Below are 104,471 nucleotides of genomic sequence, written 5' to 3'. Positions count from 1 at the left end.
CAACACAGTTTTCAACCCGGGCACCTCAGAAAACTTAAACCTTTTTTTTAATGGTTTTTTGGTTTTGTTTGTAAAACAAATTACACAGATATATAGCTATTGTTTGACGTAATAGCTGGTGGCGGAGTGGCAGCAGAATGTAATTCTGTGTACCCTGGCAGTGGGAAACACAGACCGACAGCACCAGCAGCAGCAGGAGGAATGGAGGAGTAATATGAGCAGCTATTGTTTGACGTAATAGCTGGTGGCAGAGTGGTAGCAGAAGGTAATTCTGTGTACCCTGGCAGTGGGAAACACAGACAGACAGCAGCATCAGCAGGAGGAATGGAGGAGTAGTGTGAGTGTGGCAGCAGGTAGGCAGCGTGACATAATAGCCCTGGTACCTAGCGGTGATACCAGGGCTGTAAATAAACACAACAGGAGGTCCCAGACAGCGGTCGTGCAGCCCACATCGTGTCCAATACACAACTGGGACAACACAGTTTTCAACCCGGGCACCTCAGAAAAATTAAACCTTTTTTTTTTTTAATGGTTTTTTAGTTTTGGTTTTACAACCAATTACACAGATATAGCTATTTTTTGACATAATAGCTGGTGGCAGAGTAGCAGCAGAAGGTAAATCTGTGTACCCTGGCAGTGGGAAACACAGACAGACAGCAGCAGCAGCAGGAGGAATGGAGGAGTAATTATGTGAGCAGCTATTGTTTGACGTAATAGCTGGTGGCAGAGTGGCAGCAGAAGGTAATTCTGTGTACCCTGGCAGTGGGAAACACAGACAGACAGCAGCAGCAGGAGGAATGGAGGAGTAGTGTGAGTGTGGCAGCAGGCAGGCAGCGTGACATAATAGCCCTGGTACCTAGCGGTGATACCAGGGCTGTAAATAAACACCACAGGAGGTCCCAGACAGCGGTCGTGCAGCCCACATCGTGTCCAATACACAACTGGGACAACACAGTTTTCAACCCGGGCACCTCAGAAAAATTAAACCTTTTTTTTTTTTTAATGGTTTTTTGGTTTTGGTTTTACAACCAATTACACAGATATAGCTATTTTTTGACGTAATAGCTGGTGGCAGAGTGGCAGCAGAAGGTAAATCTGTGTACCCTGGCAGTGGGAAACACAGACAGACAGCAGCAGCAGCAGGAGGAATGGAGGAGTAATTATGTGAGCAGCTATTGTTTGACGTAATAGCTGGTGGCAGAGTGGCAGCAGAAGGTAATTCTGTGTACCCTGGCAGTGGGAAACACAGACAGACAGACAGCAGCAGGAGGAATGGAGGAGTAGTGTGAGTGTGGCAGCAGGCAGGCAGCGTGACATAATAGCCCTGGTACCTAGCGGTGATACCAGGGCTGTAAATAAACACAACAGGAGGTCCCAGACAGCGGTCGTGCAGCCCACATCGTGTCCAATACACAACTGGGACAACACAGTTTTCAACCCGGGCACCTCAGAAAAATTAAACCTTTTTTTTTTTTAATGGTTTTTTGGTTTTGTTTGTAAAACAAATTACACAGATATATAGCTATTGTTTGACATAATAGCTGGTGGCAGAGTGGCAGCAGAAGGTAAATCTGTGTACCCTGGCAGTGGGAAACACAGACCGACAGCAGCAGCAGCAGGAGGAATGGAGGAGTAATATGAGCAGCTATTGTTTGACGTAATAGCTGGTGGCAGAGTGGCAGCAGAAGGTAATTCTGTGTACCCTGGCAGTGGGAAACACAGACAGACAGCAGCATCAGCAGGAGGAATGGAGGAGTAGTGTGAGTGTGGCAGCAGGTAGGCAGCGTGACATAATAGCCCTGGTACCTAGCGGTGATACCAGGGCTGTAAATAAACACAACAGGAGGTCCCAGACAGCGGTCGTGCAGCCCACATCGTGTCCAATACACAACTGGGACAACACAGTTTTCAACCCGGGCACCTCAGAAAAATTAAACCTTTTTTTTTTTAATGGTTTTTTAGTTTTGGTTTTACAACCAATTACACAGATATAGCTATTTTTTGACATAATAGCTGGTGGCAGAGTGGCAGCAGAAGGTAAATCTGTGTACCCTGGCAGTGGGAAACACAGACAGACAGCAGCAGCAGCAGGAGGAATGGAGGAGTAATTATGTGAGCAGCTATTGTTTGACGTAATAGCTGGTGGCAGAGTGGCAGCAGAAGGTAATTCTGTGTACCCTGGCAGTGGGAAACACAGACAGACAGCAGCAGCAGCAGGAGGAATGGAGGAGTAGTGTGAGTGTGGCAGCAGGCAGGCAGCGTGACATAATAGCCCTGGTACCTAGCGGTGATACCAGGGCTGTAAATAAACACAACAGGAGGTCCCAGACAGCGGTCGTGCAGCCCACATCGTGTCCAATACACAACTGGGACAACACAGTTTTCAACCCGGGCACCTCAGAAAAATTAAACCTTTTTTTTTTTAATGGTTTTTTGGTTTTGGTTTTACAACCAATTACACAGATATAGCTATTTTTTGACGTAATAGCTGGTGGCAGAGTGGCAGCAGAAGGTAAATCTGTGTACCCTGGCAGTGGGAAACACAGACAGACAGCAGCAGCAGCAGGAGGAATGGAGGAGTAATTATGTGAGCAGCTATTGTTTGACGTAATAGCTGGTGGCAGAGTGGCAGCAGAAGGTAATTCTGTGTACCCTGGCAGTGGGAAACACAGACAGACAGCAGCAGCAGCAGGAGGAATGGAGGAGTAGTGTGAGTGTGGCAGCAGGCAGGCAGCGTGACATAATAGCCCTGGTACCTAGCGGTGATACCAGGGCTGTAAATAAACACAACAGGAGGTCCCAGACAGCGGTCGTGCAGCCCACATCGTGTCCAATACACAACTGGGACAACACAGTTTTCAACCCGGGCACCTCAGAAAAATTAAACTTTTTTTTTTTTAATGGTTTTTTGGTTTTTGGTTTTACAACCAATTACACAGATATAGCTATTTTTTGACGTAATAGCTGGTGGCAGAGTGGCAGCAGAAGGTAAATCTGTGTACCCTGGCAGTGGGAAACACAGACAGACAGCAGCAGCAGCAGGAGGAATGGAGGAGTAATTATGTGAGCAGCTATTGTTTGACGTAATAGCTGGTGGCAGAGTGGCAGCAGAAGGTAATTCTGTGTACCCTGGCAGTGGGAAACACAGACAGACAGCAGCAGCAGGAGGAATGGAGGAGTAGTGTGAGTGTGGCAGCAGGCAGGCAGCGTGACATAATAGCCCTGGTACCTAGCGGTGATACCAGGGCTGTAAATAAACACCACAGGAGGTCCCAGACAGCGGTCGTGCAGCCCACATCGTGTCCAATACACAACTGGGACAACACAGTTTTCAACCCGGGCACCTCAGAAAAATTAAACCTTTTTTTTTTTTTTAATGGTTTTTTGGTTTTGGTTTTACAACCAATTACACAGATATAGCTATTTTTTGACGTAATAGCTGGTGGCAGAGTGGCAGCAGAAGGTAAATCTGTGTACCCTGGCAGTGGGAAACACAGACAGACAGCAGCAGCAGCAGGAGGAATGGAGGAGTAATTATGTGAGCAGCTATTGTTTGACGTAATAGCTGGTGGCAGAGTGGCAGCAGAAGGTAATTCTGTGTACCCTGGCAGTGGGAAACACAGACAGACAGACAGCAGCAGGAGGAATGGAGGAGTAGTGTGAGTGTGGCAGCAGGCAGGCAGCGTGACATAATAGCCCTGGTACCTAGCGGTGATACCAGGGCTGTAAATAAACACAACAGGAGGTCCCAGACAGCGGTCGTGCAGCCCACATCGTGTCCAATACACAACTGGGACAACACAGTTTTCAACCCGGGCACCTCAGAAAAATTAAACCTTTTTTTTTTTTAATGGTTTTTTGGTTTTGTTTGTAAAACAAATTACACAGATATATAGCTATTGTTTGACATAATAGCTGGTGGCAGAGTGGCAGCAGAAGGTAAATCTGTGTACCCTGGCAGTGGGAAACACAGACCGACAGCAGCAGCAGCAGGAGGAATGGAGGAGTAATATGAGCAGCTATTGTTTGACGTAATAGCTGGTGGCAGAGTGGCAGCAGAAGGTAATTCTGTGTACCCTGGCAGTGGGAAACACAGACAGACAGCAGCATCAGCAGGAGGAATGGAGGAGTAGTGTGAGTGTGGCAGCAGGTAGGCAGCGTGACATAATAGCCCTGGTACCTAGCGGTGATACCAGGGCTGTAAATAAACACAACAGGAGGTCCCAGACAGCGGTCGTGCAGCCCACATCGTGTCCAATACACAACTGGGACAACACAGTTTTCAACCCGGGCACCTCAGAAAAATTAAACCTTTTTTTTTTTAATGGTTTTTTAGTTTTGGTTTTACAACCAATTACACAGATATAGCTATTTTTTGACATAATAGCTGGTGGCAGAGTGGCAGCAGAAGGTAAATCTGTGTACCCTGGCAGTGGGAAACACAGACAGACAGCAGCAGCAGCAGGAGGAATGGAGGAGTAATTATGTGAGCAGCTATTGTTTGACGTAATAGCTGGTGGCAGAGTGGCAGCAGAAGGTAATTCTGTGTACCCTGGCAGTGGGAAACACAGACAGACAGCAGCAGCAGCAGGAGGAATGGAGGAGTAGTGTGAGTGTGGCAGCAGGCAGGCAGCGTGACATAATAGCCCTGGTACCTAGCGGTGATACCAGGGCTGTAAATAAACACAACAGGAGGTCCCAGACAGCGGTCGTGCAGCCCACATCGTGTCCAATACACAACTGGGACAACACAGTTTTCAACCCGGGCACCTCAGAAAAATTAAACCTTTTTTTTTTTAATGGTTTTTTGGTTTTGGTTTTACAACCAATTACACAGATATAGCTATTTTTTGACGTAATAGCTGGTGGCAGAGTGGCAGCAGAAGGTAAATCTGTGTACCCTGGCAGTGGGAAACACAGACAGACAGCAGCAGCAGCAGGAGGAATGGAGGAGTAATTATGTGAGCAGCTATTGTTTGACGTAATAGCTGGTGGCAGAGTGGCAGCAGAAGGTAATTCTGTGTACCCTGGCAGTGGGAAACACAGACAGACAGCAGCAGCAGCAGGAGGAATGGAGGAGTAGTGTGAGTGTGGCAGCAGGCAGGCAGCGTGACATAATAGCCCTGGTACCTAGCGGTGATACCAGGGCTGTAAATAAACACAACAGGAGGTCCCAGACAGCGGTCGTGCAGCCCACATCGTGTCCAATACACAACTGGGACAACACAGTTTTCAACCCGGGCACCTCAGAAAAATTAAACTTTTTTTTTTTTAATGGTTTTTTGGTTTTTGGTTTTACAACCAATTACACAGATATAGCTATTTTTTGACGTAATAGCTGGTGGCAGAGTGGCAGCAGAAGGTAAATCTGTGTACCCTGGCAGTGGGAAACACAGACAGACAGCAGCAGCAGCAGGAGGAATGGAGGAGTAATTATGTGAGCAGCTATTGTTTGACGTAATAGCTGGTGGCAGAGTGGCAGCAGAAGGTAATTCTGTGTACCCTGGCAGTGGGAAACACAGACAGACAGCAGCAGCAGGAGGAATGGAGGAGTAGTGTGAGTGTGGCAGCAGGCAGGCAGCGTGACATAATAGCCCTGGTACCTAGCGGTGATACCAGGGCTGTAAATAAACACCACAGGAGGTCCCAGACAGCGGTCGTGCAGCCCACATCGTGTCCAATACACAACTGGGACAACACAGTTTTCAACCCGGGCACCTCAGAAAAATGAAACCTTTTTTTTTTTAATGGTTTTTTGGTTTTGGTTTTACAACCAATTACACAGATATAGCTATTTTTTGACGTAATAGCTGGTGGCAGAGTGGCAGCAGAAGGTAAATCTGTGTACCCTGGCAGTGGGAAACACAGACAGACAGCAGAAGGGCAGTACACAGCAGCCCACTGTAGGTGTAAAATGTGTGGCTGCAGGCGACGTAATAGTCAAAGTGAACCAGGCTGGCTTAGTGAGCAGGAGCCAGGAGGTGGTAAAGGGTGGTAAGGCACATTAACGATGGTTCTAAGTTCCGGCAGCCAGTTCATGTCCCCCTCTCGCCGACAACAGGGGCCAGGAACTCGCCTTCCACCCACGCCTGGTTCATCTTGAGAAACGTCAGTCTGTCCACAGACTTGTGAGACAGACGTGAGCGTTTCTCGGTGACCACGCCACCAGCTGCACTGAAGCAGCGCTCGGACAGCACGCTGGAAGGGGGACAGGACAGCACTTCCAGGGCGTACTGCGCCAGCTCGCTCCAGATCTCCAGGCGCTTGACCCAATACTCCATGGGATCAACAGGGGCATCTGTGTCAAGCCCGCTGTAGGACCCCATGTAGTCAGCCACCATGCGGGTCAGGCGCTGGCTGTGACCGGAGGAGGATGCTGCTGCATGCACCTCCTCTCTAGTCACTGCTGCCGGAGCCTCTACAGTCCTGTAGAGCTCGTGGCTGAGAGACAGCAGGTCTGTGGGGCGCTTGCTGCTGGATGCAGGCACCTGCTGCTGCCTCTGTGCTGGCTGGACAGTGGGGGTGGAAGGCTGGGGGAAGGCTTCCTCCAAGCGCTCAACAAGGGCCTGCTGCAAGCTCCTTATTTGATGCGCTGGGTCTCCTCCTGCAGGCGGCAGGAACTGGCTCAACTTCCCCTTGAGGCGTGGGTCCAACATCATGCTGATCCAGATGTCCTCCCTCTGCTTCATCTGGATCACCCTGGGGTCCTTGCGCAGGCACGTCAGCATGTGCGCTGCCATTGGGAAGAGGCGGGCCACGTGTGCTGGCACATCGATGGCAGTGCTGTCCTCATCCTCCTCCTCTGCCTCCTCAGCCTCATCTTCTCTCCACCCCCGCACCAACTCAGCTGCGCTGTGCTGATCCCCCTCATCAGCAGCAAGGTCAGGGACCTCCACCAAGTCCTCCTCCTCCTCCCCCTCAGAGGTGGACTGTGCAGCTGCATGATGACGCTCCTGCTGGTCCAAGGCTGCCGCTCCCTGTTCCAGCAAAGCATCGAGGGCCCTGTTCAGCAGACAAACCAGGGGCACCCACTCGCAGACCATAGCATGGTCCCTGCTCACCATGTTAGTGGCCTGCAGAAAGGGAGCCAGCACTAAGCACACCTGCTGCATGTGCCTCCAGTCATCATCGGGGACGATGGACGGGATGTTGCTGGTCCTGTCCCTTCTCTGTGGGGCGGACACAGTGGCCAGGGCAAGGTACTGGTTGACAGCGTGCTTCTGTTCAACCAGACGCTTCAACATCGCCAGGGTGGAGTTCCAGCGAGTCGGAACGTCAAGGATCAGCCGATGGCGTGGCAGCTCCAGCTCCTTTTGCACGTCTTCCAGGCTCGCACAGGCTGCAGCCGAGCGCCGGAAGTGACGCACAACGTTCCTTGCCATTTCCAGCAGTTCGCCCATCCCCTGGTAGGTGCGCAAGAACTTCTGCACCACCAGGTTCAGCACGTGGGCAAGACAGGGGATGTGGGTCAGGTTTCCCCTGTCTATTGCGGCAACCAGATTGGCCCCATTGTCGGCCACCACCTCTCCGACTCTGAGGCCTCTGGGGGTCAGCCAAATCCTCTCCTGCTCCTGGAGTTTGGCCAACACATGGGTTGCCGTCAGCTTGGTCTTCCCAAGGCTGACCAACTGCAGCAGCGCTTGGCAGTGGCGGGCCTTCACGCTGCTGCTGAGGCGGGGGGTTTGGCCAGGTGTGCCGGAGGATGGCAGAGGATCGGAGGAACCTGCTGCAGTTCCCCTGACCCTGCGGGGTGGCACCACCCACTGTGTTGCTGCTGCTGCTGTGCCCGCTGCTGCTCTCCCATCCTCACCCCCTTCCACCAAGCTGACCCAGTGGACAGTGAAGGACAGGTAGCGGCCTGTCCCGAAGCGGCTGCTCCAGGAGTCCATGGTGACGTGGACCCTTTCACCAACCGCGTGCTCCAGCCCTCGCTCCACATTGGCCATCACAAAGCAGTGCAGTGCAGGAATGGCCTTGCGGGCGAAGAAGTGTCTGCTGGGGAGCTGCCAGTCTGGGGCTGCACAAGCAAGCAGCACACGCATGTCGCTCCCCTCCTGCACGAGCGTGTACGGCAGGAGTTGGGAGCACATGGCCCATGCCAGCAAGCCGTTCAGCTGCCGCACGCGACGGCTGCTGGGAGGCAGAGCCCTAACCACCCCCTGGAAGGACTCGCTCAAAAGGCTCTGGCGTGGCCTTTTGCTGGCACGGGAATCAGCAGACACAGCAGAGGAGGCCACTGAGGACTGGCTGCCAGAACAGGCCTCAGTGTCGGCGGCAGGAGTTGCAGAGGGGGGAGGAGCAGTGCGTTTCCGCACTCCTGCTGGTGCTGCTGGAGGAGCAGGAGGGCGGGTGGCTGCTGTTGCTGCTGCTGCTGCTGAAGGCTGTGCAGTGATGGGTGTGGTGCCACTGCCAGCACCAGATGCCTTCAGCCTCTGGAACTCCTCATGCTGGTGGAAATGTTTCGCAGCAAGGTGGTTGATGAGCGAGCTGGTGCTGAACTTTAAGGGGTATGCACCTCTGCTCAACTTCCGCTGACAGTGGTTGCAAGTGGCGTACTTGCTGTCCACAGTGGGCATGGTGAAAAATCGCCAGATTGGTGACACAAACAACCCCCTACGGCCTGGAACCGCTGCTGCCTGTCTCCCTGTGGTGGTTGGGGGGGGGGGGGGGGGGGCTTGGGTGCGGCTGCTGGTGGTACTGGCAGATGCTGCTGCTGCTGAGCCTGAGACACCAGCAGGCTGTGGGACCTGCCTACTGCTGCCAATGCTTGCAATGATGCGCCTCCTTGCAAGGCCCACAAGCGCATCCTCCTCCTCCTCCTCAGAGCTGCTGATGACGACATCCCCTGGAGCAGGTGGCACCCGGTCTCTATCTGTCACCGTGTCATCATCATCCTTCCCCTCCTGAAACATGTCCTGCTGGGATGATGACCCCCCAAACTCCTCTCCTGATGCATGGATGGGCTGCTTGACTGTCGCCACAGTCTTGCTGTCCAATCCCTCATCCCCCAAAGTGCCCATCAGCATCTCCTCCTCCAAATCGCCAACAACAGCAGACAATTGACTCATCATGCCTGGGGTCAAAAGAGTGCTGAGTGACAGGTCGGCGACTGACGGTGAACTGGCCTCCTCCCCAGGCCCTGCTGGGCGGCTGCTGCGAACAGGGGTGGTGGTGGTGGTGGTGGTGAGGGTGGAGGCCTCGGTTGCAGAGCTGATGGCGGGCTGCTCATCCTCCGTCATCAGTTGCACCACAGTGTCTGCATCCTTTTCCTCAATGGGACGTTTCCGACCCGGCTGGAGGAAAATCGGAGCAGATGCTACACGCTGCTGCTGCTGTGTCTCTGCAGCGTGAGTTGCAGATGCTCCTGCTGGGCGGCGCCCAAGGCGTCCACGGCCAGTGGCTATAGGAGGAATGTTAGCCACTGACGCTGCTGCTGCTGCTGCGGAACTGTGCATGGTGGCGCGGCCGCGGCTTGCCACAATGCTGCTCCCTCTCCTCCTGATTCCCTTGCTGCCCTTCCCCTTGCCCAAACCGCGCTGGCTGCCACTTCCAGACATCTTAGATGTTTTGGGCGGAAACACAAAAGTTTTTTAAAAGTGCGGGTGAAAAGTGGGGTACTTTAATGGAGTGGGTTGTTGGGTGGGGTGACACTAATCACTAAGTGATAAGATCGCTAAGTGATTAGTACAGTACAAATACAAAATACAAAAATCGGTAATCAGTAAGTGTGAACAGTGAACAGTGAGTGTGTCCCCTAGTACACTAACTAGAAAATACACTAATCAGTAGTAATCACAAGGAAATAGAGTGTGTGTACACTACAGACAGTGAGTGCACGCACGCGCAAACACACGCAGGAGCTAGCCTATGAACAGAGACTGAGTGAGTGTCCTTAGTACAGTAAGTAAGTAGTAACAGTCAGGAAGTACAACTAGAAGTTACAATAATCAGTAGTAATCACAAGGAAATAGAGTGTGTGTACACTACAGACAGTGAATGCACGCACGCGCAAACACGTGCAGGAGCTAGCCTATGAACAGTGACTGAGTGAGTGTCCCTACTACAGTAAATAAGTAGTAACAGTCAGGAAGTACAACTAGCAGTTACAATAATCAGTAGTAATCACAAGGAAATAGAGTGTGTGTACACTACAGACAGTGAGTGCACGCACGCGCACACACGCGCTGGAGCTAGCCTATGAACAGAGACTGAGTGAGTGTCCCTAGTACAGTAAGTAAGTAGTAACAGTCAGGAAGTACAACTAGAAGTTACAATAATCAGTAGTAATCACAAGGAAATAGAGTGTGTGTACACTACAGACAGTGAGTGCACGCACGCGCACACACGCGCAGGAGCTAGCCTATGAACAGAGACTGAGTGAGTGTCCCTAGTACAGTAAGTAAGTAGTAACAGTCAGGAAGTACAACTACAAGTTACAATAATCAGTAGTAATCACAAGGAAATAGAGTGTGTGTACACTACAGACAGTGAGTGCACGCACGCGCAAACACGCGCAGGAGCTAGCCTATGAACAGTGACTGAGTGAGTGTCCCTACTACAGTAAGTAAGTAGTAACAGTCAGGAAGTACAACTAGCAGTTACAATAATCAGTAGTAAGCACAAGGAAATAGAGTGTGTGTACACTACAGACAGTGAGTGCACGCACGCGCGCGCAAACACGCGCAGGAGCTAGCCTATGAACAGTGACTGAGTGAGTGTCCCTACTACAGTAAGTAAGTAGTAACAGTCAGGAAGTACAACTAGCAGTTACAATAATCAGTAGTAATCACAAGGAAATAGAGTGTGTGTACACTACAGACAGTGAGTGCACGCACGCGCAAACACGCGCAGGAGCTAGCCTATGAACAGTGACTGAGTGAGTGTCCCTACTACAGTAAGTAAGTAGTAACAGTCAGGAAGTACAACTAGCAGTTACAATAATCAGTAGTAATCACAAGGAAATAGAGTGTGTGTACACTACAGACAGTGAGTGCACGCACGCGCAAACACGTGCAGGAGCTAGCCTATGAACAGTGACTGAGTGAGTGTCCCTAGTACAGTAAGTAAGTAGTAACAGTCAGGAAGTACAACTAGAAGTTACAATAATCAGTAGTAATCACAAGGAAATAGAGTGTGTGTACACTACAGAAAGTGAGTGCACGCGCACAGTCGCACACACACGCAGGAGCTAGCCTATGAACAGTGACTGAGTGTCCCTACTAGTACAGTAAGTAGTAACAGTAAGTACAACTAGAAATTACAATAATCAGTAATCAGAAGGAAATAGAGTGTGTGTACACTACAGACAGTGAGTGCACGCAGGAGCTATGAACAAACAGTGAGTGTCCTAGTACAGTTACAGTATATAACTACAATACAAAATACAATCACTCAGTAGTAAAGGACAGCAGAAATACTGGTATAGATGAGAAAATAAACTAACAGAGGACAGGAGAGAACAGCTGCCCACACAGGCAGGCCCTGAGGCCTAAAGATGTAAGCCTGCAGCAGCTGTCTCTATGTAACACAAAAGCTACTAACTAAAATACAATGTCTATCTAACTAACAACAATATAGGTGTATATAGGAGGTGTATGTGAGCAAAAACGCTAGGTGATTGACCACAATAAAGCTCTTGCTAAGCCAACGCACAAAGGAGCAGATATCTCTCTCTGTACAAAGTCAGGCAAGGACGGAGAAACGGAACATGGCGGCCGCTATTTATAGGGTAGGGGCTGGCCAGGGTCCCCCTCTGTGATTGGCTGCCGTCAGAGGGCCTGGGAGCCCTCTGATTGGCTCTAAGGACATCAATCTGGGCTATGACGCTATTCGAGCTCGGTATTCGAGCTCGAATAGCGCTGTTAGCTCGAATAGCGCGAATAGTGAATGGGCTATTCGAGTTTACTCGAATAGCCCATTCGAATAGCTCCAGCTATTCGGAGCTCGAATACCGAGCTCGAATAGCTGAAAAAGAGCTCGAATATTCAAGCTACTCGAATATTCGAGCTCTGCTGAGCACCACTGCACTACAGCATCTCTAACACTGTCCCTGTATCAGCAGCAGCAGCTCCTCCCCCTACACTGACTGCTACACAGCACTGTATCACACTACAGCCTCTCTAACACTGTCCCTGTATCAGCAGCAGCAGCTCCTCCCCCTACACTGACTGCTACACAGCACTATATCACACTACAGCCTCTCTAACACTGTCCCTGTATCAGCAGCAGCAGCAGCTCCTCTCCCTACACTGACTGCTACACAGCACTATATCACACTACAGCCTCTCTAACACTGTCTTTGTATCAGCAGCAGCAGCAGCAGCAGCTTCTCTTCCTACACTGACTAGTACCACAGCACTATATCACACTACAGCCTCTCTAACACTGTCCCTGTATCAGCAGCAGCAGCTTCTCCCCCTACACTGACTGCTAAACAGCACTATATCACACTACAGCTTCTCTAACACTGTCCCTGTATCAGCAGCAGCTCCTCTCCCTACACTAACTGCTACACAGCACTATATCACACTACAGCTTCTCTAACACTGTCCCTGCATCAGCAGCAGCTCCTCTCCCTACACTAACTGCTACACAGCACTATATCACACTACAGCCTCTCTAACACTGTCCCTGCATCAGCAGCAGCAGCAGCTCCTCTCCCTACACTGACTGCTACACAGCACTATATCACACTACAGCCTCTCTAACACTGTCCCTGCATCAGCAGCAGCTCCTCTCCCTACACTGACTGCTACACAGCACTATATCACACTACAGCCTCTCTAACACTGTCCCTGTATCAGCAGCAGCAGCAGCTCCTCCCCCTACACTGACTGCTACACAGCACTATATCACACTACAGCCTCTCTAACACTGTCCCTGTATCAGCAGCTGGGCAGTGATCAGCTGTCATAGGCTGAAGCCTATGACAGCTGATCACCCTGATTGGCTGGCAGGGGGAGGCAGGGAGGGAGCAGGGGATTAATTTTTTTTTTTAAAAAGCCATTTTTATTAAAAAAAATAATAATAATAAAATAAATATTTACTGTATATAAAATACAATAAACAACTGTGGAGCAATCAGACCCCACCAGCAGAGAGCTCTGTTGGTGGGGGGGAATCACTCGTGTGCTGTGTTGCGTGGCCCTGCAGCATGGCCTTAAAGCTGCAGTGGACAATTAATTACAAAAATAGCCTGGTCTTTAGGGGGGTTTAGCACTGTGGTCCTGAAATGGTTAAATCTGATTGTGGACTGGATAGGAAGCCAGTTGAGGGATTCAACAAGGGAGCCGCTGTGGTGGAGTGATTGGAGGAGTGGATAATTCTGGCTGCCGCATTCATGACGGACGGCAGGGGGGCAATTTCGGGTCATAGGGAGACCAGACAGAAGGGTGTTGCAGTAATCAAGGTGTAAAATGATGAGGGCATGGAGGAGGAGTTTGGTGGTGACAGAGGTCAGGAAAGGGTAGATATTGCAGATGTGACAGAGGTGGAAGTTGCAGGACTTTCTGAGGTTAGTATTTTTGTTATTCATTTTTATTGTTATAACTATATGTGATACAGTATGTCTGTAGATGAGGTTGTTGTGTAACAACAGAAAATGATAACAGCAATCAAAGTTATACAGTAATTATATTAATAATAGAATGCTGAGTGCAGGAGATTCTACAAACTGAGGCTGCAGTTAGTCTATTCTCCACTAGATGGTGATATCACACATAGGAAGTGATGTCACAGGGAAGAAGTGATGTACCGCAGCAGGAAGAAAAGTTGCAGGAAGTGGGGAGAGCACCTTGTTGGAAGAGGTAATTGTTGTTATATATTGGGCAGAGTAGAGGTCGGGCCCCGACCGTCGGGGTGAACATACTTGTTATATATTGGGCAGAGCAGAGGTCGGTTGGACATACTTGTTATATATTGGGCAGAGCAGAGGTCGGGGTGGGCATACTTGTTATATATTGGGCAGAGCAGAGGTCGGGGTGGACATACTTGTTATATATTGGGCAGAGCAGAGGTCGGGGTGGACTAACTTGTTATATATTGGGCAGAGCAGAGGTCGGGGTGGACATACTTGTTATATATTGGGCAGAGCAGAGGTCGGGGTGGACTAACTTGTTATATATTGGGCAGAGCAGAGGTCGGGGTGGACATACTTGTTATATATTGAGCAGAGCAGAGGTTGGGGTGGACATACTTGTTATATATTGGGCAGAGCAGAGGTTGGGGTGGACATACTTGTTTTATATTGGGCAGAGCAGAGGTCGGGTGGACATACTTGTTATATATTGGGCAGAGCAGAGGTCGGGGTGGTCATACTTGTTATATATTGGGCAGAGCAGAGGTCGGGGTGGACATACTTTTATATATTGGGCAGAGCAGAGGTCGGGGTGGACATACTTGTTTCATATTGGGCAGAGCAGAGGTCGGGGTGGACATACTTGTTATATATTGGGCAGAGCAGAGGTCGGGGTGGACATACTTGTTTTATATTGGGCAGAGCAGAGGTCGGGGTGGACATACTTGTTTTATATTGGGCAGAGCAGAGGTCGGGGTGGACATACTTGTTATAGATTGGGCAGAGCAGAGGTCGGGTGGACATACTTGTTATATATTGGGCAGAGCAGAGGTCGGGGTGGACATACTTGTTATATATTGGGCAGAGCAGAGGTCGGGGTGGTCATACTTGTTATATATTGGGCAGAGCAGAGGTCGGGGTGGACATACTTGTTATATATGGGGCAGAGCAGAGGTCGGGGTGGACTTACTTGTTATATATTGGGCAGAGCAGAGGTCGGGGTGGACATACTTGTTATATATTGGGCAGAGCAGAGGTCGGGGTGGACATACTTGTTATATATTGGGCAGAGCAGAGGTCGGGGTGGACATACTTGTTATATATTGGTCAGAGCAGAGGTTGGGGTGGACATACTTGTTATATATTGGGCAGAGCAGAGGTCGGGGTAGACATACTTGTTATATATTGGGCAGAGCAGAGGTCAGGGTGGACATACTTGTTATATATTGGGCAGAGCAGAGGTCGGGGTGGACATACTTGTTATATATTGGGCAGAGCAGAGGTCGGGGTGGTCATACTTGTTATATATTGGGCAGAGCAGAGGTCGGGGTGGACATACTTGTTATATATTGGGCAGAGCAGAGGTCGGGGTGGACATACTTGTTATATATGGGGCAGAGCAGAGGTCGGGGTGGGCATACTTGTTATATATTGGGCAGAGCGGAGGTCAGGGTGGACATGCTTGTTATATATTGGGCAGAGCAGAGGTCGGGGTGGTCATACTTGTTATATATTGGGCAGAGCAGAGGTCGGGGTGGACATACTTGTTATATATTGGGCAGAGCGGAGGTCGGGGTGGACATACTTGTTATATATTGGGCAGAGCAGAGGTCGGGGTGGACATACTTGTTATATATTGGGCAGAGCAGAGGTTGAGGTGGACATACTTGTTATATATTAGGCAGAGCAGAGGTCGGGGTGGACATAATAGTTATATATTGGGCAGAGCAGAGGTTGAGGTGGACATGCTTGTTATATATTGATTTTTATTGAAAAAATATATACAAAATATACAATACAATAAATAATAATTATATTCGTGATCAAAAGGATCACAAAAGCAAAACATACATAATCGATACATACATTGTATATCCTATACATAATGTATTAGCAACAATACTATGTACACAAGGTGATTAATTAGCCATATCACAAACTTGTATCAAGCAAAACAAAGGATTATAAATCCCTGAGCAGAAGAATACTCATTCAATCTACATTCAAAACCAGACAGGACAACAGGAAACATGAATCCATCGCCTACACCCAACAAGTGACAATCACCAGCAACAATAACCACTCATTCTGCCATTTATGCAGGAGGGGTAAACAAAGACACAAATATCAAAATCAACACAGGACAAACAAGGACACCCATAAGTTAGTTGGAGGGATAACTCCACTAATTATGTCTGCGGCCAATCATCAAAAAAGGTATGAAAAAATAAATCAAAAAACTGAAAAAGGGTGATAAGAAACAGAAAGCTCACCCAGAAGAGACGGAGATAGGCTAAGGAGGCCTGATGTTCTGCCACGCAAGAACCCAGGCACCTCTGCCCAAACTACGCCTTTCCAAGTCCCGGATCCTAGATACCTCACCCAGAATATTGCCTACCACCACCTGAACAGGAATGGTTTTATGCCTAAGTGGTACCTGACACCGTGCCAACCATGTGTGCTGCCTAACAACTAAGCTGACTAAGTATAAGGTGCATAAATCAAAACCCTGGTGGTGTCTGAATGCTCCATACGCCCACTCTGCGTAACTTAGACGCTCCAGAAAGGGAATACCTAGGCTTCCTCCCACCTGTTTATACACTTCAACGTTAAAAGGACAATGAAGTAGAAAGTGGTCCATGGATTCCTCAACACCACCACACTCCTCACGAGGACATCCACGTGCTTCCACCTTCAAGCACTTAACATTACTTCTAACGTAAAGCTTGCCATGAAAAGAGAGCCAAGCAATATCCCACAATTTATTTGGAATCCGCGGTGAATTAAGAAGTCGCAAACCCTCCTCCAATTTTACGCTTGGGCAATCTCTCAGGTACAGTGGCTCATGAAAGTATGAGTCTACCACCCGGCTCGTAAGGACACGCCTCTCGACCGATTTGATATCCTCCACAGTCAATCCCCACTGCCTTAATTTTCTCAAGCACATAACAACATAGGTCGGAAGATAGTCACGACGTGACGCCAGTCTCTTCACTGAACCACCACTTTCCCAACTCTTGAGGTAAGTCCCAAACCAGGTCCGAAAGATGCCTACCCAGTCAGGTGGGTTCTCTGCCAACATATTACCAAGATTGTGTTTAATAAAAATCAGAGTAAAGAAAACAATTGGGTTGACCATGTCTATGCCACCCTCCCGCCTGGCTCTGTAGGTGATGCTTCTACGCATGATGTTTAATCTATTTCCCCAGAGCATCTGGAAAAACAGATCACAGATCCTTGCATACAGAGATTGAGGCAAAACTGCAACATAGCTGACATATAAGAGGATTGGAACCAGATGGCTCTTGATCAGGTCCACCCTTTCCCTAAAGGTCAATTTCCAACCTTTCCATCGTGCTACTTTGGTGCTGACATCATTCAGCCTACTAACCCAATTTTGATGACCATAGTCACCAGGTCCAAATTCGATGCCAAGAATCTTGATTTTCGGCTGGGGCACGGGAAAGGAGCCAGGAAGTACAAAGCTCTCTCCATCATTCCCCATCCAGAAAATTTCACACTTGTCTGGATTGACTTGTGAGCCTGATGCTTCTGAGTACTCGGCAATCTCCGAGACTACCACCTCTGCTTCCTCTGCCTTAGAGATCACCACAGTCACATCATCAGCATAGGCCACAACCCTGAAGGGTGAGACACCAGGGATGCCCACAGGAACTCCACTGAGCGCACCGCCCTCCAACCTTCTCACGAAAGGATCGATAGCAAATACGTACAGGAGGGAGCTCAGCGGACAACCCTGACGCACACCAGAACTTACTTCAAAAGGTTCACCAACCCAGCCATTAATAAGCATGAAACTCTCTGCCCCTTTGTACAAAGTACGAATCCAATCAACAAACCCTCCCTGTAGGCCGTACACACAAAGTAGCCTCCATAGGTACTTATGGTTGACCCGATCAAAGGCTTTAGACTGATCCAGTGCCAGCAAATACTTTCCCCAGCCCTCAGCCCTGCAACGTTCCAGGACTTCCCGGACAGCCAAAAGTGCTGAGAAAGTACTTTTTCCTGAAATCGAGCAGTGCTGGTGGCGAGAAAGCACACATGTCGCCTGAGACAATCGCCAGAACAAAATTTTTGCCAGAATCTTCCTGTCGATGTTGAGAAGACTGATGGGGCGCCAGTTCTCAATTATCTCAGGATCTTTGCCTTTTGACAAAAGGATCACCGCTGACTGTCTCATGGATGGTGGTAACTCACCCTCAGCAAGACATTGATTAAAGAGCTCTGCCAATTGTGGTGCCAGAAATGACTTGAAAGCCCTGTAAAACTCGGCCGTCAACCCATCTGGACCAGGTGTCTTTTTGGGTGTGAGACTATCAATAGCTCTCACTACTTCTTCAGTGGTGATCTCTTCTGTCAGACATATGTCAGAAGCATCTGCATCACCCAGACCTGGAGTTGAGACCAAAAAGCTTTCCATCTTTGCTTGGTCAATTGGCTTTTCCCCAAGCAGATCAACATAAAAACTTCTAGCGACGGATAGGATTCCAAGCCTGGACTTTGCCACTGAACCCGATCCATCCCTGAGACCACTGACCGTTTTAAGGGCTGCACCTTGTCTGCAATTCAGATAGGGATCAGGCGAGTGGTATTTGCCATAATCCCTCTCCAAACACAGAGAGGACAGACGGTCATACTGTTGCTGCCTAAGTTGAGCCTTGACCTCAGAGATTTCCCCATGATCTCCGCCTTCCGAAACAAGAACTTCAAGCCTTTTCCTCAATCGTTGGTAAGCAACATATTTACCAATTTGTCTTTTCCTGGCTAGGTTCTTGAAAAGAGCAACAACACGTCTTTTGACTACCTCCCACCACTCCGACCTGTTGTCAAAGCAGTCCAGTATGGTAATCTGTGCCTGAAAAAATTCCTCAACAGATTGTCTTACACTCTCTTCCAGTAGCATAGACGAATTTAGTCTCCAGATACCCCTACCTCTGGGAGCAGCATCTGAAACATTCAGGTCCACCGATAGAATACAGTGATCCGAGAATTCCACTGCCTGTACCCTAGGGGCCGTGGCAGTGAAACGCTCTGTAACAAAAAACCTGTCTATCCTACTCTGACTATCTAATCTACGAAAGGTGTACCCAGTGAGGCCTGGTGAATGTCGAACGTGAACATCCACCAGACCAGCCTCACTAACTATCCTATTAAGAAATTTGCTGTCAGAACCCAGCTGAGTGTTGGTACCACTCCTGTCCATAACCCTAACAATGGTGTTGAAATCACCACCAAACACTACCGGCTGGGTCGTAAAAAGGAAAGGCCTGATCGCTGTAAAGAGGCACTTCCTCTCCCAGGCCGACTGGGGTGCATAGATATTAATTAATCTGAGGTCTTGCCCCCTCACAGCGACGTCTAGGACCAGACATCTCCCCATCTCCACCTCAACCACTCGCCGGCAAGTTACCATACCAGTAAAAAGCACCGCCACACCACTGTAAGGCTCAGCCGCAAGAGACCAAAAACTCGGACCGGACCTCCAGTCCCTCTTGGCCAGATGGATATCGGCCAAAGAGGTGAGCCTAGTCTCCTGCAAAAACAAAATGTCAGCATCAAACTCACTGAGAAAAAATAAGGCTAGTTTACGAGCTCTTACTGATTTTATACTGGAAACATTAATGGTTGCCAGTTTCAATGGTGGGGAAACAGCCATTTGAGTGTTTAAGGTAGAATCCCTCCAACTTACTTCACTAAGGACAAAAAAAAAGAGAAAAACACAAGACAGAGACAACATTAGGATGTATTCTTCTGCCCAGAATCTGATGTGTCCATACCCTCTTCAGAGGGCGGATCTGCTTGTTCACTATTCAAAGCACTGAATCTGTTAGACAAATGAATGCCTTGTCTTTTAACAGCGGTCTCATACTGTTTTTGCAACCGTCTTTCCTTCAAGGTTTTCGGTTTATGCTTTTTTACATACTTAAGTCTGTTTTCCAAATATAATAGTTCATCTGCCGGTAAATCTTCCCACTCGACAGACATCAACGGCTCTCTCTCTGTTGAGGGAGGAACCGCAGATGTTTCAGAAGGTGATATTGGACCAGGGGGATCTGACAAAGGACCAGGGACGGAAAGTTCATCAGGAGGGACAGGGGGTGGAACAGGAGGGACAGGGTTAACAGGAGGGGGAGGTAAGGGAGAGGTTTCAGGGGGATCAGTTGAAGAAGGGGAAGAAGTTTTGGGACGAGGCCCAGGTTTCGGAGTTGATTGGGGCAATGGCCCCTCACCATCTCTGTGAGATGAATTTTTCTTAGGTCCCTTTTCCCTGGGACCCATGTGAGACTCAGGATGAGGGACATCAGTGGCTTTCCTTTTTGGGCCTTCAGCCTCGGACAAATTCTGGGAGAGAGTGCCCGCTCCCCTCCTCACATTCCCAGCACGACCTCTCCCCCTGGCCCTCTTCACCGTATGCCACAGTTCCTCGGAGGCCCCATCAGCAGACGCCGTTTCAGGGGGGAGCACAGTCGTTGGGTTTACAATAGGTTCAGACACAGGATTTGACACATCGGGAAGGGTGACAGGGGAGACAGACTGAGAGGACTGCACAATGGGAAGGTTAAGGGCATACGACTGTACTCCCTCCTCTTCCATCTTTACCAACAAGGCCTCCTTCACTGCGGCAGGCAGGTTTTCCCAGGAGTTTGGGCACACACTGTATGGATGGCCAAAACTGTGGCACAAATTACATTTAATGTTTTTACAATCCTTCGCGTCATGCCCAAACTCCTGGCAAAGACCACACCGGGGCTGCTTACAGCCATAGCTGTAGTGTCCCCTCCCCCCACAACGGTTGCAGACCCTAGGCTGACCCGGGTAGAAAACTGAGATCTTGTCTCTCCCGATCAGAGCAGATCTGGGCACGTGACAATATACTCCATTTTTATATCTCATTTTTATCGGGATCTCATAACCGCCCCACCAGATACCCAGGTCATCCAGGATCCTCTGTGGACGGGACACCACATCTACATAGTGAGAGAGCCAGAGGATAACGTCTTGTACTGGGATGGACTCATTGTACACTACGACGGTAGCTTTCCTCTCCAGGGGTTGCCGAGACACATACGATGCAACAAAATTCTTCCACTCTGCTCTCCTTCTATCCTTCTCTTCCATGAAAAACTCTTGCCCCCCTGAAGTCAGAAAGCTGACGTCGTAGTACTCAGGGGGGTCACCAGGTGCAATGATCGCATAAATGTCCTGGGCCTTTACACCCGTGTCAAGGAGAAGGCGGACGAAGTCCTGCTTTCCCAGGATCCGGGACTCCCCAATCCATTTCAAACGGACCACATTCCTCCTTCCCCCCAACACGGATGCATCCTCCCCCTGTTCCAAGGGAGCGGGCACTCTCTTACCACCTGCAACACCACCTCCCACCCCACCCCCCGCCACCCGGGCATACGAGACTGGTTTGTTGACCGGTAACTTAGGTACCACGACAGGTACCGTAGCTTTCCCACCTCTTGTAATGGAGGCTACACTAGGGATGGAAGAGGAAGCTGCTTGCTTTATAGACGGATGACATTCCCCTACCCCATTAATAATCTCCATAAGGATTTCATTACCATTGATGTCATAACAGAAAAGAACTTCATTTCTGATTAAAAATCTGAGATCGGTTGTTTTGAAATCCGCCTGAATGCCTAAACTAGAGTCACCCAGTCCTACTGAGGTAATTTTGCTTAGGTCAACATTATCTGGTAAAGAAAAAAAATCAACAGTTTTGCAGGTTTTAGCTTCTAGTACATACAACACATTTGGTTCAAAAACATACCGCTTGTTGCCGGCTATAAAATCACCAATTACTTTTTCGCACATGAAATCGGTATTTCTAGCATCATGCTGGGATGCTAGCGCTTTGTCAGGTGAATCAGGTACCACAAGAGAAACACCTTTTACTTCCAAAGACTTCTCGTCAGGAATCACCTTATTGTTTCCATCATCTTTTGTGTCAGTAGAGTCTGGAGTCAGTACCGACCTTTTTACAACTACCGTCTGTACATCACCAAAAATGGTGTCCACTGTGTTAATTTCAAGGCTGACAGCAGTTGTGGCCGATTCCGACCCCCGACTCCCACCGGACTCCACAAGAGGTTCACCACAATCATTATTCTTATTTACAATATTTACAGGCTGCACATTACTATCTGCTGGAACAGTGCTATCAATAACGTCACTGGGTAATGTATTAGCAATGGGCTGCTTTCCAACCTGCACAGATATATTACTGTTTGTAGCAATGTCAGTGGGGGGCAGCACAGCGCTATCACTCCCCTTTACAGGTGTATCCATGTGACCTGCAGCACACTCCCTCTTACCTCCGCTGCCAGGCTCACAGGATTCCTTCAATACATCATCTCCCCCACTGCTGCCAGTTCCAGTGACATTGCTGCTGCTGCTAATTCCACCATCCACAGCAGCAGGGACGCACAGTACCTTACTTCCGGTGACGTCACTTCCGGGTTTGCAACTTCCTGTGACGTCACTTCCGGTTTTCGCCAGGCGCTTCCCTGCTGGTCCAGCCCTCGTGCTCTCCACAGTAGACGGTTGTGGAGCGCAGGGCTGCTTGCGGGCGCCATGTTTCTTCTGTACTGTAAGTTTGTACCCCCATCTCCTTTTCTTTGCTGCTCTAGGGAGCGATGCACGGATCTCCTCCTTTGTTTCCTCCTCAGCGCCAGGCACTTCCCCCATACTCTCTGTACAGGGCTGTAGTTCTGTAGGGGCTGCTGGGGGCACATCTGGACATACAGGCACTTCACCCATATTATCTGTACAGGGCTGTAGTTCTGCAGGGGCTGCTGGGGGCACATCTGGACATACAGGGACATCACAGCTTTCACTGTCAGCGCTCCTTCCATCCACAGTAAGCACATCAGACTGCACAGGCTTCTCCCCCACATCTTTCATTTGGGTAACATCAGCATCCTGGACTTTGCACACAGCAGGAACACCTCCATCTCCATCAGCTTTCACAGCAGTAGGCACCACACCAGGGGGTTGAGCGATGGGGTTTTCAGACACAGCTGGATCATTCTGCTGCACTTCACTGGCCCCAGCTCCCTCCGCACTTCTCAGGGTCACCTCCATCTCCTCCACCGGCCCACACGGGTTTTCACAGGGATTACCCTCCACCCTTTCCGCAGGACTCACGGTTTGGAGTTTTTGGGATGCCTCAGCTCTCACATCAGGTGCAGGGATTGCTCTCTCCATAGCCTGTTTTGTTGCTTGCTGACGGAACCGGGTAGCATTTCGGTAGGTCTCCCGAAAGGGTCCACCTTTCTCCTCCAGCTCCACCACCACTTTTTGCTGTTCGTTCACCTTTCTTTGCAGTTCTGCAGTCACCGGATCTGTTTGAAGGAACTCCGGTCTCCATCTCACTCCAAATCGACTGATCCGTTCCTTTAGCTGCATTTCCAGTTGGTCACACAAATGTGAATGATAGCACATTGCCTTATTCCAGGCCACCACATCCGCCACAACATCTCTGTAAACCGCTTCACGGATATTCCCCCCTGCCCCTAGGTACGACAGGTCAGGGGGGGCATGAGCCAGCTGCTCCATTGCTGGAAGCAGCTGGCTAGTGTAGAGAGGGCCCCTGCAGGCCAAGGCCTAAGCAGGGACCTCAGGAGTCTCCAAGCCCAAAACCAAGCACAGAACTGGGCTAGGTATAAGCCGGTTATGCTGCTCTCTGGATCTCAACAGGAGCTCCCCAACACACGTCTGCTCTGGTGCACAGACTTGTTATATATTGGGCAGAGCAGAGGTCGGGATGGTCATACTTGTTATATAATGGGCAGAGCAGAGGTTGGGGTGGACATACTTGTTATATATTGGGCAGAGCAGAGGTCGGGGTGGACATACTTGTTATATATCGGGCAGAGCAGAGGTCGGGGTGGACATACTTGTTATATATTGGGCAGAGCAGAGGTCGGGGTGGACATACTTGTTATATATTGGGCAGTGCAGAGGTTGGGGTGGACATACTTGTTATATATTGGGCAGAGCAGAGGTCGGGGGGGACATACTTGTTATATATTGGGCAGAGCGGAGGTCAGGGTGGACATACTTGTTATATATTGGGCAGAGCAGAGGTTGGGGAGGACATACTTGTTACATATTGATTTTTGTTGAAAAAAATATATACAAAATATACAATACAATAAATAATAATGATATTTGTGATCAAAAGAATCACAAAAGCAAAACATACATAATGGATATATACATTGTATATCCTATACATAATGTATTAGCAACAATACTATTGACACAAGGTGATTAATTATCCATATCACAAACTTGTATCAAGCAAAACAAAAGGATTATAAATCCTTGAGCAGAAGAATACTCATTCAATCTACATTCAAAACCAGACAGGACAACAGGAAACATGAATCCATCACCTACACCCAACAAGTGACTATCACCAGAAACAATAACCACTCATTCTGCCATTTATGCAGGAGGGGTAAACAAAGACAAAAATATCAAAATCAACACAGGACAAACAAGGACACCCATAAGTTAGTTGGAGGGATAACTCCACTAATTATGTCTGCGGCCAATCATCAAAAAAGGTATGAAAAAAAATCAAAAAACTGAAAAAGGGTGATAAGAAACAGAAAGCTCACCCAGAAGAGACGGAGATAGGCTAAGGAGGCCTGATGTTCTGCCACGCAAGAACCCAGGCACCTCTGCCCAAACTACGCCTCTCCAAGTCCCGGATCCTAGATACCTCACCCAGAATATTGCCTACCACCACCTGAACAGGAATGGTTTTATGCCTAAGTGGTACCTGACACCGTGCCAACCATGTGTGCTGCCTAACAACTAAGCTGACTAAGTATAAGGTGCATAAATCAAAACCCTGGTGGTGTCTGAATGCTCCATACGCCCACTCTGCGTAACTTAGACGCTCCAGAAAGGGAATACCTAGGCTTCCTCCCACCTGTTTATACCCTTCAACGTTAAAAGGACAATGAAGTAGAAAGTGGTCCATGGATTCCTCAACACCACCACACTCCTCACGAGGACATCCACGTGCTTCCACCTTCAGACACTTAACATTACCTCTAACGTAAAGCTTGCCATGAAAAGAGAGCCAAGCAATATCCCACAATTTATTTGGAATCCGCGGTAAATTAAGAAGTCGCAAACCCTCCTCCAATATTACGCTTGGGCAATCTCTCAGGTACAGTGGCTCATGAAAGTATGAGTCTACCACCCGGCTCGTAAGGACACGCCTCTCGACCGATTTGATATCCTCCACAGTCAATCCCCACTGCCTTAATTTTCTCAAGCACATAACAACATAGGTCGGAAGATAGTCACGACGTGACGCCAGTCACTTCACTGAACCACCACTTTCCCAACTCTTGAGGTAAGTCCCAAACCAGGTCCGAAAGATGCCTACCCAGTCAGGTGGGTTCTCTGCAAACATATTACCAAGATTGTGTTTAATAAAAATCAGAGTAAAGAAAACAATTGGGTTGACCATGTCTATGCCACCCTCCCGCCTGGCTCTGTAGGTGATGCTTCTATGCATGATGTTTAATCTATTTCCCCAGAGCATCTGGAAAAACAGATCACAGATCCTTGCATACAGAGATTGAGGCAAAACTGCAACATAGCTGACATATAAGAGGATTGGAACCAGATGGCTCTTGATCAGGTCCACCCTTTCCCTAAAGGTCAATTTCCAACCTTTCCATCGTGCTACTTTGGTGCTGACATCATTCAGCCTACTAACCCAATTTTGATGACCATAGTCACCAGGTCCAAATTCGATGCCAAGAATCTTGATTTTCGGCTGGGGCACGGGAAAGGAGCCAGGAAGTACAAAGCTCTCTCCATCATTCCCCATCCAGAAAATTTCACACTTGTCTGGATTGACTTGTGAGCCTGATGCTTCTGAGTACTCGGCAATCTCCGAGACTACCACCTCTGCTTCCTCTGCCTTAGAGATCACCACAGTCACATCCGCATAGGCCACAACCCTGAAGGGTGAGACACCAGGGATGCCCACAGGAACTCCACTGAGCGCACCGCTCTCCAACCTTCTCACGAAAGGATCGATCACAAATACGTACAGGAGGGAGCTCAGCGGACAACCCTGACGCACACCAGAACTTACTTCAAAAGGTTCGCCAACCCAGCCATTAATAAGCATGAAACTCTCTGCCCCTTTGTACAAAGTACGAATCCAATCAACAAAACCTCCCTGTAGGCCGTACACACAAAGTAGCCTCCATAGGTACTTATGGTTGACCCGATCAAAGGCTTTAGACTGATCCAGTGCCAGCAAATACTTTCCCCAGCCCTCAGCCCTGCAACGTTCCAGGACTTCCCAGACAGCCAAAAGTGCTGAGAAAGTACTTTTTCCTGAAATCGAGCAGTGCTGGTGGCGAGAAAGCACACATGTCGCCCGAGACAATCGCCGGAACAAAATTTTCGCTAGAATCTTCCTGTCGATGTTGAGAAGACTGATGGGGCGCCAGTTCTCAATTATCTCAGGATCTTTGCCTTTTGACAAAAGGATCACCGCTGATGGTCTCATGGATGGTGGTAACTCACCCTCAGCAAGACATTGATTAAAGAGCTCTGCCAATTGTGGTGCCAGTAATGACTTGAAAGCCCTGTAAAACTCGGCCGTCAACCCATCTGGACCAGGTGTCTTTTTGGGTGTGAGACTATCAATAGCTCTCACTACTTCTTCAGTGGTGATCTCTTCTGTCAGACATCTGTCAGAAGCATCTGCATCACCCAGACCTGGAGTTGAGACCAAAAAGCTTTCCATCTTTGCTTGGTCAATTGGCTTTTCCCCAAGCAGATCAACATAAAAACTTCTAGCGACGGATAGGATTCCAAGCCTGGACTTTGCCACCGAACCCAATCCATCCCTGAGAGACCACTGATCGTTTTAAGGGCTGCACCTTGTCTGCAATTCAGATAGGGATCAGGCGAGTGGTATTTGCCATAATCCCTCTCCAAACACAGAGAGGACAGACGGTCATACTGTTGCTGCCTAAGTACTTGTTATATATTTATATCTATATACTTGTTATATATTGGGCAGAGCAGAGGTCGGGGTGGGCATACTTGTTATATATTGAGCAGAGCAGAGGTCGGGGTGGATATACTTGTTATATATTGGGCAGAGCAGAGGTCGGGGTGGACATACTTGTTACAGTATATATTGGGCAGAGCAGAGGTCGGGGTGGACATACTTGTTATATATTGGGCAGAGCAGAGGTCGGGGTGGACATACTTGTTATATATTGGGCAGATCAGAGGTCGGGGTGGGCATTCTTGTTATATATTGGGCAGAGCAGAGGTCGGGGTGGGCATTCTTGTTATATATTGGGCAGAGAAGAGGTCGGGGTGGGCATACTTGTTATATATTGGGCAGAGCAGAGGTCAGTGTGGACATACTTGTTATATATTGGGCAGAGCAGAGGTCAGGGTGGACATACTTGTTATATATTGGGCAGAGCAGAGGTCACGGTGGACATACTTGTTCTATATTGTGCAGACCAGAGGTCAGGGTGGACATACTTGTTATATATTGGGCAGAGCAGAGATCGGGTAGACATACTTGTTATATAGTGGGCAGAGCAGAGATCATGGTGGACATACTTGTTATATATTGGGCAGAGCAGAGGTTGGGGTGGATATACTTGTTATATATTGGGCAGAGCAGAGGTCAGGGTGTACATACTTGTTATATATTGGGCAGAGCAGAGGTTGGGGTGGTCATACTTGTTATATATTGGGCAGAGCAAAGGTCGGGGTGGACATACTTTATATATTGGGCAATGCAGCGGTTGAGGTGGACATACTTGTTGTATATTGGGCAGAGCAGAGGCCGGGGTGGACACACTTGTTATATAGTGGGCAGAGCAGAGGTCATGGTGGACATACTTGTTATATATTGGACAGAACAGAGGTCAGGCTGGACATACTTGTTATATATTGGGCAGAGCAGAGGTTGAGGTGTACATACTTGTTAGATATTGGGCAGAGCAGAGGTTGGGGTGGACACACTTGTTATATATTGGGCAGAGCAGAGGTCAGGGTGGACATACTTGTTATATATTGGGCAGAGCAGAGGTCGGGGTGGACATACTTGTTATATATTGGGCAGAGCAGAGGTCGGGGTGACATACTTGTTATATATTGGGCAGAGCAGAGGTCGGGGTGGACATACTTGTTATATATTGGGCAGAGCAGAGGTCGGGGTGACATACTTGTTATATATTGGGCAGAGCAGAGGTCGGGGTGGACATACTTGTTATATATTGGGCAGAGCAGAGGTCAGGGGGACATACTTGTTATATATTGGGCAGAGCAGAGGTCGGGTGGACATACTTGTTATATATTGGGCAGAGCAGAGGCCGGGGTGGACATACTTGTTATATATTGGGCAGAGCAGAGGTCGGGGTGACATACTTGTTATATATTGGGCAGAGCAGAGGTCGGGGTGGACATACTTGTTATATATTGGGCAGAGCAGAGGTCAGGGGGACATACTTGTTATATATTGGGCAGAGCAGAGGTCGGGTGGACATACTTGTTATATATTGGGCAGAGCAGAGGTCGGGGTGGACATACTTGTTATATATTGGGCAGAGCAGAGGTCGGGGTGGACATACTTTGTTACAGAGGAGGTCATAGTACACCTGTCACTATCCTGATCACATTTGGTCTCAACTACAAATTTTAAGAAATTAAGGACCTCGGTGGCAGCACTAAAATTGTACACCAGGAGACTCAAGGTCCATACGCACGTCGGATTTTTTTAAACGACCCGTCGTTTGGACGTCTCGTTGTTCAGTCGTCCGGACGTCAAATCGTGTGTGTGTACAGTCCGACGTTCAGCTGATAAGACTGGTCTTGAGTGATCCGCGTGACGGTTCGCTCAAGACCAGTCTTATCAACTGAACGATGGACTGTACACACGCCCAATTTGATGTCCGGACGACTGAACGACGGGTCGTTTAAAAAAAATCCGCTGTGTGTATGGACCTTTAGGTACGGTGTTTGCTTCAGCTACTACCTCTACTCAATTGCTAAACTTATCTGTTTGGTGGCATGGCTAGTAACTGCTGAGACCCCTATTTCTTGCAATGGAAGTGGCTATTTTTCTATGGAGATTCCCTTTGGTGCCCCTAAATTAGACTAGTGCTGACTATAGTTGTCATCTCCTCTTCCTAGTATTAATTCAGCTCAGTCATATGATAGAGACGGGACAGCATGTCCATCCAGTATAGCCATATTATATACTGAAGGATAATTGCCATTATCCTTCAGTGTATATATAATCCCCCACCCCATTAATTCCATTTCTTTCCCAGCATAGCCATGTCCCCCTGTGTCCCCCAGCATTGCCATTATCCTCCAGTATACAATGTCCCCCCACTGCAGTAATGCCATTTCTTTCCCAGTATAGCCGTGTCTCCCAACATTGCCATTATTCTCCAGTATGTAATGTCCCAATTCCAGTAATCCCCCCCCCCCACTCTGTGTCCCCCAGCATTGGCAACATCCTCCAGTATGTAATGTAATTTTATTTGAGGGACACAACAAGCAGAAGATTCTGGAAGTCATCAGGAAGATGACAGGAGAGGTGCTGGGAATTATGGAAATTATCCAGTAACAAGAAGGGGAGTGTCTGGGAGGTGACTGTATCATTGTTCTCCTGTTGAGTTCCTATACGGTGTCAGAATGTCACCGTCTATTTCTCCATGCAGGAGTGGCAGTATAGCGAAGGACCTCTACAAGGATGGCATGATGGAGAAACCGCTGCCCCTCACATCACCAGGTAAGATGAGACATTAATTTCATACAAATGGAGAGAGCAGTGCTTGGGGTCCTCCTAGCTCCCCCCATAATCTGCTAAACACATAGGGACAATGCATTCAGTTAGTGTGTATGCTTTCCACAGATGTATCCAGTAACAGAAGCCCACCAGAGAGGTATACAGGTCCTCTTTATTCCCAGGATTGCCCACCTAGATCCCCCATCATCTGATACACACATAGAGACAATGTATTCAGTCAGTGTGTGTTTCCTACAGATGTATCCAGTAACAGAAACCCACCAGAGTGATGTACAGGTCCTCTTTATTGTAAAGATTGTCCACAGGAAGACCGTGCCATCCCCCACCATTATCATGTAGATGGGGCTAAAAGTCCCCAGAGACCACAAGCTGTGTGACATTGTTTATTTCTGCATATGCTCTTATCTGTGTTCACAATTTAAATTATCTCTCATTTCTTGCACTCAGGCCGGAAATCTGATATGTATAAATGCTGGAGTTACAGAGGAAGAAGAAGAGATGTATGTGAGAAGTGATCAGCAGTCTATGGAGGAGGGTGACATGATGAGGATAAATAAAGAGGAAGAAGAAGAGACGAATGTGAGGAGTGACCAGCAGTCTATGGAGGAGAGTGACATGATGAGGATAAATAAAGAGGAAGAAGAAGAGACGTATGTGAGGAGTGATCAGCAGTATGCGGAGGTTGGAGATGTGATGGGGACAATTAAAGAAGAAGAGGAGGAGGAGATAGATATAAGGAGTGATCAGCAGTCTGCGGAGGTTGGAGATGTGATGGGGACAATTAAAGTGGAGGACTCTCTTGCAGAGGGCAGAGCAGGTGAGTCAATGCGGTATTTAGGCACAGCCATTCCAGGCTTGCACCTGGGGCGCCACCAAGTTCCACTTTCTGCCCTTTCATGCTCCCGTAATGTGGATCCTTTAAAGTGTAACTGTCGGGTATAAAATCAAAAATCAATTCTTAATTTTTTCTGGTAAACAAGTCATACGGATTCTAACCAGGCAATGCAAAAGTTAAAATCTCTATCACTTTTCTTATTTATAAACGATCATTCCCCAGTCTACCTGACTCTTATTTGGTACGTTGCCACACAAAGGAAGTTGCAGGGCATGCTGGGTTTTCCTTTTTTGCTTCTGTACATTAGTTAAGTCTGAGGGGAAATTAATAAGCAAAAAGAGACAACTCCGCATGCCCTGCAACTTCCTTTCTGCGGCAATGTACCAAATAAGAGTCAGGTAAACTGGGGAATGATCATTTATAAACAAGAAAAGTAATAGAGATTTTAACTTTTGGATTGCCTGATTAGTATTCCTATTACTTGTTTACCAGATAAAAATAAAGAATTGATTTTTTATTTTATGCCCGACAGTTACACTTTAAGCTATGGGAGCTCTGTGGAGTCACTTGTTGGCTGTTTACTCTTCCCCCCGCCACATGATTGGTTCAGTTGGCCGGCCATTTAGAGGCAAAGTTATGATGATTCTGCAGTTAGAAGAGGCCCCGCCCCCTTACATATGTAGCCAGTGTAGAGCAGTCTCATGGGCTGTGAGATAGAGAGTAATGCGCCCCCTGCAGGCAGCTTTCAGCCTGGCTCCCAGAGAGGATGAGGAAGTTTTGCAATATATACACATATATTCATCACATTAGCCCCCTCTAAAGTTGGTAATAGGGATCAAACACTCCTAAGAGAAGCAGCAGCACTGATTTTATGTTGTGATGCCATGTGGCCACCAGGCCTTACTGACTACATGGATCTGTCTTCCTTGCTACACCCTTACCCTAAAACACACTGCTGACTATTCCAGCCAGATTCTCTGCTCTGCATGACCTGACCTATATTCATCATGGAATATTATGTTAGTGGCTTTTATAATTACCTTCAATACATAAAAGGAGTGCTGGCACTGCAGCTTAACCAGTTCAGGACTATTGGCTTACACCCCCCTAGTGACCAGGCTATTTTTTACAATTAAGTGATCTGCAGCTTTAAAGTGACTCTGAAGTGAGTGAACCAGCGTGTGTTTACTGTAAAGCACCTTACATGGTGCTAAACCGCCGCTATCCCGCGGCAAAACAAGGGGTTTTTACTCCCCAAATCCTCCCTGCAAAATCCACGACTATCTTCATCGTGGATTTTGCTGCTCATGGAGGCAGAGCTATGAGCTGCAGCTCTGCCTCCATGCGTGTCAATTGCCGCACGGATCTCCGCCTCTCCCCGCCCCTCTCTGTGAAGGAAGACTGAGAGGGGCAGGGAGAGGTGAGGATAGACGCGCTGAGAGGCAGAGCTACAGGGCTAAGCTCTGCCTCTTCAGGAAGTGCTCCCCTGAGTTTAGAGAGGAGATTTGGGGGGTATAATCCCCTCATTTTGCTGCGGGATAACGGTGGTTTAGCACTATGTAAGGTGCTTTACATTAAACACATGCTGGTTCACTCACTTCAATCTCTCTTTAAGTGCTCGCTGCAGAGCCATACAACTAAGTATACAAGTGAATCACCTCCCCCTTTTCTGCCCACCAACAGAGAATTCTGTTGGTGGATCTGATTGCTGCTGCCGTTGGTATGTGTTTTTATTAATTGTATTATATTTTTGAATAAATTTGTCTTTTTTATTTATTTTGATTTCTTCCCCCGACAGCCAATGACAGTGATCGGCTCTCATAGGCATCAGCCTGTGAGATCCGATTGCTCTGTTAGCCACTCCTGGGGACAGCCGAGTGACACGGCTGTCCCCAGTACAGCACTGCCATAGATCACAAAGCTGTACAATGTAAAACCGCCATCTAACAGTCTGCTAGCGGCAGACTGATGACAGATTGGCGTGCGCGATCCCCTGCAAAACCCCGCCCCAGGTACTTGATGCCTTTCGGCGTTAGGCAGTCCTGGGGATGCCACCTTCCCGATGCCTCTCGGTGTTAGGCGGTTGGGAAGGGTTAAAGAGCAGTGAGGGAAGGGGGAGTTTTCAGCACATCCTCACCTGGTACCGTCTCAGGTGCAAGCCAGCGTGCTCTGACTGTAAGCTAAGTGTCTGTAAGGCCTACAATAGAGGATAAAGAAGCTGTCACTGCTGAATACTTGGTTATTCAATCATGCATATAAACGTAGTACAGTGACATGTCTTAAGTATTCATTATAAATTGCAGCCTCGGTAGAAGCGCAGAAGCGTGAAATGGCCATCAGGCTTTTAGTGCTCGGCACCCACCATCACCCTCCTTCCCACCTACGTACCGGTATGTGCAATCTATGGTGAATACTTGAAAGGAACCCGAGGCGGCATACTGACATCCTAATAGGACTCAGAGGCATGTCATGTGCACAATTACATGCCTCTGGGTCATTGTAAAGCTGCAGCCAGCCCCCCCCCCCCGCACTCTGCTGTCCCTCCCCCCCCATCCACACACACATGCTCTGATGTTCTCCATTAAAAGATTGCCAGGGTAGTGACAATCTGCTTATCGCTAGCCTGCTATGTTTATGTGAGGATTGTCAATCAGCATCGTTGCATCTCTCCCTTGATTACACGCTCCCCCCTGCCGCTCCCCACCTCTGTTAGCTTCCTTTAATAGGAAGCCAAGCTGCGACCCAGTAGTACTTCCTGGGTCGCGGCTTGGCTTCCTATTAGATGAAGCTAAGAGAGGCGGGGAGTGGCAGGAGGAGCATGTTATCGAGGAGGAGATGCACTGATGCTGTTTGACAAGCCTCACATAAACATAGCAGGCTAGCGATAAGCAGATTGTCGGTAGCCTGGTGATCTTTTAAGGGGGGGAGGGGGTTGTCAGCAGCTATACAATGACCCAGAGGCATTTCATTGTGCATATGACATGCCTCTGGGTCCTATTAGGATTTCATTATGCCGCCTCGGGCTCTCTTTAAGACATGTCACAGTACTATGTTTATATGCATGATTAAATAAACCAGCATTCAGCAGTGCCGGATTTCTTCTCCTCTATTGTATGTTGTATATCTAGCTGCTGCAGCAGGACTTGTAATTCCATTTGGAATAGCGCCCCCTTGTCATAACCTCCAAAGAACCGCCAGGCTCCTAGCACCCACCATTATCCACCCCCGCACCTGTATGTGTTTAGTGTTATGGACTCTGAGGTGATGATGTAACACACAGCCTACTTGTCTGTACATTGCCAAATAAAGGAAGTTGTACAGCAGTGCTGACCATTTTTCTTTCTTTTCATCCCTAATGATAATTGTTCCTCCCCTCAGAATTCTCTAACAGCAAGTGATGATGTTTCTCTATTTGCAGGGCAGAGTCCCGGCATCAGGAACCTCTCAGAGACTCGTCTCTCTGTATCCACAGACTGTACAACGGATGATGATGTCACTGGACAAGAGTCTCCTGCAGATATCCTGGGGACCCCAAATATTCCCCCAGACTCCCCTCACCTGTCTAACCCTGAGGGGCCTCATACCCAGCACAGCTCTCCCCCTGCTGGAGGGTCTCATTCCTGTTCCACGTGTGGGAAATGTTTTGTATGGAAATCACATCTTGTCATACATGAGAGATCTCACACTGGTGAGAAGCCCTATTCGTGTGCTGAGTGTGGGAAATGTTTTGGGTTTAAATCACAGCTTGTCAGACATGAGCGATGTCACACTGGTGAGAAGCCCTATTCATGTGCTGAGTGTGGGAAATGTTTTGGGTATAAAGCAGATCTTGTCAGACATAAGAGATCTCACACTGGTGAGAAGCCCTATTCATGTGCTGAGTGTGGGAAATGTCTTGTGCGTAAAGCAGATCTTGTCAGTCATGAGAGATCCCACACTGGTGAGAAGCCCTATTCATGTGCTGAGTGTGGGAAATGTTGTCGGCGTAAAGCAGATCTTGTCAGTCATGAAAAATCTCACACAGGTGACAAGCCCTATTCATGTGCTGAGTGTGGGAAATGTTTTGGGCGTAAACTAAGTCTTGACGATCATGAGAGAACACACACTGGCATGAAGCCCTATTCGTGTGCTGAGTGTGGCAAATGTTTTGTACAGAAATCACATCTTGTCAGTCATGAGAGATCTCACACTGGTGAAAAGCCATATTCATGTGCTGAGTGTGGGAAATGTTTTGGGGATAAAACAAACCTTGTCAGACACGAGAGATCCCACACTGGTGAGAAGCCCTATTTATGTGCTGAGTGTGGGAAATGTTTTGGATATAAAGCAGATCTTGTCAGACATAAGAGATCTCACACTGGTGAGAAGCCCTATTCGTGTGCTGAGTGTGGGAAATGTTTTGTACAGAAATCACATCTTATCAGACATGAGAGATCTCACACTGGTGAGAAGCCCTATTCGTGTGCTGAATGTTGGAAATGTTTTTTCCGGAAGTCACATCTTAACTCACATGAGAGATCTCATATTGGGGAGAAGTCCTATTCAGGCCTGAGTGTGGGAAATGTTTTGTAGCAAAATCAAGCCTTTTTATACATGACAGAACCCACACTGAAGCCCTATTCATGTGCTGAGTGTGGGAAATATTTTGGTAGTAAACCAAACATTATTGTACATGCAAAATCTCATACTGGTGAGAAGCCCTAATCATGCTGACGGGCGTAAATCACTGGGCCCTAAAGGTGTTTTTTTTTTTTAAAGGTCTCTTATTTCTTGCAAAGTGTACAAGGAAGTATATTTGCACAGAATCCTGAGGACTTTTTCCAGTTAAAGTGGTAATGTCCCTGAGCCGAAGTGACATGAGGTAGACATGGATATACATAGTACCCAGCTTAGTTTGAACTTTTTTTTCCCCATTGTACGGGTTAATAAACCTAGGTGCTTTATCTATGCAAATGAGTCTGGATCAGCAGCCACGGCTCTCCTGAAGAGTACATAAAAGCCAAAACACTTCTACCTGGCTGAGCAAACACATCTGACAAAAAGAAAGTGCTGAATGATAAGTATTTGGTTTTCATTTGAGTTGAATAAAAAAAGTTGTTGTGTCACTATGGCTGCTGTGCATAATTCAGAATGTAACCTGTTAACTGGAAATAAGAATGTGAGACTCCAAGGAAGTTTTATATTACATTAATTAGCTACTGTGAGCTGCAGATGTGAAATGAAGAGATTTGAGCTGAATGCACAAAGTCCAGTAAGATAAGCAGAGAGGGATTTATCTCCCAGCAAAGTTACGCTGGACACACACAGGACTGATATTCAGAGAGATTGGATCACTGTGACGGGATCTTTCAGAGATCTCCTTATTTCTCTAGAATAAATATTCAAGAGAAATATAAATTCCCTCTCAGCATTTAATCATTAGGAGAGCTAAATTGGAAACACACACACAGTTTGCCATTGTGCAGCGAATGTGTTATAATGAGTAGAGATGGGGGGGGGGGGGGGGGTGACAACTCCACACAATCCTGTTCCCTCTGTGCACAGCTGCAGTTCCGGTCCCCGGCCACTGGGAGTCCTCAAAATGCCTTCCTCACTGTGCACAAAGTAACAAATTGGATTGGTTAGAGTGTCTCTACACAATACAATCTCAATTGTATGGATAACCGATACATTCTGCAATCTTGTCATGAGATATATGTTATGCTGCCACCACCTCTTTCTGATGAGGAGTAAGAGGGCCCCTATAGCTTCCTATTCCTGTAAGAGAGAGGTCACTGCAACAACCTAACTAGAGATATCACAATACAGCAATCTGGTAATGTCTCCTCAGAAGGCAGGACTCTCTACTGGAGTACGTGTAGTTTGGACAATTGGGGTAAAGTGTTTTTTGGGGGCTTCTCAGTAGAGTGAGTACTGGATTAACTGGCAAACAAGTGTACTCATTGTAATATAGTCACAGTTCAGTTAGGCGCCTGCAGTGGGCGCTGTAACACAGTAATTTAGTGATATTTGTGGTGTTTTAGTAGGTTGATTCTGCTTCAGCGTATGGGCTGTAGCTGAACCAGGGTTACGTGGTGCCCATGCTACGAAAACTTGTCCAGCCAAATGATCAGCAGCCCCACGTGAGCTTATTCTAGTGTCCATATTTCTGTAACCTGATGGGGGTCCATCTCTAGCCGCAAAGCTCTGCAGCAGCTGCTTGCAGCCAGAGGGCATATACATCACTGTGTGCTGGTGGAAGCGGCCTGTAGCATTGGCTATGTGCCCAGATTGCTGGAAGCTGGAGGGGTGATGTCATAGCTGCTGCAGAGTGCTGCAAGGCTCTACAATGGCTGCTAGAGGCCGGGGTGCTGGGCTGCGGCTGTGAGCTGCTGGGTGCCCAGATTGCTGGAAGCTGGAGGGGAATCTCATAGCTGCTGCAGAGTGCTGCAAGGCTCTACAATGGCTGCTAGAGGCCGGGGTGGTGGCCTGCGGCTGTGAGCTGCTGGGTGCCCAGATTGCTGGAAGCTGGAGGGGTGATCTCATAGCTACTGCAGAGTGCTGCAAGGCTCTACAAGCGCCTGCTAGGAGCCGCGGTGGTGGGCTGCAGCTGTGAGCTGCTGGGATCAAGTACCCAGATTGCTGGAGGTTCTGTCAGATTTCGACTACCTACTGTAAGTGACAGCAACATAGGAGAAAAGTAATTTGACTCATTTTACTCTGGGAGAAACTAACTTACTTATTTGTATGTGTTTACATTTAATTAAATTTTACAATTTTTTTGCGATAGTGGTCCCTTAACCACTTAAGCCTTTCTGGATGAATATGTTCGTTCAGATAGGCTGTGCTGCTGCCATGGCGCGGTGCGCATTCTTCCGCCGTTAGCCCCCCAATCAATGAATGGGAATATATCAATGAATGGAAATATAATTCCCATTCATCGATCTAAGTCCCCCGCAAAAAAAAACGACAGCCTTTTCACAGAGGCCGTGGTCTTTCTGAGTAAAAAAAAAAGTTTTCCGTCCTCATTCTAGTTCCTGGAAGTGTGATCGTTCACTTGCAGGACTTTTTTGACTGTGGCCATTTTGTGGCCAAATAGTAAACTACACCCACATCTATTTTTTAATAAATATATACGTTTATTTATTATTTATTATTTATTTATTTATTTGTTGTATTTATAAAGCGCCAACATATTACGCAGCGCTGGACATTAATTTAGGTTACAGACAATATTTAGGGGTGACAAACAGCAATATGACAATACAGGAATACAAGAAAACCAGATCACACAGCACAGTATGAGTACCAGGTAATGCTTAGTCAGTCACTGGATGGGAGCATGGAGTTAGGCAAGTTAGGTTCACTCAAATGCATAGCATGGGTGCACAGTAATAGAGGTGCATGATCAGGTAGGACACAAAAGGAGTGAGGACCCTGCCCAAAGGCTTACAATCTAGAGGGAGAGGTAGGGACACGAGAGGTAGGGGACCAGAGTTCGGCTGTGGGTTTAGAGCAATTGTGAGGGGTGGTAGGCAAGAGTGAAAAGGTGAGTTTTGAGGGCCTTCTTGAAGGTGTTGAAGGAGGAGGCTGCCCTAATGGGTGGAGGTAGGGAGTTCCATAGTGTCGGAGCGGCTCTTGAGAAGTCTTGGAGGCGTGCATGGGACTGGGTGATGCGGGGGACGGTCAGGCGAAGTTCATTGGAGGAGCGGAGTGAGCGGCTTGGTGTGTATCTCTGAGTAAGATCAGAAATGTAGGTTGGACAGGTTTTGTGGATGGATTTGTAGGTCAGACACAATATCTTGAATCTGATTCTGGACTGGATAGGAAGCCAGTGGAGGGATTCACGGAGGGGAGCCGCCCTGGTGGAGCGATGGGAGGAGTGGATAATTCTGGCAGCCGCATTCATGATGGACTGCAGTGGGGCTATTCGGGTCTTAGGGAGTCCAGACAGAAGGGCATTGCAGTAGTCGAGGCGGGAAATTATGAGGGCATGGATGAGGAGTTTGGTGGTGGCAGGGGTCAGGAAAGGGCGAATCTTACAGATGTTACGAAGGTGGAAGTTGCAGGACTTTGTGAGGTTTTGGATGTGGGGAGTGAAGGAGAGTGCGGAGTCCAGGGTGACACCCAGACAGCGGGCTTGAGAGGTAGGGTGAATAGTAGTGTGGTTAACAGTGACCTGCACATCTGGGAGGTCCAGGGATGACCGGGGTGGGAAGATCATAAATTCCGTTTTGTCTAGATTTAGTTTTAGGAACCTAGCGGACATCCAGGAGGAGATGGCAGATAGGCAGGAGGAGACCTTGTCCATGGTAGTGGTGGATATGTCAGGGGTGTGGAGATAGATTTGGGTGTCATCTGCATACAGATGATAGTTAAAACCCATGGAGGAGATAACCTTGCCAATGGAGGATGTGTATAGGGAGAACAGTAGGGGGCCAAGGACCGAGCCTTGGGGGACTCCCACTGAGAGGTGGTTGGGGGTGGACGAGGACTCATTGAAGGAGGTCATGAAGGAGCGGTTGGAGAGGTAGGATGAAAGCCAGGTCAGGGCGAGATCGTGAATGCCCATGGATTGGAGGGACTGGAGGAGTAGGGGATGATCTACTGTATCAAAAGCTGCTGACAGGTCAAGGAGGAGGAGAATGGTGTATTTACCTTCAGCTTTAGCTAAGGCAAGGTCATTGACCACTTTGGTGAGAGCCGTTTCGGTTGAGTGGGCAGGCCGAAATCCAGATTGCAGTGGGTCTAGTAGTGAGTTGGCATTGAGGTACTGGGTCAGGCGTTTGTGAACCAGACGCTCAAGGAGTTTTGAGGCGAAGGGGAGGAGGGAGATCGGGCGGTAGTTGGAGGGTAGCGAGGGGTCGAGGGAGGGTTTCTTGAGCAGAGGCAGTACAGTGGCCTGCTTGAAGTCTGAGGGGAAGGTGCCTGTGGATAGGGAGAGGTTAAACATGGTAGTGAGGACTGGGGCCAGATCCGTGAAGTGAGGCTGAAGTAGATCAGAAGGGATAGGGTCAAGGGGGGAGGTAGTGGTATGGGAAGTCTGCAGTAGGTGGTTGACCTCCTCAGTGGTAGTAGGAGTGAAGGAGGTGAGGGGAGGATAGGGTGGAGAAGGAGTAGGTTGTGAGCAGGTGGGAGGTGAAGATTGAAGATTGGATATTTCCTGACGGATGGAGACTATTTTGTTGGTGAAGTGGGTGGCTAAATCTGTGGCAGAGAGGGAGGAAACAGAAGGTGGGGGGGTGGGTTTAAGCAGGGAGTTGAAGGTGCTAAAAAGACGCCGGGGATTGGAAGCTTGTGCTCCGATGAGCTTGGTAAAGTATTCCTGCTTCGCATGAGCAAGGGCAGTGTGGAACTGCTGCAGGTTAGTCTTGTACTGTAGGAAATCCTGGTTTAGTCGAGTTTTCCGCCATTTTCGTTCAGTGGCGCGTGTTTCCCTCTGGAGGTTGCGAGTATGGGTAGTGCGCCAGGGCTGGGGGTTAGGGGGTCGGTTGCGGCGGAATATTGGTGGAGCAGCTTTCTCTAGGGCTGATGAGAGAATTTGGTGATACTGAGCTGCAGCAAGATTAGGACAGGTTAGGGTGGGGAGAGTGGAGGATAGGCCATGGAGGGAGTCAGCAAGGACGCCAGGGTTGAGCTTGCGTAGGTCTCGCTGCCATCGACCAGGTGGGTGGGCGGGTAGTTTGGAGGTGCCTTCCGTGAGGAGGTTGAAGGCGAGAAGGTAATGGTCTGAGGGTGGAAATGGTGCGATGTCGAGGTCTGCAATGGTGGTGGATTTAGTGAATATAAGGTCGAGAGTGTGACGTGCAGTGTGAGTGGGGGCGTTGGTGTGTTGTACGTTATTACATTTAAAAATAGCTGTTTACTTCCCACACTAAAAATTACCCAAATAACATTTTTAACCACTTTACCCCCGCGCGTACGTATTTCTCCGCCCCTTTTTCCATCCTTTAAAGACCAGGGACGGAGAAACACGTACTTTCCGCGTTCCCGACGCTGCCCGCGCTCCCGCTCGTAAACACGCCGCCCGCCGCTAGTAAAACCGCCGCAGCCCGCTCGCCCAGAGATCAATGAACGGGAAAATCCATTCCCGTTCGTTGATCTAAGCCCCGCAATGATCAGCTGCTCTCCTATGGGCAGCGCGATCATTGTGAGAAAAAACTCACGTGTCCAGCCTCCTTATTCTTCCTCCAAGCTTCCGGAAGGAAGCTTGGAGGTCGCATTAAAACAAAAAGTTACTGTGGCCATCTTGTGGCCAAATAGTAAACTACACCCTACACATTTTTCACATACAAATAAATGACTTTTACACATAAAATTAACTCATTACCTCCCACACTCCCCATTTTTTTTTTTTGTAATTAAAAAAAAATTAAAAAATTTACAATTAAAAAAAATACATAAATAGTTACCTTAGGGACTGAACTTTTTAAATATTTATGTCAAGAGGGTATAACACTGTTACTTTATAAACTATGGGCTTGTAATTAGGGATGGACGCAAAACTGAAAAAAATGCACCTTTATTTCCAAATAAAATATTGGCGCCAAACATTGTGATAGGGACATAATTTAAATGGTTTTATAACCGGGACAAAAGGGCAAATACGTTTCATGGGTTTTAATTACAGTAGCATGCATTATTTAAAAACTATAATGGCCGAAAACTGAAAAATAATTATTTTTTTCCCCACATTTTTCCTATTTTCCCATTAAAACACATTTAGAAAAAAATAATTCTTGGCATAATGTCCCACCTAAAGAAAGCTTAATTGGTGGCGAAAAAAACAAGATATAGTTCATTTCATTGCGATAAGTAATAATAAAGTTATAGACGAATGAATGGAAGGAGCGCTGAAAGGTGAAAATTGCTCTGGTGGTCAGGGGGTAAAACCCCTCAGTGGTGAAGTGGTTAATAAAAAAAATTACAATAAAAACAACAACATAAATAATAGTTACCTAAGGGTCTGAACTTTTTAAATATGCATGTCAAGAGAGTATGTTTGTTTATTTATTTATTATTTATTTATTTTAGTATTTATATAGCGCCAACATATTACGCAGCGATGTACAGAGTATTTATATAGTCTTGTCACTAACTGTCCCTCCGAGGGGCTCACAATCTAGTCCAGGCATGGGCAAACTCGGCCCTCCAGCTGTTACGGAACTACAAGTCCCACAATGCATTTGCCTTTATGAGTCATGACTGTGGCTGTCAGACTCCTGCAATGCATTGTGGGACTTGTAGTTCCTTAACAGCTGGAGGGCCAAGTTTGCCCATGCCTGATCTAGTCCCTACCATAATCCTGTATTGTTGAAAATATAAAGGGAAGAAAAGATTGGCACAAGATGAGGATCTGGCAGGTCAGGAGATGCAGGTGCAGGATGCAGTTGTGCCTCCAGCAAGACGTAATGATCAAACAACAGAGGGAAGAGAAAGCCGGGCACCAATTGCCAATAAGTCACCTATTTAATAACTCCCAACACCTTCAAATGATACATGCAAAATCTAGCCTTACAGCTGTTTCACGGGAGAACCCGCTTCTTCAGAGGCAGCAGCTGCCTCTGAAGAAGCGGGTTCTCCCGTGAAACAGCTGTAAGGCTAGATTTTGCATGTATCATTTGAAGGTGTTGGGAGTTATTAAATAGGTGACTTATTGGCAATTGGTGCCCGGCTTTCTCTTCCCTCTGTTGTTTGACCATAATCCTGTATCTATGTATGTATAGTGTAGTACATATATCACAGTCTATGGCCAATTTAGGGGGAAGCCAATTAACTTATCTGTATGTTTTTGGAATGTGGGAGGAAACCCACACAGACATGGGACACAGAACATACAAACTCCTTGCAGATGTTGACCTGGCTGGGATTCGAACCAGGGACCCAGCGCTGCAAGGCGAGAGCGCTAACCACTTTGCCACTGTGCTGTCCACGTTATGTTAATATCATATTTTAAATTATAGGCTTTTAAATAGTGATAGACGCAAATTGCAAAAATGCACCTTTATTTCCAAATAAAATATCGGCGCCATAAATTGTGATAGGGACATAATGTAAACGGTGGCACATGGAGAAGAAATACTGTGCACCTGTCTCTTTAAACATTTTTATTCTGTTCTTCAGCCAAAACCCAGCAGTGTTGACACATAGAAAAGAGATACGTCAAACCTGGACGTGAGCAAACGCCAGTCTGGCGTGAAACGGCTGTAGTGCCGTCCGTTCTTCCCCTGGTCACCTTTCCCCTGCACACCTCTACACAGTCTGCTATCCAGGTTTGACGTATCTCTTTTCTATGTGTCAAAACTGCTGGGTTTTGGCTGAAGAACAGAATAAAAACATTTAAAGAGACAGGTGCACAGTATTTCTTCTCCATGTGCCATGTGTTTACTGTTGTGCTCTGCACTACCCTAACTTGCTGCACGTCTCTTTGTTTTGACTGTGAGCCTATTGGAAGGTGTTTTTGAAAAATAAGAGGTGAAGATGACCATTACATGTATTGCAGGTGTCTTTTGAATAAGGCCCACCCTCCCGAGCAAGCAGCTGAGTGCCGGATGATATTTCCTGCTATAGTATACTAATAATCTAAACGGTGTAATAACCGGGACAAATGGCCAAATAAAATACATGGATTTCAATTACGGTAGCATGTATTAATTTAAGAGTATAATTGGAAAAAACTGAGAAATTATGATTTTTTTTTTCAATTTCTTTCTTAATCTTCCTGTTAAAATGGATTGAGAATAAAATAATTCTTAGCAAAATGTACCCTCCAAAGAAAACCTAATTAGTGGCGGAAAAAACAAGATATAGATCATTTCAGTGTGATAAGTAGTGATAAAGTTATTGGCGAATGAATGGGTGGTGAAAGTTGCTCGGATGCATAAAGTGAACAACACTGTGGGCTGAAGTGGTTAAAGATAAATCAGTTAGTTAGAAAAAACAGAGCATGACAATATTAGTATAAGAAGCAACATTTGAGGAGGCAAAATTAATATATAATGGTAGCACAGTGTTAATCTTCATCTTTTCTAAAACTACTTAGAAAACTTTATCCAAGCACCGAATGAGGAGGCAAAACCACTTAACGACCAGCTAACGCCCATAGGCGTCGGCAGGTCTTAAGTGGATTACCATGGAAACGGCCGCTCGATTGAGCGGCCTTTCCATGTCAGTTCACGGAGGGTGTCTCCGTGAACAGCCGGAGAGCCGCCGATCGTGGACACGCGGGTAAGAAATCCCTGCTGTTACATCATATGGCGCTGCTGCGCAGCAGCGCCGTAAGGCAGATTGGCGATCCCCGGCCTCTGATTGGCCGGGGATCGCCGGCATATGATAGGCTGAAGCCTATCCTACAATGCGCATGACGGATATCCGTCCTGCGCAGCTCAGAGGGGAAGGGAGGGAGAGGGACCGAGTGCCGAAAACGCTGCAGAGGGGGGCTTTGAAGAGCCCCCCCGCAAAGCGCAGCAAGCCGGCGGCTATCAGTCAGACCCCCCCCCCCCCAGCAGGACATCCCCCTAGTCAGGAAAAAAGCAGGAGGAGGGTAATATACCGGCAGCAGGAGGAGCAGACTAGCAGGAGGAAGGTAATATACTGGCTGCAGGAGGAAGGTAAAATACTGGCTGCAGGATTAAGGTAATATACCGGCAGCAGGAGGAGTGGAGAAGCAGGAGGAGGGTAATATACTGGCTGCAGGAGGAGAAGACCAGCAGGAGGAGGGTAATATACAGACAGCAGGAGGAGTGGAGCAGCAGATATTGCTCTTATACAGTGTGGCTGGATAAACAGCAGTTTTATATCTGTAGGCCAGGGGTTGGTCGCACAGCAGCAGTGGAGGATACCTGAGGTTGCTAGTATAGTGGCAGTTGCCCATTGACAGCGGTTGTTGTGCTTAGTGCAGCTGTGGGGCGGTGCGATGAGCATCAGACAGTGGCTACAGTATTGGGTGCTCTGTTATAGTGGCTTTAGGAAAGGCTAAAGTATCAGCAATGGGGTTACTTCTAAGTGGCAGCCTCACTGGCACCTGATCTATGCACTAGGCTAGGTTAGAACGCCAGGGATCGTCTCCGGCTTATTCTACAATTTTGGGCGCACAAGTTTTGCACAGCAGCTGTTCTGTGTTAATGCTCACTGCTGGCGTAAATAAGCTGGGCTGCTCTTTACCCTTCAGTCCGCCAGGTGCCCAATTTCAGCAGCCTCCCACTGCTCCATGCTCAATAGACACAGCTGCTGCAGAACCCTGTGACTCTCTATGAGAACCCCCTCCAGCTTCCAGGAATGCCCGATTAGGGCAGATTTCCACTGCTCTATCTTCAATGGACACAGCAGCTGCGAGAGCATCTCCCACCAGCCCTGCCCTGCTCCAGTGCATAGCCGCTGCTGCCCGCTTCCCACAGCATACAGCCAGGGGCGGTGCTAAGATCCTGAGATCCGGGGCACTTTAGCTGGAAAATGGGTGTGGCCATGCACCAGAATGTGGGTGGAGTCATGGATGGAGCAAAATATACATGAACTTAAAAGACATCTGAGGTAGAAAAAAGATTGAGATAAACTATTGTATCTATCCTCCTCCTCCTAAAATGGCCTTTTTTTTAGCTATCCAACAGTTTTATATTTAAATAAAATTTTTAAGTTTTTACTGTTTCATGGCCTCTTCTCAATGACAGGTTAATTGAAGTATGCCAGAACAACTAAAATCTATGAACTATTGCCTCCTTTTACTCCCTTTTATCATTTTTCTGCTCTCAGAAGCCATTTTCTGCCAGGAGAGCATGTTATGGCTGTAATCCCCATCAGTGAGGGTTACACTATACTTATCGAATGTTACTGCGCACAATGTCCTTAAAGTCCCCTGAACTCCAGGCAGCACACTATAAATGAGAGTCAATTCCCAAATCCAAGTCCAACAATGATAGCAGCGCCAACAGAGTCTTCTTATATGGATCCTGGCACCTTAAATACAAACAAACAAGAGGGGATTCCCCCTAGCGAGTAACGCTTAGCCACCTCACCCTTGTGCTCAAAAAGGGAATGATTGAAGTGCAAGGCTAACACCAGATAGGAAAGGGAGATGACACACTCCCCCCGTTTTCCCCTGCTCACCAAATGCCAATCTTGCTCAGAGCATATCACATCCCATGCCGCAGCTTCTATAAAGTACAATGAGAACAACCTCTCATAGCGTAAAACAGTTTTAATCAAGCGCCAAAGGCCCCAATAAAAGCAACACGTACATAAATACACTTGTAAAATCGCATATAGTTACACATCCACACTCGTAGCTCCGGGCGCCTCCTGCGTATCCCCGGCTTGTTCCTATTAGCAGCGTGCGTGCGTCCTCCTAAGCTCCGCCCTGGGGAGGAGGACGCACGCACGCTGCTAATAGGAACAAGCCGGGGATACGCAGGAGGCGATTTTACAAGTGTATTTATGTACGTGTTGCTTTTTTTTTTTTTTTTTCCCACTTTAGGTTTTTATTGGTTTTTCATACAAACATGGGAAATAAGTAGGTAACATTGTCCAAAATACAGAGATGGTAAGAGGCATCTAACAACTGACAGAAATGCTCTATAATATCGCTATAAGGGCATTGAGTGAGAATGGGGTCCTAAAGTCCGAGTCCAATGGCCCAAATGGTTGAGGACAATGTGTACTTTATGTAAAATTTCCTTATGGAAGGAAGGGGGGACAGACAGGAACTAAGTAGAGAGAAGGAAAGGGGAGAGAAAAGAAGAGAGAAAGTAAAGATACAAACAAACAAAATCAAAAATCAAAAATAAAAATAAAAAACGCCAGTTGAGCCATAACCAGGACTGTCGTGACCGGGAGCCATAATACAACATACTTGCGAAGGTAGGTTACACAGGGCTCAAGGGTGGTTCGAGGTCCACTCCTCCCATGGTGCCCAGATCCTGTCAAAGGCCGGCATGGTCTCCCTGATGTAGGAAGTCATTTTTTCCATCATGTATATGGTTCGGATTTTGTTTACCAGTTCTGATTTCGTGGGGGGGGGGGGGGGGGATTTCCAGTATTTAGCCAGAAGAGCCTTAGAGGCATTACATATCTGGCCAAGTAGTTTGTTCTGGTGACCGGAGAGTCCGGGTATCGGACTGTGAAGCAAAGCCGCCCAGGGGTTGGGGCTAACCTGCTTCCCAAGAACCTCAGAAGCCAGGGAGAAAGATGTGGACCAGAAATCGGCCACCAGTGGGCAGGACCACCAGCAGTGTAATTGATCGGCAGGTGCCAGGCACCCACGGAAACAGGAATCAGTTTGAATTAGCCCCCATTTAGCCAGCGTTGCCGGGGTTCTGAACCAATCATACAGAAGCCTGTAGTTCCTCTCTTTAGTCGCTGCATGTTTGGAGGAACTGGCTATAGCAGAGAAAATGACCTCCCATTGTTGTTCATCTAGCGTTGCCCCCAGCCTTTCCTGCCATTTAAGCATAGCCTTAGAAACCTTTTCGTGCTTGGCATACCAGAGATCAAAATACAGGGAGGATATCAGGCTCTCCGGGAGGGGGTAGGAGCAATAGGTGGACTCAAGGTTAGAGCGAGTGAGGCGTAAGCCCTTAGCCTTTCTAGAGTGGATAAAGTGGTGGAGTTGCATAAATCTGAAGCTTTCGGCGTTGGGAATCTGATTTTCTCCTGTACCTGAGACCAGGGAATAATAGAACCTTCTGAGAGTAGGTCCGCCACAGACATAATCCCCTGATTCCTCCAGACACCCCAAGCCAGGCCACAAACCCCAGGGGGGAAATCAAGGTTGTAGAATAGGGACTCCATGCTAGAGAGAGAGGCTAGTTGAGGTGACATTCTGCAAAGGGATTTTTTAATACTTAATGATTCAGTGATCGGTAAGAGAGGGGCCTCCAGGCCTAGGCAGGGCCTAGGGGTCCATAATAGATGCTTAATGGGGAAGGGGTGAATCAATTCCCGTTCCAGGTCTACCCACCTAACTAGGCCCTGGGGGGAAGACCATTGAAATAATTGCGCAAGTCTGGCGGCATAAAAGTAGTGTAATAAACTGGGAGCCCCCAGGCCACCCTGGAGTTTGTGCCTGGCCAAGTGTGCATATTTAATACGGGGTCTACGCCCTGCCCAAATAAAGTTTGTGATTCTAGACTGAAGTGTCTCTAAATCTTTCCTAGCAACCCTGATGGGCAAAGCCCTGAATAGGTATAATAACTTTGGGAGTAGCGTCATTTTTACCGCATAGATCCGGCCCAACAGGGAGATGCGGTGGTGCTGCCACTCGTCTAATAAGGAGTGTAGTTTTCTAAACATGGGGATATAGTTGAGCTTATAGAGGTCCCCGAGATCGTGCGAAACCGTCACCCCCAAATATTTGATTCCCCCGGGTTTGAATTTGAAGCCGAACGTGTGTGAGAGTGTACCGCAAAGCGCATCAGGAAGGTCAAATGGGATGGCTTCAGATTTAGTTTTGTTAATTTTGAACCCAGAGTATCGACAAAACTCGTCAATTTCACTGAAAAGACTAGAGACCGAGACTAGTGGGTTGGTTAGTGTGAAAATTGTGTCGTCAGCAAAAAGAGCTGTCTTGAATTCCAGTTTCCCAACCGTTACCCCCCTAATATCTGGAGAGCGCCTCACCCTAATAGCCAATGGTTCAATACACAAGGCAGACAATAATGGGGACAGGGGGCACCCCTGCCTTGTGCCGTTCTTGATTGGGAAGGGGGGTGAGGTGATGCCCATATTGCAAACATAAGCTGAGGGGTTGGAGTAAAGGGTCCTGACCCCATTAAGAAACTCCCCCCTGATCCCGAATTTCTGTAGCACCAGCCGCAAATACCTCCAGTCCACCCTGTCGAACGCCTTCTCCGCATCCAAAGATAGGAGCAGAGAAGGCGTCCGACAGCGCTCCATCTCAGCCAGCAAGCCCACTATTCTGCGTATGTTGTCCGTAGTCTGTCTCCCTGCCACGAATCCTGTCTGGTCCGGATGGATAACACTTGGAAGGATGGGGTTCAGCCTGTTAGCCAAGATCTTTGAGAAGATCTTGATGTCCACATTAATAAGCGATATGGGCCTGTAATTTGTTACTTCCGCAGGGTCCCTACCCAGCTTAGGGATAACCACTATCGAAGCGCAAGACATTTCAGGAGGAAAATCCTCCTCCCCTCTTAAGATTTTGTTATAGAGGACTGTGAGTTCAGGGGCTAAGATCTGTTTAAAAGCTTTGTAGTAGGCTGCTGTGTATCCATCCGGACCAGGGGCCTTAGATGACTTAAGTTTTTTAATAACCGCCAACACTTCCTTTACCGTGATTGGAGCGTTGAGAGACAAACCAAGAGGGGGTGAGATCGAGGGGATTGGGATTTCATTTAGGTAGCTCAGCATGTCAGGAGCGGAGATCTTAGATCTATCCGTCGTGGTGCCATCATAAAGCGACTCATAATAACCTTGAAATTGCCTAATGATTTGTGAGGGATCGTGAGAGAGCTTCCTGGTGCTATCCCTAATGGGGTTAAGCCTATTTAGAGCCATTCTATTACTCAGCTTTCTGGCCAGCATGGTGTCTGGTTTGTCACCCTTTTCATAATAAATTTGTGAGGTCAGGCGCATAGCTCTCTCAGCCTTTTGGAAAAGAAGAGTCTTAAGCTCACTTCTCAGTTCGTTAATCTGATTGAGTAAGAGAGGTAGGGGATTGTGGGCGTGAAGCAGTTCTAGGCGCCTGATCTCCGCTTTCAGGGTGTTCACCCTGGAGAGGGCTTGCTTACGTTTATAAGAAGAAATTTTAATAAGCTCCCCCCTGATAGTGGCCTTATGGGCTGCCCACCTGATCCCCTGCGACGTGTCTCCCACAAGATTATGGCCAAAAAAAGAGGATATCTCTGCAGACAGTTGCAGCTTAATCTCCTGATCCGCTAATAGGGACTCATTGATGCGCCACCTGCTGGACGGACGCGGAACCTGGGAAGAAAAGGTTACCTGAACAGTCGCATGGTCAGACCATGAAATCTCTGAGTGTTCAGCCTGGACCACCTCCGACAGCAGGGGCGCATCCATAAACACAAAATCGATGCGGGAGTAGGTGTCGTGGGGATTAGAATAAAAGGTGTGGCCAGTCTCCCCTGGGTGAAGCGCTCTCCAAACATCCCACGTTCCCGTGTCTATCAAGAACTTAAGTAAGCATTTGGGGGGGGGATCTGGCCCGACCCTGGGGACCATCTAATGAGGCGTTAAAGTCGCCTGCAATGATTAGTTTACCTTCCTTGTGCAACAGGACTTTAGAGGAGAGCTTAGCTAGGAAGTGGCGTAGACCTTCAGAGGGGGCGTATACCGCCACTAATGTCAACACTAAGCCGTTAGCGTCGCCAGATAGGATCAAAAATCTGCCATCAGGATCTCTAGTAACATTCTTGACCGTGAAATTGAGCCTCTTATGGAGGACTATGGCGACACCACACTTTTTCTGGGGGGCTGAAGCAAAGTAGATCTGGGGGTATTGTTTGTGCCAAAATTTAGGTTCTTTGCTGTGGACGTAATGCGTCTCTTGTAGGAATATGATGTCCGCCTTCCCCTGTTTATAGTAATGACAAGCGAGGCGACGCTTTTGCGGGGCATTAAGGCCCTTCACATTGTGGGTGATAATTGTTAAGGGGTTAGCGTGGTTATGGGGGGTGGACTGAGTGGGCCTCGATTCAGCCATGTTGGATGACATTAAGGAAGCTAAAAGTGGTGCAGCCATAGTCGCCCAGCCCAAGGAGAATCCTATAAGGTGCCCCATAGAGTGGCTCGCAACTCAACCCTCGGTTTAGGTAGGGGTGAAAACCGAATGTACTCCTTCGTCTAACAGACCGGCTATAGGTAACAACACATATAACTCCTGGCGTGACATAAAACAAAAATAAAAGAACTCGCTGCCTTATGAAGAAACTCGCAGTAAAGAAGAAGATGAGTGATACAACCAGATGGCAGGTAAAAACATAATTCAACATTAACAAAATAAACAGAGAGGCATGATACCACATGCCCCGAGCTAGCATCAGTCCAGCTGCAGTCAGGGACCGCAGTTTAGTCCGGGGCTATAGCACCTTTGTGCAAACCGGGAAAGCACGACCCAAGCTCCAGCCGCTGCAGCCACCAGTAAATTAATAACTCTAGCGCAGGCGGCATAAGACAACTGTTGGCTGTTAAACACAAAAAAAAACACAGCCTTGGGAAAAATGGATGATGAAATAAAAGCAGGCGCTGGGAAGAATCAGCCAGGGTTGGAGGATGTGGATCCAGGACTTGAAGGATTGCTGATGTGATCAACGGCCCGTTCGGATCCCCGTTGGCTAGGGCCCGGGACTCTGGACCATTCCAGCTGAGGTGGAGAGAGTCTTTTGGGGGTAGGGGGGACCGGCGGGCGAAGGGGTTTCTCCGCTTTCAGTCCTAGTTTTTGGAGGATCTCGGGTATAAACTGCGGATCAGAAATGACAAGTTGTCGTCCTTTGTGAGGGATGATGAGTTTGAAGGGGAATCCCCATTTATATCTGATGCCGTGTTTGGCCAGAACCGTAGTGAGGGGTTTCAGGCCCCATCTTCTGCTAAGGGTGATTGGGGACAAATCCGGGTAGATGAAGATGTTAACATCTTGGAATGTCACCTGCGGGAGATTGCGGGCCGCAATGATAATAGCTTCTTTGGTACTAAAGTAGTGAAGTTTAATAATGATATCCCTGGGGGGATTACCCTCTTTAGGTTGCGCTCTCAGAGCTCTATGAGCTCGATCCATACGGAATTCCGCATCAGGGAGGTCTGGGAGAAGGTGGCGGAAAAGTGCCAGAAGATATTCATGAGTCTCCATAACAGATTCGGGGACCCCCTTTATTCTGAGGTTGCTGCGCCTATCCCTATTTTCCTGGTCTTCCCTGGTGTCATAAAGCTCAGCTATGTCAGCACGCATTTCATCTATGTCCGTGCCCACCTGCTTGCAGTAGGCCCTGACCCCATCCAAGCCCTGCTCCGTGGCGTGGATCCGCTCCCCGAGTGCAGACAGCTCGGTACTTATTTCTCTAACCGTATCCGCATTTGAGGCCTTAATGAGCTTCTCGAGGTTAGAGTATAGTTTTTGTAGATCCGCTTTAGTTACCCCCGTAGAGTCGGCTCGCTTACCGTCCTGCCCAGAGTTGTCTCCCGGAGGTCGGGCGCCATCTTGGGGAGGCGCGCCCTTTTGCTTGCCGGCAAAGAGTTCCAGGATTCCGGGGTCCGGATTCCCCTGATTTTTCTTGGGAGGCATCCCTGAGCACTCAGAGGGGACACGCTGATGTGTTAAGCCACAAGAGTGGGAGAGGACGGGGCCCGGGCAGCTGATTTGTGGCAAGATCCGCCGGAGCTATTCAGCCATGCGTCCTCCCGGAAGTCAGGTCAGGCGCCGCCCCCTCTGTACGTGTTGCTTTTATTGGGGCCTTTGGCGCTTGATTAAAACTGTTTTACGCTATGAGAGGTTGTTCTCATTGTACTTTATAGAAGCTGCGGCATGGGATGTGATATGCTCTGAGCAAGATTGGCATTTGGTGAGCAGGGGAAAACTGGGGGAGTGTGTCATCTCCCTTTCCTATCTGGTGTTAGCCTTGCACTTCAATCATTCCCTTTTTGAGCACAAGGGTGAGGTGGCTAAGCGTTACTCGCTAGGGGGAATCCCCTCTTGTTTGTTTGTATTTAAGGTGCTAGGATCCATATAAGAAGACTCTGTTAGGGTTACACTATAGTCCGACCCAGAAACTGTCACTTGCATACCTAATTTTTTACTCTTTCAGGCAGAGAAAAAAAAGGAACATAGCCTAGTTATTTATGTGCTTGGCACTGAACATACACATGTCTATCTCATCATGTCACATGTCACTTCGGGTATCCTTTAACAGCGGTGTAAGTAGGCCTGCCCAGCAAAATGTTGGATGAAGTCCCATCTCCATTAACCTCCTTGGCGGTAACCCCGTGTGTGACACGGGGTAAGCCGCCGGAGGGTGCCGCTCAGGCCCTGCTGGGCCGATTTACTTAATTTTTTTTTGCTGGACGCAGCTAGCACTTTGCTAGCTGCGCCAGCACCCCGATCGCCGCCGCCGCGCGCCCGTTTGCCGCTATCCGGTGCGGCGCGCGGCCCCCCCCCCCCCAGACCCCGAGCGCTGCCTGGCCAATCAGTGCCAGGCAGCGCCGAGGGGTGGATCGGGTCTCCCAATGACGTCCCGACGTCGCTGACGTCATCCCGCCCCGTCGCCATGGCGACGGGGGAAGCCCTCCAGGAAATCCCGTTCTTTGAACGGGATTTCCTGATCGGTGATCGCCGAAGGCGATCGAAGCGGGCGGGGGGATGCCGCTGAGCAGCGGCTATCATGTAGCGAGCCCTCGGCTCGCTACATGATAAAAAAAAAAAAAAAAATTTAAAAAAAACTGTTGCGCTTCCCCCTGGCGGTATTTTTCATACCGCCAAGGGGGTTAATAAAACAAAAATGCTGTAGATCACATAGATAAGCAGAGTCACTTAAACATAACTAGGCAGTCACCTGGCTTCTGTGCTGGCTGGTCTGGCTTCCTGCTGGGTGGGCTGGCCTGCTGCCAGGTTATCTAGCAGTCCCCCCATAGCATTGCCTGACCTTCTAGTGGACCACCTCCCATGCCCCCACGGGCCTTCTATTGAGGCACCACAACTCCCAGCAAGCCTCAGAAGAACCACAGCTCCCTGCATACGCCCAAAAAGGCATCACAGTGCCCAGCATACCCTCAGTTGATGAACCACAGCTCCCAGCATGCCCCCTATTAAGACAACACAACTGCCTCTGCCTGAGGGATATCCGGGGCACCCCAGAACAGATCCGGGACATGTGCCACTGATCTTTGGGTCTAGCAACGCCCCTGCATACAGCACTGCAGCGCTACTACATTGTGTACGGTAGCTGCTACATTTACCTATTAGTACAGCAGTTCAGGGATATTGCGTCATTGTGTACTACCTACTATTCAAGCGGCTACTACATGATTTCAGGATAACTAGTTTGGTGCACCTAAGTACTGCATGTAGCACTGACAAGCGCTCATGTTTTCAGGAGTACACAGTACATGTAGCGTACTGGATGACGCTTTCATACTATATGGACAAGCTGATTAGCGGGAGGAAATAACCTGATCCGCTTTACTATGCTATTCAGAACACAGGCAAGACCGAAATGGAATAATCATTAATTTCATAATAAAATACATAAAAATGTTGTCAAAACATCTAACAATGAACAGAGATTTGCATAACAAAATAAAAGATATTAGAAATAAGTAAATAACTGATGCTGAGACAGCGTGAAATTACCATGCATCTGCTGCGTTATTAACCACCTTAGCGGTAACTCCGAGTCAGGCTCGGGAACAGAAATCCACAGCTCACAGCGGTAATCCCGAGTTGGATCCATGGGAGGTGTGTAATGTGCAGGGCTGCTGCAGATCTATCTAGCGCTGTGAATTTTAGGGTCTAAAAATAGGGATGATCAATGAGATGCAAATTGTTTCGAAATCATGCTAATTTATATGCAAATGTATGCAGTAGATAACCTGCAGAGACATCATTTATTGGGGGGGGGGGGGGGGTATTCTGTTTGGCTGCTTTGCTATTCCTCCAGAGATTCTGTAACTTCATAATTTAGTGATTTTTGTACTCTAATCCTTTCTCTGAAATATGAACATTGTATCTACTATTATTGGTGTATTCTCTATGTTTTATAGACCTTATTCTTTATTGAATAAAGACATTATGCCTGTCCCAGAATTCCTTGCTTCTTGTGTAATCACAGTAATTATTCCTCTTCTCCACGGGGGTCATGCTGGGGTCATTGTGAGGAAGAGGACCATGAATAATATATGGGGGGTGTATGGGAATGTGGACATGGGGATGCTGGGGACAGAGGCTCCTCCTGTGCGGGGGATAGATGGGGGTGCCCTCTATCACCCCTATTACTGGCTGCAGCCATGGCACCCCTGGCATTAGACTTACACCCCAACCACAGGAGAAAGGCTTAGTACTAGCAGGTTTATCAGATAAAATCTCATATTATGCAGATGATCTGTTACTGGTGTTGGGTGACTCACATCCATCAGATACAGAGATTATAGCAGAATTTGGTCAGATCCTCCAGAGTAACTGGAATACATGAAGTTATAATGGCCATAGACAGCCCCAATCCCATGAGAACCCCCCTCACACTCCTCCTGCTATAGAGAGAGATTTGTCTGCTTTGGTGTCACATCTCTATTCCCCCTCATGATTACTGAAAAGACAATGTGTTTCAGATTTCTAATCAGTTTAGGGGAAAATCCCAAGCCTGGTCCTAGTTACCATTATCTGTATGAAGTTGTTCTCAATCTTTATAAAATGGCAGTCAGTTAATCCTTCGCACACTCACATGCAAATGTTCATACAAATGCATTCACAGAAATCAATCATCCAGGAAGCACTGCTATCCCTACAGCTACGCTAAAAGCCGGGGTCTTACTACAAAATAATACATTCTCTTGCGTAGTCAGCTACATCGAGCAAACACTAGGATCTGGCAATCCCCATTAAACCCTCTTATCTCTATAAGACCGGTACCGTTTTACCTAAAACATAACTTTTAATCATTTATATGTAAAAAAAGGGCTATTCTACCATCACCATATGACATGCGGGGGAGGGAAAACTATGTATATACATATACGTGTGGGATAAGTATTGTGACCGAATCGTCTTGTCATATACATTTGTATAGGTTTGCTTGTTGTATTACCCCATCTCGCTTCAGTTCTTCAGTGTTTGAGTAGACACCTACACCACACAGAGGTACCCAGGTAAAATTACATGGGGGAGTGGAATGGTGGGTAAGGGTCTGGAGAGGAGACATGGGGGGTGGAAAGGTGGTCAGCAGGGCTGTAACAATAGGGGCCCCTGTGGAGCCCACTCAGGGCCGTTTTGGAGGGCCGGAGGGGTCGCAGCATGAGGGGAGAGCTTGGCCACACATCGGCGGGGAGGGGGGACAGTCCACCCCCCCCACCCCCCCACACACACCTCGGGCTCTCCTCACTCAGCGCTCCCCTCCAGCTTCAATCTGTGTCTGCAGAGTGGGCAGGAACACATAACTTTCTGCGTTCCACCACTGAAGCTTCTCTCTAAGGGCTTGATTCACAAAGCGGTGATAACTCAGTTATCACGCCTAAAAGACTTTAGGCGTGATAAGCGGTGCAAAGCTGAGTTATCACCGATTTGTGCTGCTCTTCGCGCGAAGCTCCCGCGCGCAAAGTCCCGTAGGGCTCAATGGACGCTGCGCGCGAAGCACGGCACACTGCGCGCGCAAAACTTTGCGCGCGGGAGATCGCGCGAGTTTCTTCTTATCACGCCTAAACTGAGTTTAGGCGTGATAAAGGGCTTTTCACAGGCGTGCAAACACTTTGCACCGCTTTGTGAATCAAGCCCTAAGTGTCTGGCACTTAGAGATCGGACCTCCGCAGTGGATGGAGGTATGTGTTCCTGCCCGTTTTGCAGATACTGACTGACTGAAGCTGGAAGGGAGCATTGGGGGGACAGCCCGAGTAGAGGGACTGTCCCCCCTCCCTGCCAATTTGTGGCCAAGCTCTTTTCTCATGCTGCGACCCCTCCTGCACCCCAAAACGGCTGTGAGCGGGCCTGGGGGGGGCATCCAAATTTTTGCAGGGGGACCCGGTAATTTCTAGTTACGCCCCTGGTGGTGAGTGTCAGAAGAAACGATATGAGGCTTTAAGGGGGAGGGGGTAAGGGTAAGTGGAGGTGACATCGGGGGGGGGGGGGGGGGGTGAGGTAAAAGGGTGAGTGAGGTTCAGGAGATTTGACATGGACAGTGGAAGGGTGAGTAAGGTTCAGGAGAGGTGTTAAAGCACTCTATCACAATACAGCCTTTCTAACACTGTCCCTGTATCAGCAGCAGCAGCTCCTCCCTACACTGACTGCTACACAGCACTATATCACACTACAGCCTCTCTAACACTGGCCCTGTATCTGCAGCAGCAGCTCCTCCCCCTACACTGACTGCTACACAGCACTATATCACACTACAGCCTCTCTAACACTGTCCCTGTATCAGCAGCAGCAGCTCCTCTCCCTACACTGACTGCTATACAGCACTATATCACACTACAGCCTCTCTAACACTGTCCCTGTATCAGCAGCAGCTCTTTCCCTACACTGACTGCTACACAGCACTATATCACACTACAGCCTCTCTAACACTGTCCCTGTATCAGCAGCAGCTCCTCCCCCTACACTGACTGCTACACAGCACTATATCACACTACAGCCTCTCTAACACTGTCCCTGTATCAGCAGCAGCTCCTCCCCTACACTGACTGCTACACAGCACTATATCACACTACAGCCTCTCTAGCACTGTCCCTGTATCAGCAGCAGCTCCTCCCCCTACACTGACTGCTACACAACACTATATCACACTACAGCATCTCTAACGCTGTCCCTGTATCAGCAGCAGCAGCTCCTCTCCCTACACTGACTGCTACACAGCACTATATCACACTACAGCCTCTCTAACACTGTCCCTGTATCAGCAGCAGCAGCAGCTCCTCCCTACACTGACTGCTACACAGCACTATATCACACTACAGCCTCTCTAACACTGGCCCTGTATCTGCAGCAGCAGCTCCTCTCCCTACACTGACTGCTATACAGCACTATATCACACTACAGCCTCTCTAACACTGGCCCTGTATCTGCAGCAGCAGCTCCTCCCCCTACACTGACTGCTACACAGCACTATATCACACTACAGCCTCTCTAACACTGTCCCTGTATCAGCAGCAGCAGCTCCTCTCCCTACACTGACTGCTATACAGCACTATATCACACTACAGCCTCTCTAACACTGTCCCTGTATCAGCAGCAGCTCTTTCCCTACACTGACTGCTACACAGCACTATATCACACTACAGCCTCTCTAACACTGTCCCTGTATCAGCAGCAGCTCCTCCCCCTACACTGACTGCTACACAGCACTATATCACACTACAGCCTCTCTAACACTGTCCCTGTATCAGCAGCAGCTCCTCCCCTACACTGACTGCTACACAGCACTATATCACACTACAGCCTCTCTAGCACTGTCCCTGTATCAGCAGCAGCTCCTCCCCCTACACTGACTGCTACACAGCACTATATCACACTACAGCATCTCTAACGCTGTCCCTGTATCAGCAGCAGCAGCTCCTCTCCCTACACTGACTGCTACACAGCACTATATCACACTACAGCCTCTCTAACACTGTCCCTGTATCAGCAGCAGCAGCTCCTCCCTACACTGACTGCTACACAGCACTATATCACACTACAGCCTCTCTAACACTGGCCCTGTATCTGCAGCAGCAGCTCCTCCTCCTACACTGACTGCTACACAGCACTATATCACACTACAGCCTCGCTAACACTGTCCCTGTATCAGCAGCAGCTCCTCCCCCTACACTGACTGCTACACAGCACTATATCACACTACAACCTCTCTAACACTGTCCCTGTATCAGCAGCAGCAGCTCCTCTCCCTACACTGACTGCTACACAGCACTATATCACACTACAGCCTCTCTAACACTGTCCCTGTAGCAGCAGCAGCTCCTCCCCTACACTGACTGTTACACAGCACTATATCACACTACAGCCTCTCTAACACTGTCCCTGTATCAGCAGCAGCAGCTCCTCCCCCTACACTGACTGCTACACAGCACTATATCACACTACAGCCTCTCTAACACTGTCCCTGTATCAGCAGCAGCAGCTCCTCTCCCTACACTGACTGCTACACAGCACTATATCACACTACAGCCTCTCTAACACTGTCCCTGTATCAGCAGCAGCTCCTCCCCTACACTGACTGTTACACAGCACTATATCACACTACAGCCTCTCTAACACTGTCCCTGTATCAGCAGCAGCAGCTCCTCCCCCTACACTGACTGCTACACAGCACTATATCACACTACAGCCTCTCTAACACTGTTCCTGTATCAGCAGCAGCAGCTCCTCCCCCTAGACTGACTGCTACACAGCACTATATCACACTACAGCCTCTCTAACGCTGTCCCTGTATCAGCAGCAGCAGCTCCTCCCCCTACACTGACTGCTACACAGCACTATATCACACTACAGCCTCTCTAACACTGTCCCTGTATCAGCAGCAGCAGCTCCCCCCCCTACACTGACTGCTACACAGCACTATATCACACTACAGCCTCTCTAACGCTGTCCCTGTATCAGCAGCAGCAGCAGCAGCTCCTCCCCTACACTGAGTGCTACACAGCACTATATCACACTACAGCCTCTCTAATGGTGAATACACACCATGCGTTTCCGCGTTCGATGCGTCCGTCGATACGCATCGATTCGATTATTTCCGACATGTCCGATTCAAGCTTCGATGGATCGTTAGGTCGATTTGCCATACTTTACATGGCATTCGACCTAAAAATCATCGAAATTCGTTCGGAAATGTTCGGAAATAATCGAATCGACGCGTATCGACGGCCACGTGCGACGCGGAAACTCATGGTGTGTATCCAGCATAACACTGTCCCTGTATCAGCAGCAGCAGCTCCTCTCCCTACACTGACTGCTACACAGCTCTATATCACAATACAGCCTCGCTAACACTGTCCCTGTATCAGCAGCAGCAGCTTCTCCCTACACTGACTGCTACACAGCACTATATCACACTACAGCCTCTCTAACACTGTCCCTGTAGCAGCAGCAGCTCCTCCCCTACACTGACTGTTACACAGCACTATATCACACTATAGCCTCTCTAACACTGTCCCTGTATCAGCAGCAGCAGCTCCCCCCCCCCTACACTGACTGCTACACAGCACTATATCACACTACAGCCTCTCTAACGCTGTCCCTGTATCAACAGCAGCAGCAGCAGCTCCTCCCCTACACTGAGTGCTACACAGCACTATATCACACTACAGCCTCTCTAATGGTGAATACACACCATGCGTTTCCGCGTTCGATGCGTCCGTCGATACGCATCGATTCGATTATTTCCGACATGTCCGATTCAAGCTTCGATGGATCGTTAGGTCGATTTGCCATACTTTACATGGTGTGTATCCAGCATAACACTGTACCTGTATCAGCAGCTGCAGCTACTCTCCCTACACTGACTGCTACACAGCTCTATATCACAATACAGCCTCGCTAACACTGTCCCTGTATCAGCAGCAGCAGCTCCTCTCCCTACACTGACTGCTACACAGCACTATATAACACTACGGCCTCTCTAACACTGTTCCTGTATCAGCAGCAGCAGCTCCTCCCCCTACACTGACTGCTACACATTATATCACACTACAGCCTCTCTAACACTGTCCCTGTATCAGCAGCAGCAGCTCCTCCCCCTACACTGACTGCTACACAGCACTATACACTACAGCCTCTCTAACACTGTCCCTGTATCAGCAGCAGCAGCTCCTCCCCCTACACTGACTGCTACACAGCACTATATCACACTATAGCCTCTCTAACACTGTCCCTGTATCAGCAGCAGCTCCTCTCCCTACATTGACTATTGTCATGTGGTTGGTGGAAAGGTGACATGGACAGTAGAAGGGTAGGTGAGGGTCAGGAGACGTGACATGGACAGCAGAAGGGTGGGTGAGGATCAGGAGAGGTGACATGGACAGCAGAAGGGTGGGTGAGGATCAGCAGAGATGACATGGACAGTAGAAGGGTGGGGGAGGATCAGGAGAGGTGACATTGACAGTAGAAGGGTAGGTGAGGGTCAGGAGAGGTGACATGGACGGTAGAAGGGTGGGTGAGGATCAGCAGAGGTGACATGGGCAGTAGAAGGGTGGGTGAGGTCCAGAGAGGTGACACATCACTATATTACAATACAGCCTATCTCTCACTGTCTCTGCATCTGCAGAAGCAGCTCCTCTCCCTCTACTGTCTGATGCAGAATGAAAATGGTTGCCGGCATTGTGTCTTTTATGGGAAGGGGGGGGGGGGAGTGGCCCTGGTGGTAATCGTGTCTGATTGGCAATCCTGTCCCACCTGACTTCAGTGTGAAGGGTGAAAAAATGGCTCTATGGGAAAGTATAGGGTGGGGTTTAACAGCACGCTAGTAGTGCACGTTCATTGGGAACCATTTTGTGAAGAAACGCGGAAGAGCCGCCGCTGTAAGTCAGTGGGAGGCGGCTCTTTCCACGCATGACTTAGCGGAACGCGGAAAAACCGCGCGCATAGGCCTGATGCTAGTAGTCTGTTCCAGAGCGGGGAGGCCGCTGCTGGTGCTGATGGCGGTGCGACCATCCCTGCGCACAGGTCAGCGAATACATTGCAAGACAGTACTGGTGTTGCTGGGACTGATAGTCCACCAAGGTTCAGAATGACGCGCGTGCGCGCAGCGAGGCAGGGTTTATATGACAGCCAGAAGTAGGTCAGCTGACCAGGCTGGTCAGCTGACAATTGCAGCACCATTCATTGGTCCAGCACTTAGGGAGGTGCTGGGCAGCTCTTGGGTATATATAGTGCTGGCTGTTCAGTTGCTGGTTGTCTGGCGTTGCGATCACAACGTGGTAGCACTCAGACCTGAGTCAGATCCTAAAGTGTGCCGGGACCAGCTGGAGCTGTAATCCTACACTTAGCTAGATTCTGTTGATAGTTTAAAGTACTAGTTTGATTGTGGTTATCTGTTATGACCCTTTGCTTGCCTGACTATTCTTCTGAACTCTGATCCTGTACTTTGCCATTCTGATACTCTGTTGCCGAACCCCGGCTCGTCCTTAGACTCTGCATCTGCCTCCTGATTTGTACCTCGATATATCTGATACCCTGTTGCCGAACTCTGCCTGTACTTTAGACTCCGCCTCTGCCTTCTGAATCTGTACCTTATCTGTCCGTGTGTTACGACCTGGCTTGTCCGACCTCGAGAACCGACCTTACTGTTAGAAGCGGTTCCCAGTCCTGGTAGTGACACTTCCTCCTGAGTGTCACTCTCAGATAGCCCTTCCTACTCTCAGCCTGACTCCTCCCCCCTAGGAGAGTCCAGGCCGTCGGAAGGAATTTGTGCAGTAATCCTTACTGCTCTGAGGCCTAGTCCTCTAAGTGTTACAGTTACACCAAACACTCCTACTCTACTCAGTTATCCAGAGGTTAGCTTGTATATCGGATTATCGATGATACTGCAGATCATCTATAATCTGGTATATATCTGTATTCCCAGTGATACTGCAGATCACCGGTAATCAGATCCTCTCTGTGTTACACCGATCGTTACACATTTGCCGGCAAACATGTTCTGCCATCCCTAATGGCAATGTCTGCTAGCAAGGTGAGCCACGCCCCTGCTAGGGGCCTCACACTAAGGGGGCCTCGCTCTGTTGCTGGCCGCTCCCCCTGTTTTTAAGTGGTGCAGGTGTCAGGCAGAGTGGCAGGAGCCAGGAGGGTGAGCGCAGCGGCAGGGGGAGCGGGCAGAGTGAAGTTTCAACTCACCTTCCTCGATCCTCGGGGCATGCAGCCTCTATCTTCATCCTACCCCGGCATCTGTCGCTATGGTAGCACCACCCTCTATGATGACGTAACCGCATCGCACTTACAGGGGGAGCTCTTACCGATGCGATGGACGTTCTGACAGGATGAAGATAGAGGATGCGTGCGGGGATCAAGAAAGGTGAGTTGAAACTAGGCGGGGGGCCCTATGCTTGAGACACCTACCTATCTAACCTATACTGGGGGCATCTACCTAACCTATACTGAGAGGTACATACCTACCTAACCTATACTGCATGCACCTACCTATCTAACCTATACTGTGTGCACCTACCTAGGCTATCTAGCCCGTACTGGAGGCATCTACTTACCTAACCTATACTGAGGGGTACCTACCTATCTAACTGATACTGCGTGCACTTACCTATCTAACCTATACTGGGGGCATCTACCTATCTAATCTATACTGGGGCACCTACCTATCTAACCTATACTGCAGACACCTACTTGTCTAACCTATATGGGGGCACCTACTTGTCTAACCTATGTGGGGGCACCTATCTATCTAACCTATACTGGGGCAAATATACTGGCTACCCATATTGGAGGCAACTACCTATCTAACCTATACTTGGGGCAACTCTACGGGCTACCTATACTAGGGGGGACCTATAGCTTGCTACCTATACTGAGGGCACCACCTGTACCCTATCTCATATGTTGTGTGGCACGGTGGCGTAGTGGTTAGCGCTCTCGCCTTGCAGCGCTGGGTCCCCGGTTTGAGTCTCAGCCAGTATAAACATCTGCCAAGAGTTTGTATGTTCTCCCTGTGTCTGTGTGGGTTTCCTCCGGGAACTCTGGTTTCCTCCCACATCCCAAAAACATACAGATAAATTAGTTGGCTTACCCCTAAATTGGCCCTAGACTATGATAAATACACTACACTACATGATATAGACATATGGCTATGGTAGGGACTAGATTGTGAGCCCCATTGAGGGACAGTTAGTGACAAGACAATATACTCTGTACAGTGCTGCGTAATATGTCGGCGCTATATAAATACTTAAAATAAATAAACCGGGGACTACCTGTATTTTGCTAGTATTTGGCTCCACCCACATCATGTTTTGGCCATGCCCATTTTTGCTGCAGCGCGCTTCGCGCACCACTTTGGTGTGACTACCTATTTGTTCACCTCATGGAGGGGGGCCTCAAGTTATGGACTGCTTGGGGCCACCAAAACCTTAGCTGCACCCCTGCTGCTAGCATGGCAAAAGGAGAATTGTTGTTAAACTAATACTCTGTCTAACAATAGTTACCAGAGTTTCATATAATGTCATTCATCATAATTAAAATAGACATCCCAGTCCAAAATATTTCTACAGTAATTCTGCCTCTTCCTCCCAGTCGGCTGCAAGAAACTGACACTTCCTGTAACTATGGCGACACATCCATAGTGCAGCTCTACACATCCAGCAACCATCTGGGGACTAATAATGATTTATATTATTGTTAGTATTCTTGTTATTCATTATTATTGTTCTTACTATATGTGATATGTCTGTAGATGAGGCTGTTGTGTAGCAACAGAAAATGATAACAACAATATTAGTAGTAGTAATAATAATAATAATAATAATAATAATAATAATAATAACAATAGATTGCTGAGTGCAGGAGATTCCACAAACAGAGGCTGCAGTTAGTCTATTCACCGCTAGATGGCGACCTCGCACACAGGAAGTGATAGAAGGTGATGTCAGGGCAGGAAGTGGTACCACAGCAGGAAGAGAAGTTACACGAGGTGGAGACATTCTTGGAAAAGGTAATTGTGTGATTGTTGTTATATAATATAATATAGAGATGGGAAGTTCGGATCTTTTCAATGATCCGGATGATTCGAATCGGATCATTGAAAAGATCCGGATCTTTGATCCGAATCTCGGATCATTTGACAAGGGAAGCATTCGGGGGTGAAATGACTAGCAGGACAGGAGAAGGGGAGGGGGGTGGACACACAGATAAGGGGAGAAGATGGACAGAGGGCAGGGAGTGGACAGAGGAGGGAGGAGGGACGAGCAGAGAGCAGAAATGTTTGTTTGCACATAATACCCACATGCTGCAATCATATACTTTACATGTATTTCACCTACATGTTCATCTGTATACTTTGAATGGAAATGTCGCACAGTGTAACAAAGCATTCCCCAAAGCATTCCCGGAAGATAAGTGCAGCTGTTTAGAGCAGTGCAGGAGGAGCAATCACAGTGCCTGCAAAATTACTGAGCTGTGCTGAGCTGAGCCAAAAGTTTCCAATGTGTTCACTGTGCACAACTACGGAACAGAGACAGCCTATAATTAGCAGCACATTTCAGCCAGTATGTGTGCTCTACACATATCTGGCAGTGGCACCCATGTCCCCTCTACCTGTCCCTGCAAGGCTGGCTCCCCTGAGTCCCCTCCAACAGAGCGATCCATCTCTGCTCTGCTTCCAGGAGCCCGCTGAGAGGGGGCGTGTCGCTTCTGGCCCCGCCCCTTTTGCGATCCGAATCACTCATTTTGATGATTCGGATGATTCGACTCACAAAATAGATTCGGATCAAAGATCCGAATCGTTCATGATCCGGACAACACTATTATATATTGAGCAGAGTGGCGGTCGGGGTGGACATACTTGTTATATATGGGGCAGAGCAGAGGTCTGGGTGGACATACTTGTATACTGGGCAGAGCAGAGGTCGGGGTGGATATACTTGTTATATATTGGGCACAGCAGAGGTCAGGGTGGGCATACTTGTTATATATTGGGCAGAGCAGAGGTCGGGGTGGACATACTTGTTATATATTGGGCAGAGCAGAGGTCGGGGTGGACATACTTGTTATATATTGGGCAGAGCAGAGGTCGGGGTGGACATACTTGTTATATATTGGGCAGAGCAGAGGTCGGGGTGGACATACTTGTTATATATTGGGCAGAGCAGAGGTTGGGGTGGTCATACCGGTTATATATTGAGCAGAGCAGAGGTCGGGGTGGACATACTTGTTATATATTGGGCAGAGCAGAGGTCAGGGTGGACATACTTGTTATATATTGGGCAGAGCAGAGGTCGGGGTGGACATACTTGTTATGTATTGGCCAGAGCAGTGGTCGGGGTGGACATACTTGTTAAATATTGGGCAGAGCAGAGGTCGGTTGGACATACTTGTTATATATTGGGCAGAGCAGAGGTCCGGGTGGGCATACTTGTTATATATTGGGCAGAGCAGAGGTCTGGGTGGGCATACTTGTTATATATTGGGCAGAGCAGAGGTCGGGGTGGACATACTTGTTATGTATTGGGCAGAGCAGTGGTCGGGGTGGGCATACTTGGTATATATTGGGCTTAGCAGAGGTCAGGGTGGACATACTTGTTATATATTAGGCAGAGCAGAGGTCGGGGTGGACATACTTGTTATATATTGGGCAGAGCAGAGGTCGGAGTGGACATACTTGTTATATATTGGGCAGAGCAGAGGTCGGGGTGGACATACTTGTTATATATTGGGCAGAGCAGAGGTCGGGGTGGACATACTTGTTATATATTGGGCAGAGCAGAGGTCGGGGTGGACATACTTGGTATATATTGGGCTTAGCAGAGGTCAGGGTGGGCATACTTGTTATATATTGGGCAGAGGTCGGGGTGGGCATACTTGTTATATATTGGGCAGAGGTCGGGGTGGGCATACTTGTTATATATTGGGCAGAGCAGAGGTCGGGGTGGACATACTTGTTATATATTGGGCAGAGCAGAGGTCAGGGTGGACATACTTGTTAAATATTGGGTAGAGCAGAGGTCGGTTGGACATACTTGTTATATATTGGGCAGAGGTCAGGGTGGACATACTTGTTATATATTGGGCAGAGGTCGGGGTGGGCATACTTGTTATATATTGGGCAGAGCAGAGGTCGGGGTGGACATACTTGTTAAATATTGGGCAGAGCAGAGGTTGGGGTGGACATACTTGTTATATATTGGGCAGAGCAGAGGTCAGGGTGGACATACTTGTTATATATTGGGCAGAGGTTGGGGTGGGCATACTTGTTATATATTGGGCAGACCAGAGGTCAGGGTGGACATACTTGTTATATATTGGGCAGAGCAGAGGTTGGGGTGGACATACTTGTTATATATTGGGCAGAGCAGAGGTCAGGGTGGACATACTTGTTAAATATTGGGTAGAGCAGAGGTCGGTTGGACATACTTGTTATATATTGGGTAGAGGTCAGGGTGGACATACTTGTTATATATTGGGCAGAGCAGAGGTTGGGGTGGACATACTTGTTATATATTGGGCAGAGCAGAGGTCAGGGTGGACATACTTGTTAAATATTTGGCAGAGCAGAGGTCGGTTGGACATACTTGTTATATATTGGGCAGAGGTCGGGGTGGACATACTTGTTATATATTGGGCAGAGCAGAGGTCGGGGTGGACATACTTGTTATATATTGGGCAGAGCAGAGGTCGGGGTGGACATACTTGTTATATATTGGGCAGAGCAGAGGTCGGGGTGGACATACTTGTTATATATTGGGCAGAGCAGAGGTCGGGGTGGACGTCAGGGGCGCAGCAATAACTATAGCAGCTGCTATGGGGCCCTGGAGGACAGGGGGCCCAGTTAGTACTTAATGTATTCACCATTAACTTCTTGTGTTCATCCACCCTCTGACTTTATCTCAGTTCCCATGAACTTTGTGCAGTGTTAATTGCATGAGAATGTAAATTGCCCAATTAACTCATATCCATAGGGTAGGGGCAGGTGAACAGAACAGAAACCCACCACAGAGATGTACAGGTCCTCTTTATTCCTGAGATTGTCCACCTAGATCCCCCATCATCTGATAAACACATAGTGACAATGTATTTAGTCAGTGTGTGTGTTTCCTACAGATGTATCCAGTAACAGAAACCCACCAGAGAGATGTACAGGTCCTCTTTATTCCCAGGAATGTCCACCTAGATCCACCATCATCTGATACACACATAGAGACAAGGGGCTCGATTCACAAAGCGGTGCTAACCCAGTTAGAGACTTTAGGCGTGATAACCATTGCACAACTCTGTTGAAAAGCCAGTTTAGGTGTGATAAGTTTAGGCATGCTAAGTTTAGATAAGTGTAGATAGCGCGCAAATCCCGCACGCAAAGCAGCGCCATTAAACTCTATGCGAAGTGCACCAGACTTTGCTAGCGCAAAACGTTTGATCAGCTGTGCACTGCAGTGCTAACGCAGTTGGTGCTTAAACTTATCATGCCTAAACTTATCACACCTAAACTTAACATGCCTAAACTTATCACACCTAAACTTATCACACCTAAACTTATCATGCCTAAACTGTGTTTAGGCGTGATAAAGGGCTTTTCACCAGGGTGCTAACTGTTAGCACCGCTTTGTGAATCAGGCCCAATGTATTCAGTCAGTGTGTCTGTTTCCTGCAGATGTATCCAGTAACAGAAACCCACCAGAGAGATGTACAGGTCCTCTTTATTGTGAAGATTGTCCACATGAAGACCGCACCAACCTCCACCATTGCCAGGTAGATGGGGCTTTTAGGCCACAGTGACCACAAGCTGTGTGACATTGTTCATTTCTGCATATGCTGTTATCTGTGTTCACAATTTAAATTATCTCTCATTTCTTGTACTCAGGGTGGAAATCTGATATGTATAAATGCTGGAGTTACAGAGAAAGAAGAAGAGAAGTATGTGAAGAGTGATCAACTGTCTACGGAGGAGGGTGACATGATAAGAGCATGTAAAGAGGAAGAAGAAGAGACGTGTGTGAGGAGTGATCAGCAGTCTATGGAGGAGGGTGACATGATGAGGACAATTAAAGAGGAAGAAGAAGAGACGTACGTGAGGAGTGATCAGCAGTCTGTGGAGCAGGGTGACATGATGAGGATATGTAAAGAGGAAGAAGAAGAGACATATGTAAGGAGTGATCAGCAGTCTATGCAGGAGGGTGACATGATAAGAACAAGTAAAGAGGAAGAAGAAGAGACGTATGTGAGGAGTGATCAGCAGTCTATGGAGGAGGGTGACATGATGAGGATAATTAAAGAGGAAGAAGAAGAGACGTACGTGAGGAGTGATCATCAGTCTGTGGAGGAGGGTGTCATGATGAGGATATGTAAAGAGGAAGAAGAAGAGACATATGTAAGGAGTGATCAGCAGTCTATTGAGGAGGGTGACATGATGAGGACAATTAAGAAGGAAGAAGAGGAGACATATGTGAGGAGTGATCAGCAGTCTATAGAGAAGGGTGACATGATGGGGACAATTAAGAAGGAAGAAGAGGAGACGTATGTGAGGAGTAATCGGCGGTCTATAAAGGAGGTTGTCATGATAAGGACAATGAAAGAGAAGGAAGAAGAGACGTATGTGAGGATTGATCGGTCTGCAAAGGATGGTGACATGATGAGGACAATTAAAAAGGAGGAAAAGACGTACGTGAGGAGTGATCAGAAGTCTATGGAGGAGGGTGACATGATGAGGAAAATTAAAGATGAAGAAGAAGAGACATATATGTGGAATGATCAGCAGTCAATGAATCAGGGTGACGTGATGAGGATAATTAAAATGGAAAAAGAAGAGACATATGTGAGAAGTGATCAGCAGTATATGAAGGAGGGTGACATGAGGGGGTCAATTAAGGAAGAAGAAGAGACGTATGTGAGGAGTGATCAGCAGTCTGCGGAGGTTGGAGATGTGATGGGGACAATTAAAGTGGAGAACACTCTTGCAGAGGGCAGAGTAGGTGAGTCAATGTTGTTTTTAGGCACAGCCATTCCAGGCTTGCACCTGGAGCGCCACCAAGTTCCACTCTTTGCCCTTACGGAGCATGGAGCATGAAATGTGGAGCCATTAAGCTATGTGAGCTCTGTGTAGTCACTTGTAGGCTGTTTACTCCCAACCCCCCCCATATGATTGGTTCCAGTGTTCTCCCCAGAATTTTTTCCAGCCGGGTGGCATGAAAAAGTAGCCGGGTGGGGCGAGATGAAAATGCAGGGCAACTCTGTTTACAGCATAGGAGGAGGTGAGGAGGTGAGCCGATGACAGCCGGGTGGTCACCAAATCTAGCCGGGTGGAGCACCCAGGTAAAAGAGCCTGGGGAGAACACTGGGTTCACTTGGCCAGCTATTTAGAGGGAAAGTTATGATGATTCTGCAGTTAGAAGAGGCCCTGCCTCCTTACACATGTGGTCAGTGTAGAGCGGACTCCTTGACTGTGAGTGAAGAAAGGGAGGGAGGAATGCGCCCCCTGCAGGTAGCTTTCAGCCTCACTCCCAGAGAGGATGATGATGTTTTTCCAAACATTCCACCCACTACCACCAGGGAAATGTAAACTTTAAAAATATAAACTCTCATTACTCACTGTCACCAGCCAGCATCACCCACCATTTGCTGCTAAACCCACTACCTTTTACTGCCCATCAGCCAGTGCAGACTGCCAAAATTTTGCAGCAAGCAAAAATTGACACAAAGTCCCACCACCTGATGCATGCTGGAGCCGATTGGCTTCTATATAGGAATATAGGATATAGCTACAACTGGCAGTCATTTGGGTTCAGGGTTAGGTGAGGTTTTGGTATTTAGAGGGTGGATAAGGGCATTGGGTGGGAGAGTTTCAGTTTAGGTACATACAGGGCAGGGGGCAGGGCAAGGCATTTGGGCACACATGATTAGCAGAGGGAGGAATAAAGAGGGCGCGGAGGAAGAAATTAAGGGGGCACACAGGAGGTGCAGAGGAAGGAGTGAAGGGGCACACAGGAGGGGCAGAGGAAGGAATGAAGGCGGCACACAGGAGCTGCAGAGGAAGGAATGAAGGGGGCACACAGGAAGAGCAGAGGAAGGAATGAAGGTGCCACACAGGAGGTACAGAGGAAGGAATGAAGTGGCATACAGGAGGTCTGGAGGAAGAAATGAAGGGGGCACACAGGAGGTGCAGAGGAAGGAGTGAAGGGGGAACACAGGAGGTGCAGAGGAAGGAGTGAAGGGGCACACAGGAGGTGCAGAGGAAGGAATGAAGGGGGCACAGAGGAAGGAATGAAGGGGGCACACAGGAAAAGCAGAGGAAGGAATGAAGGGGGCACACAGGAGGTGCAGAGGAAGGAATGAAGGGGGCACACAGGAGGTGCAGAGGAAGGAATGAAGGGGGCACACAGGAAGAGCAGAGGAAGGAATGAAGGGGGCACACAGGAGGTGCAGAGGAAAGAATGAAGGGGGCACACAGGAGGTGCAGAGGAAGAAATGAAGGGGGCACACAGGAGGTGCAGAGGAAGGAATGAAGGGGGCACACAGGAGATGCAGAGGAAGGAATGAAGGGGGCACACAGGAGATGCAGAGGAAGGAATGAAGGGGGCACAAAGGAGGTGCAGAGGAAGGAATGAAGGGGGCACATAGGAGGTGCAGAGGATGAAATGAAGGGGGCACACAGGAGGTGCAGAGGAAGGAATGAAGGGGGCACACAGGAGGTGCAGAGGAAGGAATGAAGGGGGCACACAGGAGGTGTAGAGGAAGGAATGAAGGGGGCACACAGGAGGTGCAGAGGAAGGAATGAAGGGGGCACACAGGAGGTGCAGAGGAAGGAATGAAGGGGGCACACAGGAGGTGCAGAAGAAGGAATGAGGAAGGGCACACAGGAGGTGCAGAGGAAGGAATGAAGGGGGCACACAGGAGGTGCAGAGGAAGGAATGAAGGGGGCACACAGTAGGAGTGGAGGAAGAAATGAAGGGGGCACACAGGAGGTGCAGAGGAAGGAATGAAGGGGCACACAGGAGGTGCAGAAGAAGAAATGAAGGGGGCACACAGGAGGTGCAGAAGAAGAAATGAAGGGGGCACACAGGAGGTGCAGAAGAAGAAATGAAGGGGGCACACAGGAGGTGCAGAGGAAGAATTGAAGGGGGCACACAGGAGGTGAGGAGAAAGACCTGATGGGGGCACACAGGAGGAGCGGAGGAAGAAATGAAGGGGGCAAACAGGAGGTGGAGAAAAATAAATGATAGAGGAACACAGGAGGTGCGGAGGAAGAAATGAAGGAGGCACACAGGAAGTGTAGAGGAAAAATGAAGGGGGCACACAGGAGGTGGAGAAAAAGAAATGATGGGGGAACACAGGAGGTACAGAAGAAGAAATGAAGAGGGCACACGGGAGCTGCAGAGGAAGGAATGCAGGGGACACTTAGGAGGTGTGGAGGAAGAATTGAAGGGGGCACACAGGAGGGGCAGAGGAAGACATGAATGGGGTACACAGGAGATGCAGAGGAAGGAATGAAGGGGCACACAGGAGGTGCGGAGAAAAAATGAAGGGGACGTACAGGAGGTGCGGAGGAAGGAATGAAGGGGACACTTAGGAGGTGCGGAGGAAGAATTGAAGGGGGCACACAGGAGGTGCAGAAGAAGACATGAGGGGGTCACGCAGGAGGTGCAGAGGAAGGAGTGAAGGGGGCACACAGGAGGTGCAGAGGAAGGAGTGAAGGGGGCACACAGGAGTTGCATATGAAGGAATGACGGGGGCACGCAGGTGGTGCAGAGGAACGAATGAAGGGGGTACACATGAGGTATAGAGGAAGGAATGAAAGTGGCACACAGGAGGTGCAGAGGAAGGAATGAAGGGGGGGGGGGGCACACAGGAGGTGCAGAGGAAGGAATGAAGGTGGCACTCAGAAGGTGCAGATGAAGGAATGAAGGGGGCACACAGGAGGAGTGGAGGAAGAAATGAAGGGGGCACACAGGAGGTGCAGAAGAAGACATGAAGGGGTCACACAGGAGGTGCAGAGGAAGACATGAAGGGGGTACACAGGAGATGCAGAGGAAGAAATGAAGGGGACGCACAGGAGGTAAAGAGGAAAGAATAAAGGGGGCACACGAGGTGCAGAGGTAGAAATGAAGGGGGCACACAGGAGTTGCATATGAAGCAATGACGGGGGCACGCAGGAGGTGCAGAGGAATGAATAAAGGGGGCACACAGGAGGTATAGAGGAAGGAATGAAAGGGGCACACAGGAGTTGCAAAGGAAAAAATGAAGGGGCCACACAGAAGGTACAGAGGAAGGAATGAAGGGGGCACACAGGAGGTACAGATGAAGAAATGAAGGGGTCATACAGGAGGTGCAGAGGAAAAAATGAAGGGGCACACAGGAGGTGCAGAGGAAGGAATAAAAAGGGCACACAAGAGGTACAGAGGAAGGAGTAAAGGGGGCACACAAGAGGTACAGAGGAAGGAATGAAGGGGCCACATAGGAGGTGCAGAGGAAGAAATGGAGGGGCACACAGGAGGGGCAGAGGAATAAATGAAGGGGTCACACAGGAGGTGCAGAGGAAAAAATGAAGGGGCACACAGGAGGTGCAGAGGAAGAAATAAAGGGGGCACACAAGAGGTACAGAGGAAGGAGTAAAGGTGGCACGCAGGAGATGCAGAGGAAGGAGTGAAGGGGGCACACAGGAGGTGCAGGGGAAGGAATGAAGGGGGCACACAGGAGGTGCAGAGGAAGGAATGAATGGGGGTCACACAGGAGGTGCAGAGGAAGGAATGAAGGGGGGGGGCACACAGGAGGTGCAGAGGAAGGAATGAAAAGGGCACACAGAAGGTGCAGATGAAGGGGCACACAGGAGGTTCAGAGGAAGGAATGAAGGGGCACACAGGAGGTTCAGAGGAAGGAATGAAGGGGCACACAGAAGGTGCAGAGGAAGGAATGAAGGGGGCACACAGGAGGAGTGGAGGAAGAAATGAAGGGGGCACACAGGAGGTGCAGAGGAAGGAATGCAGGGGACATTTAGGAGGGGCGGAGGAAGAATTGAAGGGGGCACACAGGAGGTGCAGAAGAAGACATGAAGGTGTCACACAGGAGGTGCAGAGGAAGACATGAAGTGGGTACACAGGAGATGCAGAGGAAGAAATGAAGGGGGCACACAGGAGGTGCGGAGAAACAATGAAGGGGACGCACAAGAGGTACAGAGGAAGGAGTAAAGGTGGCACGCAGGAGATGCAGAGGAAGGAGTGAAGGGGGCACACAGGAGGTGCAGGGGAAGGAATGAAGGGGGCACACAGGAGGTGCAGAGGAAGGAATGAATGGGGGGGCACACAGGAGGTGCAGAGGAAGGAATGAAGGGGGGGGCACACAGGAGGTGCAGAGGATGGAATGAAAAGGGCACACAGAAGGTGCAGATGAAGGGGCACACAGGAGGTTCAGAGGAAGGAATGAAGGGGCACACAGGAGGTGCAGAGGAAGGAATGAAGGGGGCACACAGGAGGAGTGGAGGAAGAAATAAAGGGGGCACGCAGGAGGTGTAGAGGAAGGACTGAAGGGGGCACACAGGAGGTGCAGAGGAAGGAATGAAGGGGCACACAGGGGCTGCAGAGGAAGGAATGCAGGGGACATTTAGGAGGTGCGGAGGAAGAATTGAAGGGGGCACACAGGAGGTGCAGAAGAAGACATGAAGGGGTCACACAGGAGGTGCAGAGGAAGACATGAAGTGGGTACACAGGAGATGCAGAGGAAGAAATGAAGGGGGCACACAGGAGGTGCGGAGGAAGAATTGAAGGGTGCACACAGGAGGTGCAGAAGAAGACATGAGGGGGTCACGCAGGAGGTGCAGAGGAAGGAGTGAAGGGGGCACACAGGAGGTGCAGAGGAAGAAATGAAGGGGGCACACAGGAGGTGCAGAGAAAAAATGAAGAGGCACACAGGAGGTACAGAGGAAGGAATGAAAGTGGCACACAGGAGGTGCAGAGGAAGGAATGAAGGTGGCACTCAGAAGGTGCAGATGAAGGAATGAAGGGGCACACAGGAGGTTTAGAGGAAGGAATGAAGGGGCACACAGGAGGTGCAGAGAAAGGAATGAAGGGGGCACACAGGAGGAGTGGAGGAAGACATGAATGGGGTACACAGGAGATGCAGTGGAAGGAATGAAGGGGCCACACAGGAGGTGCAGAGGAAGAAATGAAGGGGGCACACAGGAGGTGCAGAGGAAGGAATGAAGGGGGCACACAGGAGGTGCAATGGAATAAAGGGGGCACAGAGGAGGTGCACATGAACAAATGAAGGAGGCACACATGAGGTACAGAGGAAGGAATGAAGGGGGCACACAGGAGGTGCAGAGGAAGGAATGAAGGGGCATTCAGGAGGTGCGGAGGAAGTAATGAAGGGGGCACACAGGAGGTGCAGAGGAAGGAATGAAGGGGGCACACAGGATGTGCAGAGGAAGGAATGAAGGGGGCACACAGGAGTTGCAGAGGAAGGAATGAAGGGGGCACATAGGAGGTGCAGAGGAAGGAATGAAGGGGGCACACAGGATGTGCAGAGGAAGGAATGCAGGGGTCACACAGGAGGTGCAGAGGAAGTAATGAAGGGGGCACACAGTAGGTGCAGAGTAAAAAATGAAGGGGACACACAGGAGGTGCACAGAAAGGAATGAAGGGGGCACACAGTAGGTGCAGAGGAAGGAATGAAGGGGGCACACAGGAGGTGCAGAGGAAGGAATGAAGGGGGCACACAGGAGGTGCAGAGGAAGGAATGAAGGGGGCACACAGGAGGTGCAGAGGAAGGAATGAAGGGGGCACACAGAAGGTGCAGAGGAAGGAATGAAGGGGGCACACAGGAGGTGCAGAGGAAGGAATGAAGGGGGCACACAGGAGGAGCAGAGGAAGGAATGAAGGGGGCACACAGGAGGTGCAGAGGAAGACATGAAGGGGGCACACATGAGGTATAGAGCAAGGAATGAAGGGGGCACACAGGAGGTGCAGAGGAAGAAATGAAGGGGGCACACAGGAGGTGCAGAGGAAGAAATGAAGGGGGCACACAGGAGGTGCAGAGGAAGGAATGAAGGGGGCACACAGGAGGTGCAGAGGAAGGAATGAAGGGGGCACACAGGAGGTGCAGAGGAAGGAATGAAGGGGGCACACAGGAGGAGCAGAGGAAGGAATGAAGGGGGCACACAGGAGGTGCAGAGGAAGACATGAAGGGGGCACACATGAGGTATAGAGCAAGGAATGAAGGGGGCACACAGGAGGTGCAGAGGAAGGAATGAAGGGGGCACACAGGAGGTGCAGAGGAAGACATGAAGAGGGCACACAGGAGGTGCAGAGCAAGAAATAAAGGGGCACACAGAAGGTGCAGAGGGGCAGGAATGAAAGGGGCACACAGGAGGAACAGAGTAAGAAATGAAGGGGGCACTCAGGAGGTGCAGAGGAAGACATGAATGGGGCACACAGGAGGTACAGAGCAAGGAATGAAGGGGGCACTCAGGAGGTGCAGAGGAAGGAATGGAGGGGGCACACAGGAGGTGCAGAGGAAGGAATGAAGGGGGCACACAGGAGGAGCAGAGGAAGGAATGAAGGAGGCACACAGGAGGTGCAGAGGAAGACATGACGAGGGCACACAGGAGGTACAGAGGAAGGAATGAAGGAGGCACACAGGAGGTGCAGAGGAAGGAATGAAGGGGCACACAGGAGGTGCAGAGGAAGGAATGAAGGGGCACACAGGAGGTGCAGAGGAAGGAATGAAGGGGGTACACAGGAGGTGCAGAGGAAGGAATGAAGGGGTACACAGGAGGTGCAGAGGAGGACATGAAGGGGGCACACAGGAGGTACAGAGGAAGGAATGAAGGAGGGCACACAGGAGGTTCAGAGGAAGGAATGAAGGGGGTACACAGGAAGTGCGGAGGAAGGAGTGAAGGGGGCACACAGGAGGTGCGGAGGAAGGAGTGAAAGGGGCACACAGGAGGTGCAGAGGAAGAAATGAAAGGGGCACACAGGAGGTGCAGAGGAAGGAATGAAGGGGTACACAGGAGGTGAAGAGGAAGGAATGAGTGGGCACACAGGAGGTGCACATAACTGACTTGTATGCACATGTAATGCAGAGTGTATGCAGCTTGTCACATTTCTGAATGCTGAATTTGAAGCTACATAAAATTTGCATGCAAGTTATAGTCCTGTGATTCTCCACAACAATCCCGCACAGCTCTTGTACTTGAAGTTGGCTTTATTGGGTTCCGTGCAAAAGATACAAAAGTCCCATTATAATGCTGCTCCTGTGGCTGCAGCCTCTGTTTCCAGTCTTCCTGGCTCTTGTTCAGCCACGCAGCACACTGTGATCTGAGGCTGATACTCGGGTGACTCTCTGCATGCTCATACACCCTGGTCATGTGACTGCTGCCCTGTCTTTCTTTTGGACATAGTCCTGTGATTGGCCACCTGTAATGAGCACAACCTTCTGCAGTTCTCTGTCAGGCTGATAACTAGTGATGGGCAGTGACATGCTGATAACTCTGAGATGGTGCAACTTGCATGCTAATATTCAAATTTATGCAGCTGCTGCATCTGGCCCATTTCCAAGCTGCATACATTTTGCATCAACTTGGAATTATCAGCAGCTCCCTGACCCTCCCTATTGATATATGTATTGTATTGTATAACCTCAGAAGAAGCACTGTCATCAGGCTCCCAGCATCCTCCATTATCCACCCCCACCCCCCCACGTGTTTAGTCTCTTCTTATGGACTGTGAGGTGATGATGTAACACACAGCCTACTTGTCTGCACATTGCCAAATAAAGGAAGCTGCACAGCAGAGCCAGCTTAGTGACGGGCTTCCGAGTAGCTCCTCAGATTTTATATGGTAATGGATGCAGGTATAACAGCGGGAGATGGAGGGTTACTTACCCAGAAGTCCGTGGGATCCTATGCGTATCATTCCCCTCCATACATGACATACTGTAAGTGACGCGTTCCACGACACTACCGCACTTCCTGCATTCAAGCCGAAAGGAGAACCTGCAGAAAGGAGAACATGCAGTAGTGAGTCGTGAAGCTGCTCGTATTCCCCTCCCTGGTGCCCGCCACACCCTATTCTTTCATCTCTAATGATAATTGCTCCTCCCCCCTTCTCTAACAGGAAGTGATGATGTTTCTCTATTTGCAGGGTGGAGTCCCGGCATCAGGAACCTCTCAGAGACTCGTCTCTCTGTATCCACAGACTGTACAACGGATGATGATGTCACTGGACAAGAGTCTCCTGCAGATATCCTGGTTACCCCAAATATTCCCTCAGACTCCCCTCACCTGTCTAACCCTGAGGGACCTCATACCCAGCACAGCTCTCCCCCTGCTGGAGGGTCTTATTCCTGTTCCTGGTGTGGGAAATGTTTTGTTTGGAAATCAGAGCTTGTAAGACATGAGAGAACTCACACGGGTGGTAAGCCCTATTCATGTGCTGAGTGCGGGAAATGTTTTGGGCATAAATCACATCTTGTCACACATGAGAGAAGTCACACTGGTGAGAAGCCCTATTCATGTGCTGAGTGTGGGAAATGTTTTGGGCGTAAAATAAGTCTTGACATACATAAACGAACTCACACTGGGGAGAAGCCTTATTCATGCAATGAGTGTGGGAAATGTTTTGGACACAAAGGAAGCCTTGCCAGACATGAGAAAACTCACACTGGTGATAAGTTATATTCATGTGCTGAGTGTGGGAAAAGGTTTTGGTGGAAATCACTGCTTGTCAGACATGAGCGAACTCATACTGGTGAAACCCCATATTCATGTGCTGAGTGTGGGAAATGTTTTGAGTTTAAAAGAACCCTTGTTAGACATGAGAGATGTCACACTGGTGAGAAGCCCTATACATGTGCTGAGTGTGGGAAATGTTTTCGATACAAAGGAGACCTTTCCAGACATGAGAGAACTCACACGGGTGGTAAGCCCTATTCATGTGCTGAGTGTGGGAGATGTTTTGGTCATAAAAGAAATCTTGTCACACATGAGAGATCTCACACTGGTGAGAAGCCCTATTCATGTGCTGAGTGTGGGAGATGTTTTGGTCATAAAAGAAATCTTGTCACACATGAGAGATCTCACACTGGTGAGAAGCCCTATTCATGTGCTGAGTGTGGGAAATGTTTTGGGCATAAAATAAATCTTGTCGCACATGAGAGATGTCACACTGGTGAGAAGCCCTATTCATGTGCTGAGTGTGGGAAATGTTTTGGGCATAAAAGAAATCTTGTCGCACATGAGAGAACTCACACTGGTGAGAAGCCCTATTCATGTGCTGAGTGTGGGAAATGTTTTGGATACAAAAGAGACCTTGCCAGACATGAGATGTCACACTGATGAGAAGCCCTATTCATGTGCTGAGTGTGGGAAATGTTTTGGGCATGAAACACATCTTGTCAGACATGAGAGAACTCACACTGATGAGAAGCTGTGTGTGGGAAATATTTTTAGTAGTAAATCAAGCCTTATTATACATGGAAGTTCTCATACTGGTGAGATGCCCTGATCGTGCTGAGTGTGGGAAATATCACAGGAGGACGCAGGGACAGGGGGATGGGTAAGATTTTGTGCTTCTCTGGGGAACAGGTAGTGACATGAATATGTACTCTGTAGAATACTGTGGGATTATTAATAATGTTCAGGAGAGTTGAAGGTAATACTTTGCCTCACAGGCACAGCACAGGTTACTGATGAGAGTGCTGAGAATAGGGAGTGAGGGAGAGGAAGACTGGGGTGGACAGCTGCCATATATGCTGTATAGGTTACTGACCTGTGACGGCACTGCAGCACCCTGCCAATCATCCTGTAGAGGATATTCTGCCCACGTGCTCCTCCAGCCACCTGGACATAAACACGTGACCTTCTGTGCCGGGCCCCTCCCCTCCCTGTGCTCAGGACCGGCTGAGAAGAGATGCTCTCTTCCTGCAGCATACAGTTATCTCCACTCGCGCTTTCTACATGCCTATATTTCTGTGAAGATAAACTGGCCAGGACCACGGCGCCCAGCACCCATCCTCCTGTGCTGTCCCAACTCTGCCCATGTACCACACGTGCGCTGGCCAAAACACAGGAGGACGCAGGGACACAGGAGGACGCAGGGACACAGGAGGACGCAGGGACATGGGTTTTATTATATAGGATAGATTATTCTCTCTCCACCATTTTGATGATCCATCTAAAGAGCAAATTTCAGATCCTGTGGTATCCATTAGAGATGGCCCGAACCTCCGATTTTAGGTTCGCGAACTTACCGCGAAAGTTCGGTTCGCGCAAACTTTCGTGAACTGCAATAGACTTAGGGAAGTAGGGGAGGCGAACTTTGAAAACTAGAAAAAATTATGCTGGCCTCAAAAGTGATGGAAAAGATGTTTCAAGGGGTCTAACACCTGGAGGGGGGCATGGCAAAGTGGGGTACACGCCAAAAGTCCCGGGGAAAATCTGGATTTGATGCAAAGCAGCATTTTAAGGGCAGAAATCACATTGAATGCTAAATTGCAGGCCTAAAGTGCTTTAAAACATCTTGCATGTGTATACATCAATCAGGGAGTGTAATTAGAGTACTGCTTCACACTGACACACCAAACTCACTGTGTAACACACCACAAACAGCTGTTTGCGTTGTGACGACCGTGGTGGACTGGTGTGCACCATGGCCAGAGTGTAGGCCGTGTCGGTTTTCAAGCCCATATGGTCGCCGGGTTGTGGTAGCTCAATGATAGAACAACAGTGACTGTCCAGCTGATCAAATTTGGTCTGTTCACAATAAAGCAACGACCTTATTACCTTTGGTGTGCCAACCCCCGATACACTCATATAGCCGGTGGTCATTGCTTCATTGTGATACGCAAGCCCCTTCACCGCAGCAAGGTAATGATCACGATGGGGGATGGGCACATGTACATGCCTTTTGTTTTGTTGTTGCAGCCGCTTGCAGTGCAGCCAGAAAAATTAGGCAGGCATGTACACGCACCAGAAAAATTATTATAGCAGCCGCTGCTAGCAGCGGCCTAAAAAATTCAGGAATCCGCCTGGAGTCCTGGACCCTGTTGGTGGTGGTGGAGAAGGCAGTCAATCGGCCTGCAGGCAGAGGTGCTGTGTGGGGAGCAACTTAGTCTTGGGGCGGGCAGCCAGTCACACGGCGTGCAGGCAGAGATGCTGTGTGTGGGGACTGACTTAGTCTTTGGGCGGGCAGTAGCCATCCGGGCTCTATGCCTCATTCATTTTGCAGTGATGAGGTGGGTTCACTGAAAACAACAGGTAGGTATATGCAGTGATGAGGTGGGTTCATTGAACACAACAGCTAGGTATATGCAGTGATGAGGTGGGTTCACTGACCACAACAGGTAGGTATATGCAGTGATGAGGTGGGTTCACTGAACACAACATGTAGGTATATGCAGTGATGAGGTGGGTGCACTTAACACAACAGGTAGGTATATGCAGTGATGAGGTGGGTTCACTGAACACAACAGGTAGGTATATGCAGTGATGAGGTGGGTTCACTGAACACAACAGCTAGGTATATGCTGTGATGAGGTGGGTTCACTGAACACAACATGTAGGTATATGCAGTGATGAGGTGGGTGCACTAAACACAACAGGTAGGTATATGCAGTGATGAGGTGGGTTCACTGAACACAACAGGTAGGTATATGCAGTGATGAGGTGGGTTCACTGAACACAACAGCTAGGTATATGCAGTGATGAGGTGGGTTCACTGAACACAACAGCTAGGTATATGCTGTGATGAGGTGGGTTCACTAACCACAACAGGTAGGTATATGCAGTGATGAGGTGGGTGCACTGAACCCAACAGCTAGGTATATGCAGTGATGAGGTGGGTTCACTGAACACAACCGCTAGGTATATGCAGTGATGAGGTGGGTTCACTGAACACAACAGCTAGGTATATGCAGTGATGAGGTGGGTGCACTAAACACAAAAGGTAGTTATATGCAGTACTGGGTATTACAATGTGCACCTGTCACACAGGTAGTCACTGTATGTGCTGGACCTGGCAGTGGCACACACACAGTATGAATTAGCAAGGCTGTCTATGCAACACAAGTGTCAGTGGGACACACAGAAAAAAAAATTGATCACAAGAACAGGATTAGCTCTCAAAAGAGCTGTTGTGGGGTGCTATTTTAGCAATAAGAATCAGCCAGAAGCAAGCTAAAAAGCCTAACTTTAGCCTAACTAATCTTTCCCTAGGAGAGTCTGCCAGCAGCTGTCCCTTCTCTCACTATTGCAGGCACACGACTGAGTTAAAAGCCTGACGCTGCCTGCCTTATATAAGGGGGGGGAGTGGCTCCAGGAGTGCGTGTAGCCTGATTGGCTATAATGTGCCTGCTGACTGTGATGTAGAGGGTCAAAGTTGACCCTAATAGTGCATTATGGGGGCGAACCGAACTTCCGGGAAAACCACCCAAAGTTTGCCGGTGAACCGTTCAGGCCATCTCTAGTGTCCATTATTTTCCAAAGAAGATGGGAGTTGGAGAACCATATATATTTATTTCTATACAGTGTCCACATCATATATGAGGTTGATCACAAAGGGCATTAATCTGTTTGGCAATGCATCTGTTTGAAGGCCACATAACATCAGATTATTGATTTTGGGAGATTTGATCTGATTCTATTTTAACCCAAAGGGGGATTCTTCTTTTGTGTTCACCAAAGATAATTGGGACAGCTGTGCAGCAATGTAATATGGCTTCATATTGGGAAGTGCCAGACCGCCAGCTTGCCTGAGTCTGAACCTCATGTCTCTTTATCTTTATATTATTGTCCTAAGCCTCCCATTGCAGAGCGGGGTCCCCCTTTCACATCGGGGCTCCTCTTCCTTAATCATGGCTGTGCGAGGCTGCATGTGCAGTAGCACGGGGCCCGCTGCTCCGGCTTACAGGACATGCGTGGGTGGCACGATCTAGGAAGAGGAGCTGTGCGGCTCCGATGAGATTAATGACAATTCCTTTTCACTAATCTTTTGGGGGCTGCGCTCAGCTCAGAGTAGCAAGGGAAGCTAGTAGGTCAATAAATCCAGGTGGGAGATCTCACTGGATCCAGGTCCTCTCCCTGCCCCGACCAGGGCAAAGTTCCTGAGCATTGCAAGGAGACCTGAAAATGATCCTTTTGATCTGAGATGGGGGGGAGGGGGGGGTGCTGCAGTTGCTACAAATCTTACTCGTCTGTTCTCTGGTCCATCTCCTGCATCTGACGTGATATTTCTGCCATTGCAGTTGCCAGCTCTAAACATCTTCTGCATTTAATCAAAGAAAGCATCTTTATGTGAGATAGAAGCTGAGCTCCCACCTGTATCAGAGCTTTTCTGTTTTGTAGAGATCCGAGTTCCAGTCTTTTCATTGTTATTCCTCCAGAGATTCTGTAACTTCGTCATTTAGTGATTTTTATGATCTAATCCTTTCTGAAATATAACATTGCATCTACTATTATTGGTGTATTCTCTTTATTTTACAGACCTGTTTCTTTATTGAATAAAGACATTATGCCTGTCCCAGAATTCCTTGCTTCTTGTGTAATCACAGTAATTCTTCTTCTTCTCCACGGGGGTCACGCTGGGGTCATTGTGAGGAAGAGGACCATGAATAATATATGGGGGGTGTATGGTAATGTGGACATGGGGATGCCGGAGACAGAGGTTCCTCCTGTGCAGAGGATAGATCAGGGTGCCCTCTATCACCCCTATTACTGGATCCAGCCATAGCAACCCTGGCATTAGACTTACACCCCAACCACAGGAGAAAGGGGGAGGAGCGGATGCTGCTGATACAGGGACAGTGTTAGAGAGGCTGTATTGTAATATAGTGCTGTGTAGGGTAACTCCACTTACACTGACTGCTACACAGCACTATATCACACTACAGCCTCTCTAACACTGTCCCTGTATCAGCAGTAGCAGCTCCTCCCCCTACACTGACTGCTACACAGCACTATATCACACTACAGACTCTCTAACACTGTCCCTGTATCAGCAGCAGCTCCTCCCCCTACACTGACTGCTACACAGCACTATATCACACTACAACCTCTCTAACACTGTCCCTGTATCAGCAGCAGCTCCTCCCCCTACACAGACTGCTACACAGCACTATATCACACTACAACCTCTCTAACACTGTCCCTGTATCAGCAGCAGCAGCTCCTCCCCCTACACTGACTGCTACACAGCACTATATCACACTACAGCCTCTCTAACACTGTCCCTGTATCAGCAGCAGCTCCTCCCCCCCCCCCCCCCCTACACTGACTGCTACACAGCACTATATCACAATACAGCCTCTATAACACTGTCCCTGTATCAGCAACAGCAGCTCCTCTCCCTACACTGACTGCTCCACAGCACTATATCACACTACAGCCTTTCTAACACTGTCCCTGTATCAGCAGCAGCAGCTCCTCTTCCTACACTGACTGCTCCACAGCACTATATCACACTACAGCCTCTCTAACACTGCCCCTGTATCAGCAGCAGCAGCAACTCCTCCCCCTACACTGACTGCTACACTGCACTATATCACACTACAGCCTCTCTAACACTGTCCCTGTATCAGCAGCAGCTCCCCCTACACTGACTGCTACACAGCACTATATCCTAATACAGCCTCTCTAACACTGTCCCTGTATCAGCAGCAGCAGCTCCTCCCCCTACACTGACTGCTACACATCACTATTTCACACTACAGCCCCTCTAACACTGTCCCTGTATCAGCAGCAGCTCATCCCCCTACACTGACTGCTACACAGCACTATATCCTAATACAGCCTCTCTAACACTGTCCCTGTATCAGCAGCAGCAGCTCCTCCCCCTACACTGACTGCTACATAGCACTATATCACACTACAGCCGCTCTAACACTGTCCCTGTATCAGCAGCAGCAGCTCCTCCCCCTACACTGACTGCTACACAGCACTATATCACACTACAGCCTCTCTAACACTGTCCCTGTATCAGCAGCAGCTCCTCCCCCTACACTGACTGCTACACAGCACTATATCCTAATACAGCCTCGCTAACACTGTCCCTGTATCAGCAGCAGCTCCTCCCCCTACACTGAGTGCTACACAGCACTATATCACACTACAGCCTCTCTAACACTGTCCCTGTATCAGCAGCAGCAGCTCCTCCCCCTACACTGACTGCAACACAGCACTATATCACACTACAGCCTCTCTAACACTGTCCCTGTATCAGCAGCAGCTCCTCCTCCCTACACTGACTGCTACACAGCACTATATCACACTACAGCCTCTCTAACACTGTCCCTGTATCAGCAGCAGCTCCTCCCCCTACACTGACTGCTACACAGCACTATATCCTAATACAGCCTCTCTAACACTGTCCCTGTATCAGCAGCAGCAGCTCCTCCCCCTACACTGACTGCTACACATCACTATATCACACTACAGCCCCTCTAACACTGTCCCAGTATCAGCAGCAGCAGCTCCTCTCCCTACACTGACTGCTACACAGCACTATATCACACTACAGCCTCTCTAACACTGTCCCTGTATCAGCAGCAGCTCCTCCCCCTACACTGACTGCTACACAGCACTATATCCTAATACAGCCTCTCTAACACTGTCCCTGTATCAGCAGCAGCAGCTCCTCCCCCTACACTGACTGCTACACATCACTATATCACACTACAGCCCCTCTAACACTGTCCCTGTATCAGCAGCAGCAGCTCCTCCCCCTACACTGACTGCTACACAGCACTAGATCACACTAAAGCCTCTCTAACACTGTCCCTGTATCAGCAGCACCTCTCTCTACTCTGACTGCTACACAGCACTATATCACACTACAGTCTCTCTAACACTGTCCCTGTATCTGCAGCAGCTCCTCCCCCTACACTGGCTGCTACACAGCACTATATCACACTACAGCCTCTCTAACATTGTCCCTGTATCAGCAGCAGCTCCTCCCCCTACACTGACTGCTACACAGCACTATATCACACTACAGCCTCTCTAACACTGTCCCTGTATCAGCAGCAGCAGCTCCTCTCCCTACACTGACTGCTACACAGCACTATATCACACTACAGCCTCTCCAACACTGTCCCTATATCAGTAAGAGCTCCTCCCCCTACACTGTCATGGACTGCTACACAGCCCTATATCAAACTACAGCCTCTCTAACACTGTCCCTGTATCAGCAGCAGCAGCTCCTCCCCTACACTGACTGCTACACAGCACTATATCACACTACAGCCTCTCTAACACTGTCCCTGTATCAGCAGCTCCTCCCCCTACACTGACTGCTACACAGCACTATATCACACTACAGCCTCTCTAACACTGTCCCTGTATCAGCAGCAGCTCCTCCCCCTACATTGACTGCTACACAGCACTATATCACACTACAGCCTCTCTAACACTGTCCCTGTATCAGCAGCAGCAGCTCCTCCCCCTACACTGACTGCTACACAGCACTATATCACACTACAGCCTCTCTAACACTGTCCCTGTATCAGCAGTAGCTCCTCCCCTACACTGCTACACAACACTATATCACTCTACAGCCTCTCTAACACTGTCCCTGTATCAGCAGCAGCAGCTCCTCTCCCTACACTGACTGCTACACAGCATTATATCACTCTACAGCCTCTCTAACACTGTCCCTGTATCAGCAGCAGCTCCTCCCCCTACACTGACTGCTACACAGCACTATATCACACTACAGCCTCTCTAACACTGTCCCTGTATCAGCAGCAGCAGCTCCTCTCCCTACACTGACTGCTACACAGCACTATATCACACCACACCCTCTCTAACACTGTCCCTGTATCTGCAGCAGCAGCTCCTCTCCCTACACTGATTGCTACACAGCACTATATCACACTACAGCCTCTCTAACACTGCCCCTGTATCAGCAGCAGCAGCTCCTCTCCTACACTGACTGCTACACAGCACTATATCACACTACAGCCTCTCTAACACTGTCCCTGTATCAGCAGTAGCAGCTCCTCCCCCTACACTGACTGCTACACAGCACTATATCACACTACAGCCTCTCTAACACTGTCCCTCTATCAGCAGCAGCCTCTCTAACAGTGCTGCTCATCAGGATTCCGCATATCCAGGTAGACCCGGATATCTGAACTTTTTAGGCCTATCCGCCCGGATTCGGGATACCTGGGCCAAAATCCGGATAGCTATATGCGGATAGTTGGTCGCATGGCCGGATATCCACGGATACCGGTTGGATATCCGAATCCCGGTACTGTAACTATGGAGATGACGTCCATGACGTCATTCAGCCAATCAGAGTGCTCCCAGGTGCATTATGGGGGCGAACCGAACTTCCGGGAAAACCACCCAAAGTTTGCCGGTGAACCGTTCGGGCCATCTCTAGTGTCCATTATTTTCCAAAGAAGATGGGAGTTGGAAAACCATATATATTTATTTCTATACAGTGTCCACATCATATATGAGTGGTTGATCACAAAGGGCATTTAATCTGTTTGGCAATGCATCTGTTTGAAGGCCACATAACATCAGACCATTGATTTTGGGAGATTTGATCTGATTCTATTTTAACCCAAAGAGGGGGTTCTTCTTTTGTGTTCACCAAAGATAATTGGGACAGCTGTGCAGCAATGTAATATGACATCATATTGGGAAGTGCCAGACCGCCAGCTTGCCTGAGTCTGAGCCTCATGTCTCTTTATCCTCATGTCTTTTATTACCCTTTAAGAGAGGGAAGCTACTAATTCCGCCGCTACCCACTGGCCGTCCAGCTGGTAGGGTGAGTCACGCTGCAGAGACGCAGCAGCGTGTTGCATCAATTTTCAAGCAGGGTCAGCGACGCAAATTGGAGGAGAAAGACGCCGAGCCTGTGACGCAGCTGATGGTGGATGACGACGAGCAGGCCAGTGAGGCCACCACCAGCCCAAGAGAAAACATTCTTAGGAAATTTGGCTTTGCGGAAGAGTCTGAGATGCTGACAGTAATTGTTGGGGGGGGGGGAGCCCATCCATGATGTGTCAGCAGAAGAGGAGTTTGAGGCGGGCTCATGATCCCATCAGTTGTTTGACGAGGGGGAGTTTGATGATGAGGTGAAGGACCCGGACTACCAGCGACCGGAAGGGCATGTCAGCTCTGACTCTGAGGAGGAGGAGTCAGTGGGTCTGGCATGCAGGATCAACATTGCAGGGATTGGCAGGAGCAGCAGTGGGCATGGATTGCGTGACCCAGAGCCTGCTGCTCCATCTGCCAGTGGCACTATTACCACCAGCCGCACCACTCAACCCCAAGCCCCAACCACCACTGGGAGAAAATCCACCACAGCATCCCATTCTGAGCCACGTAAGGGCAAACTTCAATCCCCAATATAGCAGTTTTTCCATCTGCCCTCACACATTACAAATTATGCCATGTGAAGCTGAGCAGAGGGTCTCACCCCTCCACTTATGGCACCTCCAGCTTCATAAACCATCTGGCCAATAAGCACAAACCGGAGCATCAGGAATTTAAAAGGCTGAAGGAAGCTGGCGCTGGCCCTTGCAGAGGTCAGAGCACCATAACCACCTTTGCCACTCCTGCAGACACTGAGGCCTGTTCAGGCAGCCAGTCCTCCTCAGTGGTCTCCTCTGCTCCCTCCTCGGCTTCCCGTGAAAGCCTAAAACGCCACCACCACCAGACCCTGCTGAGTGACACGTTCGTGGTCAGGGCTCAGCCTCCCGGCAGCCGTCGCATATGCCAGCTGAACGGCTTGCTTACACGGGCCATGTCCTCCCAGCTCCTCCCGTACTTGTTTGTGCAGGAGGGGAGCCAGATGCGTGCGCTCCTGCAGTGCGCAGCACCGGATTGGCCAATCCCCAGCCGGCACTACTTTGCACGCAAGGCCATCCCAGCACTGCACCGCTTTGTGAAGGCCAACGTGGAGCGTGGGCTTGACCATGCGGTGGGTTAGTGCGTCCATGTGACAATGGACTCATGGAGCAGCTGGTTCGGGACAGGCCGCTATTTGTCCTTCACTGCACACTGGGTCAGTTTGGTGGAAGGGGGTGAGGAGGGGACAGCAGCATCATCAACACAGTTCATCAACCAGCTCTGATCCAGTTCCATCCACCGCCAAACATCCCCGCCTCAGCAGCAGCGTGAAGGCCCACCACTGCCAAGCGCTGCTGCAGATGGTCACGGTGGGCAAGAATAAGCTGACGGCAGACCACGTCCTGGCCAAGCTCCGAGAGCAAGAGAGGAGTTGGCTGACCCCCAGAGACCTCACACTCGGAGAGGTGGTGGCCGACAATGGGGCAAACTTGGTTGCCGCCATCCAGTGGGGAAACCTCACCCACATCCCCTGTCTTGCCCACGTCCTGAACCTGGTGGTGCAGAAATTCCTGCACACCTACCGGGGATGGACACTTCTTTGGGAGTGGAAAGGAAAACCGTGGGTCATTTTCGCCGCTCGTGTGGTGCCACAGCGTCCCTGGAAGCCGTGCTCATTATAGACGTTCCAACACGCTGGAATTCCACCCTGGCAATGTTGGAACGTCTGGTTGAACAGAGGCGGGCTGTCAACCTCTACCTGGCCAAAGCCACCATGGAGGCCAACTTGTCGGGGACCGGCACCATCCACCTCACGGACATCATCCTCAGTGCTGATTGGGGAAAAATGCAGCTGGTGTGCTTGGTGCTGGCACCCTTTCTGGAGGCCACCAACATGGTCAGCCGGGACCATACGTCACTGTGTGAGTGGGTGACCATGGTGTGCATGCTGGAAAAGGCCCTCGATGCTCTGCTGGAAGTGGGAGAGGAAGTCTTGATTCAGCAGGAGCAGCAGCCACCTGCACAGTCCACCTCTGTGCAGCAGGAGGAGGACTTGGAGGAGTCGGAGGTCCCTGACCTTGAAGAGGAGGGGGCACAGCGGAATGCAGCTGCAGTAGTGCGGGGGTGGAGAGAGCAAGACGAGGCTCCGGAATCAGAGGAGGACTACAGCACTGCAGAAGATGATGGGTCAGCAGAGATGGCAGCCCTCTTCCTCATAGCAGCGCACATGCTGCAGTGCCTGCGCAAAGACCCAAGGGTGAAGCAGATGCGTGCTCGGGACGACATCTGGATCACCCTGATGCTGGACCCACGGCTGAAGGGGAAGCTGGCTCAGTTCCTGCCTGTAGGAGGAGACCCTGTGCGCCGAATCAGGGACTTGCAGCGGATTCTGGTTCGGCGCTTGGAGGAGGCCTTCCCCCAGACTCACCCCCCCTGCTGTCACAGTCTATCCAGCACAGCAGCAGGTGCCTGAATCCAGCAGCAGCATGCGCCCAACAAACCTGCTGTCTCTGACAAAGGTGCTCTACGCCACGCCAGTACCGCTGCCTACAGAGGAGATGCCTGCAGCAACATTTGGCTCTCAAATCCAGAACTAGCACCTGACCCGGATGGTGGCCAACTATATGGGGTCCTACAGTGGCCTTGACACTGACAACCCTGTGGACCCCTTGGAGTACTGGGTCACGCACCTGGATATCTGGAGCGAGCTGCGCAATACGCCCTGGAAGTGCTGTCCTGCCCACCTTCCAGCGTGATGTCAGAAAGGTGCTTCAGTGCGGCCGGTGGCGTGGTCACTGAGAAGCGCTCTTGTCTGTCCAGCCAGTCTGTGGACAGACTGACTTTTTTAAAATGAACCAGGCTTGGGCGGTTGGTGAGTTCCTGGCCCCTGTTGTTGGCAAGAGGAGGAAATGAAGTGGCTGAGTGGGAATCACTATGCCTGCTTCACCACCCTTTAAACGGTTGGAGGAGATTTTAAACTAGGATCTGGGGGGAGGCGGGACGATAAAGTCTCAATACGTAGACAAGATAAGGTAAAAAGACAGTGGGAGCCTAACATTATGGGGGATGGAGAGGGGGGTGTGGACAGTGTAAAGATTAAGGAGGTTGGTAAAACTTCAAGTAGCCCATTTCATGTAAACAAAATTGGTAAATGTGGTGGTAAAAATATAAAGTGCATGGTAACCAATGCTCGGAGCCTTGCAAATAAAATAGACGAACTAGAGTTCATTCTGAATGACAAAGGCTATGACATTGTGGGAATAACCGAGACATGGATGGATGAAAGCCATGACTGGATAGCTAATTTAAAAGGATACAATGTGTTTAGGAGGGATAGAACAGGGAAAAAAGGTGGAGGGGTTTGTCTTTTTGTTAAGAATTCTTTTACAGCTGTCCTCAACAATGAGATGCAGGAAGATTGCGAAGATGTGGAGTCTGTTTGGGTAAATATTCATGGTGGAAATAAAAGTTGCCAATTGCTTATTGGGGTATGCTACAGACCACCTCATATTAATGAAGCTACAGAACTGCGATTACTACAGCAGATTGAAAAAGCTGCAAGTAAAAATAAGGTCATAATTATGGGCGACTTCAACTTTCCAGACATTGACTGGAGTATTGAGGCTACCCATTCTGGTAAAAGCAGCAGATTTCTGGCAGCACTACAGGACAATACTTGACTCAAATGGTAATGGAACCAACTAGGGGGAATGCGTTACTGGATCTGATCATTTCTAATAGACCAGATAATGTATCAAATGTGCAGGTTCAAGAACATTTGGTAAATAGTGATCACAACATGATAACGTTTGATCTGGTGACTGATAGGCCACGGGGCAGCGGGACCACTAAAACTATGAATTTTAGAAAAGCAAAGTTCAATCAAATTAGGCAGGCACTAAGTTTGGTGAACTGGGATAATGTACTACAAGGGGAGGACACTGAAGGGAAATGGCAAGCTTTTAAACTTATTCTCAATCAATATTGTAGTATGTATATCCCATATGGAAACAAAATGTCTAGGAATAAAAAAAGGCCTCTATGGATGAATAGAAAGGTTAAGGATAAAATTAAGAGGAAAAAGAATGCATATAAGGTCCTAAAACAGGAGGGGACAGAGGCTGCACTAAGCAATTATAAGGAGTGCAATGAAAATTGTAAAAAAGAAATTAGGCTGGCAAAGATCGAAGCTGAAAATCAAATCGCTAGGGATATCAAATCTAACCCAAAAAAAGTACATCAACTCTAAAAAAAGAAAGGTTGACTGTATAGGACTCCTAAAGGATGAGGGTGGGAACTCAATGGTGGACGACCAAGGTAAGGCAGAGTTATTAAATGCTTTCTTTGCTTCTGTCTTCACAAAGGAAACAGCACTGTTGCAAATTACAGAGGCAGAAGAGTCTCAATCTTCTAACTGTAATTTAAATACTTAACGCAGGAAGAAGTGAAGGCAAGACTAAATTAAAAATAGACAAGGCACCTGGCCCGGATGGCATGCATCCTCGGGTCCTAAGGGAATTAAGTTCAGTTATAGATAAACCCCTTTATCTAATCTTTTGTGACTCTCTTTCAACTGGCAGAGTCCCAGTGGATTGGCGTACAGCCCACGTTTTCCCATTATTTAAGAAGGGCAAAAAATCAGATCCAGGAAATTATAGACCTGTAAGCTTAACATCAGTTGTATGCAAACTATTTGATGGGTTACTAAGAGATACTATACATGACTTCATAGTAGAAAATAATCTTATTTCTCAGCATCAACATGGGTTAACTAAAGACAGGTCCTGTTTGACTAACATGCTCAGCTTTTATGAGGTAGTGAACGCTAATATGGATATTGGGAATGCTGTAGATGTGATATACTTGGACTTTGCAAAGGCCTTCGACACTGTTCCCCACAAAAGTCTGGTGCAAAAGTTGAGGATGCAAGGACTGGGGAAGAGTCTGTGTGAATGGATAGGGAACTGGCTAATGGACAGAAAACAAAGAGTTGTGGTCAATGGATCGTACTCAAAATGGGAGACTGTTAGCAGTGGGGTCCCACAGGGGTCTGTACTGGGTCCAGTGCTCTTCAATTTATTTATTAATGACCTAGTAGATGCAGTAGTGAGCGATGTTGCTATTTTTGCAGATGATACAAAATTGTGCAGAATCGTCAACTCTCAGGAAGATCGTGTCATATTGCAACAGGATCTGGATAGGATGGCTATATGGGCACATACATGGGAGATGAAATTCAATGTTGAAAAATGTAAAGTCATGCATTTTGGTCGTACCAATGGTCTAACATCATACAAAATAAATGGGATACAGTTGGGGACATCAAACTTGGAGAAGGACTTAGGAGTACTCATCGACAACAAGTTAAATAATCGTACTAAATGCCAAGCCGCTGCAGGTAAAGCTAACAAAATTTTGGGATGCATCAAAAGGGAAATAAAAACTCGAGATGCTAGCATAATATTGCCCCTGTTTAACTCTCTAGTAAAGCCACATCTGGAATATGGAATTCAGTTCTGGGCACCACATTACAAAAAAGATATTGCAGTTTTAGAGCAGGTGCAGAGACGAGCAACAAAATTGATACGTGGGATGGAAGGTCTCACTTACCAAGAAAGATTAGATAAACTGGGTTTATTTAGTCTAGAGAAAAGATGCCTTAGAGGAGATCTAATTAACATGTATAAATACATCAGAGGGCAATATAATAGATTGGCGGATGAGATTTTTGTCCCTAGGCCTTCTCAAAGGACTAGAGGACATGATCTACGCATGGAGGAAAAACGTTTTAGCCATTTATTTAGGAAAGGGTTCTTTACAGTAAGAGTGATTAAGATGTGGAATGCATTGCCATAGGAAGTAGTTATGGAAAACTCTATACCTGCATTTAAAGGGGGCTTAGATGCTTTCCTTGCATTGAACGACATCCATGGCTACAATTACTAGGTAATGCCTAATGATGTTGATCCAGGGATTTTATCTGATTGCCATCTGGAGTCGAGAAGGAATTTTTCCCTTTTGGGGCTAATTGGACCATGCCTTGTAAGGGTTTTTTCGCCTTCCTCTGGATCAACAGGGATATGTGGGGGAGCAGGCTGGAGTTGTACTTTGTACTGGTTGAACTCGATGGACGTATGTCTTTTTTCAACCAAAATAACTATGTAACTATGTAACCACAACCTCCTGACTCCATCCTCAATAAGCCAGGTTCTAACTTTTTTCACAGCCGTGGTACCTAAGTGCCATGGTCAACTATGTAAACACAATAGCTGTGTAATTTTTTTTGAGGTGTCTGTGCTGTCCGAGTTGTGGGGAGGCCCCAACTGCGGCAGTACGACTACTTCTTGGAACCTCTCTGTAAGAGAACGCGGAAAAGCCGCCGCGTGTGCTGACAGCAAGGTGGCTGACTCCGCGTCAGCGCGGCGGTTTGCTCGCAGAGACATGCGTCTGGTACTGTAAGAGAACGTGGAAAAGCCGCCGCATGTACTGACAGCAAGGCGGCTGTTTCCGTGTCCAACGCGGCGGTTTGTACGCAGCAGCATGCGTTTGGTGTGGCTGGGCCTGTTAGTTCACACAGGCGGATGGAGAGCTACGCGCGCGCGCCAGAAGTCAGGACCTTTATACCAGCAGGAGATGTGTCAGCTGATCAGGACGATCAGCTGATTCCTGCTAGACTCCTGATTGGCTGAGTGGCTCGGGCGGGGCGGCAGAGTCCAGCAACTATATATACAGCTTGCTTGCCAGTTGCTGGTTGTCTGCCATTGCGAACACTTACGTGAAAGCACTCAGACCTTAGTCAGATCCCACAGTGTGTTAAAACCAGGAGGACCTGGGAATTCACACTGAGCCAGATTACCATTGTATTGTTATTGTTATATCTCAGACTAGTTCCAGGGTGTAGAGACCACGGACCTCACACCCAGACTAGGGAACTTGTGTTATCATGCTGTTATACATCAGACTAGTTCCAGGGTGTAGAGACCACGGACCTCACACCCAGACTAGGGAACTTGTGTTATCATTCTGTTATACATCAGACTAGTTCCAGGGTGTCGAGACCACGGACCTCACACCCAGACTAGGCTTGTTTGATATCTGTTATGACTTATTGCTTTCCTGACTACTCTTCTGAAATCTGATTCGGTACCTTGCATATCTGATATTCTGTTGCCAACCCTGCCTGCCTTGGATACCGAATCAGCTTACTGTCTTTGTACTTTGTCTGTCCGTGTGTTGCCGACCTGGCTTGCCCGACCTCGAGAGCTATCTCTCCTATTAGGAGATAGTCTTCAGATCAGTCAGTGACATCCACCTTTAGGTGTCACTCACTCTCCGATCCTTCCTACTCCCAGCCTGACTCCACCCCTCGGGGAGTCTCAGGCTACTTGGAGGTTTCCGTACTCACTAGAGCAGTATTCCTATACTGCCTATGATCACCTGCTTATCAGGTGCATTACTCAAAGTATTACTGTTACACCAAACACTCACATACTTATAGGTGTCCAGAGGTTAGCAATATATCTGTATTATCGGTGATTCTGCAGATCATCAATAATCAGGTATATATCTGCATTCTTGGTGATACTGCAGATCACCAATAATCAGATTCTCTCTGCGTGCTGACACCGATCATTACACTCTCCTAATTTTTTTCACAGCCGTGGTACCTACAAGTGCCATGGTGAACTATCTAAACACAATTGCTGTGTAATTTTTTTGGAGGTGACTGTGCTGTCCCAGTTGTGGGGAGGCCCCAACTGCGGCAGTACGACCACTTCCTGGAACCTGGTAGTCCTGAATTGACATTGACAGCCTGTTTTTTTTTTTTGGGGGGGGGGGGATTTTAAGTCCCCACATCATCAATTAGTGTTTCTCTTTTCAAAATAATGATGCTACATGCCTCATATACCCTAAAAAACGTTTTTAAAGCAATTTAAAGGCCACTTCCGGGTTTCAATCCGGATATCCAAATCCGATTGGATACTGGGGTCGGATATCCGACCCGGATTAGAAAATTTTGTGATTCGGATACCCGACCCGGATCGGATAGAGGGGTATCCGATCCGGATTTTGAAAAGGGGTATCCGAGCAGCACTGCTCTCTAACACTGTCCCTGTATCAGCAGCAGGAGCAGCTCCTCTCCCTACACTGACTGCTACACTGCACTATATCACACTACAGCCCCTCTAACACTGTCCCTGTATCAGCAGCAGCAGCTCCTCTCCCTACACTGACTGCTACACAGCACTATATCACACTACAGCCTCTCTAACACTGTCCCTGTCCCTGTATCTGCAGCAGCAGCTCCTCTCCTACACTGACTGCTACACAGCACTATGTCACACTACAGCCTCTCTAACACTGTCCCTGTATCAGCAGCAACTACTCTCCCTACGCTGACTGCTACACAGCACTATATCACACTACAGCCTCTCTAACACTGTCCGTGTATCAGCAGCAGCAGCTCCTCCCCCTACACTGACTGCTACACAGCGCTGTATCACACTACAGCCTCTCTAACACTGTCCCTGTATCAGCAACAGCTCCTCTCCCTACACTGACTGCTACACAGCCAGTGGTGCTCAGCAGAGCTCGAATATTCGAGTAGCTCGAATATTCGAGCTCTTTTTCAGCTATTCGAGCTCGGTATTCGAGCTCCGAATAGCTGGAGCTATTCGAATGGGCTATCCGAGTACACTCGAATAGCCCATTCACTATTCGAGCTATTCGAGCAACCCGGCGCTATTCGAGCTCGGTACCGAGCTCGAATAGCGTCATAGCCCAGATTGATGTCCTTAGAGCCAATCAGAGGGCTCCCAGGCCCTCTGACGGCAGCCAATCACAGAGGGGGACCCTGGCCAGCCCCTACCCTATAAATAGCGGCCGCCATGTTAGGTTTTTCCATGCTTGCCTGAGACTTGTACAGAGAGAGAGTTTGTGCTCCTTTGTGCTTTGGCTTAGCAAGTGCTCTATTGTGGTCATTTACCTAGCGTTTTTGCTCACCTACACCTGCCATATACACCTATATTGTTGTTAGTTAGATAGACATTGTATTTTAGTTAGTAGCTTGTGTGTTACATTAGAGACAGGCAGCTGCTGCAAGCTTACAGGTTTAGGCCTCAGGGGGGCCTTGCCTCTGTGGGCAGCTGTCCTCTGTTTATTTCTCTCATCTATACCAGTATTTCTGCTGTCCTTTACTAATAGTATTGTAGTTATACTGTACTAGGAGTAGGACACTCACTGACTGTCACTGTTTATAGGCTACTAGCTAGCTCCTGCGTGTGTGCACTCACTCACTGTCTGTGTGTACACACACTCTATTTCCTTCTGATTACTAATAGATTATTGTTAGTTAGTTGTACTTACTTACTACTTACTCTTACTGTACCCGTAGGGACACTCACTGTCACTGTTCATATAGGCTACTAGCTCCTGCGTGTGCGCACTGCACTCACTGTCTGAGTGTACACACACAACACACACTCTATTTCCTTCTGATCGCTGATTGATTATCGTAATTAGTTAGTTGTACTTACTGTTACTACTTACTCTTACTGTACTAGGAGTCTAGGACACTCAGTCACTGTCCATAGGCTACTAGCTCCTGCGTGCGTGCACTCACTGTCTGAGTGTACACACACCACCCACACTCTATTTCCTTCTGATCGCTGATTGATTATTGTAATTAGTTAGTTCTACTTACTGTTACTACTTACTCTTACTGTACTAGGAGTCTAGGACACTCAGTCACTGTGTTCATAGGCTACTAGCTCCTGCGTGCGTGCACTCACTGTCTGAGTGTACACACACCACCCACACTCTATTTCCTTCTGATCGCTGATTGATTATTATAATTAGTTAGTTCTACTTACTGTTACTACTTACTCTTACTGTACTAGGAGTCTAGGACACTCAGTCACTGTGTTCATAGGCTACTAGCTCCTGCGTGCGTGCACTCACTGTCTGAGTGTACACACACCACCCACACTCCATTTCCTTCTGATCGCTGATTGATTATTGTAATTAGTTAGTTCTACTTACTGTTACTACTTACTCTTACTGTACTAGGAGTCTAGGACACTCAGTCACTGTGTTCATAGGCTACTAGCTCCTGCGTGCGTGCACTCACTGTCTGAGTGTACACACACCACCCACACTCTATTTCCTTCTGATCGCTGATTGATTATTGTAATTAGTTAGTTCTACTTACTGTTACTACTTACTCTTACTGTACTAGGAGTCTAGGACACTCAGTCACTGTGTTCATAGGCTACTAGCTCCTGCGTGCGTGCACTCACTGTCTGAGTGTACACACACCACCCACACTCTATTTCCTTCTGATCGCTGATTGATTATTGTAATTAGTTAGTTCTACTTACTGTTACTACTTACTCTTACTGTACTAGGAGTCTAGGACACTCAGTCACTGTGTTCATAGGCTACTAGCTCCTGCGTGCGTGCACTCACTGTCTGAGTGTACACACACCACCCACACTCTATTTCCTTCTGATCGCTGATTGATTATTGTAATTAGTTAGTTCTACTTACTGTTACTACTTACTCTTACTGTACTAGGAGTCTAGGACACTCAGTCACTGTGTTCATAGGCTACTAGCTCCTGCGTGCGTGCACTCACTGTCTGAGTGTACACACACCACCCACACTCCATTTCCTTCTGATCGCTGATTGATTATTGTAATTAGTTAGTTCTACTTACTGTTACTACTTACTCTTACTGTACTAGGAGTCTAGGACACTCAGTCACTGTGTTCATAGGCTACTAGCTCCTGCGTGCGTGCACTCACTGTCTGAGTGTACACACACTAAATTTACTTGTGATTACTACTGATTATTGTAACTGCTAGTTGTACTTCCTGACTGTTACTACTTACTTACTGTACTAGGGGACACTCACTCAGTCACCTCACCAACCAACCCACTCCATTAAAGTACCCCACTTTTCACCCGCCCTTTTAAAAAACTTTTGTCTATACGCCCAAAACATTGAAGATGTCTGGAAGTGGCAGCCAGCGCGGTTTGGGCAAGGGGAAGAGCAGCAAGGGAATCAGGAGGAGAGGGAGCAGCATTGTGGCAAGCCGCGGCCGCGGGCGCGCCACCATGCACAGTTCCGCAGCAGCAGCAGCAGCGTCAGTGGCTAACATTCCTCCCATAGCCACTGGCCGTGGACGCCTTGGGCGCCGCCCAGCAGGAGCATCTGCAACTCACGCTGCAGAGACACAGCAGCAGCAGCGTGTAGCACCTGCTCCCATTTTCCTCCAGCCGGGTCGGAAACGTCCCATTGAGGAAAAGGATGCAGACACTGTGGTGCAACTCATGACGGAGGATGAGCAGCCCGCCATCAGCTCTGCATCCGAGGCCTCCACCCTCACCACCACCACCACCACCACCACCACCCCTGTTCGCAGCAGCCGCCCAGCAGGGCCTGGGGAGGAGGCCAGTTCACCATCAGTCGCCGACCTGTCACTCAGCAGTCTTTTTACCCCAGGCACCATCAGGGTATTGTCTGCTGTTGTTGGCGATTTTGAGGAGGAGATGCTGATGGGCACTTTGGGGGAGGAGGGATTGGACAGCAAGACTGTGGCGACAGTCAAGCGTCCCATCCATGCATCAGGAGAGGAGTTTGGGGGGTCATCATCCCAGCAGGACATGTTTCAGGAGGGGCATGATGATGATGACCCGGTGACAGACAGAGACTGGGTGCCACCACCTCCAGGGGATGTCGTCCTCAGCAGCTCTGAGGAGGAGGAGGAGGATGCGCTTGTGGGCCTTGCAAGGAGGCGCATCATTGCAAGCATTGGCAGCGTCCCACAGCCTGCTGGTGTCTCAGGCTCAGCAGCAGCAGCAGCAGCATCAGCCAGTACCACCACCAGCCGCACCCAAGCCCCCCCCCCCAACCACCACAGGGAGACAGGCAGCAGCGCTTCCATGCCGTAGGGGGATGTTTCTGTCACCAATCTGGCGCTTTTTCACCATGCCCACTGTGGACAGCAAGTACGCCACTTGCAACCACTGTCAGCGGAAGTTGAGCAGAGGTGCAGACCCCTTAAAGTTCAGCACCAGCTCGCTCATCAACCACCTTGCTGCGAAACATTTCCACCAGCATGAGGAGTTCCAGAGGCTGAAGGAATCTGGTGCTGGCAGTGGCACCACACCCATCACTGCACAGCCTTCAGCAGCAGCAGCAGCAGCAGCAACAGCAGCCACCCGCCCTCCTGCTCCTCCAGCAGCACCAGCAGGAGTGCGGAAACGCACTGCTCCTCCCCCCTCTGAACTCCTGCCGCCGACACTGAGGCCTGTTCTGGCAGCCAGTCCTCAGTGGCCTCCTCCGCTGTGTCTGCTGATTCCCGTGCCAGCAAAAAGCGACGCCAGAGCCTTTTGAGCGAGTCCTTCCAGGGGGTGGTTAGGGCTCTGCCTCCCAGCAGCCGTCGCGTGCGGCAGCTGAACGGCTTGCTGGCACGGGCCATGTGCTCCCAACTCCTGCCGTACACGCTCGTGCAGGAGGGGAGCGACATTCGTGCGCTGCTTGCTTGCGCAGCCCCAGACTGGCAGCTCCCCAGCAGACACTTTTTCTCCCGCAAGGCCATTCCTGCACTGCACCGCTTTGTGATGGCCAATGTGGAGAGAGGGCTGGAGCACGCGGTTGGTGAAAGGGTCCACGTCACCATGGACTCCTGGAGCAGCCGCTTCGGGACAGGCCGCTACCTGTCCTTCACTGTCCACTGGGTCAGCTTGGTGGAAGGGGGTGAGGATGGGAGAGCAGCAGCGGGCACAGCAGCAGCAGCAACACAGTGGGTGGTGCCACCCCGCAGGGTCAGGGGAACTGCAGCAGGTTCCTCCGATCCTCTGCCATCCTCCGGCACACCTGGCCAAACCCCCCGCCTCAGCAGCAGCGTGAAGGCCCGCCACTGCCAAGCGCTGCTGCAGTTGGTCAGCCTTGGGAAGACCAAGCTGACGGCAACCCATGTGTTGGCCAAACTCCAGGAGCAGGAGAGGATTTGGCTGACCCCCAGAGGCCTCAGAGTCGGAGAGGTGGTGGCCGACAATGGGGCCAATCTGGTTGCCGCAATAGACAGGGGAAACCTGACCCACATCCCCTGTCTTGCCCACGTGCTGAACCTGGTGGTGCAGAAGTTCCTGCGCACCTACCAGGGGATGGGCGAACTGCTGGAAACGGCAAGGAATGTTGTGCGTCACTTCCGGCGCTCGGCTGCAGCCTGTGCGAGCCTGGAAGACGTGCAAAAGGAGCTGGATCTGCCACGCCATCGGCTGATCCTTGACGTTCCGACTCGCTGGAACTCCACCCTGGCGATGTTGGAGCGTCTGGTTGAACAGAGGCACGCTGTCAACCAGTACCTTGCCCTGGCCACTGTTTCCGCAGCTCAGAGAAGGGACAAGACCAGCAACATCCCGTCCATCGTCCCCGATGATGACTGGAGGCACATGCAGCAGGTGTGCTTTGTGCTGGCTCCCTTCCTGCAGGCCACAAACATGGTGAGCAGGGACCATGCTATGGTCTGCGAGTGGGTGCCCCTGGTTTCTCTGCTGAACAGGGCCCTCGATGCTTTGCTGGAACAGGGAGCGGCAGCCTTGGACCAGCAGGAGCGGCAACCAGCTGCGCAGTCCACCTCTGAGGGGGAGGAGGAGGAGGACTTGGTGGAGGTCCCTGACCTGGCTGCTGATGAGGGGGATCAGCACAGCGCAGCTGAGTTGGTGCGGGGGTGGAGAGAGGATGAGGCGGCAGAGGAGGAGGATGAGGACAGCACTGACGTCGATGTGCCAGCAGACGTGGCCCGCCTCTTCCCAATGGCAGCGCACATGCTGACGTGCCTGCGCAGGGACCCCAGGGTGATCCAGATGAAGCAGAGGGAGGACATCTGGATCAGAATGATGTTGGACCCACACCTGGCCAAACCCCCCGCCTCAGCAGCAGCGTGAAGGCCCGCCACTGCCAAGCGCTGCTGCACTTGGTCAGCCTTGGGAAGACCAAGCTGACGGCAACCCATGTGTTGGCCAAACTCCAGGAGCAGGAGAGGATTTGGCTGACCCCCAGAGGCCTCAGAGTCGGAGAGGTGGTGGCCGACAATGGGGCCAATCTGGTTGCCGCAATAGACAGGGGAAACCTGACCCACATCCCCTGTCTTGCCCACGTGCTGAACCTGGTGGTGCAGAAGTTCCTGCGCACCTACCAGGGGATGGGCGAACTGCTGGAAACGGCAAGGAATGTTGTGCGTCACTTCCGGCGCTCGGCTGCAGCCTGTGCGAGCCTGGAAGACGTGCAAAAGGATCTGGATCTGCCACGCCATCGGCTGATCCTTGACGTTCCGACTCGCTGGAACTCCACCCTGGCGATGTTGGAGCGTCTGGTTGAACAGAGGCACGCTGTCAACCAGTACCTTGCCCTGGCCACTGTTTCCGCAGCTCAGAGAAGGGACAAGACCAGCAACATCCCGTCCATCGTCCCCGATGATGACTGGAGGCACATGCAGCAGGTGTGCTTTGTGCTGGCTCCCTTCCTGCAGGCCACAAACATGGTGAGCAGGGACCATGCTATGGTCTGCGAGTGGGTGCCCCTGGTTTCTCTGCTGAACAGGGCCCTCGATGCTTTGCTGGAACAGGGAGCGGCAGCCTTGGACCAGCAGGAGCGGCAACCAGCTGCGCAGTCCACCTCTGAGGGGGAGGAGGAGGAGGACTTGGTGGAGGTCCCTGACCTGGCTGCTGATGAGGGGGATCAGCACAGCGCAGCTGAGTTGGTGCGGGGGTGGAGAGAGGATAAGGCGGCAGAGGAGGAGGATGAGGACAGCACTGACGTCGATGTGCCAGCAGACGTGGCCCGCCTCTTCCCAATGGCAGCGCACATGCTGACGTGCCTGCGCAGGGACCCCAGGGTGATCCAGATGAAGCAGAGGGAGGACATCTGGATCAGCATGATGTTGGACCCACGCCTCAAGGGGAAGTTGAGCCAGTTCCTGCCGCCTGCAGGAGGAGACCCAGCGCAACAAATAAGGAGCTTGCAGCAGGCCCTTGTTGAGCGCTTGGAGGAAGCCTTCCCCCCAGCCTTCCACCCCCACTGTCCAGCAGCCAGCACAGAGGCAGCAGCAGGTGCCTGCATCCAGCAGCAGCAAGCGCCCCACAGACCTGCTGTCTCTCAGCCACGAGCTCTACAGGACTGTAGAGGCTCCGGCAGCAGTGACTAGAGAGGAGATGCATGCAGCAGCATCCTCCTCCGGTCACAGCCAGCGCCTGACCCGCATGGTGGCTGACTACATGGGGTCGTACAGCGGGCTTGACAGCGATGCCCCTGTTGATCCCATGGAGTATTGGGTCAAGCGCATGGAGATCTGGAGCGAGCTGGCGCAGTACGCCCTGGAAGTGCTGTCCTGCCCCCCTTCCAGCGTGCTGTCCGAGCGCTGCTTCAGTGCAGCTGGTGGTGTGGTCACCGAGAAACGCTCACGTCTGTCTCACAAGTCTGTGGACAGACTGACGTTTCTCAAGATGAACCAGGCGTGGGTGGAAGGCGAGTTCCTGGCCCCTGTTGTCGGCGAGAGGGGGACATGAACTGGCTGCCGGAACTTAGAACCATCGTTAATGTGCCTTACCACCCTTTACCACCTCCTGGCTCCTGCTCACTAAGCCAGCCTGGTTCACTTTGACTATTACGTCGCCTGCAGCCACACATTTTACACCTACAGTGGGCTGCTGTGTACTGCCCTTCTGCTGTCTGTCTGTGTTTCCCACTGCCAGGGTACACAGAATTACCTTCTTCTGCTGCCACTCTGCCACCAGCTATTACGTCAAACAATAGCTATATTGGTTGCAAAACCAAAACCAAACAAACCATTAAAAAAAAAAAAGGTTTAATTTTTCTGAGGTGCCCGGGTTGAAAACTGTGTTGTCCCAGTTGTGTATTGGACACAATGTGGGCTGCACGACCGCTGTCTGGGACCTCCTGTTGTGTTTATTTACAGCCCTGGTATCACCGCTAGGTACCAGGGCTATTATGTCACGCTGCCTACCTGCTGCCACACTCACACTGCTCCTCCATACCTCCTCCTGCTGCTGCTGCTGCTGTCTGTCTGTGTTTCCCACTGCCAGGGTACACAGAATTACCTTCTTCTGCTGCCACTCTGCCACCAGCTATTACGTCAAACAATAGCTATATTGGTTGCAAAACCAAAACCAAACAAACCATTAAAAAAAAAAAAGGTTTAATTTTTCTGAGGTGCCCGGGTTGAAAACTGTGTTGTCCCAGTTGTGTATTGGACACAATGTGGGCTGCACGACCGCTGTCTGGGACCTCCTGTTGTGTTTATTTACAGCCCTGGTATCACCGCTAGGTACCAGGGCTATTATGTCACGCTGCCTACCTGCTGCCACACTCACACTACTCCTCCATACCTCCTCCTGCTGCTGCTGCTGCTGTCTGTCTGTGTTTCCCACTGCCAGGGTACACTACACAGATGATTTACCTTCTGCTGCCACTCTGCCACCAGCTATTACGTCAAACAATAGCTGCTCACATTACTCCTCCATTCCTCCTGCTGCTGTTGCTGTCTGTCTGTGTTTCCCACTGCCAGGGTACACAGAATTACCTTCTTCTGCTGCCACTCTGCCACCAGCTATTACGTCAAACAATAGCTATATTGGTTGCAAAACCAAACCAAACAAACCATTAAAAAAAAAAAAGGTTTAATTTTTCTGAGGTGCCCGGGTTGAAAACTGTGTTGTCCCAGTTGTGTATTGGACACAATGTGGGCTGCACGACCGCTGTCTGGGACCTCCTGTTGTGTTTATTTACAGCCCTGGTATCACCGCTAGGTACCAGGGCTATTATGTCACGCTGCCTACCTGCTGCCACACTCACACTGCTCCTCCATACCTCCTCCTGCTGCTGCTGCTGCTGTCTGTCTGTGTTTCCCACTGCCAGGGTACACAGATGATTTACCTTCTGCTGCCACTCTGCCACCAGCTATTACGTCAAACAATAGCTGCTCGCCTACTCCTCCATTCCTCCTCCTGCTGCTGCTGTCTGTCTGTGTTTCCCACTGCCAGGGTACACAGAATTACCTTCTTCTGCTGCCACTCTGCCACCAGCTATTACGTCAAACAATAGCTATATTGGTTGCAAAACCAAAACCAAACAAACCATTAAAAAAAAAAAAGGTTTAATTTTTCTGAGGTGCCCGGGTTGAAAACTGTGTTGTCCCAGTTGTGTATTGGACACAATGTGGGCTGCACGACCGCTGTCTGGGACCTCCTGTTGTGTTTATTTACAGCCCTGGTATCACCGCTAGGTACCAGGGCTATTATGTCGTGCTGCCTACCTGCTGCCACACTCACACTGCTCCTCCATACCTCCTCCTGCTGCTGCTGCTGCCTGTCTGTGTTTCCCACTGCCAGGGTACACAGATGATTTACCTTCTGCTGCCACTCTGCCACCAGCTATTACGTCAAACAATAGCTGCTCGCCTACTCCTCCATTCCTCCTCCTGCTGCTGCTGTCTGTCTGTGTTTCCCACTGCCAGGGTACACAGAATTACCTTCTTCTGCTGCCACTCTGCCACCAGCTATTACGTCAAACAATAGCTATATTGGTTGTAAAACCAAAAACCAAAAAACCATAAAAAAAAAAAAGGTTTAATTTTTCTGAGGTGCCCGGGTTGAAAACTGTGTTGTCCCAGTTGTGTATTGGACACAATGTGGGCTGCACGACCGCTGTCTGGGACCTCCTGTTGTGTTTATTTAACAGCCCTGGTATCACCGCTAGGTACCAGGGCTATTATGTCACGCTGCCTACCTGCTGCCACACTCACACTACTCCTCCATACCTCCTGCTGCTGCTGCTGCTGCTGTCTGTCTGTGTTTCCCACTGCCAGGGTA

The 104,471-nt window shown here is 49.2% G+C and overlaps 1 protein-coding gene across 1 annotated transcript; it reads left to right on the top strand.

The window, feature by feature from the left end:
- Positions 1 to 13,737: 13,737 nt before the first annotated feature.
- LOC137535439 (zinc finger protein 84-like) lies at positions 13,738 to 81,942 on the top strand. The gene is made up of 6 exons (XM_068257271.1): positions 13,738 to 13,805; positions 29,569 to 29,639; positions 30,105 to 30,474; positions 33,911 to 34,906; positions 77,242 to 77,421; positions 77,758 to 81,942. Exons 3-6 carry the CDS (start codon positions 30,156 to 30,158, stop codon positions 78,108 to 78,110), a joined length of 1,848 nt encoding a protein of 615 aa, XP_068113372.1. The 5' UTR covers positions 13,738 to 13,805; positions 29,569 to 29,639; positions 30,105 to 30,155; the 3' UTR covers positions 78,111 to 81,942.
- Positions 81,943 to 104,471: the final 22,529 nt, after the last annotated feature.

This window comes from Hyperolius riggenbachi, chromosome 10 (genome assembly GCF_040937935.1).
Source record: "Hyperolius riggenbachi isolate aHypRig1 chromosome 10, aHypRig1.pri, whole genome shotgun sequence".
Taxonomy (NCBI): domain Eukaryota; kingdom Metazoa; phylum Chordata; class Amphibia; order Anura; family Hyperoliidae; genus Hyperolius; species Hyperolius riggenbachi.
The sequence above is the reverse complement of the archived record's forward strand: the minus strand, read 5'-3'. Positions and strand labels throughout refer to the sequence as shown.

Coding starts and splice junctions, on each gene's coding strand:
- LOC137535439 (XM_068257271.1), top strand. CDS start 30,156: ATGTATGTGAGAAGTGATCAGCAGTCTATGGAGGAGGGTGACATGATG. Junction 30,475..33,910: donor TCTTGCAGAGGGCAGAGCAG/GTGAGTCAATGC, acceptor CTCTATTTGCAG/GGCAGAGTCCCGGCATCAGG. Junction 77,422..77,757: donor CAAAGGAAGCCTTGCCAGAC/ATGAGAAAACTC, acceptor ATCTTGTCACAC/ATGAGAGATCTCACACTGGT.